Source organism: Ursus americanus, chromosome 31 (genome assembly GCF_024610735.1).
Source record: "Ursus americanus isolate L20-20 chromosome 31, mUrsAme1.1.p, whole genome shotgun sequence".
NCBI lineage: Eukaryota > Metazoa > Chordata > Mammalia > Carnivora > Ursidae > Ursus > Ursus americanus.
In genome coordinates, this window is record NC_142157.1 from 17,163,498 (window position 1) to 17,307,676 (window position 144,179).

General features: G+C 39.4%; 3 protein-coding genes and 1 long non-coding RNA gene across 10 annotated transcripts; 1 reads left to right on the forward strand and 3 right to left on the reverse strand.

Annotated features, from left to right (window-relative positions):
• Positions 1–13,604: 13,604 nt before the first annotated feature.
• LOC123785454 (uncharacterized) lies at positions 13,605–66,071 on the forward strand. Of its 4 annotated transcripts, none has more exons than XR_015722422.1 (6): positions 13,605–14,526; positions 22,993–23,048; positions 46,844–46,935; positions 56,310–56,383; positions 57,326–57,604; positions 60,720–66,071. It is a non-coding gene; the product is annotated as an uncharacterized LOC123785454 (long non-coding RNA). The 4 variants fall into 4 exon arrangements; XR_015722423.1 differs by having other exon boundaries at positions 57,358–57,604; XR_015722424.1 differs by lacking the exon at positions 60,720–66,071 and adding an exon at positions 60,595–60,716 and having other exon boundaries at positions 57,391–57,604.
• On the reverse strand, positions 34,562–95,660 carry SPAG6 (sperm associated antigen 6). The gene is made up of 10 exons (XM_045787171.2): positions 95,575–95,660; positions 80,529–80,695; positions 76,850–77,033; positions 57,374–57,579; positions 56,305–56,478; positions 55,038–55,190; positions 52,135–52,326; positions 43,335–43,451; positions 39,485–39,630; positions 34,562–35,544 (listed from the first exon to the last, which is right to left on the reverse strand). Exons 1-10 carry the CDS (start codon positions 95,627–95,629, stop codon positions 35,475–35,477), a joined length of 1,464 nt encoding a protein of 487 aa, XP_045643127.2. The 5' UTR covers positions 95,630–95,660; the 3' UTR covers positions 34,562–35,474.
• Positions 95,661–110,459: 14,799 nt separating this feature from the next.
• Positions 110,460–120,182, reverse strand: BMI1 (BMI1 proto-oncogene, polycomb ring finger). Of its 4 annotated transcripts, none has more exons than XM_045787212.2 (10): positions 119,930–120,182; positions 115,003–115,133; positions 114,569–114,665; positions 113,906–113,961; positions 113,759–113,809; positions 113,484–113,592; positions 113,360–113,405; positions 112,830–112,928; positions 112,390–112,470; positions 110,460–112,303 (listed from the first exon to the last, which is right to left on the reverse strand). In XM_045787212.2, the coding sequence occupies exons 2-10, from the start codon at positions 115,112–115,114 to the stop codon at positions 111,974–111,976; spliced, it is 981 nt and encodes a 326-aa protein (XP_045643168.1). In that variant the 5' UTR covers positions 115,115–115,133; positions 119,930–120,182; the 3' UTR covers positions 110,460–111,973. The 4 variants fall into 4 exon arrangements, with proteins under 4 accessions (XP_045643168.1, XP_045643178.1, XP_087713752.1 ...); XM_045787222.2 differs by lacking the exon at positions 119,930–120,182 and adding an exon at positions 119,441–119,554; XM_087857626.1 differs by lacking the exon at positions 119,930–120,182 and adding an exon at positions 115,873–115,942.
• Positions 120,183–121,430: 1,248 nt separating this feature from the next.
• COMMD3 (COMM domain containing 3) lies at positions 121,431–125,392 on the reverse strand. The gene is made up of 8 exons (XM_045787244.2): positions 125,210–125,392; positions 123,781–123,892; positions 123,610–123,673; positions 123,486–123,520; positions 123,062–123,122; positions 122,914–122,970; positions 122,760–122,819; positions 121,431–121,823 (listed from the first exon to the last, which is right to left on the reverse strand). Exons 1-8 carry the CDS (start codon positions 125,346–125,348, stop codon positions 121,764–121,766), a joined length of 588 nt encoding a protein of 195 aa, XP_045643200.1. The 5' UTR covers positions 125,349–125,392; the 3' UTR covers positions 121,431–121,763.
• Positions 125,393–144,179: the final 18,787 nt, after the last annotated feature.

Here is a 144,179-nt window from a genome sequence, read left to right on the forward strand (position 1 = left end):
ACAGAGCACAAGGGAAAAGAGTATGGACCAGGGTAACTAATACTCATCTCTCTGGTCCACTACTTAAAAGTTCTGTGACCTTGAACAAGTTTCTTATCTTTTATGAGCCTTACTTCCCTCATCTGCAAAGTGGAAATAGAAAAACTGTTCTTGACTATAGATTGGGAGGAGTAAGTGAAACCACATCAGAAAAGCACTTAGCATGTTAGCTGACATGGTAGACTTTCAATAAAGGTTGGTTCTTACCTTCCATCCCTACTTGAGTTACACAGCAACACTCACACACACCTTAAAAAAAATCTCAAGATACCTTTAAGAGAAATATTTTTAATTAAACAGAAATATTTTAATTAAATTTGTACATATAACATGGCTGTGTCAATTAAATTCACACACTCAATGGCAGCCATCAGTTCCAAGAACCAACTGATTCAGTGTCCCTATATCACAGGGTGAGAGTTCCGGGTTGGGGGGGTGGTGCAGGATAATGACCACTCATCCTCAGATTACGTTGGACAAGTCTGACAAAAGAAAACACAAGTTTTGATACATAATCTTTAAATTTTAGGAGATATTTATCATAAAAAACATCTAAGGCAACGTTAAATTGAAGATACAGATAATAAAATATTCTAAGTAACCAATATTGTACAAACTGATTAAATGAAGTTTATGTTTTTTGGGGTTTTTTTAATAATTTTTATTTTGTTATATTAGTCACCATACAGTACATCCCCAGTTTTTGATGCAATGTTCCATGATTCACTATTTGCATATAACACCCAGTGCACCATGCAATATGTGCCCTCCTTAATACCCATCACCGGCCTATCCCAATCCCCCACCCCCCTCCCCTCTGAAGCCCTCAGTTTGTTTCCCAGAGTCCGCAGTCTCTCATGTTTCATTCCCCCTTCTATTTACCCCCCCTTCATTCTTTCCTTCCTTCTCCTACCGATCTTCCTATTTCTTATGTTCCATAAATGAGTGAAACCATATGGTAATTGTCTTTCTCTGCTTTACTTATTTCACTTAGCATTATCTCCTCCAGTCCCGTCCATGTTGCTGCAAATGTTGTGTAATTGTTCTTTCTGATGGCTGAGTAATATTCCATTGTATATATGGACCACATCTTTGTAATCCAGTCATCTGTTGAAGGGCATCTCAGCTCCTTCCACAATTTAGCTATTGTGGACAATGCTGCTATGAACATTGGGGTGCATATGGCCCTTCTCTTCACTACATCTGTATCTTTCGGGTAAATACCCAGTAGTGCAATTGCTAGATCATAGGGTAGCTCTATTTTTAACTTTTTAAGGGACCTCCACACTGTTTTCCAGAGTGGCTGTACCAACTTGCATTCCCACCAACAGTGTAAGAGGGTCCACTTTCTCCACACCCTCTCCAACATTTGTGGCGGGATACAAAATCAATGCTCAGAAATCAGTTGCATTTCCATACACGAACAATGAGACTGAAGAAAGAGAAATCAGGGAATCCATCCCATTTACAATAGCACCAAAAATCATACTTTATCTTGGAATTAACTTAACCAGAGACGTAAAGGATCTATATTCTAGAAACTACAAATCAGTCTTGAAAGACATTGAAGAAGCCACAAAAAGATGGAAAAATATTCCATGCTTATGGATCGGAAGAATAAACATAGTTAAAATGTCTATGTTACCCAGAGCAATCTACACTTTCAAGCCATCCCCATCAAGATACCAATGACATTTTTCAAAGAACTGGAACAAAAAGCCCTTAAATTTGGGTGGAACCAGAAAAGACCCCAAATCACCAAGGAATTGCTGAAAAGGAAAAACAAAGCTGGGGACATCACGTTGCTGGATTTCAAGATATATTACAAAGCTGTGATCACAAAGACAGCATGGTACTGGCACAAAAACAGACACATAGACCAATGGAACAGAATAAAGAACCCAGAAATGGACCCTTGGCTCTTTGGGCAACTAATCTTTGACAAAGCAGGAAAAAACATCCAGTGGAAAAAAGACTGTCTCTTCAATAAATGGTGCTGGGAAAACTGGACAGCTATATGCAAAAGAATGAAACTTGACCACTCTCTCACACCATACACAAAGATAAACTCCAAATGGTTGAAAGACCTCGATGTGAGACAGGAATCCATCAAAATCCTAGAGGAGAACATAGGCTGCAACCTCTTTGAAGTTTATGTTTTTTCAAAAGCACTGCTCATAGGAGTGTCACCACACCTTGTTTAACCACAGCGATAAGCACCCTTGGAAACTCACTGTTTAACTCATGGAACTTTGGACTTTGTGGAAGTGAACAAACTTCAAAATCTACTTATTGCTAATGTTGTTGGTGACTCTGCTTGGAAAACATTTTCCCAAATTTGCCTGGCAACTAAAAACTATCTGCAACAGGTAATAATATTAAAATACTTTAGCTTACTAGTTGATAGATTCAGCTAGTTACCACTATAAATAGCCCTTTGAAAAAATGTGTTTCTACAAATTGTCTAAAAGAGCGAATTTCTAAATACAAAGACTCTATTTTCTAATTGGCTTTACTTAATTTTTTATTTTTTTAAACATTTATTTATTTATTTGAAGGGGATAGGGAAGGGGCAGAGGGAGAGGGAGCGAGAATCTTCAGCAGACTCCTGCTGAGCACAGAGCCCAATGTGGGGCTCAATCTTACAACCCCTGAGATCAGGACCTGAGCCAAAACCAAGGGTCAGACGCTTAACCAACTGAGCCACCCAGGTGCCCCTTATTTTTTTTAAAATAAAGATGTTCCTTTGGAAAATATTCTGGCACAAATAAATAATAAAACCACACATACACATGCATTAAATTTTAAAACTTTTTACATTGAGGTGAGAAGTAATCCTTTTAATTCTGTTGTTAAAATAGTTATTGTATGGGTGCCTGGGTGGCTCAGTCAGTTAAGCATCTGCCTTGGGCTCAGGTCATGATCTCAGGGTCCTGGGATCGAGCCCCATATTGGGCTGTCTGCTCAGCAGGGAGTTTTCTTCTCCCTCTGTGATCTCTCTGGTTCTCACTCTCTTTCAAATAAATAAATAATATCTTTTAAAAAATAAAACAAAAATAGTTATTGTACCATATGAGGCACCTGGGTGGCGTAGTCGGTTAAGCATCGGACTCTTGATTTCAGCTCAGGTCATAATCTCAGGGTCAGGAGATCAAGCCCCGCATGGAGCTCCTTACTCCATGCTCAGCAGCGGGTCTGCTTGAGATTCTCTCGGCCCTTCGCTGGCTCTCTAAATAAATAAATAAATAAATAAATAAATAAATAAATAAAATCTTTTAAAATAAATAAATGAATAAAATAGTTATTATACCATAAAATGTGATTGTGAAACATATAAGGTTTTTTTAAAAAAACTTGCTATTACTTGTAAACAATGCAATAAAAATTTCCAGCATACATACAAATGTGTATCTGGTGATTCTGTGCCCACTGCTCCGCCCCCACAACCACCCACCCCATGGCCAAGACTGCCCCATTCACACTGTCATCCACTTCCTCCCACCTGTAGTATTTTGAAGCAAATTCCAGACATTATCTAATCTCGTCGATGAACATTTCAGTACTTATCTCTAAAATATAGTCTACTCTGTTCCCAAATGAACACAACACTATTACCGCATCTAAAACAATTAATAATCAGCCCTTAAAGGCATCAAATATCTAGTCAATGATCAAATTTCCAAAGTCTCATACATGTCGTAATTTAAAATTTTTAAAAATCAAGACCCAAATAAAGTCCATGCTTTGCAATTGACGGATAGATCGTCTAAGTCTCTTTTAAATTATCGGTCCTCCTCCGTCTCTCTTCCCCCCACCCTTGTAATTTATTTTTCGAAAAACTGGGTTGTTTGTCCTCAAGTTTCCTCTCTCAGGATTTTGCTGATTGTATCCTGGGGTGGCATTTAGCAACTTTTTCTGTACTCTGTTTTCTGTAAATTGGTGTTGGAAGCTTGATCCATATGTATAATTTTTTAAGTGTTTTCTTTGGCTTTCATCCCTTTTATTCATTCAAGCGTTACTGAATACCTACTATGTGTCTGCCATTGCGGGCTGCTATGGAAACAAAGAGGCCTCAGGAATTTAGAGAAGAGTGAAGGAAATGCATGCCAACAGAATTTTAATCAATGTGTTCAGTGTTTTTAAAAAGTATAAAGAAACTAAGGAAGCCCCACAGAGCTTACCCAGGGGGGCTTCTTGAGGAGGTGACTTTTGAACTAGGTTTTGAGAGATGAGTAGGAGTTTTCCAGATAACATAGGAAGAGAGGAAGAGAAGGCCATTTCTAATCTAAGAGATCAGCACGGGTGAAGGCAGAAAATTGCATAAGAAAATAAGTACGACTCAAAGATCTACCTGTCTGAGGTAGGAACGCTGATGGAAGTGTCGCTGAACTACATAAAATATCTTTAACTCACTGTCCCTTATTTCAACTTCAGGAAACCCAGCTGCTAGTTCGTTCCTTCTCAGTGTCTAGAGAAGTCTGTGGCTTTTACAGAGTGGATGGTCTTGCCCAAGGGGAGCAGGAGCAGGGTATGGAGAAGTTTCCAAGAGCTGCAGAGAAGGAATAAGAGGAGATAAGAGGTCAGGGGATCTGAGCACTCGTGACAAACTCTGGGCTGTGCCCAGCTAGCCTGGCCTGTGGCTGGGGCCTTCGGCAGGTTCAGTGACAGGCGTAATATTTTACACACATGTTCTGAGGCAGCCTTTGGGAAGACAGTCAAGTGAGTGGAGTTTATTCTTGTCACTTCCTCAGCCCCCTCAGCACTCTGTTCTCATCTTCTCTCATCTCTCTCATCTCCCCCTGCTCCCTCCTTTGCCCCCAGGACCCCCATCTGATTCTGCCAATATGAGAAGATGTCTGGGGAAGAAAGAACTGGAGGCAAATGTAGGGGGTTGAGGTGAGAGGAGCAGAAATTTCCCAGGGCAGCCTTCCTGGCACAATGTTCCTGATCATACCAGGGTGCCCTCTCTGACACAGTGTCCATCCCTACCCTCATTCCTGTGCTAGCCACGTAGGCTCCCCCATCCCCAACCCTTGCTCAACTCCCTAACATTTATTTTTTTTCTCATCATTTCATTTTTTTGTGTTTCATTTTTTTAATTATTTTTTTTCTTCTACGATTTTATTTAAATTTGTTAGTTAACATGTAGTGTAGTATTAGTTTCAGGAGTAGAATTTAGTGATTCATCACTTACGTATAACACCCGGTGCTCATCGCAAGTGCCCTCCTTAACGCCCATCACCCATTTAGTGCATCCCCCCCCCGCCCTCCTCCCCTCCAGCAACCCTCAATTTGTTCTCTACAGTTAAAAGTCTCTTACGGTTTGCCTCCTTCTCTGTTTTTATCTTATTTTATTTTGACACACTGTGATCATTTCCGCCTTTGGTCATTCTAATTCCTCTCATAGGATGCTCCCATCTCTCCCCTCTCTGACGGGCCAACTCCTACTCATCCTTTAAGGCCAGCTCAGGGCCACTGCCCCTCGTCCTTATGGAGGTTCCACTCTGTCCAGGCTGGAAGAACTCCCATTCCAGTGCTTGCATAGCACGTGCACAGATCTTTGTTTCTGTGTCCATCAGTCTGTATTGTGACCATCTGATTAGATCCTCCATCTCTGTTCCATTTGCCTCTTTCGGTACAGGGAATGTGTTCCATTCACCTGGTAGTCACCATGCCTAGTCTAGGCACACAAAGATAACTCAGTAAACATTTTCTATGTGACTAACTAGAAAGGTGTGACCTGCATCCTTTGCCTCACTCTATCTTTTTTTTTTCTCCCAGATTTCAGAGGGTATTACAGAGAGTGATCTAGAAATAATGTCCTGACTTTACTATTGTGGCATAAGGTCTAAAAGTAAGGCCCAGTCTTATTGATGTCTTGACATCTGTGGGAAATTGGGAAATTGTGAACGGCCTATATGCAAGTTCCCCTCCCTACTCTGCTCCAGAGGATAAGGTCTCCGGGCCAAGCAACCTCCCCATCAAACAGATCACGTGCCAATCCTGTTTATTCCTGAGTAGTGGGTTTCAGTTCCCTCCCACCCCTTGAAATTCAGACAAGCCAAAAACCTCCTCCCACGGAAACCAGGGGCACCCCACCTTCTTGATACTACAAACAAGTTTGCCCCCAACAGTTCCTATGTTCATTCTGTTCCCCAGTGAAGACTGGCCCTATATGTGGTGCTCTCCTCCCCCTGGCTGTCAATATAGATGACAAATAAATTGCTGACAATCTCATCTTTCCATGTCAGATGTGTGTTTGGCGTTCCCCAAAACTCTAGGGTGGTAATCCCTCCCTCACCAGTGGTACAAATAGGAGGCAATTAAAACAACTATCAATTCCAGAAGGACAGCAGTGATGGTGGGAAGTGAGAGCCAGGTTGGCAGGGAGGTAGACCTAAAAGTCCTGGTTCATTCCCCTTGTGAGTTTCATGTCATGTTGGGTTTCTGAGTTCCTGACGTAGTTCCTCCAGAGAGGAAGTGGGTGGAGGATGCGTGAAATAGGTGAAGGAGATTAAGAGTAAACTTATCTTGATGAGCACTGGGTGATGTATGATGAATCACTATATTGTACACTTGAAACTAACGTAACATTGTATGCAAACTACACTGGAATTAAATTAAATTTTGAAAAACACCTATAAAAAAGATGTAAGTATTAGAAAATTGGGGAAATAACAACCATCCAATATTACAATTAAGAAAAACCCAAGCCTCAGAAATCTATCAGAGTGATGTTCTCTTGAAAAAAAAATTTTGTTGCTGAATCATTCATTTTTTTAGTGTTTTGGTAACTAATTTCAAAAGTGACTTAATGTTAGCAAAAAGTCCAGATTCCATCCATAGTTGAGGTCCATAGTTCTCTGAGTAATTGCCCGAGATCAGCAGGGTATTATAGGTCATTATCAGATGAACACATCTGAAAAATGTCTGGGACACTTGGGACAAGGTTCAAAGTCATTTTTTTTTTCTGGGTAAAGACAGTATACTAAAGATAGAGAATGGACTGTATTCACTTTTCAAATTTTCTAAATATATTTTGACATCTGCATATTACTATAGGTTGTAATACTATGTATTATTATTTCAACACTATCTTACTCTATGGAGCACTTTATAAGGCTAGCAATAATTATTACCTCAGCCTGAAACGTGGGCTTGTTAATTTAGAAAAACCTAAGTAAATAATAATGTTTCAATAGTTCCATAGCTCTCCTCGTCCTTTCCCACCATATCCTCTTAGATAACCCAAAGATAGCATAGCAGACAGCAGGTGCTGTGACATGGTTTTCCCCCCACCACAGTGTTCTGTTCTATTTATAAATATTGCTCCATCCACCTTTATTTTAGACAGTGACTTATGGAATAGTTACAGGAATTTGTCCATAGTCTCTCAGAATTAAAAACAGCACAGAACCCTTGCTCTTGACTTTTCACGCTAACTACTGGACCCTAGCAACTTCTAGAGTACTAAGGGATATTGACAGCTCTCGTGGTCCAGCCCTCATTTCCAGATATACTCACATGTAAGTGAATTTCAGGAAAACACAGGTCCAAGGCATCCTTTTCCCCAACCTTCTAATAGGTTGTGGGAGAAGTGACAGGAAGCCTGTGGTCAGATGTCTGGGTTCCAATCCTGGTTTTGTCACTAACTAGCAGAGTATCCTTTGGCAAGTTCCTCTTTCTGGGTCTCATTTTCCTTTATCTGTTAAATGAAGACAGTGGACCAGAAGATCCAAAGATTCTTTCAGATCTAAGTTTTTATGTACAGTAGATTATTTCTGGAGATAATCACAACAGTCCCTTCTACTTCCTATTTCCTGCCCTTCAAAAAAAATTTACCTAGTAATTATAATAAAATGCACACATTTTGACAAATGGGTACACCACCATGATCAAGGTACAGAACATATATTTCACCCCAACAGCTTCCCTCATGCCCTTTGCTGTCACTCTCCACCCCCCAGCCCCAGGCAACCAGTGATGAGCTGCATTCTGTCACTCTAGATCAGTTGACCTTTTCTAGAATTTCATATAAAAAGAATCACACAGAATGTACTCTTTTGTGTCAGTCTTCTTTCACTCTGCATAACCACATCTTTTTTGCAATGTGCCTGTACCATGCTCCCATCAAGGATGGGATGTATTTCTCAATCTCTTGAATCTATGCCAGCCCTCTGACTTGCTTTGACCAATAGAATATAGGGAGAATAATGTTTGTGTGATCTCTTTCACCCCCTTGGAAGACAGCCACCATGTAAAAATGCTTGAGCTAGGCTACTGAATTATGTGAGACTACATGGAGGGGGAGAGAGAGAGAGGGAGAGACAGAGAGACATGTGGAGGGGAACCAGACATGTGGATGAGGCCACCTTTCTCTCCAGTACCTGTTGAGGTACCCCAGTCAAGAATGGAGCAGAGAAGAGCCATCCTGCCTGAATTCCCAACCTAAGAACTGTGAGCAAATAAAATGGTCTTTGTTTAAGCCACTAAATTTGGGGGTAGCTTGTAACTTCAGTAACTTAGTAACTGAAACAATGAGTCTTCTCCCCTGTTTTCTTTAAAGGTCCATCAGATTTCTTTCAGACCCCAGGACTATTTGCTAACTATACAAACGTTTTTTTCTTAAATAGCTTCTACTCCTCTTACTCCCTTTTCTTCTTATTTTAAATTGATGTATAATTGACGTATGTTATATTAGTTTCAGGTGTAGAAAATAATGATTCAGTATTGATATGCTGTGAAATAAAATGATCACCATAATATATCTAGTTAACATCCATTACCACACACAGTTACAGATTTGTGTGTGTGATGAAAACTTCTAAGATTTACTCTCTTAGCAAGTTTCAAATATGCAATATAGTATGATTAACTATAGTTGTCATGCTGTATATTACATCCCCAGGACTTATTTATTTTACAGCTGGAAATTTGTACCCTTTGACCCCCTTCATCTATCTTGGCCCCCACCCCCAACCTCTGGCAACTACCACCTTGTTCTCTATTTATGAGATTCGGTTTTTTATTTCTCTTTTTGTTTTTAGATTCCATATATAAGTGAGATCTCACCATATTTGTCTTTCTCTGCATGACATATTTCACTAAGCATAGTACCCTCAAGATCTGTCCTTGTTGTCTTGTTACCTTTTCATATTATTCTTCCTGCAAGTTTCATAAATAGCACTACACACTAACTACATGATAACCCTGTTACTTACATGAACTTGAAAATTATAAGGTGTTTTGGTTTTGTTGTTGTTTGGGGTTTTTCTTAGATTTCACTTCGGCAGGGTTAAAAAAAAAAGTGTCTCAAATTCCTTCCATCTTCCCTTCAGACCCGCTGTCTGGCGTTTGATTTACAGCATGTTCTAGAGAAAAGAATGCTGAGTTTCTGAGCCAAGAGCACTCACTTCATGCTTAACGAGCTGTATGGTTCAGGGCAAGTTTGAAACCTTCCTGCACCTGATTTTCTCCATGTAAGCTATCTCATGGGCTGGTGGAAGGAAGATAAACTGCCAAAACAGATGGGAAAGTTACTTGAAAGCAAAAGTGTTTTTCATTTCCTAACTCTGACAGTCCCTCTGCAATGATATTTGTATGCCCTCCATGTGTCAAGTTCTCTGTCATAGGATTACATGCAAGATACATTCACCTATCACCTGGAAGACAAGATAAACACTATTTCTGCCTTACGGCTTATTGGGAGAAATGAGAGACGTGCGTGTGTGTGTGTGTGTGTGTGTGTGTGTGTTACTTTACTTTTTTTCATATAATGTGTTGTTGTGGGCCATTATGACTTGTGATGATCAAGCAAAATCTGGTGAAGGAAATGTTCTCATGGAAGGATGGAAGCTGAGGTTTACAGGAAGAGATGCATTTGGTTTGTGGGAGACTTAATTATAAGGCTTAGGATTTTTAGAAGTCACCTCTAGCAATGAAAAAATTATGGGAGTCCCATCTCTCTCCCCAAATACAATTCTAAATCAATTTAATCTTATAAACCATAAAATAAAGGTAAAGAAGCCCAAGAGTTTCTGATTTGCACCATGATAGTTAACTTTGAAGCTTTGTTTGAAATAACAAATATAATCTTTCTGACTTTTTTCTCTTTCTGTTTATGGTGCCCTTGTTTGGGGGGTTATATCATGATAGCAGCAGTAGCATCATTTTGAACTTGTTAGAAGAGCTAATTCTGGGGCGCCTGGGTGGCTCAGTTGTTAAGCGTCTGCCTTCGGCTCAGGGCGTGATCCCGGCGTTCTGGGATCGAGCCCCACATCAGGCTCCTCCGCTAGGAGCCTGCTTCTTCCTCTCCCACTCCCCCTGCTTGTGTTCCCTCTCTCGCTGGCTGTCTCTATCTCTGTCGAATAAATAAATAAAATCTTCAAAAAAATTAAAAAAAAAAAAAAAAGAAGAGCTAATTCTTGGGCCCTAATCTACTGAATCAGAAACTCAGGGCATAGGACCTAACAATCTGTGTTTTAACAAGCCCTTTCGGGTGACTCTGAAGTACTGGAGTTTGAGACACACTGCCTTAGATACTTGAGCTGCCCACTGCACTGTTTCTCACACTGGCTTTCATTCCAAGTTCCTGAGAGCTTTATAAAAATGCAAGTGTTGGGACTCTACCCCCACTGATTCTAATTCAATGATCGGGGCAGGTCCAAGAAGCCAGTATTTTTTAAAGTCTCCCAGGTGATTCTAACATGCTCACCGGGGTTGAGAAAAACTAGCATGTTGGGGAATATAGCTCTAACTCCTAGGTTAGATCAACTGGTGGGGAGGAAGATGAGGCAAGACGGAGAGAACAGAGAGGAGGTCTGCTTCCTCAGTTTAGGCTGAAGAGAATGAGCAGGAATATAGGATAGTTCAAAAGAATATTTAAGCAAATTTGAAGTATAACATATGTAAATGTGAAATGGGGAAGGCCATAGTTACTAGTTAAGCCATAGTCTTACGTGAGCATTTTAGACTGAATGAAAGGAAGAAAATTTAGAGAAAATTGGTGAAAAAGAGCAGAGATAGTACAACTATGATAACATAGGCTTGAAATTCCTTCTGGTACTATGTTATGCACTAGGACCTGTTCTTCATTTATTTTCTGAGTCTCTACAACAACATTTAGTTTACTCCTTAAAAACTAAAAATCTGACAAAGGAACACCTCTGTTTTTAAAAATCCGTTTAATATTGCTATTCTCCATATTATGTTTTATTGTATGCCCCTATAAGATTGGGATGGTCAGGTAAAGTCTAGGTGAAGGAAACATTCTCATGGAAGGATGAAAGCTGATTGGATAGTAATTATCTTCACTTATAGCCAACTGAAGGAATCCAGGAAAGTCATTTTTAAACTTTTAAAAATTACAGCCATAAAAAGAAAATTTGAGAAATGGGTTTTTTTGGGCCAAAAGTTAGATTTTTAAAAGGACTTGATTTTTAAAAGATGTAGTGAAAGGATGAAGGAAGGGGTCTGGAAGTGGAACAATATAAAACAAGGGAGAGATCTTTGTCGGTTTTTTTGTTTTTGTTTTGTTTTACCGCTATCTCTACAGCATCTGGAACAATGCCTGACACATAATATTCAATAAGTATAGAATATATTTTTGAGAATTATCTCCTAGGAGAACTCCAGTTTTGCATACCAGGATGCCATGATTACTGGATGATTGAGGCATCGATATAAGAGCTTAAACTTCTATTTTATGAAGAACTTTCCAACCTGTCAGGTATACTCTGAAAGGTATTATAAACTTTCCTAGCCAAGGTGTGGTTGTGGTCCTTTCCTAACCAAAGTTCCAAAGAAAAGGAGGTTGAGACAGGGATAATTCCTCAAAGGAGCTGGCTATTCTGGTTCTCTTCACTTTCAAACAATCCATTTTCACTTCAAAACTAATCCAGTGCGCCTGGGTGGCTCAGTCAGTTAAATGTGGGACTCTTGGTTTTGGTTCAGGTCATGATCTCAGGGTGGTGAGATCCAACCTTGTACCCGCTCCCTGTCAGCACAGAGTCTGTTTGCCCCTCTCACTCTCCCCCTACCCCGCTCCCACTTATGTGAGCGCATGCAAGCTCTCGATCCCTAAAATAAATAAAATCTTAAAAAAAAAACAAAACCTAATCCATCATTTATTAATCATCATCCTTTGGGGCCATTTTTGAAAGGGTGTTCAGGTAGTAAAAAGGATTTAGCCAGCTAATTTTCATGTGAAACACATTTCCCAGATGTGTACTGTACATGACATAGGGACTGCAGAACAGAAAAATATTTATGGAACAATGACAAAAATCTTGTGTTCTGAATGTCTGGAAGCCCCAGGTCTTGCTCATCAGACAGAGCAGCTAAACTCCCAGACAGAGGTGAGCATGTGCAGAGGGTTACATAGGAATAGTAAGAAAGGACCTCATTTTCCTCACAGATTTTTGGTAGGCTCACCCCAGAAAATCAATCCCTAGCTTGAAGGGAAAGCCACCTAGAAGTGCAAGCTCGTTTATTTTATTCTTCTTCTTTGGAAAATGGAAGAGTGGTGTGACTATCTTTTGGCTATTCCTTATTAACTATTGCTCCACAATGAAAAAAGCAGGTTTGAAGAGATCGGTTTTCCTCGTGTCATGTGGCTTTTGGGTTTGTGTTTCTCGCACAATGCCTTTAAATCACGTGTCGTGTCTGTTTGGTAACCACTGATTGCAGTAAATATTTACAAAGCCCCAAGTACTTTGCCAGGTACTGTACTAGGCTCCAGGGAACAACAGTAAACAAGCAACTCCCGGCTCCCCATAGGTTTGGATCAAGTGGGAAGAGACGCCAATAAATGCGTAAAATATACATGATCAGGTGGTTACAGATGCTGTGAAGGGAAATAAAAGAGGAGTATGGGAGATAAACAGGAGGGAGTTGTAAATCCAAGCTTTACTTTGGTGCCTCAAAAAATATTCCGCTTCCCTCTTTTGTCATTGAGGTTGCTGTGATCACACAATAGACGGCTTCTTAGCTGACTGCAAGCCCCCTTCTTAGGTCCAGTTCCCTCTCACCTTCTCCCACCAGGCACTTTCATTGGATATTCATAAAAGTCACACAATTATGGGTTCCCCAAATAACTCTAACCTCCACCAGCCCTGCCGCCCGTCCCCTCCCCCACTCTCCTCACCCTCACCCCCAGCCTGAGGCACCGGGGTGGATTCAACAAAACCAATGCAGGCTACCCGTGTGTGTGAGCATCGGCCACCTCCCCAGTCTTCTAATTATTTCTGAGAGAGCAAAGGATGTTCTGAGGGTCCAAAAAGCCCTCGGTTACATGAAAAAAGAGTAACTGAAGACTAAAATATTAAAGGAGACAAAGTCAAGGCGGATGGTAGCTCTTCACTGCAGCTCCAACTGACTCTAGGGCTCAAATCTGAATGAAAACGTGGGGAGGAAAATGCAGATTTTTCCTTTCTTTAATTGATATGGAAAAAATTGCCAGCGGTCCCCCGCGCGGTCCCCGCCGAAGGCGGCCCGGCGGCCATTCAGGAGAGGCCGTTTCGCAACAGCTCTTTTACTGCAGACAAAGCCTCCTTGTAAGTCCCTCTGCTGCCCCCGAATAACCACGTTCCGAGTAAGAAAAATAGCGCTGCTGCTCCCGTCAGGCAGCCAGACAATAGCGGCGGGCGGGCCGCTCCACGCCACAGGGCAAAACGCCATCATCTTTGTTTCCACTGCCATCCCTGAAATGAAGTCTCCAGATACTATCGTAGCGCCCAGGACGTGGAGGAGGCGACAACGACTCCGGACCACCATCCTCGATCGTCCCTTTCTGGGGGCAGGGACGCGGCGGCCAGCCCTGGAAGCGGCGGACGCGGCGTGCTGCCTGCGCGCTTCGCCGTCTCCCCTCGGGCGGAGGAGGCAGCGCGGCGGCGACGCTTGACGCCGCGCCCACGCCGACGACTCGGCGCCCCCCTCCCAGCCCCCGAGCCCGGTGGCCGCGGCGGGAAGTAGCGCCGTCCGCGCGCGGAGGGAAACGCCCGGGCGGCGCGGGGTGAAACGCCCAGGCACGCGGCGCGATCGGCCGCTCGCGCCGTGACGCGTCCGCAGGAACGCGGCGGTGCTGGCCGTCAGCTGCGGGAGTCCAGCCCGCCGTGGCTCCGGAACTCCGCGGCGGCCCCGCCTCCCCTCCTGGAAGTGGCCGCGGAGGCCCGCTCGGCGGGAGCAGGCGGTCCTGGAGGCCGGCTGCTGGGCCCGGGGCGGCCGAGGGGGCGGTGGCTCCGACATCGGGGAGTCTCCGCGGGGCCTAGGTCCCGAGCTGTCTGGCCCGAGCCTGTGCAAGGCCAGGCCCCATCTGCCCCCTGGAGCTGGACAGTAGGTGCCACAGGTCGGGCTCCGGAGCACGGTGTGCGGAGCCGCCAGGCTGACTGACGCGGGAGTCGGCCTGGGGCCCCTCCCCAGACTCCACCGCTGGGCTCCCTGAGCCTGGGGTCGCTCCGCTGTGAAGCAGGATGGTTGTGAGAACTCCAGGTGAGATAATGCAGCTAAAAATGCCCGACATGTAGCGTACATAGTAAGTTCTCCAAAATAAGAATAAAAAGGGGACACACTCTTCATACGTGGAGCAACATGGACCTGAAAAACTTTGTGCTATGGGGGAAAGGTAAATACAAAAGGCCTCAGTCTGTATGGTTCCATGTATATGAAATTCTAGAAGAGGCAAAACTGTGGTGACCCAAAGCAGTTGCCTGGGATGGAATGCAAAGCAGCGGGAGGGAACTTTTGGGGGCTGATGGAACAATCCCATATCTTGATAGGAGTGGTGGTTATAAGACATGCAGTTGACAAAATTTATCTCACCATCGTGTCCACATGGGTGAATTGTAGTATATCTAAATTACACCTCAAAAACGGGGAGAAAAGAGTTAAAGTAGTTGCGAGGGATAGTTGAGGAATAAGGGACACGTTGGCTTACAAAATCTGAGACCTAAATGTGTGTTCTCTCTGAATGGAGGGGGTCCTCCTCCTCCAAGAATCCATGACGACCACCACTAGGAATGTGCACTGTACCAGACTCAGTTCATGCACCTCCGCAGATTTGCTCAGTCCCACCCCCAGGTCCCCTCTTAACCTCTTGCTCAGTGCAGAGGCCTCTGCTTCTGTGGCTTCCTCTTGGGACAGCGTCCCCCTGGTTCAGCACTGCCTCTCATACCATGGTTCTGAGGTAGGAGCCTCTGGCTCTTCCCATCAGTCCCAGACTCAGGTAAAAACCTTGCAGTGCAACATGCTCTGGCTTCCCAGGCAATAGCCTGGAGAGGTCATGTGACATACCCAGAAGAGCATCATGAGGCAAATTTGCACCAAAAAGGACAGAAAGCAAGAAGTAGCCAGCATATAAATTCCTCCCCCTTTTTCTCCATAGACAGGTCTCAAGACAAGATGGTTTTGTAGGGTTTGTCTGGAAGCTTTCCTTTGAGACTGAGCAATCAGCTCTACTTTCTTGTGAGGTTGTTTTCAGCTCAGTGACGTGCTGCCTTGTATTTGCTGCCTTTGCATTTCCCCTTACCCTTGCTGCCCTGGGATTGTACCTCCTAATAAAATCCTAGCACTTAAACTTGGCCTCAGGCTCTGCTTTCTAGGTAATCCTTTAGCAGCATTTGGGCTTTAGGTCTGTGCTTGACTGAAAATTTCACAGCCGCAATAACAAACAAAATTAAGGGTTTTTTTTGGCTCTGGCTTACTGTCTTGTTAACCCTAAACTGCTACTTTAAAAGGCAACCAGTTAAGGGGCGCCTGGGTGGCGCAGTTGTTAAGTGTCTGCCTTCGGCTCAGGGCGTGATCCCGGCGTTATGGGATCGAGCCCCACATCAGGCTTCTCTGCTAGCAGCCTGCTTCTTCCTCTCCTACTCCCCCTGCCTGTGTTCCCTCTCTTGCTGGCTGTCTCTGCCAAATAAATAAATAAAATCTTTAAAAATAAATAAATAAATAAAAGGCAACCAGTTAAGACCAATACTGAATGCATAAATTTATATATACATGCCTCTGTTTAAAGATGGTAGAGATAAAAGTTTGCTTTTCCATTTATTGGTTCCTAATGTCAAAGTTAATTTCTAGAGCACTGGCACTTATATATTTTAAACATTGGAAGCTTAAAAAACTTGAAATGCATGTAGGTGCAAAAGAAATATATGTATATTTCAAACATATATTCGAAACATGTTTTCCATCATGATCATAAAGTTACTAGTTGGGGGGTGTCTGTGTTTTCGGTTTATTCATAAAGCCATGTTCTTTCCTAAAATTTTATGTCAAAGCCTTTTAAAGCAACTTTTTCTGGAATGCTTTGCAAAACACTTTTTCTTTACATTATTTTAATTTATTGAAGAGTAGTAAGTTTGTATATTTGATGATAACAGCCACTTGCTTTGTGGTCTGTTTTGCAACTTTGTCAGACCTTTCTCTTCCCTCCCACCTGGCTTGCCAACCATCTGTAACTTGATCAACAGTTATTTGAGATGGGACTGGCCAGGGTCATATGTTAGAAAGAACATTTCCACTTTCTTTCTTTCTTTTTTTTTTTTTTTGAAGATTTTATTTATTTATTCGACAGAGAGAGAGGGAACACAAGCAGGGGGAGTGGAAGAGGAAGAAGCAGGCTCCTAGCGGAGGAGCCTGATGTGGGACTCGATCCCAGAACGTCGGGATCACGCCCTGAGCCAAAGGCAGACGCTTAACCGCTGTGCCACCCAGGCGCCCCTCATTTCCACTTTCTTGACCACAAAATCCTTCCTTTCCTGACCGCTTAAATACTGTTACATAATCTACAAACACGTGGATCTGATGATCTTCTGCTACATGTGTTTGCAGATGTCACACTTGGAAATCTACCTTTCTCACAATATTTTTTATTCTTTTTATTGCTTATAATGTGGCTTATCAGAGTGTTAAAAAATTATTTTAGAAAAAATGTTCTGCCTGCATCTACGTCAGTGAATTGATTTTTGCAGAGAAAACTTTGTCATCCTCTCATGTGAACAGTTTTTAGTCTTTTCATTTGAAAAGTCTGCATTTCTATTTGGGATTAATTTCAGTTACAAGCAAATATGAAGCCAGGCTGGACACAGAAGGTATGTAAACACATATTCACAAAACAAAAAAACATTTGAACATATCTTCAGTCACAGGACACAGTATCAGAGGACATTCCGTTAAACAAATGTGAGCCACTCTTTAAGTCCTAGCACTTGATTCTTTTCAAATATATAAAGGCAGGGGCGCCTGGGTGGCTCAGTCGTTAAGCATCTGCCTTCGGCTCAGGGCGTGATCCCGGAGTTCTGGGATCGAGCCCCACATCAGGCTCCTCCGCTGGGAGCCTGCTTCTTCCTCTCCCACTCCCCCTGCTTGTGTTCCCTCTCTCACTGGCTATCTCTCTATCTGTCAAATAAATAAATAAAATCTTTAAAAAAAAAATATATATATATATAGGCAGGTAACGTTCTAGGAAATGCACAGGTTTTATATATACAAATAGGTGTTCGCCCCTTCAGAATAGGCCGTAAGCTTGCTGCAATTGTATTTCCATGACTCAAACATTTAAAACATTCTTTAGAAATTTGCCACAGGAGACTGAGTCACATTTCTTTAAATGACATCATCCCATCAGTGATAGAAAATCTTCTTCCTCTGAGAATAGATTTAATTTTTAGAAATACCCAAAAGTCATTTGAAACCAGACCAACCTTAGTAACATTGTTCAAAAGGAGAAAATTCAACAAGAAAGAGTAAAAATAAGTGAACTAATACTTAACTTTAAGAAAAGGAGAATTAAGGAAAGATTGAAGCAGAAATCCGTGAATTAGAAAAAAAAAACAGAATTATTGATCAATTCCAAAAGTAATTTTTTTGGAAAAAAATAGGAAGAAAGTAGAGAAATATCTGACAAATCTATTTAATAAAAGGAGAGAGAAAAAATATAAATTAAAAAGGAGAAAGGAGACATAATAGCTATGGAAAAGTTTTTGGTGTTTTTTTTTTAACTATATGAGAATACTATGTGTAGTTAGCTACGTGCTATTACATTTTCTTTCTGGAAAAACATAAATCACCCACATTGAATCAAGAAATAGAAAAAAAATAAGTAAATCAAAACCAGAGAAGAAATCAAAAACGGCTCAGCCCTGTAGGCAAATCTTTGCAAATTTTGAAAGATATATAATTCTCTTTCTAAATGCATAAAAATATAATAATTTAACCCATTTTATGAAGCAAATATAATTACTGTAAATCCTGTCAAAAATATTACAAAAAGTGCACTCAGAAACTACAAACTCATAAGAAAGTCAATGCCAAAATTCCCCTTGAAAATATGACAAAATCAGGGGCATCTGACTGGCTCAGTCGATGGAGCGTGTGACTCTTGATCTCGGGGTTGTGAGCTCGAGCCCCACATTAGGTGTAGAGATTACTTAAAAAATATAAAATCTTGGGGGCACCTGGGTGGCTCAGTCGGTTAAGTGTCCAACCCTTGGTTTCGGCTCAGGTCATGATCTCAAGATCATGGAATTGAGTCCTCTGTTGGGCTCCACACTCAGCAGAGTGTCTGCTTGAGGATTCTCTCTCTTCCTCTCCATCTGCCCCTCCCCACCCTGTCTCTCTGTCTCTCTCTCTCTCAAATCTTTAAAAATAAAGAAAATCTTAAAAAAGTATATGAGCAAATTAAATTCAATGAAGCTAAGTAATTTTTAACATGATCAGGTAGATTTTGTCCTAGAAATGCCAGGAATTTTAATAATACAATAATTGAAGTAACAAATCATGCATTTAGGTTACATATGAAAACCCCTATCATCTTAATAGGTGATAAAAATCTAACACTCCTAATGAAAATGACAACAAAATTTTTAAAAACTTCTTGGTAAATACTAAACCAAGAGCTAATATCATATCCTTTAATAAAGTTTTATAAAAATAATAATGCTAATGGTAAGACACTCAAATTGTAAGGAAGAGGAGGAAGTGTAAAGTTAACTCCTCAACCTCCCATTACCGCCACTCCTCATTCTGTCTCCCAGAGGTGACCTCTATTAACTGTTTCTTATATATCCTTCCAGAAATTTCCCATGTACATAAAAGCATATGACCATCCACTTTGAAAAAAAGCAATCATACTCTACATATTGCTCTGTGCTTGCTATTTTCATCGTATAAAGTACCTTGGACATCGTCCCACATCAGCACATAGGTCTACCAAAATTTTTCATAAAGCTGACTTAGTGAGTATACCACAATTTTTCACTTACCTACTGGGAATATTTTGTCTAGTTTTCCACAATTATATACAACTACAGTGAGCCTTCTTGAATATCTATGTGTGTTGGTGCTGGTGTAGGATTAATGCCTAGCAATGGAATTGCTGGACCCATTTTTGGATAGATATTTGCAAATTAGCATCTAGAAAGGCTAGATTAATTTATAAATGAACTAAGTGTATGCAAAAATGTTGACAGTTATTGAGGCTAGGTGACAGGCACATGAGAGATCGTTTTAGTATTCAGTCTACTTTTATGTGTAGTCTAATTTTATGTGTATTTTAAAATTTTAGTGCTTAATGATTTGACAAGAGAGCATTCTCATTAAAATCCAGTGTAAAGATGTCTGCTATCAATACTGTTCTTTAAAATTATGCTGAAATAATTCTGTAGTAAGACAAACAGAAATAGTAAGTAACATATTGAAAAGCAGAAGAAAATTTGCCTTTATTTGTAGATGATACTTTTGCCTGGAAAACTCAAGAGACTTGATTGAAAAGCTGTCATAACAATAAGTATTAAAAGTCAGTAACTTTTCCAGTGATCGAGCAATAACCTGTTGGGATATATGTATTTTTTTAAAGATCTATTTACATATAAATAGTATTGGCAAGAACTGGAAGGGATCTGTACAAAAAAAAAAGAGAGAGAGAGAGAGAACCACAAAAACAAGATTTGAATAGATTGAGAAATCTATTATGCTCCTAGAGAAAAGTATCTATTCCTTTATTTGCAACCTTAACCAAAATCCCAATAAGAATTTTTTTAAGTTGAAAAAAACTGTATTTCCACTTGGAGGAAAAAATAGGACTAGCCAGACTACTTTGAAAAGGAAGAGTAATAACAGGAGATTCATTGCACCAGATGTTAATAGATTCTGTAAAACTGCAATAATTACAATGATTTTGAACTACTGAGAAGAGATTGACAAACAGATTAATATTTCAGAAAAGAGAGCCATGAAAGAAAATTCAACATACCAATAAATGACACCTCAAGCAATGAGGAGAACATAGATTATTCGATAACTGGTACTAGCAAAACTGGCCAATCATCTGGGGGAAAAAAAATCAATTAGATGCTCATTTCATACTATGCACTGAAATATAACCTAGATAGATTAAAGGGACAGATGCAAAAATGAAGCTGTAAATGAGCTGAAAGAAAATAAAAGTGAATATTTAAGTGATTTTTGGATGGGAAGAAACTAAACACAAAACAATGGAAGATATAATGTAGATTTATTTGCTTAAGCATTGAGAAAATCTATATGTCAAAAATTACAAACAATATTAATAAGTTGAGAAGTAGATATTTGTCTTAAATATTATAAAATGGCAGAGTTAGTATTTGTACCAAGATCCTTCAAAGCTTCAAAAACGAAATCCCATCAGTTTTCAGGCAACGGCAGCATCATTGTATTAGGAGTTATGAGTTTATGTATTATACATTCAGATGCAACCACTTTGAAGAAAGTTCATTTGGAAGAATCATTTATCCCATTTTTAGAATGCTAGGTTTTTGTCGTTTATATGTTTTGTTCTATTTGTTTCCATGTCATTTCATGTGATGATAGTTGGATTACAAATGCTTTTTGCCCACTTTCTTTTTCAAAAGCACCCCCAGGATATTGTGCTTCCTGTCTCCTCTGAAAGAGGTTCACTTGATTTATCTCATTACAAACCCAGGGGCAGATACTCTTACTCTCCCCATTTTCCAGATTATGAAGGGTTTATCTTTGTGGCTGTGAGTACAAATAGACAGCAAACTGAAATATCAAGATAAATCATTCAAAACAAAGTCATTGGAGGAGAAGCCAAAACAAGGGAACAAGATTTAAGAAAGAGGCGGCTGTTAGAAGTACCTGCCAGTTTATACGTGTGCTCAGCCAGGGTTCTTACCTCCTGCCCCAACCTTAGCTGTCACAGACAGACCATGCCCAAGGGATGTAGCCTAGCATTCCACAGTTCCTAAACGAGGACAGGTCCCCGAAGGCCCAGGTCTGGAGAGAGATGAAGTTGTAGACGTGAACGGATGCCTACACTTGTGCTAACACTTACTGGGGCTTAAAACAGGGACTGTTCCAGGCATGTTCTGACCTCGTAATATGCATGAATTGTCTCATGTAACCACCACCAAATGACCCCAGGATTTAGGTCCTTTATAATGTCCGTTTTCCACATTAAGAAACTGGCGTCCAGAAAAGTTGAGTAGCTTGCTCAAGTTTTCACAGCTAGAAAATAGTATTTGAGCCAGGCAGTCGGAGCTGGAGCCCAAGCTCTGTGGCCACATGTAACCATGTATAAAGTCCTTTCATCCACAGGAGCTCCTTTGACCCTCACAACTTTGTGAAGTCAGGAAAAATTCTCCCCAGTTTACACTAAGGCAGTGGGGAAGCCAGAAATAAATGGGTTATTGGAATTAGTAATCTTTTTTTTTTTTTAATGGTCTGAGAGAAGCTGACAGCAGAGCATGGATGAGCATGTGATGAGAAATGACTGCAGGGAAAACAAGCCTTCGAAGGCTTGGATCAGAGAGAAGCGCCCTCAGCTTTAAGGAGGTTCAGCACAAGCTGCATGGATGGGAGGGGAGCTGGGAACAGGCAAGCGGAGGTTATCCTGGCACAGTTAGCTCGGGAGCCATCAGGTTTATAACGATGCGAGATGATAAACAGTGAAAGAAATCACATCCATCACGTTGAACTCGTCTACCTTCCTGAAATACTAGCTCCTACTCCATGTCACTGTTGGTCTAAGAATCCTTGTTAATTTATGTCTCTGTTTATGTACCTGGCCTTTGCTAGTTCAGATAACAAGGCTAGAAGTTGTGTAAACCACCAAAACGAAGCTCGCATTGCACAATAGGATTTTCACCCGGTTTTTAAATACAATCATGGTAATAAAGCTTAGACAAATACTTTAAGAATTTCCTTTCCTAGAACCAAAATAGTTATTAGTTAACTTCTGAACTCATTGCTTGCTTTTTGACTACACTATTTTTTGTTCTGCAATGTTGCAAATACAAAGGAACTTCACAAGAAGCATACATGTTCTGAGAAATTTTTATAAAATAATCCATGTTACATGCACTGGAACTGTATTTATAAGCAGGGAAATAAGAAGTTCTTTTGCTATGTGACTCTCACCTTATCTGATTTTGTTCAAGTCTGAATTGATAGGTATCAAAAAAGATCAATATATCCTAAACTCACTTCAAAATATCCTTAAAGTCAGTATGCACCATCAACTACAAGGGAAATTCTTTTACCTACTGTAAATTACAGTATTAACTTCAAGTTTTATGTAATGGTATATCAGTATCATAAGATTTGTCCAAAGAACATTATCTCTTTACATTTTCGTAAATAATTTCCATCTAAATCGTCTCTCAAAAGTGAGCAAATTCCACGTAGTAAGTCCTTCCTAACTTCCCTTTCCTGCTCCAAACACAACATTCTATAATTTTTGGCCATCAGAATCTTTCAGTGACCTGTAGCAACCAAACAGGTTTCCGGTATTTGATCTCAAATAGTTAAAAAAAAAAAAGGGGGGGGGGGAATTGTTCAGACTAAAATATTTGGCTATGCCTCAGGGGAAAAAAATAAAAGGCACTTTTAATCCATGGTTCTAACAAAATTGTTCTGATTTTTTTTTTTATTATTGCTGGTGCTGGCATGAATGAAATGTAGGATGATTCATCTCATGAGAATTTGAACGCTGGTGGAAAACTGCACAGAAAATCCAGGTGAGTTGAAAGAGAACGAGATCAGGGATTTGTGAGAAAATTCAGTCAGAAACCGAAGAGAGGCTCTGTGAATGCAGGAAAACAAACCTAGCCGGCTGGAACTCTAATATTTGAAGCCCGCTAAAGGCCAGTGACATAGGACACCAGGAGGGCAGAAAAGCCGAGGGTGAAAAGTTTCTGAGCGGGCTATTAAATAGATGTAACTCACGGACGAGCGCGCCCATGTGGGATTTTAATTACTCAGACATCTGTTTAGCGAAGTGTACTACTAAATAGCGATCAAATACAGAGATCAAATTACGTGGGGAGGAGAGTGGAGATGACATTCATGACTCAGAAAGGAGAGCTATCGGCCAGGGGAAAATCAATCCCGGCTTTACATCTCACCAACAGAGAAGCAATTATTTTAGATGTGGGGCTGGTTAGCATCCTAGGTCATGAATTTAATTAAATATCCCTCGAGTGGCAGAAAACAGAACAAACCACTGTATTTAACTGTCAGTAAGACATGCTGCAAATAAATGGTCCAAATTCCTCCTCTCTTCCTTCCCTCCTCCCACAGAGATTTGGTGTAGTTTTCTCTTAAATCCACAGCTCTCTTGCCTTTCCTAATTTAGCCCGCCCTTCCAGTGGAGCCCGTAAACTCCTCTAAGTAGACGGCTTGAGCCAGAGGCAGAATTTGACTTCCCCATTTTCACAATGAGATGCTTGGGAAGATGGAGAGAAGGGGCAGGGATTCAGTCCCTGTTCGAGTTCCTTCCTCAGGCTCAAAGAAAACGGCTGATAATTCAGAGAAATAATCCTGGAATCAGAAGAATCCTGTGGCCCCCTTGTTGGCAGTTAGCACCTTGGAAAGAAAAGAAGCTGAGGGAGGGAGACTCGAAACAAGTAGTTGGAGCAAGAACTGTCGGAGAGATTCCTAAGCAGAGAGGAGAGGAAGAGAAGACATTCAGCTTTTAAAAAGACTATTTAAAACCCACCCTTCCTGGGCGCTGCCCCTTGCAGCCCTCTGCTGAGCTCCAGCCAGCGGTCCACGTGCGGCCCCTTGCCTGGAGCTGAAGAAAGGTGGTTCTTTTTAGAGCCTTCGCCCCAACTCTCCACTCAGCTTTCCTCCCCGCATCCCACCACTTCCTTCAGTGACACCATCATTCTCCCAGCAACAAGCTTAAGCTGGACACTGGTTTCCTCTAAAGTGCTTTTCTTCTGTTTGCAAATAACAGAAACCAACTGGAGAGAACCTAAGTGAAAGTGGAAATTTACTGGAAGGATACTCAGGATCTCGTGGAATCCAGGGAAGATTGGAACAACCAAGCCTTCCTCTGGGACACTTGGCCCAGGAAGTCCCCTGGTTCCTCCAAAGCCCAGCATCAGCGGCTCAGCCCCCAGCCCCCACTCACTGGCCCTCTGCGTCAAAGCCGAAATTCCCGGTAGAGTTTGATTCACACGCAGGGAGTGTGTATTCCAGCTCACACAGTTTAGTCAACTCAGAATTATCCTATATGTGGGTTCATGCCTTTGAAACTGGTCCTTTCCGCTATCATCTCAAAGTCCTAAGAAGAACTACTTGAGGCAGCGCTAACTTGAGCTGAGCGGCTGTGGCTAACAATACAGCCAGCTTCCCATGCCCGGGGTAAACAGAGTGGCAGCAGCCCGGAAAGAGTGCAGCTTGAAAAGAGCCCATTCTTGCTCGGGCAGGCTACTTTCCGAGTGTCCTGGCCAAGGTCCCTGCTGCCAACAGCCAGCAGAGCTCAAGGAGCTCTGCAGTGACTCTGTATTGATCTCCTGAGTGCCAGGCAGCCATGCTAAGTGGTATGTTGGATACAGAGGTGAATGTTTCCTGACCTCGCGGTGCTGAAACCCAGACCTGTATCTCTTGTGTGAGTAGCAATCTAAAGACTTCTAAGAAAAATTTTCCGCATGAATACTGTTTAACTTCCTTCCTACTCCCACCCCCACTCCTGCCCTTGGATGAGAAACCCAAATTTGCCTGAGCTGTAAGGCAACCTCATCGTAAATGAGGTCAAGATTTTGCCCCTTAGAGTCAGAGGCTTCGTTAGGCTAAATCAAGGAGAACCGAGATGACTTTACAATTGACCACAGCCAGGTGTCACTTACTTGTATGATGTGACTTGGGGGTATGATGTTGCGTGGGTGTGGAATTACTTTTGGAAATACAACTGATGTTTTCTTCCCCATCTGAGTAAGTTGGGAGCTTCTGATTAGCAAGAGCTACTGAGGCCAAAGAGAGGCCAGCCAGGGTTAAACGTGCAAAGTGTCTGAAACCGTGGTTTGGGTTTAGATCTGAGAACATTTGATGCTCTGGTTTGGTTTGATTCCAATTTAAACAAGTTGCCTAAGTGTTCTTAAATTTTGGGGGAGTTCGACTTAAGGTGTTAATTTTAAGAGTTAGCAAATTATTAAGGCTCATTCAGGTTGTGGGTTGAGTATTTAATTCAGTTCATATTTGTGGTAAGGACAGAAAAGGTCTGCCTAGGAAAGAGCTGCCACTGGGGAATGGGTGCGTTGGCCCTTGGCCTTGAAGAGGAGCGTCCATTACAGTTCATCCCTTGTGCTGCTTTCCTTGTTTTACTGAAGTGTAGTCGACACTCAGTGTTGCATTAGCTTCAGGTGTACGACACAGCGACTCAACACCTCTGTGCATGATGCTGTGCTCACCACCGGCGTAGCGGCCATCTGGCCCCGTACCACGCTGTTACGGTACGGCTGACTATATTCCGTATGCTCTTCCTCTCCTCCCTGGGTCTTAGTCAGCCCGTGGCTGGAAGCCTGGACCTCCCTCTCCCCGTCACCCATTTTGCCCAGCCCCTCACCCTTCCCCCTTCTGACAACCATCAGTTTGTTCTCTGGATTTGTGGGTCTGTTTCTGCTTTTTGTGTGTTTCTTTGTTCGTTTGTTTTGCTTTTTAGATTCTCTGTATAAGTGAGATCATATGGTATTTGTACTCTTTAGGTCCAACCATGTTGTCGCAATTGGCATGATTTCATTCTTTTTTATAGCTGAGTAATATTCCAGTGTGTGTATATACGTGTATGTCTGTGAGTGTATATATATATATATATATGCACACACACACACTCCATTCATGTGTTGATGGACACTTGGGTGGCTTCCATAACTTGCCTGTTGTAAACAATGTTGCAGTAAACATAGGGGTGCATATATCTTTTCAAATTAGTGTTTTCATTTTCTTTGTATAAATACTCAGAAGTGGAATTACTGGATCACATGGTAGTTCTAGTTTTAGTTTTTTGAGGAACCCCCACACTGTCTTCCACAGCGGCTGCACCAGGTTGCACTCCCACCAACAGTCCAAGAGTTACTCCTTCTCCACATCCTCACCAACACTTGTTATTTCTTGTCCTTTTGTTTCTAGCCATTCTGACAGGTGTGAGGTGATAACTCATTGTGGTTTGGATTTGCGTTTCCCTGAGGATGAGTGATGGTGAGCGTCTTTTCATGTGCCACCGTTTCTCATAGTAAGTTCATCCACCTAATAACCAGCAACTCTAGGATTCTCGTTGGCCTTTATTGCCGGGGAAACTTTCAAGAAGGTTTGTGGGCAAACTACAGTCACTACCGCTGCAACGGATCTCAAGCCCTCAGTAACTGACACTTTATTTCCTTCTCCACCACCCCTTCTAGATTTGCCTCGCTAGCACCCATGCTGGTCTAGGCATATTGCCTGGTAGGGTGACCCAGACCCTCATCTCCAAGAGTCTTAGGACCTGGTCACCATTGCCGTCTCAGATCATGGCTTCTGTTCTTGTCCGATTACTGGTAAAACTGGGCATGGGCGCATCGGGAGACTCGGCTGGATCGTTTGTGCACCACACATTGTTCCCTCTCTGCTTTCTGTAACAGAGCTCTACCGTCTCCTGATCTTCGGGGTCAATGATCTCTGCTAGCTTAGTCACTCCTTTGCTTCCTGCTGGTCTCGCGGCATAAGGGGACTGAAGTGGCTTGAGTTGCAGCTATAGTATAAAATACAGTGGGGCTCTGTGTCCACTGATGACGTATTATCCCTCTGAGAACAAGACCTCTTGACCCACAGAATCTAAAGTTTTGGGGACAGGAAGCACAAATTTCCAAGTGTACCCCTGGGAATGCCACCTACTTTCCGCCATGGTTCCTAGACCCATCTATTCTACCTACTGGGGACACAGTACCATCTCATGGTTACTGATTTAGGATGGCATCTCAACCTCAGCGTGTATCATCGCCTAGCTGGAGCCTCAGCTGTGTCTTCGAGAGCCCATTCCACCATTCTGCCGTGCCGGTGGCCGAGGATGCGGTGTGGGATTGGACCGCTGTACTAGCGTACTCTTTGGTCCAAAGCAGTGTTGTATGGGATCCTGTGTCAGTAGATCAAACATTCTTACTCCTCACATGGTGATGGTGGCTGGGTCCCGTGGATAGGAAAGGAAAACTCATTCTTAGCATATATAACCCTAGTCTAGGTGAATCCCTGCTTGTTCCAGAGTAAAAGAGGTCTCCTGTAGTCCATTTGCCTCCAGATGGTTGGTTGGTTGGTTGGCTGCCTTGGGGATGGTGTTGTAACTGGGGGGGTCAGAAGTCATTTCTCTGATTGACAGGTTGGCTATTTGGCAGCAGCAGTGGCTGGACCAGCCTTGGTGAGTCGAAGCCCTATTCACAGCCACTGTCCCTATCGCCACGGCTACTGCACTGAAACACCCGTTAGTGCCCACACTACGATAGCTGATGGGACTGGCTGATGTCCGTGGCTGGGTGGTGAGCGTTGCTTAGTGCCTTTCTGATCAAAGCGCTTAGGGCACTTTGATATGCATGAACCTGGGACACAACCTTATTCACACTTTGTGTCCACACCTTATCCATGATATTCTTTCTCCGTCCAAGCCTCTGGCCAAATTGCCGCTCCGTTTACCACTGTCCATGAGCCTGTGTGTATTCTTACCTTGAACTATTCTTGTTTCCACGCAAAGCAGACAACCAGGGGCTTCGCCAGCAACTCCCCCTGACCGCTCTCTCCCAGGGTCCCCCTAGTAGGCTGCAGGGCAGCAGCTTCTCTTTTTGGCTTGCAGTCTTGTGCTGAGCCAACCCAGCTGTAAACAAAGGTTGGCCTTTCTCCTCTCTGTCAGCTGGCCCTAAGACACACCCCGTGCAGCCGTAGTCGTGAGCTAGTTGTGAACCCAGAGTTGTGAATGCCAGCTCAGTAGTGGGAGAAGACACGGAGATCCGGACCACCAGCTGGAACAACTGACTTGTGCCCTCTGGCCCTCCTCCCCATGCCCAGTCCTGGGTCTTACACTCCCATTTTATGATGGATTGCTGCTGGGCCCACCCAAATCATGACCTGCTGGGTCTGATAGAACCAAGCCCGTGTTTATCTCTGGTTGCAAAGTTACTTGATATCCCATGGTCAGACCTTGTCTCAATCAGGGCCATCAGTCTATAAGAACTTCTTTTCAAATGGTATAAAGTTCTTTACTACAGATGGAATGACCTTGATCCCAAATCCCAGGAGCCTCTGCTGTGGTTCCTTTATTGGGATTAGCAGTAACTCTGCATAGCATTTCCCACCACAGATCCCTCCATTACCACAGGCCTGCTCAGTGATCTGGTGGGGCTCCTTGCCCGGGGGCCTAGCCCTGCTGCAGTGCCTGTCACCCAGGAAAAGGGCGGGGGCAGGATTTTGAAGTGCATGGGAAATAGCCACTGAATACACTTAGTCAGGCGTTTCAGGCTCCATCCTCATCGTGACCAGCCCGTCCTTCAGTCAGTTGGCTCCAGATCTGGGGAACGGGGCAAGTGACCATGACTAAGCTGCCCTGAGCCTACTGACCATCCATTTTTCATTTATTTTTATTTTATAAACCGATACCCTTATTGACTACCTCTAGAAACGCTGAGTTCCTTTAACTGCCTTCATGGCTGTCTACGGATTGGATCCTGGTTGCCACTCCAGTTTTGCGGCTCATGGCGATAATTGCACACCCCTTGCTTCTGACAGTTAAGTATTCACCTGGCCTCTATTATTTCAGGACCCCATCATCCCTCTTAAGGAGCTCAGTTTTATAACACTGTCTCCACCAGTCAACCCTGGCATAGGAAGAGCGTTACTACTGAGATTCTCAATGGTCATTACCCTCTGAACAGTTCATTTCCTGCCACCTCGGTAACTGGTGTGTTCTCTGGGCTTCTCTTAGAAGTGGGTTTTGCAGTCCTATCTAGGGGATGCGCAGCAGCGTGCCCATCCCCGCGTCATTTGTTATCTCCCCCCCCACCATCTGCCATGGCAGTTGCAGCATTTCCACTTCACTTACTGTGGGAAGTCACTTCCTCCAAACTTCCAAGAGCTATCCCAGCACCTAGGGTCCTTGCCAAGGAGATAAATCCTCTGTCCTGGGAGAGTGTTCCCATTACCAGTAAACTCTCCCTTACCCAACTGTAGTCAATCTTCTTCACGATTGTACTGCTAGGTATGAAAATGAGCCAGATTTTTTACTTTTGTGTACAAAATGTCCTACAATGATCCCTTCAAGAAAGGCTGTTTGGCTAGAAGAGAGAGTCATCCGTCATATCCCAGCCCAGGTTCTGGGATGAAGAAAGGTGAACAGAGTCCCAGCAGAGTTCCCTTCCAGAGATCTACCATCTTGCAATAACAATGTAATATTCTGAAACCAATTTTTTAAATCAAGATTAAAATGCTATATAGATTATTCCAAAACATACATTGATTTTGCATATATACGTCCCCATTTGGTCTTTTGGTTTTTATAAATGCCAGAATAATGGCTTAATTAGTATCTCTGCTAACTTAAATTGAAGGTTTTACTGTAGAACATACTTTTCTGTATGGGAAGTGGGAAGCAGGGGAAGTAGTAAGCTCAAATGTTTCCAGGCTTTGTAACAAAATAGAGAAAAACTATTTATAGAGATTAACTTTGACTCCTTGATTTTTTTTTTTAATGAATTGCTTCATACAATAGCATTGTTTATCTGGAATTCCCTTCCAAACCCCATTTACAAAAGTGAAAAGAAGAGTAGCAAATATGATCTACTGAGCACTTATGTGCGCAGTTGTGCAGGTTGTGTACTGCACAAGGGCACCTGCACATCTAAGGGGATGTGGTTCACATCATAGAAATCATGGATTTGCATATTTACTAAGAGAATTTTCCAGCAGATGGCAGTAAAGTGTCTTAGTGTAAAAGTCAGATTATTACAACAATTTCTGCTAGGTGAAAGTAAAGTGTCTTGAGGACAGTGCATCTTTTTCTAATTACACAAAGATACCATATAGTTAGTGCTGTCACTGCTTACTACATGCCAGGCCCTGTGCTCATTCACCCTGTTTAGTCCTCAGGAGCCTATAAAATGGGTACTACTGGTAACTTGCTGAAGGCCACTGAGTCAGGGTATAGCAGTTTTGAGATTCTAAAATGGGTCCCTATTCTAGAGCCTGTGCTCTTCTGCACTAAATGATGGTTTTTCAAGGGCGCCTGCATGGCTCAGTCGGTAAAGTGTTTGCCTTTGGTAAAGTGTTTGCCAGGTCATGATCTCAGGATCCTGGGATCGAGTCCCAAGTCGGGCTCCCTGCCCAGCAGAAAGCCTGCTTCTCCTTCTCCCTCTCCCTGTCGCTCTCCCTGTTTGTGCTCTCTCTCTGTCAAATAAATAAATAAATAAATAATCCTAAAAAGGAAGGAAGGAAGGAAGGCCGGTCTTTCAGAAAAGTAAGGTGTAGGGACTTGAAGACACGTGACCAGAGAGAGCTGCTCGGCCGTGCTGCTCAGGCCGGCCGGCACTGGTGCTACTGCACGCTTGCCACAGTGCTGGGTGCCACCGGGGACGGAAGAGCACGGGGCACACTTCATCCAAGAAAAAGGTCATACTTGAGTTTGTGAAGAAAGAAAAAAAAATGGGAGAAGGATGACATTCTCTTTGGAATTTTAATTACATTTGTGTGATTTAAACTATATCTGCTACAGAAATTCAAAAAGCAGAGAGCTCAATACAGGTTACAGTAGTTCTCAAAGGACTGGACTTCTTTATATCCAAAAACACTTTGAGTAAATACTTACCATCAGTAATGTATACATTCTATATTTTAGTATAAATTTTAGCAGGATTGCATTACCACCAATTCTGTATACATGGGGAAAATTATAGGCTTTATTTAATATATAAATATCTACACCAACCCACCTTGCAAATGATATATTTTCTGTAATATTCTTGATCCAGTGTTGTAAAAGTGATAAAGCATAAGCAGCACTCAATGTAAAATCTCTGTAACATTTAGGGGCGCCTGAGTGGCTCAGTCGGTTAAACATCCAACTCTTGATTTCAGCTGAGGTCATGATTTTAGGGTCCTGAGATTGAGCCTCACATTGGGCTCTGTACTGGGCGTGGAGCCTGCTTAAGATTCTCTCTCTTCCTCTCCTTTTGCCCCTCCCCCCCGCCATATGCACTCTCTCTAAAAAAACAAAAAGAATAAAATCTTTGTAGCATTCACAAAGTCATAGCTTCAGGTACGAAGAGAAAATAAAAAGACATTAAACTTCATGGTCTATTTTATAGAATCACTTATGAAATTATGAAATAAAATGTCTGCTAAAAAAAAACAAAAAATATAAAAGAAAAAATCTCTATAACAAATACTAGTCAATCATTAACAAAAGGAGCCCATTTGTAAATATTTTATATTGATCCTTAATTTACCACCAAGGAGACCTTTCCCCTATTAGACCCACTGAAATAAAAAAAGTGAAAAAGCTCCATCTTCTGTGAAACAAGCTATTAAAACTTTTGCTCTTTATTTTAAAATAGCATGGATAGCATGAATACACTTTTCTAAGTTTTTTTTATCTGTACAAAGGCTCAGGGAGGTATCTAGGATTATGTCAGCTTATTAATGACCATTATTTTCTGGGTTGTGAGATTTGGAGTGATGGTTTTGCTTTATTCTTTATCCTTTCCTATATTTCCTTAATTTTTTGAAAGATTACTTACTCAAATACAATAAAACTTACCATTCTTTTTTTTTTTTTAAGATTTTATTTATTTATTTGACAGAGAGAGAGACAGCCAGCGAGAGAGGGAACACAAGCAGGGGGAGTGGGAGAGGAAGAAGCAGGCTCCCAGCAGAGGACTCTGGGATCACGCCCTGAGCCGAAGGCAGACGCTTAACGACTGAGCCACCCAGGCACCCCTGAGCCACCCAGGCGCCCCAACTTACCATTCTTTAAAGCAATATCACTGAATATTATCTAATTTTATGCCCTGTGAAGTCCTCTTAAAAACAAAACAGAAGTGGGCACCTGGGTGGCACAGTCGGTTAAGCACCAGACTCTTCGTTTCGACTCAGGTCGTCATCCGGGGGTTCTGAGACTGAGCCCTGTGTGGGGCTCCGTGCTCAGTGTGGAGTCTGCTTAAAAAATTCTCGCTCCCTCTCCCTCTCCCCTCCCACTCTCGCTCTTTCTCTCTCTCAAATACATAAATCTTTTTTTTAAAAAAACCATAAGTTTTCGTATTACTAGAAAAATAATTGCATAGACAAATAATATTTTAAAATAAGTCCAAAGTCCCTTAACGGACTGATAAATATAAGAGTTACAGTTATGACTGTCATTTAATCCTTTTAATCTCTGAAACAGAATAGCCACAAATCAATATTCTCTAGACAGTGATATTTTGTGGGAAGCCTGCTTCTCCCTCTCCCCCTCCCCCTGCATGTGTTCCCTCTCGCTGTGTCTCTCTGTCAAATAAATAAAAATCTTTAAAAAAAAAAACTTGAAAAGAAAAACAGGACAACTTCCTGTAAATATGAAACTGTCATTTGCTTTTACGTGAAATATGCCTGTTTTGTGTTCAGTGTCTCCTGCCTATTTTACTCCCTGGGCCTGGGCAAATGTGTTTATATTAGAAAACTCTATGAGGACGGGCAGTGTAGCTTTTCTTTATCATAATTATCTGGTATCAGCTCCACTTACCTAAAAGGATGGGGCCTGATGTGCCCAATTGCTGCCCAGAATGTGTGATCTGTTGTTGACTGTCAAGATTCCCCTTAGATCATATATCAATTTGCACAGAATAGAACAGTTTACAAAACTGTTACCTGCATCACTGGAGGTTAATTCATAAGCATCTTATGAGTAAGCTGAACAAGTATTATCACCCCTTACTATGTAACAGATACAACTAGAACCTAGATTTTCAACATCTCTTTTCAGCACCGCTGATATGCACCTGTTTTCATAACAAGCGAACTGTATGAATAATAAGTTTCAACCAATAATTAGATTCAAGCATCTTTTTCCTGAAATGAAGTCCTAAAAATAAACTGCTGTTTATATAAGCTAAACAAGATATCCTAATGATAGTTGAATTTTAAATAAACTGCAGAGGGGAGAGAGAGCAGTGAGACAGGGTTGGTCTGCCTGGAGAATAGGAATGGACAAAATCCAAACCAGGAGTGAAAATATCAAAGAGAATACCACCAATGAGAGACACTATTTTGCTCTAGCCCAAATAGAAAAGATTTTTTAAAAAAATTTTTTAAAGTTTCATAGTAGACTTTCCTAAAAATAAAGCAAGCTTCATTTTGCTTTAAGTGTTTTAAATTAAGAAACATTTCATAGCATATATTTTCCAAATTTCATGATAAAATTATACCATTCATCCAAACACTATTAAATATTTTATTTCTTTGTTAGCTTAATACTATTTGATAAGTATGAAATGATGTATGAAGTGAAAAACTTCCACTACATCAACATACAATGGCAAGAAGTAATAATAGGAAAGTCACCATTCCCAAAACAGCTGTGCAGGTTTCATTCCAGATAGACTAGTTTTTGTCACCACCAACATGGCCATCGAAAAAAAATCATTCTAAGGAAGAAACATGAAAACTACCTTTATTTTCTCAGATTGTTAAAAGGTTCGGAAGAGAAGCTGGGCAGGCATGAAGAGAATGGAAAGCTACACACCTGAAAATAAAAGTTATTTTCTTATGCAATACATCAAAGAGATTACTGCAAGGAAACAAAGTAGGCCCAGAAGGTATTCAAAAGTCAAATTGCAAGCAATCCTAGGCCTATATAAGGCAAAAAGAAGTGAGACAATCTTGGGTATGATTGAAGTTTAATTTAAAAAGATGCAACAAAGTTATGCACTGTTAGGAAATGATGACAGAGATGAATTCAGAAAATACCAAAATTAGATGGGCAAGTTCTTTGCGGGGGGGGCGGGGGGGAGGGGAGGAATCCAAGAAGGAAACCTGAAAGCTGGCCAGATTGGGAACAGTGTGGCCTAGGGGCTCTCTGGTGGTCTTTCACCTCCTCTCCAGGCCTCCAGGGAAGATCACTGTAAGGAATGTCCTTCTAGATCAAAAGACAGAAAGACAGACATACACACACCAACTAACCAAGACTTTTAAACGTAATCATGTAATCCCCAAGGTCAGAAGTACACCACAAGACAAAAATGCAAAGGAGAGTCTGATGTTTTTATTTAAAATTTTATTGAAACTCCCTCTCACTCCCTTTCAGCTCTCTAAGTGAAAATGCATGCAAAGTGCAAGTCTGGTGGTATTCTTTTTAAATTATTTCTTAAATCCCTGAAAATGTGCCTTTTGAAACTTGGGGAAGTGAAGCGAGGACAGGGTATACTGAGGACCCATTTTATTTGCCTGCTTTCTTGTTTATTCATGAGCAGGGCTAGACTAAGAAACCTTTCAATGAAATGGGGAGCATGTCTGTAGTGTAATAATGCTTAATACTGACTTCCTCCCTCTCCAGACCCATGAAAGGTAAGGAAGAGTTTCAGGGAGGTGAGAGAAGAGCTTAGAAAATTTGGCATGAACACGAGAGCTTCCTGAGTTATTAGGAGAACCTGACAGGGTGTCCAGAGAGTCCGTGTGCTTGGATAACGCACTGATGGAAAGAGCATCAGAGTCTCTTCAGGTGCCACATACTTCTGTCATTAGTTTCTTCTCTTGGCTATTTCCCCTTCTACGTCCTGCTGAGGAATGTGCAAGGCCAGTTTTCCTTGCCTATGTCTAGGAGGAATTGGCCAAAGTAACAAAGTTTTCGACACCATCTTTCATCTATATGTAGTTGGAGGTGTGAGTGTTTGAGGGCTGTGGAGAGGGGTTTACTAGAACAAAAACAAATGTCTTAACACCCTTCAGTGTCTTCTAAAAATTTACCCTGAGGGCAAATCCTATGCAGATGACCAGCAGTTCCTCATCTGTCCAGGCCACTAATTTTTTTAAGTATTACATAAATTTAGAAAATATTATCCAAATGTATTTCACACTGAATGAATCTAGAATGTACTTAGTTCAAATATTTAGAAAGAGCTTTAACAACTGTCATTCATAACTACTGCATTGTGAATTCGAGTATAAAAACAGAACTTTGCTTAGTTAGTAAGTGGTTGATAGCTGTCCACTCTCTGCAGAAGTGTATCTGAATATCCAGGGGAATAATACCTGAAAAAGAAAATTTTCTATTAGATACTTAGGAAAAGATTCAGCACAGCAAGCACAAAAGATTCCATATAAGATATTTATCTAAATTAATTCTATCAGTGAAAGCTCATACTCGGAATAGTTACGCTCCAGTAATGCTTTGTGCATCGGGTTAGAGGCTGTCAAGGGGGAGAACACCAGCTCATGGGACTGTGCTGGATAAATAGCGAAACACTGACGGGCGATTAATGTAGTGGCACAGAAGGGGTATTTTCAAAGCCAGATACTTGGATCCAGTGATAGTATTTTATTACAGAGACTCTTTTTATTATGTTAAATGACTGATGTTGCTTTAATAATCATAGCTAATAGGTTTTTTCATAAATTAGACATCACTAATCAATGACTGCCTTCTGATTGCCTTACAGATTATTCTCACTGTATGTCTTAATCAGATCTGGCCACTAATAAAAACAAAAATTTCTGGGAGTATAATTCACATTAAAGAACTATTTAATAAATGGTTTACAAATATCCCACTGTACAAACTTAGGAAATTAGTCATTTTCATTGATTTGGGGCATCCATAGTACTAAAATTTATATTTAAAAATTGAACATTTTAGAGGGGCGCCTGGGTGGCACAGCGGCTAAGCGTCTGCCTTCGGCTCAGGGCGTGATCCCGGCGTTATGGGATCGAGCCCCACATCAGGCTCTTCGGCTATGAGCCTGCTTCTTCCTCTCCCACTCCCCCTGCTTGTGTTCCCTCTCTCGCTGGCTGTCTCTATCTCTGTCAAATGAATAAATAAATAAAATCTTTTAAAAAAATTGAACATTTTATAAAATAGATAGTATGAAAGCATTAAATATATTGATTAATGCATTATGAAATGCTTCATACTATGGAAAGAATTTATATGCACATAGAAGTACGTCAAATAAAATTTGGCAGTCATTATAGAATATAATAAACAGACAATCTAAGTGTAATTTAAAATTTTCCAAAACACTCAAAATAATTAAACTTCCTAAGGTATTCTCTCCAGATAAAATCTAATGTTTAAGATTTGCTTTGTCCTTGTTAGTTATCTTTACTTATTCTCAGATGCTTGACTTAAAAACTCACAACTTATATTACACTAATTTCTCCCACAATTCGTCAAGTAGAGGTGAACAAGACAGAATAGTATTTTCTCAATAGTGTATTTCTAGGCGGTCCTAGTTAAATGGACACATACATACATACATACAATTTACCCTAAAGAATGTTTCTCCTCTAAAGGCCTCCTACCCTTGAAAAAACTGTCCTTCAACAGTGTCTCTTTGAAGTCCTCTTACACTGAGGAAGTCACAACTGTTTCTCTGAGTTAGTCACAAATTTTAAACAGGCCTCACCCTCCTAGGCCTGATAAATGGGTCAGATACAAGATAGGTACTTCTTATGTAAATGGTAAGAAGTAGATTTAGAAAAACCAAAACTTTAAAAATTGTGCTGTTTCACGTGGTAGCCACTAGCTACATGTGACTATTGAGCATTAGAAATATGGCTAGAGTGACTGAAGGGTAAAAAAAATGTAAAAACTGATACTCAATTCAGTTATTTTAGGTGAAACTTTTTGAGAGAGAGCGCGCAGGCGCACACACACACTCGCTCGCGCTAGTGGGCGGAGGGACAGAGGAAGAGGGAGAGAGAGAATTTTCAGCAGGCCTATGCCCAGCCCATGTGGGGCTCCATCTGACAACCCTGAGATCATGACCTGAGCCAAAATCAAGAGTCGGGCACTTAACCCACTGAGCCACCCAAGTGCCCCCAGTTGAAACTTTTGGGTGTCTTTGGAACAACTTGTGAATCTACATTTTCAACTGTTAACTTTTTATAATCCAAATACAGATAAGTGTTTCTAATAAAAGCATCTGAATTGAGGTGAACTGGAAGTGATAAAATACCTACCAGATTCCAAAAAATCTGGTATAAAAAATGATATAGCTCATTAATAATTTTTTATAATGATTACAATATAGTCTAGTCTAGGCAGAGATCCAGAACACAGAGTTCTAAAAATACCTCTGGCTGTGGAATGGGCTAGGATTAGAACTCAGGCCTCTAACATCTAGGCCTGAGCCCCTTTCTGCCCATCACACTAGCCACCTTTATTAGAGATCTTGAAAGATTACCAAAACTGCAAGGCAATATGAAATAAATGTTTAGGCTAATAAGAGTTGAAAGAATGTATCCATTGATAACCCATCTTATAAAGAATAATTAGTTCTAAAATAGTCACCAAGTGATTCTTGAGAATTATATGATTACAAAAATAAAACCATTCTGAGCTTATATTTGTCCATTTTCATAGACAATGTTTCAAAGATTTCTACAAAACACCTCTAAGTTCTATAGAACCTAATGCCTTAAAAACATAAGAACCATGAAATGTCAGCTCATCAGAATTCTTCATGATAAGTAGCCAAGTTTTAAAATGAAATCCTAGATCACAGAATGTGAGGTTAAAATTTTGCAACGGTATTTTGACAAAGCACCAGATTAAATTCTAATATGACAGAGTTTTCATTTTCCCCTAGTGTTCTGTAACATAATTCTAGAAAGGAGTGAAAGAAGACTTCTGTTCAAGAAAGTACCTTATTGCTGGTTAATTCTAATAGGTCATTCCATTTTGAGCCCTTAGCTTTGTAAATTTTTTTCCTATAATTTTGTTTATTTTAGAAAATTACATTGAAATCTATTTTAAACTTAAATAAAATAGCATTCTCCCTGAAGGGAAGAATGTATGCAAATTAACTTTATCTTCTTTTCCCGATAAAAGATTTTCATATTTCTTCATTTAGTAGTTTCACACATATTTTATATAAGCTTTTTTGTATATTATTTTATTTGTATATTATATATAGTAGATATACATTTATGATATACTACTCCTTAGATATATTTTTTTATATATTAATATTTTTAAGGCTAACTTATTGGAACTCCTTTGGTCAAGCAGTATTCACGAACCTCACAAAAGTATATGAATTCTACCTATGGAAATTTACTGGAAAAATATATATGAACAGAAAACAAATTTTAACCTTGAAGAAGATTAGTTTTGTGCTTTTACAATGAGTGTTACCATATATATTAAAAACCACGGATACTAAATAGGAAGAAGCATTTATATAACTTAGTAAATCATAACATAGATTTAAACATTGTAATATATATTCTCCAGCATTAACTAGGGAAAATTAGAAATGAATGTAGGGTTAGACAAATATGGATAAATATGGCCTTTAATTCCGAATGTTTCACCGGTGTTTTTCAAGATTCAGTTGTTTAAATCATTCTATCTTTTTCTTGGTAATTTTGCTTTTATTTATTTTGGGTTTAGTGGTATAGTTCTTCTTTAGACTTACAAGGACTGAGGCTTAGGTTTAATGCTCTGCAAATCAAACTTATTTAAAAAATTCATCTTGAAAAGAATTTCCTACTACATTACTATGAGGCACCTGCATATCACAAACATTAATTTTTTCAAATATAGATAGTAACTTTCTTTTTGCTCCTCAACATCTCTTTTCTATTTGTAATACTCCTGTTAATATAAATGTGAGCTTAAGGCAGAAAAATAATATGCAGGGAACTATGAAAATCAGAATCTACAGGCCCTTTCTAGATCAGGTTCACACTGAAGATTGCTAATGTAACTCGCACTCTGTCCTCAGTGCTCTTTAGTAAATCACGTGTTGGATTAAGATAGCAATGTCTCAAATGACATTCTAGTTTGAGGTGGAGAGGCGTGTATCAATCAGAACATTAGCAAATTTGAGGGGAAAAAGAGGTCACGAGAGAAGTAAACGTAAAAATATTTCAAGAACACATATTGATGCAGTGGATATAAAATCTAGATTTGAAAACAGGAAAACTACATTATAATTTTGAACTACTCAAAGTCCATTTTTCCCACCTTACTATTTCCTCTGGGTAACAGTTGTTAATACTATTGATGTATTCTTGAAGGAGAGATCCAGGCTCTGCTTTTATCTCTTGAACCTTTTTAAGTCCACCACTTGTTACAAAAAGTCGTCGAGCTTTGCTGTCATGTGGCAGTACCTTGAAAAGTTGAGCACATAAAAACGTCAGCTTTTCTTTTCCAAGGGGGATTATCGTTAGTGAAAAGAAATAATCTATCTGAGGAAATGTAAAGGAGAGTTTATGTGCAATATACCTGTAACAGAATGAGCCTAAATTTGCTGATGATTAGAAGTAAAATGTAGTCTTTTTAGAAATGTATTAGCTTTTTATGTTGTGGAGATGGGATAAAGGCCTTGAACATAAGCAAAGGTGATGGGATCCGCTCATATGTAAAAGTAAAGCAGTGTCCCTTCTTTGCTTACACCCATTCAGGGTCTCACCACTACCCTCAAAATTAAAGGCAAGATCCTTCAGCAGGCACAGAGGGCCTTTTGTGACTCAGGTCCTAAATACCTCCCCAGCTCCCTTCCCTACCAATCTCTATCTTAAATTTCATTTCAGTAAGCTCGACGGGTGCATGTTGGGCCATTACTTGCCTTCGCCTATGCTGGTTCCTCTTCCCAGGACACCCTTCCACCCTCCACGCTTCTCCCCGCCTTTGTTTGGCTCTTACTCATCTTTTAAGATTCAGCTCAGGCATCCCCTCCTTTAAGAAACTTTCTCTGGGACATTCCTACCCACCCTCCTATCCCGGGTTGAGGCAGATAACTTTTCTTCTCTCACAGCGTTCTGTTGAACCACTGTCAGTGCGCTTGCCACATAATCTTTTAACTATCAGCTTCTATGTCTGTCACGTATAAATGTCATTGAAGACAGAAGTTACATACTCATTAGTTCATGTATTCGTTCATTCATTTCTCTAGTGTCTGATGCCTCATCGATGCTCAATACGTGTTTAACAAATGAATGGACATAGTAAAGAGTAAGCAGAGAAAGGAAATTAAGGAGATGTCGAAAAGGCAAGAAAAATCAGAAAAGTAAGGAACCAACAAATCCAAGAGAAGATTTCAAGAAGCAGCCAATGAGGACTTTTAAAAGTCACTGAATTTGACAGTGGATGTTCGTGTGTTGAGAGGAAAGGGCCAGTGGAGATGAAGAAATAAATTATGCAAGACAACAATGACTGACCAGACAAGAAAGGCCCTGAGAGGAGGCAGGTTTGCCTTATGGGAATCCCTGCTCCCTTCTTTGGTCATGGCTACAATGCTCTCTGACAGAAACACCCTTTCTTTCCCCCTCCATTCTTTCTCTTATTCCCTTGTACTTCCTGCATTGAAGGCCCTCTGAATATTTCAGACTGCATTCATTATTCATTCTTAAATTTAAAAAAAAGTTTATCATGAAATCTAGCACACTGAAGTGTTTTTGAATTGTTTTGTCTGGTCTCTCAGCTAGATTATAAAGTTCCTTGAAGAAGAACTTTGTCTCATTTTTTTTGTCTATCCCCCAGTGTTTAACAAAGTATTGGGTACATGTAGGTATTTAGCAAATATTTAAAATTACAAAAGGATCTTGCTAATAGAATGATAATACACATCAACTGGACATTAAGAGATGACACTAGTGGGGCTCTTGGGTGGCTCAGTCAGTTAAGTGTCCCATTCTTGATTTCAGCTCAGGTCATGATCTCACGGTTGTGAGATCGAGCCCTGCGTGGGGCTCTGTTCTCAGCGTGTAGCCTGCTTAAGATTCTCTCTCTCCCTCTGCCCCTCCCTGTCCCCCTAAGCTCATGCATGTGTTTGTGTTCTCTCTCTCTAAAAAAAAAAAAAAAAAAAAAAGATGACACTAGTATGTATTTCTAAAAAATGAAATAGCCTCCAGATATATCTGTTCTAAATATTTTGTTTGGCCTGGAGAGTTTTCATTACCTCCTGTCTCTGATGCCAGCCACACTAAACTAATGTCTTTTTACCTTCCGCCTTGCTTTCTCACCTCTTTCCAGTGCTCTGGTACCCTCAGATTAAGAAAACACAAAATCCTGCCTAAAGCAAATATTCACAAGGGCACATTTGTAAGAGTGTATCATATGTGGTACTGCCTTTATTTTAGCTTGGCTGTCTAACGTGCACAAATCCCACTGGTTTACTCTAGTGACTCATTTTGAACTCAGTTCGGGTCAGTGTTCATTTTCACAGTAAGTTCAATAAACTAGTCACTCAGTAGACTTAAAGATTAGACCATAAAATACAACTTTAAGAACTTAGGAAGACAGAACCTAAGTGTTTGATCCCCAGAACTATATCGTGAGGCAGCCTCAGCAATGTAGAACCTTCTGCCACCCAGTGTCTATGGTGCTTGAGGGTCCCCCAAGCGGCTGGAGACCATGGAAGCCAGAGAACTGAGGCTGTTAGTAGATAGTATTACCTTCCAGATGAGTACCTGAAACTAGACCTGTGGCTGCAGGGCCTAGTTTAAAAGCTGTAACGATATGTAGTTTTTGTTCATCGTTTATAGAAACAGTACACAGATAGTAGTACCTCCTTCATATAGGTCTACACCTGACGGTTCACACGAATTTACCCCCCACTCATTTTTAGTAATTTTTAAAAATTAACCTTAACCACTTCTATGTTTTATTTCTTAAAAACAACATTTTGGGTTTTTCAGTGGGGGGAGGGGTTTGAATGCTTAATAAGTGGGATTAAGCTAAACCTTTTACATATAATATCTCATTTAATCTTACAGTGATCTTATAAAATAAGAACTCTTATTACCCCCCATTTTATGGATAATCATACTAAGGTTTAGACACATCAAGACTTTGCTAAAGATACTACGGCTGGTAAATGGGAAATCCAGGCACCCTAATTCCTCAGCCTGAGCTCATAACCACTATGGGATGCTACTTCCAAAGACCCCATTTTCTTAAATCTCCTGAGCACACTGTAACCAGTTATTTACAGCTTAGGGCTGCCACCCTGGCCATCAGTGGCTCTGGGCATACGGTCATTCTTTCTTAGCCTTTGCTATTAATAGTCGGTCCTGCTGGCTAAACCCACATCCAGCAGCTTGACCTTTCTACCTTACTACTTTTAATCTGCAATGATCTAAGAAATATGACGGCTCTATTTGTTAAAACTGTTCATAAAATAAGTCAATACACTCCAAATGACTATCTGAAAGCATCTCCAGTAAAGTACATGGACTCTGCCATAAACAGCTCAGAGACCTTTTTGTTTTTCTTTATAAGATCTTTGCAGTGTTCCCAGGTGAGTGAGACTAAAAGACACCACGATAATCACTAAATTACTTATCAACATAAATTATCTGTATTATGAGGTGCGTATATGTTGACATACTATTTACTCCCCAAGAGCACTGAAAAAGATAGGACAGAGGCTGTAAAGAAAATGTGAGGAAGAAGAAGTGTGAATTACTTATATGTGATTTTATTAACTTATGTTAATTTTATTAACCTATGTCACCCTTTTTTTTTTTTTTTAAAGATTTATTTATTTATTTATTTGACAGAGTAGAGACAGCCAGCGAGAGAGGGAACACAAGCAGGGGGAGTGGGAGAGGAAGAAGCAGGCTCCTAGCGTGGAGCCTGATGTGGGGCTTGATCCCAGAACGCCAGGATCACGCTCTGAGCCGAAGCCAGACGCTCAACTGCTGTGCCACCCAGGCGCCCCCTATGTCACCCTTCTTGTCACTACAGTCAGGGAGAGCTAAGAAATAAATGCCTGTGCCCCTCTTTCAGAAGAAGACATTGACCCAACAGGAGAAAGTTAGCAAGTCATTTAAATTTTCTTCCCCCACTTCCGGAAGAGAGCACGTCTTACCTTACTGAACTGTCCAACCACGTGCTTCAGAATATTGGGAGGTGCATCATACAGAAACGGCTCCAGGGCTGGTAAATAGGTGCATTTTTGTAGGATATTCTTTATGGCTTTTTTACTCTATTGAAATACAAAGCAAAATATAGACCAAAGTAGTAATCAAAGCTTGACCAAAATGCATGCCTCATGTTCCTAGAACTTGAAAATGAAATGAATTTCCAGGTCTAACCTGCAGTTGTTTCATTGTTTAAGATAGTTGTCAGAAAAACTATCCGGCATTGGTTTTACCATAGAATACCCTGCCAATTGTCTTCTTGTTAAAATTTAGAATGTACAGTGTTATTACTGATGTCTTAAAATCACCCATGAGGAAAGTAAAATTAAAAAGCATAAAGCTATAGACTATAAATTAATATGTATTATATTTTATTAGTCCAAATTGTATATATTAAATTGTGAGATAACAAACATGTCCTACTCCTTCCAATCAACAAGCAGAAAACAGTTTATTGTAGAAAGTCATTATCAAACATTCCGTGTTCTCTAAAAGGCTTCATGGCTTCTAGGTATGTTAGTCAGGAAGAGTCTACGCTGTGCGTTATTCAGTGAATGTTTGCAGATTCGCTGCTATAGCTCGTGGGGAGAAACTGCCCCATTCACAGGTAAAGCGGAACAGAGGGGAGCTACTTGACTGTACAGGAAAGCTCCCCTCGGCAACAGGGAGCGCATCACCCACAAGTCAAACAACAGGCACTTCCCCACTGTCCCCAGCCCTCCGTATGTCCCAGTGACACCGGGTATGACCGAAGAAGGGTCCTGATGTGACTGTAGTGTGTCACTGCAGCCAGCTCTCCGGTCACGGCTCGTTGTGACTCCGTTTCCTCGTCTTCAAGCCTGCCCTCCTCACTTCGGAAGGCTGGAATTCCACACCTGCTTGTATGAGGTTTCGTGTGGCGGCGCACCCCTTCCTCTGATCCCTCAGATTCTCCGATTCTCTCGCAGGCCTTAGCCAACCTGGTCTCCTGGCATCTTGCTATTGAATGTTTAGCAGTGCTTTTGAAATGTCAAGCAGCATTTTGGTGTTTTGTTTTGTTTTTTCCAAGGAGCATTTTGATTTTCACGTCATGAATTTTCCAGTTGGCAAATGGATTCAGGAAAACCTTTCCTCACATTTGTGCTATCAGTAAAGGCTCTGTTAATTTCATGGTTTCCCAGAAACCCAGGCTAAGCAGACCGGTATAACCTCTTATCTTGACACATTTGTCCTCAAACATTGTTTCATAAACTGAATGAAACAAAATCAGGAATGTAAGAAATGCAGCCCAGCTTTCTTCCACAAGTAGTATAACCTACATTGAAATTAAACTCTCAATCCCCAGCATACCTAGCTATATCTTCGCGAGCCATTTTAGGATCATGGTGACCTTAGCAGGTCACCAAATTTAACTCAACTGCTATTAGGGATAAGGTCTACTAATTGTGTAGCGCAGATCACATTCAATGTGCCATGTGATGTACTGTCAAGTTATTAAGAACTCTAGAAAAGAGTCTAATGATCCTACAAATTCACTGAGTTTTACTATCCCTTGTCAAGAAATATACTTGATTTATGACTATATATACTTCTAGATAGGAATGTATGTCATGATTAATAATCAGCTATATTTCCCAACATGAAATAAATATTAGTGTATTAATTACGATTTTATTTACTTGTCAAATTCTGGGCTTAAGATATTTTAACAACCTTATTGACATATAATTTACATACCATAAATTCACTCATTTTAAGTGCACAGTTCAATGGATTTTTAGTAAATTTACAGAGTTGTGCAACCATCACCACAACCTAATTTTAGAACATCTTCATCATTCCAAGAAGGAACCTCATTCCGTTTGTAGTCACTCCCCCAACAGCCCTGGGCAACTGCCAACCTACTTTCTGTCTCTACAAATTTTACTTTTCTGGACAATTCATGTAGGTGGAATCACACAATATGTGAACTTTTGAGTCTGGCCTCTTTCCCTAAGTGTGATGTTTTGGGGGTTCATCTATGTTACAGCTCGTATCAGTGCTTCATTCCTTTCATTGTCAAATAGTATTCCCTCAGACAGATTTATCACATTTTGTTTATCCAGTCCCCATTGATAAACATGTGGGTTGTTTCCACTTTGGGTGATTGTGAATAATGCTGCTATGGAGATTCATATACAAGTCTTTGTGTAGACAACTGTTTTCATTTCTCTTGGGAAGATACCTAGGAGTGAAGCTGCTGGGTGATAATGGTAAATTTATGTTTACTATTTTGAGAAACTGCCTGTTTTTCAACGTGACTACAACATTTTACATTTTGACCAGTAATGTAAGGAAGTTCAGATTCTCCATATGATGATCAACACTTGTTATTATCTGTCTTATTAATTGCAGCCATTCTTGTGGGTGTGATGTAGTATCTCATTATGGTTTTGATTCGCATTTCTCTAGTGACTAATGATGTTGAATATTTTTTCATGTACTGATGGATCATTTGTTGGTGAAATGCTTATTCAAATCTTTTGCCCATTGTTTAGTGGCTTATTTGTCTTCATATTATTGAGTTGTTGGAACTCTTTATATATTTTTAAAACAAGCCTTTCTTGAGTATATTATTTGCAAATAATTTTTTCAAGTCTATGGCTTGTCTTTTGGTTTTCTTAATGGTGTCTTTTAAAGCATACCAGCTTTTAATCTTGATGAAACCCAACTTATGAATGTTTTCATTCATTACTTGAGCTTCAGGCGTCATTTCTAAGAAATGAATGCCTAATCCAAGGTTTCAAAGACTTCTTTATTTTCTTCTAAGAGTTTTGTAGTCTTAACCCTTATATTTAGATCTATGATCCATTTTTAGCTACTTCAGGTGTATGGTATGAGATAAGGGTCCAAATTAATATTTTTGTTTGAGAATGTAATAATTGTTTCCAGGGCATTTGCAGAAAAGACTATCCTTTTCACATTAAGTTGCCTTGGAACCTTTGTGAAAAATCAGAAAAGGGTCTATTTTAGATTTTCAAAGTTCAGTTACATTGATACATATGTCTCTATGTAAGCAAGTACCACACTATCTTGATAGCTGTAGCTTTGCAGTAAGTTTTAAAATTGGGCAGTGTAAGTCCTTTTACAAGATTGTTTTGGCTAGTCTGGGTCCTTGGGATTTCCATATGAATTTTAGGATCAGCTTCTCAAGTTTGGGGGAGATGGGAAGCCAATTGGGATTATGATAGAGATTGTATTAAATATATAGTTCAATTTGGGAAGAAGTATTGCCATCTTAACAATATTGAATCTTCCAGTCCATGAACATGGAGTGTCCCTCCATTTATTAAGACCTTCTTTAACTTTTTTCAGCAATGTTTTGTAGTTTTCAGTGTACAAATCTATACTTCTCTTACTAAATTTATTCCTAAGTATTCTTTTTGATGATATTATGAATGAAACAATTGTCTTAATTTCATATCTTTTTTTTTTTAAGTTGACTTATTTATAATCTCTACACCCAACGTGGGGCTGGAACTCATGACCCTGAGATCAAGAGTGGCGTGCTCCACCGACTAAGCCAGCCAGGTACCCCACATGTTTGAATTGTTCATTACCAGCATATGAAAATATGATAGATTTTTATATATTGATCATATATCTGGTGATCTTGAACTCTTAGTAGTTCTAGTATTTTTGTATATGTGTGTGTGTGTCTGTACTCCTTAGGATTTTCTACACACAAGATCATGTCATATGTTGGGTTTTAAATTTATTAGCCTTTAGAAAATGTGCCTTATGTTTGGTTATTTATGGCACTGAGCAAAATAAAATAGTTCTTACAACTTCATACTGCGAATTATACAGAATTTATATGGGGTAAACACACCCTTTCGTTCTCCTTTTTCAGTAAATCAAGTAATATATTACTTTGAAATAATAACAGATTATGAATTTTTCTAATTGTCACAGCATTTGGTAGGTAGTGTTTATCCTTAGACATGTATAATAGAAGATGATGTCAGAGAAAGAGTCATGAGCTGTCTATTTAGGGCAACTTGGGTTTGAGCCTGGTTTTCCTATAAAGTAGCATAGCATGTATCGTTCTACATTCATTCATTTTTCTGTCATTTCTAAAAACTGACTCTGTCCACATTGATAAAAGCTATTATAAAAACCACAGTAAATAGCAACACTATTTTTGAATCTCTTAACAACACACATAAGAATAGTAATTAACAAACTAAAATTGTCAATACTATGCAAATATTTGATGCCATTTTAATTGTTTTTCACAGAAAATGAAAGAAATAATAAAACTTATTCATTGTTGCTTTCCTTAAAGGATGAGCTTTAATGAAAACTGCCTAAAATGAATAATGTTTCTTATTCAAAAGTTGATTTTGTTCTGAAAGCATTCTGGCCCAAAGAATTATACTTATTAAAAAGAAGGGGAGGGGCGCCTGGGTGGCTCAGTCAGTTAAGTGTCTGCCTTTGGCTCAGGTCATGATCCTAGGGTCCTGGGATGGAGCCCCGCATCAAGCCCCACATAGAGCCCCGCATCAGGCTCCGTGCTCAGGAGGGAGCCTGCTTCTCACTCTGCCTGCCCCTCCCCCTGCTTGTGCTCTCTCTCAAATGAATAAATAAAATCTAAAAAAAAAAAAAAAAAGAAGAAGGAGAAAAAGAAGAAGAAGGGGAGTGGTGCCTGGGTGGCTCAGTCAGTTAAGCATATATGACTATTGATTTTGGCTCAAGTCATAATCTCAGGGTTGTGAGATTGAGCCCGGCATGGGGCTCTGTGCTGGGCATGGAGCCTGCTTAAGATCACCTTTCTTCCTCTACCTCTGCCTCTCCCGCCCCCGAAAACTTAAAATTAAAAATAAATAAAAGGAAGAGGGAACACAAGAATAAATCTTCATGACCTTGGGTTAGGCCAAGTCTTTTTAGATAAGGCTCCAAAAGTACAAGCAACCAAAAATAAATAAATAAATAAATAAATAAATTGAACCTTTTAAAATTTTAAAGAATTTTGCTGCAAATAATACCATCAATAATGTGATGATAACCCATAGAATGGAAGAAAATACTTGTAAATCATACATCTGATGAGGATTTGTATTCAAAATATATAAAGAACACTTACAACTCAATAATAAAAATATAATAGCCCAAATTAAAAATGGGCAAAGGGTCTGATTAGACATTTCTCCAAAGATGTACAAATAGCCAATAAGCACGTGAAAAGATTTTTCAACATCATTAACCATCAGGGAAATGCAAATCAAAACCACACTGAGGTACCAATTCACACCTACTAGGATGGCTACAATAAAAAAGAAAGAAAGAAAGAAAGTGATAACAAGTGTCCACAAGAACGTGGAAAAATTGGAACCCTCATACATTGCTAGTGGGAATATAAAATGATGCAGCCACTTTGGAAAACAGTTTGTTGGTTCCTCGAAATATTAAAAAGAGTTATTGATTGATCTAGCAATGCCGTTCCTAGGTTTGTACCCAAGAGAAATGAAAATATACATCCACATACATCCACACAAAAACCTGTACAAATATGTTCATAGCAGCATTATTTATCGTCATAAAAAGAGTAGAAACAGTCCAAATGTCCATCAACTGGTGAATGGGTAAACAAAATGTAGTATAGTGATACAGTGGAATATTATTTGGCAATAAAAAGGAACAAAATATTGATACATGCTACAACAAGGACGAACCTTGAAACTTACACTAAGTGAAAAGAAGCCAGGCACAAAAGACCACTTACAATGTATGATTCCATTTAAACGAAATGTCCAGCAGAGGCAAATCCCCAAAGACACAAAGTAAATTAATGGCTGCCTGGGGCTAAGGGGGAGAGTATGGAGTGACTGCTCAGGGGAATTGAAAAGGTTCTAAAATTAGATTGTGGTGATGGTTGCATCTGTGAATATACTAAAACCATTGAATTATACACTTTAATTGGGTGAGCTGTATGGCATATGAACTATACTTCAATTAAGCTGTTAAAAGACGGAGGGAAGCAACCATGATGACAAGAACACAATAATCAAATAATCTTAGAAATACTTTCATAACTAAGGTAATAGAATGAATTTACTCAAATGCCAAACTAAGATGGACCATTACAATATGATTCCTCTCAATCAAAACAAATGAAAATGCAACTGTGTGAATGTTTTCAAAATATATGTAGGTGAGCTTATTAGATAAAAGATGGATCTTTTTCCCCATTTTTAATAAGGTGCAGGCAGATATAAAGCTATATGAGAACATGCGAGCAATTCCAAAGGACTGCTCATTGGTTCTCCTGGATCAGAACCAATTAGAGAATGCTTACAGAAGCTGACATGCCTTTGGGACAAAATGAACTTCAACATGGCCTTTAATTTGAAAGCTGCCACAGAGTAACAAATGAGAAATACCATTAGACAGTTCCTAAAGCTCTTGGATACATTTTTCCCCACTGAGATAATGTCAAACCAAACAGACTTGGACTTTCATTCTAAAGCCTTTAAAACAACAAATGTTAGAATCCAAGAAAACTTGAGGAAGCAAAAATAATAATCAAGTCCCTACAATAAGAAAATATGTGGATGGACTTAAAGCCTTGGAAGGGTTGCTGACAGGATAATGATTAATAAAAATCCCACTTTTTATTTTAATACCCATTGTATTTCCTGAAAGTAAATATTCTATCAAATATAGGCAGAAGGAGCCTTAACTTCTATTAGTAAACCTGAATGTTTTAATAAAACTACTTCTGTTAAACTTAAACACAATAAAAATGATCTTACTTCAAAAGGTGAATGTTTAAACTTATTTTACTCTAGTGATATTTATACCAAAAAAACAGCATAATAATTCATTAAAAACCAAGTTACATAAACTCAGTAGTATATAAAAAGTATTTAGTGCTACCTAAGACGCTATTTGCAAGGATTTCTCAAACTACAATTAGTATTGATTTCACTATTAATGATTCATGCTGTAGCTGATATATTCCTTTCTTTCCAAAACTTAAAGGAAAATAGAAGTTGTTATGTGCAGGAATCTGAAGGCGATAGAGACTATTAATAATTTGCCTCTGGATAATCTAGAAGTTGAACATGATTACTATTATGTTTTGGGCGCAGCTTATACCTGCAGAGACCCTGCAGACGAGACCGTAGTCATTGGACCACTAGAGAAAGGAGGGAAAAGGAGCGAGGAGCGAGGACGAGGAGGCCGGGGGGTGGGAATGAGAGGGAAGAGGGAAGAAGAAAAGGCGAACACGATAACGGGTTAAAATATGAGGCAAAAGTGAACTACATAAATAAGCTAAAATTATACACATGTAAACCAGCTGTACTTGGACAACTCAAAACTGGAAATGTAATTTTGGTTTCTCACCAGAAAGACAAAGAATCACAGAATGGTTAAACAGGGAAAGGCCTTAGCACGTTGGCAACATTACTCTCTACCAAGCACTGCGAAGGAATACACTCAACACTGTGGAGAAATGTAAGGGAAGCCCCAAATCTATTAAGTCATTGCTTTGATCTGGAAAGTCTTATAAAAATTGAAAAAATGCTAACGTTAGAAATTCCCTCAATGAATCTGTAGAAAAACAACACGTAAACATAACCAAATAAACATAAATTCACTTTTACAAAATTCATAAATCCATAAATGACTCATTATATGACTTTCAGAGTCTCTCAGCTATATAGTTCAAGTAAACTTCCTGCCTTACTATACCGTCTAAAGTTGCCTCAGCAAGTGGCTTTCCTATTGGTTGATTTATTGTTTTAACTAAATTTAAATGTCATTTAACTTACTCTTGTTAATTTTATCCTTTCTGTGCACTTTCCTCAGCCTAAGGCAATTCTGAAAACTCTTTCACAAAAGGTACATGTTTTCTTAAGGGAGTTATGCTGGGAAACGTTTTTTTAAATATTTCATTTATTTATTTGTCTGAGAGCGAGCACAAGCAGGGGGAGCAGCAGGCAGAGGGAGAGGCAGGCTTCCCACTGAGCAAGGAGCCCGATGCGGGACTCGATCCCCGGACTCTGGAATCATCACCTGAGTCCAAGCAGACGCTTAACCACCCACAGAACCACCCAGGCGTCCTGCTGGGAAACATTTTTTTCTTTCTTTGAAATTCTAAAATTATTAAACAACCCATCCTAATTAAATTTAGGTTTTATAAATCATTCTACTAGCCATTAATATTTTTTAAAGAAAACTTGCTTTTAAAAAAAACACATGATTTTAAAATGTTTAACTTAGTGAATTTATGGACATTTTTCTTTTAAGGAACAAACATAAAATATATAATTCAAGGATCCAGCAGAGTTAGGAGAGGTAGATCATAGCTTCAGGAATACCCTCTGACCAGTCGCATTATGCCTTTCAAAAGCACCTTAAATTCTTTCGGACTCAATTTTTTAATGTGAACTGGACTAAAGTTCTAATTCCACCTCCAAAATCCTATTATTCAATTCCTATTCCATAAGAAAAGTCAACATTAAAGTAAAATGCAAAAACCAGACATTCATTTTACAAACCACTTTGCACCTATAGAGAACTTTCTTTAAAATAGATCGCTGTTAGAGATAAGGGTAACCCATTTTCAAAGAAAAGCTACCTCAGTTCTGGTAAATTTGTATTTCTCAACTAATAGAATCAATATTACCCATAATGATAATTAAAACATTTAAAATTACATATTTTTAAGAATGAGTCAAATCTAACAAATCTTCATACAACTGTTAAAAATTAAGCACTTACTTTTACTTGAAGATCCTCGGAGCTTTCTGTTGACATGTACAACGAAAGCAGAACCGGCAAGGTGTTCGTGACTGCAACAGCCCGGGCGTGCTCTGGAGTGTGTCTCCCAATCTGTCCTATGGCCCAAGCAGCAGCAGCCTTAATATGATCTTCTGGTTCTTCTGACAAGCAGATTGACAACTGGGGCACACCCTGCAGCGTTGATCAAAAGAGCAAGTGTTATGAATCTCGAGCAGGATTAAAGAGTCTTCCATGTCTCTCAAACATTAGAAGAAATCATTTTGGCCTTGATCCTTTTTTTCCTAAACGGTTCAATAAATGAGCACATCACAGGGGCTGTCATTTTTCAAGTCAATAAAATGACTAGAACTAATTTACCTTAATTATCTGTAACAATCCAACTACACTAAGAATATCTCTGCTAGCATTTACTCCCCAAATAGAGTGGCATTTAACCAAACAACAGATGCCCCAGACTAGTATATATTATAGGCAAAACCAGATTCCAATGTGGCAAAATGAAAGTGTTTAGGATTTTAAAACCTTTTATTGTCCTTTGTTTAAAAAGTTAGCTTAGAATCCCTTAAAAAAATGCCTTTCACCAAGTATAATAGATCTGAGAACAAAATAACTAGTTTAGATCCACAATCAAAAGAATGAGCAAGAATCCTACTTAAGTACCTTTTAGATGAAATATTCACTAAAAACTTTCCTGATAGAGTAAATAATTTTCATTTATTTTAGCCAACTTTTAAATGATAGTGTTGCCCATTTTAACATGATTAAATGTTAAAGTAGAAATGACTACTTTTGTTACATAGATATCATGTATTTATATTCTGCACAGGCTTCAATTTTATCTCAATAATCAAAAACAGAATTAACTAAAGGGTCTCAAATACACCACAGTTTATATTCCCAAGGAATACTCAAATAACCAAATCAAATTATAATTCCGGATTCTATATAGGCATAATTTTCTAACGAATTCGAGACTAGAATAATTATCACCTTAAATTTAGTATCACAAAAGCCAATATCACAAGGTCAGGCTACCATAGCAAAGGCCAAATGATCATGTCTATTTTCTTTTTGTCCACTTTAATATTCAGTTATTAGTACGACTAATTTCCTGAAGAAACCCACCATATCTCTTCATTGGCTTCTTTCTTACAGCAAAAAATATGTGCCTGCCAATACAAGAAAGGTCAGATCTGTCTTCAGAATGAGGCAACTTTGCAGAAACCCCATACTTCTGGGATATATCAAGAATGAAAGAGCAAGAGGAAGAGAAGTCACCTTTATCCCCATCCCCCAAATTCTGACTTATGGGCTTCCATTGTTATGACTGTCAAATGAGATAAGAAACATGAATGTGCTTCGAGAATTATAAAGCGTTATGTAAATGGAAGTTGTTGTTACTGGTCCTTACAGTGCCCCACAGGACAAGGAAAGAATGATGCAGCCCTGGGTGGCTTGAGGGAACCGCTGCTGCCACTGCCCCCGTCTTCACTAACTGAAAAGCAAACTAGGTGGGAGAGGCCAGCGGCAACCCTAGACCAAAGGAGGGGAGCACCGCCTGGTTAGTTTGGGGAAGAAATACAGGAAGCAAAAGTAATTGCTTCTTCATCCTTCTTCCAATGTGTAAGCTTTCTGACTATGCACAAAAGAACTGCAAATCAAAAATCCCAATAATATCCCCATGGTGACCCTTCGGAAAGCACTACTGCTCTAGTCACTGTCATAGTCTTTGGTAATTGAAGAACAAAAGGAAAGGCGCAGGATAAAAAGGGAGTGAAACGAAGAATTATCAAGGAATTGGTAGAAAATGAAGATCTGAGGTTCCTCTTTATTCTGAGGATTAGCAGGGGATAAAAAAAAAAACCAACAACAACAACAACCAACCCCCTCCCTTCTGTTGAACACACAGCAGCAGGTTTTCTAGGCTGATAAGAAACCCACACCCTGGAGGGTTGCCAGAGACACTGTAAGCACACAGCCTTCGAAGCATTCTTTGGGAGATCAATATTTATTCATTCAACAAATATTTTTTGAGCACCTACTATGTGCCAAGGCTACACTCCCTGGTGGGTTAATACTGAGTTGAGATAAGGCCAAATCCCTAGAGCAAGGAAACAAAACCATTACTGTCTGATGTGTGCTCTGAATTGCCTCCATCTAAGAAGAGAAATCAGTTCATGAAAGCTTACAGAGAAAAGGGAGATAAAGAAGGGATGTCCTAGCCTTGTCATCTCTTACCCAAATGACAGGAAAGGGGATAATGTATAGACATCAGAGGACAATGAAAACGACTACCAGGCATGTCATTTATAACAGTTGTATTTTTTTAAGATTTATTTATTTATTTTAGAGAGAGAGACCATGCGCAAGTGGGGGTGGGGGGGCATAGGGCGAGGGAGAGCATCCCCAAGCAGACTGACTACCCACTGAGCATAGAGCCCGACATGGGGCTCGATCCCAGAACCCTGAGGTCGTGACCTGAGCCGAAGCCAAGAGTTAGATGCTCAACCGACTGAGCCACCCAGGCGCCCCATAACAGTTATTTTTAATCAAAGTGTGCTTTATATTATCTGTAAATATGTAGTCAATCCTTCAAGATAGATACTTAATATTTAAGTACAGATAATACTAAAACTCAGAAGTGTTGATAGTTTGTCAATACTAAACACTGGCTAAAACTTTAAACTTCTGCAAAGTAAACCTCACTTCAAGCACTGCTTTGGGAAACTTACTAATAAACCTTGGAAAAAGCTGAAAATTTCTCGAAATAATTCTTTCACTCCGGTCAGTTTTATTTTATACCTTGTGGGAGAGCACTCGCGTGTGGTTCTGCGTTCGCACATCTCACTGCAATAACTAGAGGAGACGAAACAAGCACAGACCTTGGAAATGATCACTGCCATTGCCAGGTTCTCAGAATGAGCCGCTACATAACCAAGCATCATGATCCCGGGCAGCCTTATGTTTCCTTTGCAGGACCCGATACAATCAATCACGGCAGCCACTCCTCCGGCGTTAACGATCAACTGCGAAAGCTAGGAGAGGAGAGGCAGAGCATTGTGACCGTGAAGCAGGAGATTATCTTTCAATCTACCTTTAGTCTCGCCCGATTTTTAAATTTAGGACCTAAAAACCAGCTGGTGAAATCTGAAATATCATTTAGTGAGATTGTTGTATTCATTAAGGAATACGTAAGTAGAATAATCCTGCTGTTTCCAATGCGCAGACGTACTCCCTGTGAGGAGCCACTCTGTGGTTCCGTTTTTCGTGCATCAATAGCACAACTTTTATCCTTATTGCAATCGATGTCAAAATTCCTCACTTAGACACTAAGCCTAGGGCCAGTTCATAACTAGCTAACTGCTGAAACCCCCAATCCCAATGAGTGAGTATGAAGCACATTAATCACTGAATGCTAAAAGACAATGTCAGACTTAAACTGTTCTGGCCTAGTTCTCCCCCCTTTGCTAGCAATGACTATTAGCTGCTTGCACTTTGATCTTGAAAAATCTCAACCAAATGAAGATGTTAGGTGACATAAAGAATGAGGACTTTAAAGTTCCGTGAAATGAAACTGATGAGTCAGAAAATACACGGAAAAAGATACGACTTCAGAATCCACCCAGATTTGCTTCATCTCTACTCCCTCAGCATCTGAGAGCTCAAGCAGTTAGGAGAGTTAGGCTGTCCTAGACTGTGGGCCTGGTGGTCTCTTCGGACCTGGAGGCATGCTGTCTGTCACTACTCCCAGCTGACCTAGAATGACAAGGATGACAAAAGTCCACGCCCCCCACCGTCTAGAAATGGAAAGCAGGAAATTATTAAAAACTTAGATTTTAGACTCAAATTCCATTGAGGCACTTGTGTCCCCTGGGAAACGCCAGCCATATATGGAGACATTTTTATCAGGATGGGGTTCAGGTGCTACTGGCATCTTGTGGGCAGAGGCCAGGGATGCCGTGTACAGGACAGCCCCCCACGACAAACAATGACCTGGTCCAAAATGTCCATCGTGCTGGGGACGAGAAGCCCTGACCTAACCAGGTCACGTGGCACAGCATTTGAGCCCCATAAACAAGTTGATGTTTTGCTTAAAAACTAAAACTACATATTACTGTATTTTAAAACCTGAATTTTTTTTTTTTTTACCTCAGGCGTATGTTTTGCAATCTCTCTAATTAAAGTAGAAGCATTTTTCTTCACGTATTCATCTTTGTCCTTCAGACAGGTAAGTACAACTGGAAAAATCTCTGCTTCCACCACCATTTCTGCCAGATCCACGGAATGTTTTGCAATCTGACTAAGAGCTGAAAGGACCTGACGCTGTTGAGCAAAAAACCAAAAAAAAAAAAAAAAAAAAAAAAAAAACATGACATAGAGCTTGCTGCAGAGTTCTGATTTAAACAGCTTTATACACACTCAAATTCCTTTATAAAAAGGAGAAAACAATTACATTTCTAACAGAACCTTAGATTTAGGAGTCTCAAGACAGTCCATTCCTAGTCTTAGGCTGGATACTCAATTTCTCAAATTCCCTAATTCCCAAATTAAATGCCTTCATTTTTCTGTGGACTCTTTAAATCTCTTATCTATGCAGATGATCGAAGAATATGACCTTTGGATGAATAGTGTTTCTTAATTAACACTCACATTGTTAATTTATGATACATGTAGTACAAAAATGATCAAGCACAAGCAACAACTTATTTTTGGCATCATGCTGATAACATTTCAAAGAACTTTCCATGACTTAGTTAACGGTATCAATTTTAGAAACTTACAGAATGTAAGTATTAGAATGTGAAAGTATAAGTAACTATTAACTGAAAATCAAATTTTAGAAAGCCATAAAAAAAAGTAGGGTAAATATGGCAATTTTCATAAGAAACTTAACTATAATAGCGGTGGGCTAGAAGACCTTTAGGTTCCTTCCAACCCTGAGATTCAGTCATTGCGTAATTCCTTATTTTAATGATGATGTTCATACGTCACCTAGTTTTCAGCATGGCACATATTTTAACCAGACAGGTCTACTGTCTGATCTCTACGGCTTAAGGTTCACATATTAAAAGACCAAATACATAACATATCCGTATCTGTTTTCAAGGGTGAATTTTCTAATTATTTTTAAATGTGTAATATTAATCTACCCACATTCCTATTTTCTTAGGTAATCGGAAGCCTGATCTGTTTGTTTTTTAGCTTTCTTTTTCAATACCTTTAATTTCGAATCAGGGTTCAGGATCATCTGGGCTAAGTGAGCAATAGCGCCTGCGTCCACTACGGTCTGTGCTAGCTCCGGAGAATGCTTTGAAATATCACTGAGGGCTGAAGCTGCAATCCTTTTCAAAGCAATTTCTGGCTCCTGGATACAGAGCACTAAAAGAGGAACAGCTCCCGCATCCACCACAGCTTGTGACAGTTCTGTGGGTCCAAGAAAAGTAATTAAGTGAGTATGGGTGACTGACCCTTGTGCAAGCCATTTTTCACCCTGACAGATACAGCAAAGAAAAAAGGGGAGGGTGTACTTCACTGTCTCGACATCTGCATTTCAAATCAGCCTTCCTGGTTTCATAAACCATGTGGACCAATCCTGAGCTGAAAAGAATACAGGTCAATAGATGGACCCCCATTTACATGAACACATTTGAGGTAGATTAGGCTGAAATGGCTTGTTATTCTTTTTTTTTTTTTTAAGAGAGTAAGCAGATGTCAGCTGTTTAAGCTCTGACAATTCTGCTCTTCTCAATAGGCAAGCATTTTATGCATGGTTTACAATAACAGAGAAAATTAAAGTACCAAAAATTTACCAACCACACTAATTAGGCAGTATTTTGTGCTATTTACATGAGTAAACATTAGCATGAATCTTGTGCCAATAATGTCAATTTTTAAATTCCTTTCATCTTATAGTACTTTTGAAAGATTTTTTTAACTTATTCAGAATTAAAAGGTGCATTTTCATTGTACAAATAAAACAAGATCTACAACTGAACAACATTTTAATATGCAAATGTTAATGTTTAGATAAAGGAATAAATTTATCTTAACCATTTCACATGTCAGAAATAAAATCTTTTGAATATACATGTTGATTTGTTTGTGTGTCCAAGACAAACAGCTATAAAAATAACACATTTTAAATTATAGAGAATGAGAAACGAGCAGGCAGACCCATATAATATGTATGTAGAAAATGTCTTTTGAGAAGCATAAAATACCATACATAGTTACAGATTCTCCCCTCATTGTATTCTAGGCCTCTCTTCCTAAATCACATATACCTATTTCTAGACTCTCTTCCTTTCAAATTATTTTCTCATTTTCCCAGATTTGTAGTGCCTTGGCAATTTATAGCCAAGCTAAGATATCTATTTAGCATATCACTTAAAGTCTTTAATTAAAAAAAAAATACAGTGGTTAATTTTTCAAAAGATTGGTGATATCACATTTTCTAAAAGGAAATAATGTTCAAAAATACAGGTTATAGTGTCCAATATTTGTTTTCCTTCAATTATTGTAATTATCTTAAAGTTCTGGTATTATATAAATGGTTCACTCATCCTTTCATTAAACAAGTATCAATGAAAGGTTATTATGTGCCAGACTCATTCAGCTCCGGTGCAGATGACACACTTCTACAAATTAACACTACATTGATTAGCAAATATATTTCAATTTTAAAAAATCTAACGTGAAATATGAAATACAATGGGAAGTTAATATGTAATCTCAAGAACAAGAGGCAGATAAGAGGACGTTGGTTAACAACAGCAACAAAAAAAAAACAGCAACAGACTGCAATATCAATCTCACAATATAACAGATCCTCAGAAGCTTCGCTGGGATTCTGCCGCAATTGCCTTAAGACCAGTAAGACAGCAGGTGAAACAGGTGATTACTGTATCTTTCCTACCATCCCCACCCAAGGGAAATGGAAAGAAAGCATAAAGTATGATATGTGTAATTTATAGATATAATTTTCATATTTTATGTTAATTGGTAACATGTTACTTAATTCAGTTCGGCCCAAATTATACAGGTGTTGTATGGTAATACCAACTTTATGTGCACATATTTAAGGGCACCTGGTATGTATACACAGACAGTCCCCAACTTAGGACGGTTTGGCTTAAGATTTTTCAACTTTATGATGGCGCAAAAGCAATATGCACTCAGCAGAAACTGCAATTTGAATTTTGAATTTGGATCTATTCCCAGGCTAGGGATACACACACAGTACAATGTGAGGCCCGAGCCTCAGCCCTGGCAGCCACGTGATCACGAGACCAAACAACCAGTACCCGCAGCCATGCTGCACCCACACAGCCATTCCGTTTTTCGCTTTCAGTGCAGTAGTCAATACATTACGTGACATTTTCAGCACTTTATTATGAGATGGGCTCTGTGTTGGATGACTTTGCCCAACCGTAGGCTAGTGTAAGTGTTTTGAGCACGTTGCAGGGAGGCCAAGCTAAGCTGTGATGTGCAGCAGGTTAGGTCAGCAAATGCATTTTCAACTTGGGATATTTTCAGTTTACAATGGATTTACCAGAATGGAACCCTATTGCAAGTTGAGGGAGATCTCTAATGGGCTGCATCTATTTTGAGAGAGTATAAAGATGAGTTCGTCTATTTATGTTTGCTCACTTCTATATTTTCTAAGAGGAGGAATGTGCAGTAAACTGCAACTGTTTAAAAGTACTATTAATAGGGGGGGCCTGGGTGGCTCAGGTCATGATCCCGGGGTCCTGGGATTGAGCTCCGCATCGGGCTCCCTGCTCAACAGGGAGCCTACTTCTCCCTCTCCCTCTGCCACTCCCCTTGACTGTGCTCTCTCTCTCTGTGTCAAATAAAATATTTTTTAAAAAATAAAAAATAAAAGTACTACTAATAAAAACTAAGGTTTTTTTTTTAAAAAATTACTATCTTTGTAATTTCCACGCGTTTTATCTTTTCCTTGAATAACAGAATGCCATATCCTCCTTTTCCCGAACTCTATAATGTTGAACAAGAAAGCAAACTCTGTTCTTCTGACTGGTTACCATCCTCAGCTGTTTTCTATTCTCTCCAGAGTAGTGATGGTAAATGTGGGGAAGGCTGGGGATGGCCCTGGAGAAAGATCTACTGTGAAGGTTATGAAGCTTCCAAGAACCTGGGTTGGGCCTACAATTCTGTACTTGAGATTTCATATACATCATATCTCCAGATTTATCTGGTCCTCTAAAAACTGGGATCAGAAACACACTGTCATTTATAAATGATGGTATTCCATCACGTTCATACACACATAAGGTATAAAGCAGTGTATATACATGTAAGAATACAGCAGGCCTAACGAATGCACACCATACCACGTTACACATATTACAGACTATTTTATCCTGCCTCTAGCGCTACTCTTTTTCCTATGGCATGTTTTTCTCCTCTTCCCCACAGTTGCTTCCTCTGGCATTTCTGTGCCAGTCACCATTGGTGTCTACCCTGTAGCCTTTGTCAGCCAAGGCACAAGTAGAAGTCAGCTAGAAGCATCTGTGAAAGGGTTTTTTCTCTGTCGTCAATAGATACACACAGAAGGAAACTCCGACTCTGCTGGACATGGTCAAGTGTACGAGTGACATCTGGAACTCTTACATCTGTCTTGCAACGATAACGGAAGAAATCACCGTTTCTCTGAGGATGACTGAGTACAAAAATGAAAAACATCTGGGTCCTCCATGACACTGTTCAGCTGCATAACCGATCTTAGAACTGCCCTGCCTCTGAACTTGTGTGTCATGTAAAACAAAAAACGTCCTTATTTTTAAGCCATTTGTAAAACTTGATATTCTGTAACAGCCAAAAACATCCCGGTATAATCCTGTCCTCGCTCATGCTCGGTATATTTACATATTCTCCTCTCTTCCTCTGGTCATCAGGTGTTCATTCAGTGTTTAGTACGTGCTAGAAACTTGGCTAGATCTTGGGGAAGCCGAATAGAGTAAAACGTGGTTCTGTTCTAACAGTTGGCTCAGGGTGAAGGTACAAACAGACAACACCAAGTAAGAGCGAGGAGTCAGGTCTGCGGAGCGGGTGGGGAAAACAGATACGCAGGGGTGTGGCAGGCAGGGCTTCCCACATTACCTCCTTCTCCCCTTTCCCGTGTCCTACACTTCTCTATTCGGAAAAAAGCAATGGCAACCGAAGTACATGCAAATTCTGGTACATTTAAAAATTACTTCCCGTAACAGAAATCTCACAGAGTTCATTTCTAACTCTAATTTGAAAATGAGTTTTGGTTGTTCAGTTAATTATACTTATGAAATCAAAGATCGATACAGACTCAGATGCTCATTATAGGTTGACAGATTTGACCAAAGAAAAGCAGTGAGTTAAGAAATTTATCTTAGTGCCTGAAAATAGCTTCATTTTAAATTTTAAATGAACCTTCAAAAATTAGTTTTTAAAAAATAAATCATCTCTTATGCAATAACATTCAACATAATCATTATGTTAGATAACAAGCAAGATTAGTAGTAGTTATACAAAGAAAAATGCAGAGAAAGAGGGTTATATATTATACCAACATACCAACAGAATTTATAGTGCATTGATGGTACTATTGCTGATAAACTTTTCTTCTCAATTTGCCAAATTTTCTTTGATGTGATTATAAATGTTTTAAAAATAAAAGAAATGTGAACATGTCTTTTGTCCATATATACAGCTACTGCTGTGTTAACTATACTAATATTACTATTATAAAGGAAAAATAAATATAAACATTTTAGCTTATTTCTCAGGATGGCAGGAATTTTCTTATTTTAAAAAACAGTGGGAATGTATGTCCCCTTTAAGCATTCTGAAAATTAAAAATCTTTGGAAAATTACTAATGGATAGAGGAAATATTATCTGTTTGCTTTTCCACACTTGCCCTCTTGCCTTAATTTATGTCCTTATTACATTTACGTTAAAATATTACATTTTTAAAATGTGAAGCTTTATTCATTTATAACAATTTCTTAGACTGCAAATTGTCAGAGGGAATGAAACTATCCAATAGCACTTCCTTTTTCATAAATAATAATGAAGGCCATGTATTGCAGACATGTAGACAACTGAATACACAGTCTGCAGACTTGATGGTCAGCTGTTTTCAGGAAAGGAAAAACTGGTTCTATTGGGCCTCATGAACAGCTCGCTGTTGAGACAAGGAAGGCAGCCTCCTCCATGGGACTGTGACCAGGGTAGTCACCCGTCACACTTCTCTCTGCCTCTCTCAGTTTTTCCATGATCCTTTCTAATTACATTTGTAAAGGCTTATGTGCATACAATCCTTTCAATATTCTTAATACGAAATTTTGGGTGAGAACTCGTTGCTTCTCACACAGTTGCTTTTTGTTAAGAATTTTATTCTGTCCTGTTCTTGGGACCTGGGTTTTTGGTTTTGGTTTTGTTTTCCTAACAAAATAAAGGCTGAACTTGTAGTACTCCCTAACAGGTGTGAAGGATTACAACTTCAATGGATCAAAATCTTTCATACAGAAGAAGAAAAAAATGCTCAGGACACTTTAATTTTAAAACAAAAAGACATAGTATAAAGGGAAGACTTTTAAGAACAACACCACTCATAGAATTAGTACTACTTATATCTGGATGAGTGGAATATTAGAAAGGACTTTATATTGACTAGAAGAGGACAGGAATGCCCATCAGTGTATAACAGGCATGGCTGACGCAGGGAAATCAGGGAAAAGTGATTTTGCTTTAGTAGGACTCACAGTGGCTTCGACCCCTCCTCTTAACTGCTGGGACTGGTTTTTTGTTTAGATCCGCAGTGGTAAACTCAAATGTCCACGCGGCCCAGCAAGTAACTCAAATAAGCGAAGTCAGAGGGTATACGAAAAATACTGGGACGGGGAACAGTGGAAAACTGGAGAAGCACATGCAACGGCTGCAAGCAGCAGCAATTGCTCAGCTTGAGCCCGGTGTGGCCACAGAGGAACACAGGCCTGTGTCATCAGATCCAATGGTGTTTCAAGAGAAGCCAGAAATCTGATTTTTAACGTGAAATCACCTGGTTTTTTAAGTGTTGGCAACTTAAAAAAAAAAAAAACACAACACCACTCTGTGAGACAGTATAATGCAGGCCAAAGAAAACACACCCACCTGTGGGCCAGCTACAGCCCACAACCGTCACCTCACAACCCTGGGCTTAAACTTTATACCTTCTAAAACGACCTGTGGGAGGCTCCGGATGTGGAAAGGTAATGTACTTTCTGCCTTTGATTTTTGGAGTCATCAAAGAACCACTATGAATAAAATAAATTAAAATAAAATAAAAATTTAGCAGCAAATTTCAAGAAACTGATGAAAACCTGAAAGTTGACCTGCAAAAAAAGAATTAACCTAAATATACATTATGATACTTAACTGCTTATAATGGAGATGTAGGAGAGAAGACTTTGAGCAAAATTAATCTATCAGGAGAATTCATAAAAAGGACTCAAAATGAAGAGGCTCTTCAAAAAGAAAAAAGGAAGAAAAAAATATTACAAATTTCGCACACTAATTCAGAAATAATTAGGCAAATCGAACACCTCAGGAATTCTAATTCTTTTAACTTTGCTGCTTTTTAAATCATTTTTTCAAACACCACTTTTAATCACTGTCTCTAAGCCCTACAACAAATTATATTAAAAACGAAAAGTCTTGAATCACCATTTCTCTGCACTTAGGTGGCCCTGTTTATCCGTTTAAAGATAGGATGGTTTTTGCATCTGGCTGTAAAATATATCACTACCCCTTCAAAACCTTTTTGAAATAAAGCAGGTTAAAGATACATTTAAAATTTGGCTACACACTTCTGATGTTAATCTTACGCTATAAAAGTCACCCCATTCAACCAAACTTTTCGTGAATTGGTAAAATCATAATAAAAGCCGAATATGCCAAAGCTGGTTATATACCAACCACACTGCAGTATGCGTTTAGGAATGTCACTTCCAAAGTGGGAGAAATGTGTCCTGGTTTTGGTCTAACCCAGCTAATCTACTGCTTGGTTATCTACTGCTCTGTAACAAATCACACCAATTTAGCTGCTTCAAACAGGAAACATGGTGTCGCTGTTTCTGTAGGTCAGGAATCTGGGAGCGGCTTCGCTGGGTGGTTCAGGCTGGGGCCTTCCACGAGGCTGCAGTCAGGATGTCCGCTAGGGCTGCAGTTATCCGGGGCCCCACTGGGTCTAGAGGATCTCCTTCTAAGCACACTCATGGGAATGTTGCAAGAAGCTTTCATCAGGTCCTCCCCATTTCTGGGGCTTTTCCATAGGCTGCTTATGGCGAGGCCTCTCCCAGAGTGAGTGATCCAAAAGAGAAAACCCAAGACAAAGTCTGCAGTCTTTCATAATCTAACCTCAGAAGTCACATACCATCACTCCTGCTATATTTCACTGGCAAAATGTGGGAGGAGGCTACACGAGGATGTGACTAGGAGAAGGTGGGCATCACTGGGGGTTGGCGGGGCCATCGTGGAGGCTGAATTAGTATTAGAATTAGTATTTTTCTCCACTAACACGTCTGAGCGAAGCAACATCCCTCTGTAAGTAACAACGCTCATGATACCTGTAATTCTGAGCTGAGAGACAGACCTCTCCAGTTGCTAGGTGAGAAAAGGGTAGAGAGAGAATTTGCATATTATTATGAAAAAGTCTAATATATGATTTTTATTTACTTCCCCCACCCCACAGATGTCATTTTTCCTACTTTCATTATTTCCATGCCACGTCTCTCCCATCCTCAGAGCTATTGGTCTAACTCGTACACATGGGTTGAGTGTTTGAGAGATTAAGGGTTAACATACATACATATGCTTTGAAGGTTAAATAATTCTGGCTCCTCTAAAAAGTCAAGTGAGTCAAGTAAGCCATTGATCTGGAGTTAATGGTGCCGTAGTAAGAAATTACATTCAGCTGCGATGGACGGCGCACTTACAGGCTCAAATATAAAAAGCAGCTTCAAAATATGGTAAGGAAAAGAAGTGGAGACAAGAGAAGGAGAATGTGGGAAATGAGAAAGACTTGGGTATGGCCTTGGAAGTTAATAGGTAACATAAGATTTAGAGCAATTTTTAAAACACCCAAATTTTGGCAATTTTTAGTTTTTGACTTGTAACGACTTTACGGCTAAGACTAAGCTGGATAGAAAGAGGCAAAAGCTACAGAGAAGGTTTGTGGTGCTCTATCCACGAAAAATCGGATGGTAAATTCGTGGGAATCAGAGCTTTTACAAAATACACCTTTTGTATCTAGAAATGTTTTCGTTTTGTTTTCCAACTGCTAAATGAGTATATAAGATTGTAGCCATGGCCGTAGCTTCACTCTGCCTGCAAATTCGTGAGCTTCAAAAAAAGTAAACCTAAGTGCAAAGGGGACATTTATGACCACGGCATCCCCGGCGCGCTTTCTTTGCTCCAGCCCAGTTTTAAGTTCCCTGCCTTCTAGCTGCTCGGCGGCGGGGGCTCGGGGGACTCTACAAGAACACACAGAGAGGAGAGAGGAGAGAGAAAAGGAAAACCAAGGAAGCACTGGATGATTAGAAAGCTTGCCAGGTGCCTTTACAAAAGTGGCCCCTGGTCCGAGGTTCTTGGTGTGGCTCCCTCTGAGTGGTGCCTAGAAGCTGCCCGTGGGCTTCCACTGCCCATGTTTATTCCTGAGGATGGATTCAGCTCCACATTTTAATAATTGCATAATATCCCACTGAGTAAATATATGCCATAATTTACTTAACCATTCCCCCGCTTTAGAACATTTGTTTCGTTTGATCGTGGTTTGGGTTTGGGCCATTATGAATACAGTGAAGTGAACCTCTGTGTGCATTAAGATTATGTATTAGTGGGGCGCCGGGGTGGCTCAGTCGGTTAAGCGTCTCCCTTTGGCTCAGGTAATGATCCCAGGGTCCCGGGATTGAGCTTCAGGCTCCCTGCTCAGTGGGGAGTCTGCTTCTCCCTCTGCCCCTCACCCCACTCGTGCTCTGTCTCTTTCACAAATAAATAAATAAAATCTAAAAAAAAAAAAAAGAAGATTATGTATTAGTTATCTATTGCTGTGTAACAAATGACCCAAAGTCAGCGGCTTCAAACATCATCATCTGTTATCTCACATTTTCTGTGGGTCAGGAATCCAGAAGCAGCCTAGTTGGGTGGTTGTGGCTCTGAGTTATTCACGAAGCTGCTCTCACACCAATGGTTGTAGTCATTTGAGGGCACAACTGGGTGAGGATCTGTTTCCAAGCTCGCTCAGCTGAGTGTAGTTGCTGGGAAGCTCCAGTTGCTTGCTGGTTGTTGGAGACCTCAGCTCCTCACCACGCGGGCCTTTCCCTAGGTTGTCTGACTGTCGTGTCCTAGCAGCTGGCTTTCCCCAGAACAAGGAATGAGACACAGAAAGGGAGAAAGCCCCCAGGACAGACGCCTCAATCTTTTATAGCTGGTCACCTGTTCTCAGAAGTAACCGACCATCACTTCTGTCATAGTCTAGTGGCCGCACAGACCAGTCCTGGTCTGATGTGGGAGGGGCCTATCCAAGGGTATGAATACCAGGACACAGGTCCTCTGTGGGGCATCTTGGAGGCTGGCTACCACTGGTCATACATACATACATCTAGAACTCCACAGATTACGCAAACACACATGCATGTGTGTATTTACTTATGATAGCGGCTGAGAGCCACAATTACTAAGGGGGAGTGTTGACACTTTTTGAGGTTCTTGATATTTTTAGATTAAACCACATGAAACTGCTATTTTTGTTAAATCAAAACCAAGTGAATATAGGTTATTTCATGTAGGTCAACCTAATATACATCAACCTACTATGGACTGCAGAATTGTTTGTTTTATAAGTATATGTCTCCACCATCATGTCTCACCATGTGTGAGTTTGGCAGTCTGGCCACTTCACGTATAAAGTACATTTTAGTCCTTACATCGAGTAGGAGATTGCTCAAAGTTGAATCATTATTTACTTCGCCCCAAATGGTGTTTTTAGTTCCAAATTCCTTAATTTACTGAATACTACAGTTTAGTTACACTGATTAATAAACATGAATATTATGTATAACTTTTTTTTATAATAAGTTTTTATTATGTTATGTTAGTCACCATACAGTACATCCCTGGTTTTTGATGCAATGTTCCATGATTCATTACTTGCGTATCACACCCAGTGCACCATGCAATATGTGCCCTCCTTAATACCCATCACCTGCCTATCCCGATCCCCCACCCCCCTCCCCTCTAAAGCCCTCAGTTTGTTTCCCAGAGTCCTTAGTCTTTCATGCTTCATTCCCCCTTTTGTTTACCCCCCTTCCTTCTTGACTTTCTTCTCCTATCGATCTTCCTACTTCTTATGTTCCATAAATGAGTGAAACCATATGATAATTGTCTTTCTCTGTTTGACTTATTTCGCTTAGCATTATCTCCTCCAGTGCCGTCCATGTTGCAGCAAATGTTGAGAAATCGTTCTTTCTGATAGCTGAGTAATATTCCATTGCATATATGGACCACATCTCTTTAATCCAGTCATCTGTTGAAGGGCATCTCAGCTCCTTCCATGATTTAGCTATTGTGGACAATGCTGCTATGAACATTGGGGTGCATATGGCCCTTCTCTATGTATGACTTTTTTAAGACCATAGCGTTACCACTATATTGCCTTTTAACAAATAAACACAAAGCATAGACACGCTAATTCTAAGTCAGTACTGTCCAACGGGAATGTGAGTCACAGACATAATTTAAAATTTTCTAGTAGGTACATTTAAAAAGCAAAAAGAGGGTGCCGGGGTGGCTTAGGCAGTTAAGCAGCTGCCTTCGGCTTAGGTCATGATCTCAGGGTCCTGGGATTGAGCCCCACAAGGGAGCCTGCTTCTCCCTCTCCTTGTGCTTGAGCTCTCTCTTGCTATCTTTCTCTCTCTCTCCAAATAAATAAATATTTTTAAAAAAATAATAAAAATAAAAAGCAAAAAGAAATAGGTGAAATTAATTTTAATAAAATACATTATTTAACACAATATATCCAAAATATTACAATTGCAACATGTAATTAATTTTCAAAAATTTTAATGAGATACTTCACATTCTTTTTTTCATATCAAGTCTTGGAAATCTAGTGCAGATTTTGCACTTACGATGCATGTCAGTTTGGCTGCTAAGTTTTCATTGGAAATACTCAATCTGTATTTAGACTTCAAAAAGTTTATAGCTGAAAAAGTAGATTCACATACCCATGTTGTTTCGATCATACCTAAGAAATCTCCAGTAATTGAACTGGTTTATCGATTTTTAAATTTATATTAGAAGTAGATAACAATTTAGTGCCTCAGATGCCCGAGCCACCATTCAAGTATATGACAGTAACAGGTGACTAGTGCACGACTGCATTGGTAAATCTGTAGTTTAAAATCAAAGGAGATACAGAGAACTGGCTAGTAATAGAATTATCACACAAAGAGTTCAATAACTGCAGTTAATACCTTTTCAAGGCCAGAGGTCGATCTTGAGCAAAACGCTTTGATGCAATTAACTTATACCACATTTTTATAGCAAGCTGTTTCATTCATCTACAGCCACGGATGAGAGCAAAGTAGGCCAAAAAGTTAACTGCAGAATCAGCCAGAAACATGGTAATTATACAATAACTATTTTCCCAGTAGACAATGGATTTTAAGATGTATGTTAAGATAAGATGATGAACATGACTTATTGCAAAGTACCATCCTTTTTTTTTTTTTTCTTAGGTGGAGGGGAGGGATGGAGAGTCTCCAGCAGACTCCCTGCTGAGCTCAGAGCTTGAGGTGGGGCTCGATCTCACCACCCCTCACAACCTGAGCGGAAACCAAGAAACCAAGAATTGGAGGACCAACTGGACTGTGCCACCCAGGCACCCTCAAAGCACAATTCTTATGCTAACAAAGCCCTAAGCTTTTAAGAAGTAAATTCTCTTGTAGATGTTTGTGAAATGCTTAATTGCAGTACTTTCAAATTTCAGTCAAATACACTATGACCAATGTACTTCTAGAAATTCAAATATAAATAAAAAGTTTGTCCCCTCAATATCTAAAAGGTGTTGGAAGGTTTTATACACTAGTGATTGGAAAATAAAGCAAGTCTGAAAAACACTTTTGTTCAAACCAAAAAAATACATTACGATGCACTGTTCAAACTTGATTTATTTCTAAACTAGTAGGATGCAAATACCCTTCTCTTTATCTACTCAGCACACAATTTCGTGACATTTCTTGTGCAGATATTTGCACCAAACAGAAAACAAAGCCTCAGACTAAAAGAATATTAGGTGGCACCAGGTAGAGGAAGTATTTTGGTGCATAGAGGGCTTTCCTTTCTCCTTTAACTGTACTATCGATCTCACTTCTCTTTATTTCTATGCCCAAAATCCATCCAGCAGTTATCCAGATGTAACTTAAGAATAATAAAAAGATTGTCCTTTCTGGAATGGTACAAAAAGCATAACTTGTAATTCATGTCTCACTTGGTCCAACTTAGAATCACCCAGTGTATTATATGTACTCTTAAGACAGTAGGGTACATTTCTGTCTGATGTGCCCAGCTGTCTGGGTGACTTTTATGCTCATCTCTATCAATTTTCCTATCTTAGATTGTAAAATCCTAGAGATAAGATATTAGCCAACTTATTTTACTTTGAAGACATGGTAACATACACATAAGTGCCTCAGATACTTTTTGACGATTACAATGATGATGATGGTGATAAAGAAACTGTTCACTGGCCTCATATATGAAGTTAATGGTCTCAGTGACTTAGGAATCTGAGATTACAGAATTACATGGTATTGTTCTATATTCTGAATTCTAAAAAAACAAGCACACACAAAAAAACCTCAGAAGATTTTATCAACCAAGAGTTTATAACTTTAAAAATCACAATAAATAGGGATGCCTGGGTGGCTCAGTCAGTTAAGCCTCCGCCTTCAGCTCAGGTCATGATCCCAGGGTTCTGGGATCAAGTCCTGCTTCGGGATCCTCGCTCAGCGAGGAGCCTGCTTCTCCCCCTGTCTGCTGCTCCCCCTGCTTGTGCTCTCTCTCTCTCTCTCTCTGACAAATAAATAAATAAAATCTTTAAAAAATAATAATATAATAAAAATCACAATAAATAAAAATACAGAAGAATTCACCACATATTTTTTCTTCTAGTAGCACTCAAACTACCCTAAAAATGACTAACGAATGAGGTAACTACTGAGTAGTTATAATTAAAGTGTTACTTTGTTTAACATATTTGGCCTCCATGCCAAAAGAACATAGACAAGACATCTATTTTCACTTCATCTTTTTTCACCAACACTTCACTAAGTAGAAAACTTCCCTGTGGAAGTCAATGTTAGGATCAAAATAGGTGTGACGTGTAACACACGTAATCCCATATACATCATTTGCCTCTATGCTTATGCGTTCCTCAGCCCCTCCAAGATAAAACAAGTTGTAAAAAGAAAAAGATAGTACGGAAATCAACATTATTATCTACAGGCTTCAGTAAAGACAGTTGTCTGTAGGGCTTTTAAAATAATTTTTAATTACCAGGCTGCAGTTCCCTTCACCCCTTCATCCCCACAGTACAAAGTCCCTTGTTATCTCAGATATTTGTCACGAATATGTGACTTTTCAAAAAGTTAATTACTGCTTGCTAAGCCTGTTCCACATGATTTAGCCTATTGGTATTTACAGATGGGTGACATGAGAAGAACATTTGCAAAAATTCTAAATTTTAAAATTCTCTTTTCTTTTTATCACGTCATCATTCTATACAAGATAGAAAAGAATCAGGCTGACCAGCTCGGTCTGGATTCCTTCCTTATATTATCTGTTTAGCAAATAGAATAGAATCTATTAACTGTTTCTGTAGTGTCCAAACCAGCCAACTCCTGTCAGCACTGCTCGTCTTGGCAACCTCATCTTCTAACTGCCCCTGAGCTGGGATGGAAATCTCTCATTTGATTTAGTCCTGTGGACATCAATCAAGTCTATAGGAGAAAAGGATAGTCACACATGTGGAAACCAGCCATCATGGATTAAAAACAGAGGTATCTGGCAAGACTTTCAGATACAACAAGGAGCTTAAAATGAAGAATGATGGGCTCTCGTACACTTACCTTTCTCATACTATAAAAAGGAAGAATCTCTGAAAGATTTTGAGTAATTGCCAAGCAGTTCCACCATAAATTGCTGTCTGGCCAGAATAAATCCTTCCCCTCTCTACTTCACTTTCCTCATCTATATAATATGACAATTATATTAATGATTAAAATGTTCTAGAACACCTAACCAAAGGTACGGTATTCCTCTTTGCCAGGCTTGAGAACAAAGTTTACTCTGAGACAGCAAGACTTTATAAGAAACGGCATATTTAGCTAAAGCTCCCAAAAGAAACACTTAAAACTTATTTTTGAGCCCAAATGTGGAAAATCATTCCTACAAAGCCCTTGTACGGCTCCTCCTTCCTCACCCCTCCAGCCAGGCTGTTGCTGTCAGTTTAGTCCCAGGTGCTACCTTCACTGCGGCCACCCCCTTGCTACTAGGTCACTGGAAGCCCTCCTCCACGAAGCTGCTGTGCTCCACACAGTAAGGAAGCAAGAGAGAGGCTGCCAGTGGGGAGCAGCGAAGCAGAGCGCTGCTGGGCCCCGCCAGGTGGAAGCCCTGCACCTGCAGAGACCCATGGTTCCTTCTTCCTAGCTGCTGACACTTCCTGTCCACACAGGCTCCGTGCCTCATGCCTTGGATCTCCAAAGCAGGACTAATCCTCGGAAACAACGAGAGGGTGACACTGATGAGGAAAATATGTTAATAGAATAATGCTGCAGAGTGGGAGAATCCAGCAAGAAGGAAGAAGAACCAGTCTAAGAAGAATTTACCTCAGCTTTTATCTAAAAAGCCAGAGAAAATATAAAGAAATAGCTTATTTACCTTCAAAGTAAGAGGTACATACATCAAGAATATTCAATAACTGATGATGCAACCACAGAAATTTAATGACATAATTTATACAGAGTTAAAAAAAAAAAAGAAAAAGAAACCCCACACCATTTCGGGTTGTTAGTCCCCAATTCCCTTTGATTATCTAAAATGCTTTAAAATCTACACATAGAAGTAACTTTCAGAAATTGTATTTTTCAAATAAGGAGAGGAAAGGGAAGAAGAAGGGGGGGTAAACTGAAGCGGGGATGAACCATGAGAGACTATGGACTGTGGGAAACAAACTGAGGGCTTTGGGGGGGGGCGAGGATTGGGATAGGCTGGTGATGGGTAGTAAGGAGGGCACGTACTGCATGGTGCACTGGGTGTTATAAGCAAGTAATGAATCATGGAACACTACATCAAAAACTAGGGATGTACTGTATGGTGACTAACATAATAAAAAATATTATTTAAAAAAAGAACAAGTCAAATGGTGCCTATTGGTTTTTCTCTTCTACTAATTGCACACTTACTTTATTTTTGTTTCCTAGACACAAAACGTTTTCCTTCTATTGCCCTTAAAGGTACACTCTATTTCTTTTGCATTTCCATTTAAGGCTTCTGTTTCTTGAACTGCCTAATAAAACGTTCTTCTAATACTAAGCAGAAAACACTGAATGAATGTCTTCCCATTAATCTAACATATTCTGTTTTTAGGAAATCACTGAAAAAGAAGTCAGGTTATTTAGAGGCAAACCGTCTATTTTCACTGATTCAGGATGTGAATGATGACTTCTTTTATTGCCTACTGGGTAACAATTCCCTTTCCTTCTGAGAAATCTATACAGTAATCTCTTCTGGGAGCTTCTGGGTCCCAGACCCCTAACTACTGTGAAATATTGAAATTACACTGGGAATTCCATGTGGGAGTCAGATTATAGCAAGAAATTGGAATGGAATCCCTAAGACAGATCCTATTTATGAACTATAATCATTTAGCCTCAGACTTAACAAAAGGGAGATATAGAAAGGCTATCTATACGCACCCGCCTGGAGTATATCTGTATGGCAGTCCCTCAAAGCTCTTCTGCAGCACCTTTTGAAATACGCATGTTACCATCTGTTTCCCATAAAGTCCTCTGACCAAAAGCAACAATAACAACAACAACAAAAACCCCAAGCTAAATATGATAACCAGCTTCCCATGATAACCAGCTTCTGATTTAAAACATTGCCTTAGGGGAGTCTGGCGGATCATCCAACTCTTGATTTGGGCTCAGGTCACGATCTCAGGGTTGTGGGAGCAAGCCCCCTGGCAGCTCCGTGCTCAGCGGGGAGTCTGCGCGAGATTCCCTCTCTCTCCCCCTCCGCCCCTTCCCTCACTCCCCAACTCTCTCGCTCAAGTAAAGAAATGAATCTTAAAAATCAAAAACTGCCTTAGTTTCCTCAATCACCATATATTAAACAATAGTCCTAAGGTGACCCTATTCGGAAACCAAAATCCAGATAGTAAGGAAATCATTTTAATATATTAATTCAGAATCATTCTAAGCATGACAATAGTTTTCTTTCTCCATTTATTTCTGTATCATTTTCTTTCCTTTTTGTCTCTAATAGTGTCGCCATTTTAAGAACCAAATTAAACATAACCATGGGAGAGCCTCTTCCTATTTCCATTTTGAATTTCTTTTTCGATGCTCTTTTAAGAAATATTTAGAGAAGCTGTTATGGTCAGTGGTTAACATGGAGTCAGACAGATTTAGACTCAAATTCTGGTTCCACCATTAACATAACTCCGGGTCTCCTCTCTAAGTTACATTTTCTTCCTCTGTTTAACAGGGAAAGTAATACCGACCCTATGGGTTGCTGTAGTCAAAATGAGATAATGGATCTGAAGCACACTGCACAGAGCCAGGCGCACAGTAAGTGCTCAGTAAGTGGTAGCTATTGTTTCGTACACAAACACACATTGGAAAATCTGGAAAACAAAGAAAATGTATCCTTCATTCTATCACCCTAGTAATACAAACATGTATTTCCTTGTAATTTATGTCCACATAAAAACTTATTTTTATATTATTATAATTGCAATATATAATTTTATCTCTTTTTTTACATTATAATCATGTTTCCATGTTACCATGTAGGAATCATAATTACCTTTTTAATTTGCCAAGTGAAGTTCCATTAAGTAAAAACGACCATAATTTAACCGCTAAATTCCTGCAGTATTTGAGGGTTTTTGATATTACAAATACTACTACAATAACATTTGCATGAATATAACTTTTTCATTCTGTGGAATTCTTCCCTTAGGATGAATCCCCAAAGCAGGCTTTTCAGAGTAACCAAAAACTCTTTCATGACTTAGTTTCGCCAAACTTCTTTCCACAAGTTTATACAATTTGTAGAGGCTTCGCCAACGGCCATAAACATCATATTCTCTCCAACCTTCAGTATAAATACTAATATCTTATATTCATTGCATATTTACCATATGCCAACTACTGGTCAAAGTGCTTTGCGTATAATATCTCATTGTGCTCACAGCAAATCTCTGAAACACCTTTTAGGGAACATCTTTTGCGGATGAGGAAGTTAAGGTTCAGGAAGTTTAAAAGCTATGTCCAAGGTCATACAGAAGTGAAGGGGTCGAACTTGGACTCACACTCAGACCCTGCCTAATGCCACAGTGCTCTTAACCATTTGGCTACATTTCTGCTTTACTCTTTTCCCCCCTAAATAATAATAAGTGGGGAAGGACATTTTCACTGGTGTTTTAACGTGCAGTTCTTTGATCACTAGCGAGGTTGATCATTTTTACATATGTTTGTTTTAAAACTATTTTCTTGTTGTATTATTCATTCATATTGTTTAACAACTTCTGTAAAGTGCTGAGGACAATGTTGTTCCCTCTGTATTCTTTACCAACAGGTGTGTCAGCACAAACTTCACATGAGAGGTCCATGTCCTTCTTGATGACTTCATGGAGCTGTCAGTTTGTAAGAGGAGGTACTCCTCTTTCCCCTCCCTCTTGCCCAATATGGGCTCATACAAATACATTCTAGAAAGTTATCATTTCCATATCTCTTCAACATTATTCATTCATGCGAATGTCTCCTGCCTGGATTAGAACACCCCTATCATGAGAGAAAGGACCCAACATCCCCTGAAACATGACAAACTAAAATTTTTTCACTGAGCCAATTTACCAGCATCTTTGAGAATCCATCACTATCTCACCTCTCCTCATTCCCCACTACCTGTCTCTTTCTATCTTCAAATTTCTCTTCTACTAACTAGGATAAGGACTGAAATGTGTAGGGTTTTTTTTTTCTTTTCAAATTTTTATTTAAATTTTAGTTAACATGTAGTATAGTATTAGTTTCAGGAGTAGAATTTAGTGACTCATCACTTACGTGTAACACCCAGTGCTAATCGCAACGAACACCCACCTTATTACCCATCATCCATTTAGCCCATCCCCCTACCCACCTCCCCTCCAGCAACCCTCAGTTTGATCTTTATAGTTAAGAGTCTCTTATGGTCTGCTTCCTTGTCTTTTTTTTCCCCCTTCCCCTATGTTTATGTTTTGTTTCTTAAATTCCCCATATGAGTGAAATCATATGTATTTGTCTTTCTCAGACTGACTTATTTTGCATAATACTCTCTAGCTCCATCCACATCATTGCAAATGGAAAGATTTTGTTCTTCATTCTTTTTGATGGCTGACTAACATTACTTATAAGTATATATAATATATATTAATAGATTTATATTATTTATTTATTTATTTATTTATTTATAGATTTTATTTAAATTCAAGTTAGTTAACATATAGTGTATTATTAGTTTCAGGAGTAGAATTTAGTGATTCGTCAGTTGTATATAACAACTAATGCTCCTTACATTAAGTGCCCTCCTTAAAGCCCATTGCCCAATTTCCCCTTCCCCCCACCCATATCCTCTCCAGCAATATACCAAATCTTCTTTATCCATTCATCAGTTGATGGGTATCTGGGCTCATTCCATAATTTTGCTATTGTTAATAATGCTGCTATAAACACCGGGATACATGTGGCCCTTCAAGTCAGTATTGTTGTACCCTTTGGGTAAATACTTAGTAGAGCAATTGCTGGGTTATAGGGTAATTCTATTTTTAACTTTTTGAGGAACCTCCATACTGTTTTCCAGAGTGGCTGCACCAGTTTGCATTCCTACCATACTGTAAGGGGTTCCCCTTTCTCCACATCCTCGCCAACATCTGTTGTTTCCTGTGTTGTTAATTTTATCCATTCTGACAGGTGTGAGGTGGTATCTCATTGGGGATTTGATTTGCATTTCCCTGATGATGAGTGATGTTGAGCATCTTTTCATGTGCCTGTTGGCCATCTGGATGTCTTCTTCCGAAAAATGTCTATTCATGTCTTCTGCCCATTTCTTAACTGGATTATTTGTTTTTGGGGGGCGTTAAGCTTGATAAGTTCTTCATAGATTTTGGATACTAGCCCTTTATCAGATATGTCATTTGCAAATATCTTCTCCCAAGACTGAAATGTGTAGGTTTTTGTGAATGTGTGATCCAAATAACTTGGCCATCATTCAAAACTTATCTCCCATAATGCATGGAAACATCATTAAAACTGCATCTATAGTTCCCTAAGCAAAACCAGATTTACCTAATAAATCTAAATTTTAATAATCCTGTTTTCAGATATGCTCCATTACCTGCATTATGTCTTGCAATATATCCAAGTGCCCAAGCCGCAGCCTCCTTGACTCCAGGGTCAAAATCTTCCAAGCATATCACCAGCGTATCCAGTGCTCCACAGTCAACTATTGCCTGAGCTAGTTGAGGAGAATGTTTGCCAACTGCTCGTAACACAAAGGCAGCTGCTTTCTTGTAAAAACGCTACAATGATAAAATAGATAAAACTCAAAGTGAATCAAACACTTATAAAACCAAAAGTGAAAACTGACAAAAACCAACATAAAAATGACATTAATATATATAAAGCTCAACAGCTTTTAAATCCAAAAGATGAAAAACATCCTGCAAAATAATTTTTTGATGCTCCCCTATTGCTTCTGTTCAGTAACTAAACTGAAATAATTTAAATCTTAAATTACATTTCAAATGTTTTATTCCAAAAAATTCATTTGGAAATTGTATAAAATACAATATAAACATTGTATTTCCTACCAATTCATAAAATAATGAGATTTTCTGTATCTGCAACACACTGAAAAGTATTTGTTTGACCCATGGGAACTCTTAGATTGTTAGCATGTGCAACAAAACTGTCCACTGACAAATTCATTTCCTTTACTTGCCCTCAGCCTCTAAGCATGGTAGGCCTTTCATGACCTCAACTAATCTTTTGGTGTCCCAAGCTATCCTGAAATAACAACCATGTTTCAAGATGCACTACCAACTGTTGGATAAACATAAAGGCGAAACACTCATGATACATTTTTAAAGCTTTCCTGGTAAATAAACTAACCAAACAAGGGGATGTGTTATTTATCCCCTCTTAGAAATGCTTTTTTAAAACAATAAATACAAATGACTTACTGTTAGGTGAACTTTAAGTAATGCTTCATATTTATAAAATTTTCTATGTAAAATTTTATCAGATTGAGTAATAAAACTGAAACACAAGACTAACATATTTTTTTTTTCATATAACTAAAAAAAATTAAGTGTATAGGAAGTATTTGGCTATAACACTCACTACTGTTTCAAGGTTAGTATAATGACACAGTAACGGTCTCTGTCTTTTATTAGTAGAACCCAATTAACCCCCTAATTGTAGATTCCAAGTTTTTACATCTTTACAGTGACTACTAAAAGTGACTAGGTCACTATAGCACCTGTTCTGAAAGCATGCTATTTACTTTGGCTAAAAGATTAAGATACAACAAAAATTATAGGAGAGAGAAAATACATCAAGAATATTTTAATGTATTATATCTCAAAAATTGGTATATGTTGATGATATAAGAAATATGTTATGTTAATGATGTTTTGATATATTTCTTTAGTTTCTTAAATGTTAACATATATAGATATTAAAATATTTGTTATAAAGGTTAATTTTATGTCAGTAACCAAATATCTACAACTTACTATAAAACTTAGAGTTCTAAAGAAGCTTTCCATTATTTTCTTATAATCATGGGAAAATAATGGTGATACGTTTCCTGTCATCACCTTAAGCTAATGTGACTTTTTTTTAATAATAATTTTTTATTGTTACATTAGTCACCATACAGTACATCCTTAGTTTTTTATGTAGTGTTCCATGATGTGACCTTTTATATGACAGAATTTCAAATTCACAATTTACTGGCCATCGACAGTCACTGCTAACTACAGTGCCTATAATCCACTCCTTCTGATCTCATTTTCCCCTTTCTCCTAATTTCTGCTTCTTCAAATTCCTCTCTCTTCTCTCCCATTCCTCACTAAAAGAATTCCCTTAAAAAAAGGGGGGGGGATTCCACACCAGGGACTTTGTACCTCATAAAGAAGAGATTAAATCCTGAGAGAAATGAGTTAAAGGACTGGTTGGTGAAGGAGACAGAAGCCTGGGAACACTGCTTCACATTCTCACTTTCTCCTCATTTCTGCCTCTTTACAACTAATGGACATTCATTCACATTTAGATCTACTGAGACCCTTCTTTGTGGGATACCAAAACACAGACCCTGCCCTCGAAAGAAGGAGCTAAGAGTCTAGGAAGAACAAAGTCTAACAGTATTTGATGATGGAAGGAACACCTGCAAGAAAAATAAAATTTCTGAGACTCCTCATGGAGATAAGACAGTCAGTAAATGACTCTCCAATCTATAAAAATAAGGCAAAATTTTAAACAATTAGGATTTATTTTTTTATTCTGGTAAAATACACATAATATTTACTATTTTAACCATCTTAAAGTGTACAACTCAGTGGCATTTAGCATATTCGTGGTGTTGTACAAACATCACCATCTAGTTTCAGAATATTCTCATCAGCCCAACAAGAAACGTCATACATGTTAAGGAGGCACATTGTTCCCCTCTCCCCCCAGCCTCTGACAATCACTAATCTGCTTCTGTCGCTACAGAGTTGCGTATTCTGGACATTTCCTAGAAGTGGAATCATACAACATGTAGCCTTCTGTATCTGGCTTCTTTCTCTTAGCATAACGTTTTCAAGGTTGATCCATGTCGTAGCATGTGTCCGCACTTCATCCCTTTTTATGACTGATAATATCCATTATATGGATGTCCAAAATTTGTTTATCCATTCTTTTGTTATAGTGAATAATGCTGCTATAAACATTTGTGTACAAGTTTTGTTTGAACACCTGTTTTCAATTTTTTTGGATATCTAACTAGGAGTAGAATTGCTGGGTCATCTGGTAATTATGTTTAACTTGACTGCCAGACTGTTTTCTATAGCAGCTGCACCATTTTACACTCCTATCAGCAATATAGGAGGGCTCCAATTTCTCCAAATCTTCACTAACACTTATTCTTTTCTTTTCTTTTTTTTTTTTTTAATCATGGCAATCCTAGTAGGTAAAGTGGTATCTTGCTGTGGTTCTGATTTGTATTTCCTAATGACTTATGCTGTTGAACATCTTTTCATCTTCATTGGCCATGTGTATATCTTCTTTGTATGTGTATAGATGTCTATTCAAGTCTTTTGCCCATTTTTAAATTAGATCATTTGTCATTTGGTTATACAAATAGGAATTTAATCTTAAAAAATATCAAGAAATATATATCCTTAAACTAACAGAATGGAATAAACAGACCAAGACCCTATCTATAGGAAGGTCCTTAACTATTCTTAGGTGGTGCTGTACAGAAACATAGAGTAGGACCAGACCGGAGGGGGAAAAAATTGGGGCACTCTTAGATGACCCCTAAAAGGACTGGCATGCTTACGTACTTGGTATAAAATGCTTTATCAAATCTTCCCTTACATGTATTCCCCTTCCTTTTGTATGCTTCTCTCCCCCTTGCTTCCAAGCTGTCTCTTATAGTTAGCCAGATTTCACCTGCATATAAGGATTGCTGAAAACAACTTTTTATTTGCCTAAGGCTCCATACAGCTCTCAAACCTGATCCTACAGGTTTAAGACTCTCATACACAGAAATACTGCTTTATATATGATCCCATTAAAAATTGTGTAATCTGTTTTCTTATATTAACAGTAATGGGGAAAAGCTGTCTATTACTCCTAAAATAAAATACCCTAAAGATATTATTATGTGCAGTTCAAAAAATTAAATGTTGTGTTAACATCCTAAAATTCTAATGCCTATAAGCTTGCAGCTGTATCCAAACTAGCAGATTCTTAAAAATCTAAAACAAACTAAAAACACATAACTAATTTTTTAAAAATCTTACATTCTGTTCTGCCAGTGAATAAACAAGCTGTGGAAGAATGTCACCCTTCACCACCGCTTCTGCTAGGTCATCATTATAATTAGCCAGTCTCCCAAGAGCCAACGCAGCAGTCTGTTGAATTGTTGGGACCACATCCAGAAGAAGAGGCCTCAGCAAAGACATTACACCTGAGTTTAGTTATGAAAGAACAGAAGTCAGCAAAATTTAAATGCAAAAGCAAATACACAATTCAGCATTATATATATATAAATTACAGGAAAAAATCAGTAAAGACAAAAAACATTATCCACTAAAAACTAGTGGTATATTTAGAAGCATCCAACTGGCCAAGACAAAGAATAATACAACCTGAAATTATCAAAGCAGCAGCACAGCATGACAAGAAAGGCTTTGGAGTTAGGTTAAGAGTTTAAATCCCTGATTTGGCAAATAGTAGCTATGTGACCTGATAGGCCTGTTATGGGGAATGCAGAGAAAGATTGTAGAGCAAGTAGTTTAATGCCTACCTAGCACATGGTAGGGGTAGAGGGGAGCTGGGGGTGTAGGTGTCCCCCAGCCTTTGCAAATCCTATCTTTCAGGGTTCAGTTCAGGTCCTTTCATCTCTATGGAGTCTTCCATTTGTTTTGTTTGGTTTTTTGTTTTTGTTTTTTCTCTGATTCCAACTGTTGGGTCTTTTCTGTGATTTCAACTGGCTAAGGCCTCACATTCATGAAGGGATGCAACTTCAGATTTCTGATATTATTTCAAAGAAACAAATTCTCTGAGATAAGTATTTTGCATTACTAGTTCTCATAATACTCGCTCCAGGGTTGAATACAGAGTAGGTATATCACCGTCACAGCAACAATAGTAAAAGTTAGCTTATATTTATCCAGCACTTCTTAAATGCACACGTTGTTTTAAGGACTTGTTTTCCATATGAATTCACTGAACTGTCATAACAAACCTATGAAGTGGCCTATTATTATGTCTATTTTACAGATGAGGAAATGGAGACTGAGAAAGGTTAAGAAATCATCACAAAACTAATAAATTATGAAACATGGTTAGAAATTCAGACATTCTTCATTAATGATTGCTAAATAAATAATACATATTGAAAGTTGAGGAGGTAGGGAAAGAGAGATAAAAAAATAATTACATTTTAGTCATTTGGCTATTCCAAGTCTTTACAGTACCTTTGCCTTACTATAAAATACCCCAAATAGTCAACTGCTATTTGGGCTTTAATGATGCTGTTTTAGTCTAAGGTTACAAGGAAGGTGATGACAGAGCTCAAACTGGAACAAAACGCCCCTTGACTTTCTAAACTTTACTTAATTTGCAGCAGGCTATTCAGCTAGATGTTATTACATCTTTTCTTTAAAAACATACCACGGTGAGCTAGAAAAGCAAATATTATCAATATTCTTTTATAATGTTATGTCCAGAAACATTCGAAAAAGAATAAAAGGAAAACATTTATAATAACACTTAGGATTAGACCAAATTAAGATAAACAGTACTACCAATAACATTAGCAGAGAATAATGATGCTTATCACAGATACATGTAATGATGTGACCCGAGGCTTTTCATAGTTCCCAATTTCATTTAGTGATCATCTTTATGGTTACGGTGGCTTGATGAGATCATCTTACATAAGACCACAGTTGCAGGTTTGAATCCCACTCAGGCTGGTTAACTTTGCTGGCACATGGCACTTCTAGGTCATAGCTCATGTTCAACAAATTAACATGTCTATACTCATAAGTGTTGATAATATTACTATCTATACTTTTTGTAGTGATAATTTCTGAAATACCTCACAACAAAAAGTTTAAAGTGCAGAATAAGGTATTAGAATGACTACGGGGGGTGCCTGGGTGGCACAGGAGGCGCCTGGGTGGCACAACGGTTAAGGGTCTGCCTTTGGCTCAGGGCGTGATCCCGGCGTTATGGGATCGAGCCCCGCATCAGGCTCCTCCACTGGAAGCCTGCTTCTTCCTCTCCCTCTCCCCCCGCTTGTGTTCCCTCTCTCGCTGGCTGTCTCTATCTCTGTCGAATAAATAAATAAAATCTTTAAAAAAAAAAAAAAAGAATGACTACGAAATGTTAACACAGGTTCTTTCTAAAAAGTCGGATTTAAAATGATTTGTTGATCTCCTCTTTGTAGCTGTTTCATTACTTGATTTCTTTTTTTAGCTTTTTAATCGTGGTAAAATAGATGTAGCATAAAAATTACCATTTTAACCATTTTTAAGTGTACGATTTAGTGTAATCAACACCACTACCTAGGAACTGCGGAACTGTTTTCCACAGAAGCTGCGCCGTTTTACATTCCTACCAGCTAAGTACAAGTGTTCATATTCTTCCACATCCTTACCAGCACTTGTTATTTTTTGTTTTTTGTTTTTTGTTTTTTAATAATGGCCACCCTAATAGGTGTGAAGTGGTATCTCATTGTGGTTTTGATTTTCATTTCCCTATCACTCATGTCAGTGAATGTCTTTTTATGTGCTTATATTGGCCATTTGTACATGTTCTTTGTTGAAATGTCTATTCAAGTCCTCTGCCCATTTTTAAATTGGGTTGGTTTTAGTTATTGTTGACTATAACTTCATTTTTTATAACAAATATGCATGATTTTAAGTAAAATAAGTCAATACTCTAAAAAAACAAGAGCTAAATTTGTTAACACATATTTGAAGTTTCATAATAAATACATTAACAGGGTCAAAAAGTATAAAGTATAATAAGTATGCTTCAAATAGTTTTAAAAGAATTACAATTATGTTTCATGTTATTTTTTCCTGATGATTCTGGTATTTCCTTTTTTTCCCTTTTGATATATTTATATATGTGGGTGTGTATGTGAAGGCAATGGCTTATTGTCTTTAGAAATATAATTGGAAAATCAATCTATACTGGGTTATTCATCCTGGGTATTTTGAATTAAATCTCAAAAACTTTGACCTTCTATGTTAAGAAGTTGAAGAATGAATTCATCTATCTGGGTCTGTAATGTTTAATTTAGTTATAAGTGCTTATTTTATTTTATTTTTTAAGATTTTATTCATTCATTTGAGAGAGAGAGACAGAGAGAGCACAAGCAGGGGGGAGAGGCAGAGGGAGAGGGAGAAGCAGACTCCCCACTGAGCAGGGAGCCTGATATGGGGCTTGATCCCAGGACCTGGAGATCATGACCTGAGCTGAAGGTAGAGGTTTAACCGACTAAGCCACCCAGGTGCCCCAGTTATAAGTCTTTATTATTAGTTACAGTATTTAGCTAATATACCATAAGTCTTCCAATTTTGGAAAATTTCAATTTGCTGTTTTGGCAGTAAAATGTTTTACCCCCCCAAGTATTTCACCTCTCCATATATTCAAAGGAATTTTTTGCTTTATACGTTTTCTCCTCCATTTTTCTACTACATCTGGCCCAGGAAAAATAAGATCAATAAAATGACACAGCATTCCTTTCCTTCTATCCCTGTATTTAATATCAAAGTTAGGCCTCCATGCAGGTGTCTCTGCTCTATCATTTTTCCTGCATTCCTTAGTGCACACAGGAGCACAATAAGACTTTTGAAAAATTTAAAATCTCTGAACCTATAAAAGTAAAAGCTAAAGTTTCAGTTTAAAATATCTTTGTTTGAGGGTACCTGGGTGGCTCAGTCAGTTAAGCCTCTAATTCTTTGATTTTGGCTCATGTCATGATCTTGGGGTTTTAACATCAGTCCCGTTTCAGGCTCCGTGCTCAGCAGGGAGTCTGCTTCTTCCCCCTCTCTCTCTCTCTCTCTCTCACCCACCCCCTGCTCAAGCTCTCTCTTGAGAGAATAATGAAAAATAATGAAAAATAAATGAAAAATATGAAAAATGAAGAATAATGAAAAATAAATAAGTAAATCTTAAAAAATATATATATGTTTGTTTGAATAAGGTCATCTTTATTAGAGAAAATATTGCCCAAATTTCTAGTCCTTGAATTGCTTCTTAGTGCTTCATAATTATCAGTCCCCAGAGACATGTTTTTATTTCTTACACAGATTAAGCATGGAGACCTTGTTATTCTAATTACAAGGCTGTCCTAAAAATATAGATAATAAATACAAGAGGAAGGAAGGAAGGAAGGAAGGAAGGAAGGAAGGAAGGAAGGAAGGAAGGAAAGAAGGAAGGAAATACATTAGGGAGCAAGGGAGGGAGAAAGGAGAAAAGAAGCATATGTAACATAAAAAGAAATTTTTCCTTACCTGCCTGTCCGTTAGGAATCCATGATGATTGATCCTTGGTGAATGAATGCATGAAAATTTAGAGTCCATAAATAACAGCACTTTGAAGACTGGCTACTACAATATCTGATAAGCAAGGTCTCTAGTGACAGCTAATGACCTCAGTGCGGTCTCTACTGAAGGAGCCCACAGGTACTAATATTAAAAATAATAATTAACATATGATACTCTAACATCTATAAAACAATTCTGTTTCCTCCACAAAAACTGATCAAATCGTATGAAAGTGTTTCTGAAACTTCTAGATAAATCTTCACAATCTCTCCCTTCCCAACTTTATAGCTCTGAGTTTCTTTTCTATTTTTCTTGTTCCAGGGCCATACTGGAGACATTGCTTGTAATATCTACATTTCAATCCAGTTATGAAAAAAACAACAAGAAAAACAACTTTGCTGATCCTGCCCTCAGGAATTCATTCAAAAAATAGATCAGAGTTTATCAACTGGCAAATGATAGGATTACACACCTGAGAAAAGGCAGTTCCTTCCCTCAAGAAACTAATAATCTAGTGGAGGAGATTATAAAATAGCCTCAAAATAATCACAAATCTTTAATTCCTTTTAACACAACATAGGCCTAATTACTTTGATTGTGTACACCAATTTCAGATATAAATCAGGAAGGAAATATCAAACATTTCCAAGGCCAAAAAAATCCCATTCTCATATTATATGTATATAGTTTATATACATATTACCTCAATCTGCTGTGCTTTAAAAAGATAGTTAACATCTCAACTTTGTTTCTTTAAAAACAAGTACCTGCAAACTGGGCCTTTGGGTCTACGTAAGTCCTAGTAAAGATTTCTGCTTACCCTAGTTACCTCTCACCTTCTTTGTTTTGTTTTTTAATCTTTAAAACTGAGAATGCAGTATGACCATAGTACAAGATGGGAGCAAAGAGTTGGGAAAGAAGGCTAAGAGATTAACAGAGACAAAAGTACTGAAGAGCCCAATAAACTATCTTAAGTATTTTGAATTTAACCTGAATTGTCAGTGTTTTTGTACTTTGTAAAGAAAGATCACTGATTACACTGGGGAGAAAGAATGAAAAGAGACAACATGGGAGGTGGGAAGACCACTTAGGAAGCTACTGTATGAATGTAGGCCAGATGTGAAGATAGCTTGGAGAATACTAATGGCAAAGGGAAAGAGAAAAGTGAAAGGTCTAGATATTTACAAGACAAACTGATTATTGTGAAGAAGAGGGAGGACAAAAGATGCATGATTCTTGCAGACTGTTGAAGCCATGATAAATTCATACTGGCCTGAAATGTAAAGTGGGAGGGAGCCAGATGTGGGGCTCGATCCCAGGACTCTGGGATCATGACCTCAGCAGAAGGCAGACACTTCACTGAGACACCCAGGCACCTCCCACAGTAGGTATTTCTTTACCGATCTACCATACACCTACATAGCATTTATCATGTGCCAGGGACTCCCCTAAGAAATTTACAAATATTAACCCATCAATCCTCATTACAATCCTATGAGGTAGATACTATTTTATAACTCTAGCATCTATGCCCTCCTGTTTCTCCTCCCCAATATCAATCACAGCCCATTTGCCAATGAAAACTAGCCTGTATGTACCAGGTTTCAAATGCATAATAAAGGGTATAATCTGTTGAACTCACTTCTGTAGCTCTCTTCCATGATTACTGCATTAAACCGAAATTTCATTCATTTTTCCAGTGCAACTGTCTGACTCTTGGCTAGGTCATAGCCACCACTGTCTATATGTGACATTCGACCTAAGTACACAGATCACAAAAGTTATGGCAGGTTCAACTTACATGATACTTTAGATAAAATGATTGGAACTTACATGTTTATAATTACATGAAGAAATATAAAACGGGCCTTTAATATAGTTTTCAAATGAACATGTAAATTCCACATGTCCAAAACCCTCTTTCCAAGCCAAGATCACTCTCATGAGCTCCAGAGCCCTACATAGCCAAACTGCTCACTGTAGTTGCTGGCACATAGATATCCCAGACACTTCAACACTATTAGAGAATGAAGCCACCATTTCCCTCTGTTTTTTGTATCTCTTCTCCATTAATGAATGGCAACCAGAAGACTGTGAGTCACACTGAACTCCCCTCTCTCCTCACCTGCCCCGCCCCTTCTACTAAGTCATAAATCCTACAGATCTGTTAATGTGGCACGACTGCTATAACAAAAATGGGCACATGGTCTTCCGGATCCTGTTTTAATTCCCTCCAATCAGTTCTCCACACTGCTGTGAAGATCATCTCTCAAAAACACAAAATGGATCCCTTCATTTCTCTGATGAAAGCTTTTCAATGGCTTTCTATCAATTCCAGGATAAATCCAAATTTCTGATGAGGTCCTTCAGAGGTAGGCCTGTTCTCCTCTCCAGCCACTGCCTTGCCTCTCTGTAGCCCTATTATCCCAAGAGGCTCCTGCCATATCTAAACATTCACCTTTTCTTTTTTTTTTTTTTTTAAGATTTTATTTATTTGAGAGAGAGCGAGAGAGAGAGAGAGAAAGAGAGCATGAGCCAGGGGGAGAGGCAGAGGGAGAAGCAGGCTCCCCACTGAGAAGGGAGCCTGATGTGGGACTTGATCCCAGGACCCCAGGACCATGACCTGAGGTGAGGGCAGACGCTTAACTGACTGAGCCACCCAGGCACCCTAAACATTCACCTTTTCTATCAAGCACCACCTTTCCTCTTGTCTCTGTGCCTTCGTATATAATGTTTCCTCTACCTGAATACAGTTTTCCTCTCCCCCTTCTTCATCTGGCTAACTCCTATGAAATTCAGCCAGATAATTCCTCCTTCTAGAAGTCTCTCATAACTCCCAAAGCTTGAGTTATGTACCCTTCACGTGTGCTCCATATGTCTATGTAACGGACACTTATCAAACAGTATTTATATATCTCTCCTTTGCAAATAAGCTCCTTAAGGGCGTTGTCTATGCCTATTTTTGCATGACTGGCATCTAAGCATGCGGCTGGCCCTTGCACACTCAATAAATGTTGAATGATGAATGAACAAACTGAAATTTAATGTGCAATTTTCTCTTTTTAGGCAAATTTTAGTTAAAACAAAGAAACAAAATGGCCTTCTGTTTAAGGTGACTTTTAAAAAGTTTTGGAAATAGTGGTGATGGCTGCATAACTTTCGGAATGTAATTAATACCACTGAATTACACACTTAAAAATGACTAAAACGGCAAAGTTTCTTATATTTAACACAATTTTAGGAAATAAGAATGTATCAGGGTGCCTGCCTGACTCAGTCAAAAGAGCCTGCCACTCTTGATCTCAAGGTCATGAGTTTAAGCCCCATGGTGGGTGCAGAGATTACTCTACATTAAAAAATCTTCTCTGTATCAAAAACCACTGAATTTTACACTTAAGTGGGTGAATTGCATGGTATGTGAATTATATCTCAATAAAGTGATTTTTAGAAACTTTTTAAAAATTAAAAATAACAACAAAATGGATAATATATGTTCATAGTTCTTCTTTTAGGTATATGAGTCATTTAAACTGACCCTTTACCCCATAGCACCCCAAATAGATATAATTGTATCTTAATTTGGAAGTTTTCTAGAGAGCTGCAATTACCGAATAAGTCCTGTCTCCTTTTGTCAATGTGTTTTCTCTTTTATGATTTATACCTATAATACCCACCTGCCTACAGAAAATTGGAACTCTCATAAATGGGGTAAGTAGAGAATAAATAGAATAATTATAAAAGGATTGTCTGCTTCAGGAGATTTCATGGGTAATATTTGAAGAGAGCACCTTTGGAAGATAATCACTTCAAATTCTTCAGATAAAATGTTTTATTTTATTCATATTGCACTTACTCTAAAAAGTTTTGAGATAGTTTTCTCTAAAAGATAGATATGCAAAGATAACTAAGAGCCATGTAGTAGGAGCGCCTGGGTGGCTCAGTCTGTTAAGCGTCTGCCTTTGGTTCAGGTCAGGTCATGATCCCAGGGGCCTGGGCTTGAGCCCCACATCAGGCTCCCTGCTCACAGGGAACCTGCTTCTCCCTCTCCAGCTTCCCCTGCTTGTGCTCTCTTTCTCTCTGTCAAATGCACAAATAAAATCTTTTAAAAAAAGAGAGAGTTATGCAGCAGAGAGATGGGAACTGATAATTTTATCAAAAATATAGGTTAAGAGTATGGGGCGCCTGGGTGGCGTAGTCGTTAAGTGTCTGCCTTTGGCTCAGGGCGTGATCCTGGCGTTATGGGATCGAGCCCCACATCAGGCTCCTCCGCTATGAGCCTGCTTCTTCCTCTCCCACTCCCCCTGCTTGTGTTCCCTCTCTCGCTGGCTGTCTATCTCTGCCAAATAAATAAATGAAATCTTTAAAAAAAAAAAAAGAGTAACTGCTGCAACTCTGAACTCTAAACATATCACTGAGTTTTCTGGAAGCAAAAGTAAGAAAGGAAACACTTAGTGAAATAAAGTAGGAACAATTTTTTTTCCTGAAATTTCATATGTAGGCCTAGCTTGACACATAATAATTGATAAAAATTGGTTGAATAAAAGAGTGTATCTTTACATAAAAAATATTTAACATCAAAATGGACAATGTCTTCAATGATAGATTTAAAGAAATTTATGGGGAAATTTAAGTATTTTTTAATAAGCCCTCAAAAGAAGGCATATTAGACTACTTCTACAAAGACATCTCTATGGAAAACTAACATAAGCTAGTCTATGTTTATAACTTAATAGTGACTCTAATGACACAGAAGTAGAATATACAGTAAAGTGGACAGAAATCATTTCCTTTGAAGACACATGCACACAGACATACAGCACAAATATCATTTGTTTTCACCTGGACTTATAACAGAACTTGAACAAAAAATAAATTTAAAATCTAGCCACCCTTGTGACAGAAAGCATGGGGTATACGGCAAAACCAAAATGTCACTTTGAAAATTAGGGAAGTCTGACATGTTCAGAGGGGCCATCCCACCCACTACAAGACAAGACCAAATTTCTTCTCAAGGGTGGCCCTGGATTTCTCCTAGGGCCAATATATCTACTCAAAAGAAATCCCAAAGTTCTGACTCCAATGAACATGGCGTAAAAGTCCTTCACAGAAAGCATGATTAAGTAAAAAACAAACGGAAGTATTAAATATAATCAACCTACAAATATCAAGTGCCTCCCTTTCCATTGTGCTCTACCCCCCATGTTCTCAAAAAGAACAAGCTGCCCACCTTGGGCTCTGATGCAGTCCCCCCTGCACTCTCTCTGATCCCAGCAGGGACTCAGTCCAACAACCCTCTGAAGTATTATCTCGGTTTGTAACTTCCAGTGGATTACACACTTTTCTCGGGGTGCTTTTAAAGAGTTCCTGGCTTGATAAGGCTTTCCTTAGAAGTCAGAGAAAGCTGAAGGTCTTCTAGAGTTCTAAGTCCAGTGTAAGCCCTAAATACAACTCCCACTCCCTCAAACCTCCAGGTACTTATCAATTAAAGTTAGTTCTCTGCATCTGGCCTCCACTCAAGCTCCCATAATGGTCTTCAAGGAGACCTCAAAAGCCAATTACACACAATTACTGGATAGCCTTTCGTACCCAAAGGCCTAAACAAATGACTTGTTTTAATAGTTAACATTGAGGTTTATTAGGAACTCCTAGAACCATGTAGAAATAGCTTACTAATACCTGCAAGGTAACACAGAAAGAGTGCAATGTCAGGCAGCAGTTAAGCATCTACTAGTCCCAGTTTGGCTGGGACTAACTCTGTGATGAGGGCAATCATCCAACCTTCTGGGGGCTTAACAAGATACCTATTCTACCTATCTGAGCTGTTATAAGAATCTAATTTTTTAAGAGATGTGAAAACACTTAGAAAAATAATTACTCCTAGGGCACCTGGCTGGCTCAGTTCACCTCTTGATCTCAGGGTTGTGAGTTTGAGCCCCATGTTGGGGATAGAGATTACTTTTAAAAATTAAATCTTAAAAAAAAATATTAAGCATCTGCCTTCGGCTCAGGGCGTGATCCCGGCGTTACGGGATCGAGCCCCACATCAGGCTCCTCCGCTATGAGCCTGCTTCTTCCTCTCCCACTCCCCATGCTTGTGTTCCCTCTCTCGCTGGCTGTCTCTATCTCTGTCGATTAAATAAAAATAAAATCTTTAAAAAAAATTATTATTATTATTATTATTCCTTTCGTTCTATTTAAATATGTTGAACATCTGCTCTATACTAAGCATTATGCTAGGCACGGAATTTATAGTTTGTGGAGAAAACAGAAACTAAATCATTGTAATCGTAATGAGTATCATGAAAAAGAAATATTAGGAGCAAGGAAAGCATAAATCAAGAGACTTAACTTACTGAGAGGGCTCAAGGAAGGTTTCCCTGAGGAATCAACATCTAAACAGAGCCATAAAGAATGAGTAGAAATTAATTAGACAAAGAAGTACAAGAAAAGGTTCTAGTCATAGGAGCAAAAGCCATGAAAAAACACTGAAATGTATAAGGGGTTAGGAAATACTCAAATATCTTTTCAAAAATATTGTCACATTAAAATGTAACCCACACAAACTTGCCATTTCTAAGCCCCACTCTTATGGGGTCATCTATAGCTTAGATTTTTCTTGTTTAATCATCCAGTTTTTCTTAAGAAAACAAGGACATCCTAGCCCTGGCTATATTATTTTCTACTTATGTACCAATGCTTAGATAACAAAACAGATAAATGTCCATGTAGGAACAAGGGTTTGGAACACAGAATATAATTTTGAATGATTTTGTTTTTAGGACATATTATTAGGTGCAAACAAGTTCAGAATTTTTATAGTTCCCTCAAATGTTTTCCACTGAAGCATATGTAAAACAAACAAAACACAAAACCCACTATGCCTATCTTTTAAGAAAAGATCAGTGCTTTAATTATCATGCATTCACAAGTCCAAGACTCCTTTTATATTCATGAAATTTAAATAGCATGATTGGTTAAGTTTTTTTGAAGTTGCTCTACTAATTATCTTTTCAGTTTCAATATCCTTTGGAACAGTGGGTTTTGTAAGAGAATCATGGTACTTGTACCTACCAGGCTATGTTTTAAACATATTATAAACGCTTACCACAGACCTTTCCTTCTCAGCAAATTGAGGTGCTAAATCATTAATCTGAACACTTTCACCCTGCCCCAGACACGTGTAACTTAAGATCATTTTGTGTCGAAGTATATTATTTTCTTGAATTGTAAACTCATTAAATTGCCTAAATTTGCAAATTAGCTTCATAGAGATGCATATTGAATGTGTTACACAATTTTCTCTATTCCTACCCTTCTGAAAATGTGCATAACTAGTGATTAGCCATGCTTATTGTTCTGCTATAGGTTATATGTTAAATATTACAAAGTATTAATTTAAATTTTACCCCAATTTTTCTTACATAAATAGCTGCTTCAGAAAGGTCATTTTAAACTGCTAAGCTGTTTAAAAATAATTCTCCTGGTAGTTTTTATATTAGCTTATTATGAAAGACTTTCTGAACAAGCTAAGAGAGCCTGATAGTCCAATACGCCACAAAACATATTACTTATATTTTACAACTAAACGATCACCTCCATTGGCTGAAATTCTGCAACTGGTAGAAGTAATAATGTATTATCTCTACTATTTACAATGTGTTACATGTGTTACTGATTATTCAAAGAGGGGAAGCATCAAAATTCATTTTTAAATAGCTGCAAGATGTAATGGTTCAAACGTACAGGGTTGAAGGGTGCATAAAGAGATTTTATAATAAACATTGAACTTTTTAATGTTTTCCTGTATGTATTTGATTTAGAAGGAATAAAATCTCAGTAAGAAAAATATAACTCTAGGTTATAGACACATTGTATACCATTCTTTCTAGTAACAATTTTGGTTAGAAATCAAACTGATTTTTGTCCAAATACTCTGAAGAAGATATCTTGCAACACTTTGTTTGCTTTAATAATTACTGTGGCATATGTAATAAAGCAAATATTCTTATTAGCACATCAAAAATATAATGAAAAAGATCAGAGATTTAAAATGAAATAAAACTCCATTGATAATTTTCACCTTTAAGTTTCCTTTCACAGTGAATGACTTAAAAAATTCTTAACAAGTGAATTACTGATTTATCATGATACCTATATGGAAAATGTTTTCTACCTTATCTTGGATCCATGATACATATTTATTTAATTAGTTCATTAGGGGAGAAAAGTGAAAAAACAAAACAAAACCTTCCTAGGTATGCAGAGAGTATGTCGAAGTCAGGAATAAAATGCACTGGTATTTTATGCTATCAAAATGAAGTCACTTGACTGGAAAAAAAAAACTTGATCGTAATACATAAGTGATGCATACGTATTGTGGCCCATTCAAAAGTATTTTTAAATCCACGTTGATTTTTTTTTAAAGAACAAACCATTTCAATAGTTTATGGGCTATAAAGTTTTCATAACAAAGCTTACAGATTATTTTAATTAAAAGAATAAATATACTAGAATATTCATTAGCTGTATCTATTTAAAATTATTAAAGCAGTGTTTAAAATGAATCTAGATAACATGAAATACGTTAAAATAAGTTCCTTAAGAAAAGAAAAATCTTAGCATCCCATCAACTTTGGTCAAGTTCAGACAACTTCAAAACATTGTTATATTCCTTTTGTATTCCATTCTTTCATAAGCCAGACCATAAGTGGAAATAGGTGGCTACTTAAGATGTCATATGTAGGTCCCTTATACTTTGGTGATCACTTAGCCTAATGGTTTGGATTGATTAAATTCCATAATACATTGTACATTGTATACTTTATAGGAGGAAATAACCTGCCACTATTATACTAAAATGTGATATTCTGTATCTTAAGTGTTACTTATACCCCCATATTACAGTTTCAAATTTTTAAAGTAATGTCAATCATTTTCCCTTTTAAAAAAATGTTTTGGTTTAGCTGTTTACTTATAGTTCAGAAATTAAATATTTGTAAATAGTAAGTGTCCATTCACAAAAGCCATTGACCAGTAGGATTGAGGGGGGGAAGAACTAAAAATTAAGTGCATTTTAAAAATGTAATATGCTCTAATAAACTTATATTTGTCAGTATATATGAAACACTGTGTCCAACACTGTTCTGGGTACTTTGGGGAGTACACACCCATGCACACACACACATGCAGAAGAAAGAAAATTAATCCACATGAAACAACTGCAGAACAAAAGATGATCAACTTGAAATTTCCAAAAGGAGAACAGATTAGTGGTTGTCCAGGGTTAGGGACAAGAGGAAGGTAGGTGTAGTTATAAAAAGACAAAAAAAAAAAAGTGATCCTTGCTGTAATGAAACTGTTGTGTATCCTGACTATAGTAATGATGGATACACACAGGATAAAACTGTATAGAACTAAACACACACACACACACACACACAAATAAGTACAAGCAAAACTGGGAAAACCTGAATAAAATGGATGGATTTTTATCAGTGTCAATATCCTGGTTGTGATATCATATCACAGTTTTGAGGTACAGGGGATCTGTGTATTATTTCTTACAACTCTTATAACTCTACAATTATCTCAAAATAAAAAGTTTTAAAACATGATTATCAAATACACTTTCTAGAAATACACCCCCCTCCAAGAAAAACATACAAGGAATAAACACCAAAATCCCTCTCGGTGACAGAAAAAATTGCCATTTAGGTGCAAGAGTAATTCTCAAAGAAACCAGAGTAAACGTTATTTCTAAACATTCTTGCCCTGTCAATATGTCCTTAAATTTCTTTTAATTCCACATTAATTTGAATGAGTTTTAAAGATTACAAACTATAAATTAAACATTTCTTATGACACAGTTGTGATAAAATGCTACGTTACTTTGAGTTCAGATGGCGGTGGAATCGTTAATCCACCATTATCTTCTCCACCTGTTTATGTTAATTGATAAGAAGCAAATCACACACTCTCTCTTCCTCTTTCTAGAGTATGCATGATTTCGGACTGAGGGGGTGGAATGACAGCACCGTAAGGACTTCTCAAAGCTAGCACTTTACCTACTTTGAATGTCTTAGAAATTATTCAAGCAAATCTTTGCCCTTTCACTAATGCAAGGCGAGAAATAATGTGTCAACCGCTCTGGAATTCCTTTGGTGTGAGGAAGTCGAAGGTGATCAAAGGCAGGGTGACAAGCAACGGCACCCGGATAAAATGGGTCTGATTAAGGTAGATTCCCATTCACGTAAAATGACTTCCAGGCAATTCTTCTGGCCTTGACTTTCAACTTGACACTTGCCTGGTTGCCATAAAGATGGAAACAGGGACGTCGGGCCCCTCTCACACCAATCTGGAAGCTTCACCCTCTTGGCCTCACACCCAAAAAGACCCGCTCAAGAGAAAGAATGCTTCTACTGTCTCCGCGGTGATTGGAAGAACTTAGGGACGCCGTCCCCCTGTCCCCACCCTGCCCCTCTCCAAAAGCTCAGCCGGCAGAGGAGCCGGGCGACAGGGAGTCGGGGTAAGGCCGGAGTTGAGGCAGGGGATCCGGGACCCGAGGCTAGGCGAGGCCAGGGACCCTGGCCGACGAGGGGCCAGGGATACGGGGTGAGGGGGAAGGAGGTAAGGGGCGAGAGAAGGCTGAGCACCCGGGGTGACTAGGAACTCGAGGTGCAAGACGAGGCAGGGGCACCAAGTGACGCAGGGCCCGGGGTGCGGAGCGACCCGCCAAGCGGGGCGAGGGGCCCTGAGCGACGCGGAATCTGTGCGGGCTCACCCGCATTCTGTAGCGTCTCGATGTTTTGGGGTCTGGTCGCCAGCTCCGCCACCATCTGCACGAACTGGGTCCGGGCTTTCTGGTACTGCTCGAACACTGCGGAGGAGAGACACGGTGGAGCAGGCCGCCCGGTGCCCCCGCGGCTCCGGCCGCCAGCCCGTCGGGGCGCCGGCCGCCCCGGGACTTACCTTGCAACACCTGCCTCTGACTCATGGCGCCGGCAGCTCTCCGACGGCGACCAGCTCGGCGGCGACGCGGCCTGTCAGCTCCCGGCCTGCGAGAACGCCGAGGGGGCGACCGCGGCGACGACTCAGCCTCCGACGGGAACCGTTTCTCTCTGTGTACCCGCGTCTCCCGGGCAACCGACCGGAACCGGAACGCTACCGTCTCGCGGCAACGGCCAGGCCCGGGCGTGACGTCACGGCCGGGGTACCGGGCGCCGGGCGAAGGCAGCCAGCCCCGGGGGAACTCCGCCTGCAAGGGGCTCCCGGGACGTGCCACACTCGCCAAGCAGCCGCGGGAATCGTGCACCGTCGATGTCACGATCCTGCAGCGCTTACAGGGTGTCCGCCAGGAGTCTGCGGTTCCTTGCAAACCGAACCCGCACCCGCGAAGTTTCCTGACTGAGCCGCGGACTCGGTCCGGGCGACCCGGAGCCCCCCGAGAGAATCCAGCTGAAGCGCGGCGAGGCTAGTCAGTGGAGTCGTCTTTGGCTTAGACGGTCAAGAGACATCTCACATATGACATTGTGTATCTGATGTAGACATTGTCAATACAACCTTCACGCCGAATGGTTTCCCCCTTTAATCCAGCTTTCATGAACCTGGCATTTCTGATTCCAGGATTCCTGGAGGATCAAGACAATTATGTTCATAACTTAAGCATACTGCTTTAAAAGTATTTTAATAAGCACTCCTAGAGATTCAATGAGAAAAGTCGACGGGGAACAATATGATAAATGTCCTGTCTTCCGTGACTTTCTCCTATCTACTAACTTTGCTGTTTCCTCACTTTTGTGGTTTTTAAACATTTGTCTTTGTCTTTTAAACTTAAGCTTTTTTTTTCTTTTTTTTTTTTTTTTCTTTTTGCTAAATGTGATTTCCAAAAGAAAGGGAGAGAATCTTTACCTGGAAAGTCTTGGTTCACATTATCTTAACCAGACTTCCCTAGCTTGTATAAGTTTAAATTTTTACCCAGTTTGTTTTAACAGAAATTAATTACTTAGTCTATCACTGGTTTCTAGCTTGCCTGAAAACTGTATAGGAAATGTTTCAATGACAGGTGTCAACTTTAAATGTTTCTCCATCAGAAACTACAATTTCACCAGGTGTCAAGTGAATGGATAGCCATAGCTGCTGCTGAGTAGTGCCAAGACAGGAGAGAAACCTCTTGATATCTCCTCTTCAATAGAAGGGAGGATGCAAACTTAGCTGGTTCTCATATTTGGGGTGAGTCATATATAATAATCTTTATGCTCTCACCCTGACTTGAGCTCTCTGATGAAGTCCTGATATTTTGTGGAGCCCCAGATAGCTGGGGAATGGACCAGCAATAAAAGAGAGGAGTAAGTGTGTGCAGTCAGGTCCCTGCTACCCCCGGAACAGGTGCATGTCTTTTGCTCTGAAGTTCAGAAGCCAGTAATACTCACAATTCCTTTACCTAACTCCAAAGTCATAAGTTTCTCAATGGTCTCCACATTTCTCTAAGGAAACAGGTCTTTTTAAATTAAAGTTTTTTTTATGTTCCCATTTAGAGATGTGGGGGAAAACAGATTGAGCAAATAATTAAAGTGGCAAATAAAACCTTCATTGTAATTTTGTTTTCAGTTCCTTGTTGAATTATGAAAAAAATCCCCTTAAAACTAAGAGGTTCCATATTTGGTTTCAGTCCTTAAACAATTCAAACTCCTAAGCTACCACAGCTGTCACTTTTAGTAATTGCTTTATTATGATTTTCTACTTTAAACGTGTTGAGATAGGAGCTTGATAGTGATAAAGATGTATAAACCTATAAACATACTACTTATACAAGTCTACTTATGGAATGCTACAAAGTTTAAAAACTTAAGTTCAAATGGTATGTAAACTATTTTAAACTATAGATTCTGAATATCTATCATTAACAATGTCTGTGGGTTAAATTGTATTGTTCCTGATAAAACATAATATAGGATTCCTACTTTATATCTGAAATTGGACACATTAAAGAAGCTAGATCTTTGCTCTTCATTCTAGCTTTTTGGGGGGAAAATCTTCAAAATTAAATAGAAAAATGCAACAGAATGATTATAATACACACATAATGAATTATCAGCAATTCAAATATAAAATGTGGCAGATTACTTTTACTGACAAGAAAGCCAATCTATATTTTCTGACCTACTTTTCAACTTACTAACTTCAAAATAAAATACCATTCTGTTTTACAAAGCTGAATGCCCCATGATCACATACACACCTGTAACAGTTAAGTAGTGAGGAAGAAAACTGTTCAAAGGGATATTTCAGGGCTTTTTAAAAAATGCTATTTAAGATTACTGTTCTTAAAGTACCAGCTAACTTTAAATACAGATATATAATGTACTTGACCTATTAAACTATACACTTGATTGAGGATGAAACATATTATCTGAACAAATTGCAAAAGTGTTTCTATGAAAGATTTGTTTGGAAGCCTTTGGCTCCTTTTGTAAAAAGCTAGTGATGTGTAACTTCAAAATCACTTTTGCATTTAATTTTTCTACTTATGAAAATTAGACTTAAAAAAGACAACATTATAAAGCCAGTTTGATATCTTGTTCTACTTCTCTAAAAATCTGGTTTGGGAATTCAGAAAAATCTCATTATCATGGGAATATATTTTACATATGCCTGAAAGAAATTCTGCCAATTTTACCATACATGTATTTTTTTCTTCAGCTCCTAGCTAAAATTTAAAAGATAAGGCTTTATATGTGATGATTAGATACTGACATCCACATTTTAAAAATTGTTGAGGTGAATCAAGTGTATATATATTCCTCTCTCAAGCCAAACACAGATTAAGTATCAAAGTACTCCAGACACTTTGCTAATAACAGAATGTGCTTGTCTTCCAGCACATGAAATCTAGTGTGAGAAAGACATGTAAACAAAGTATTAATTCATTCAACAAGTATATACTGCAGCCTGCCCGTGTTTTAAGAGCTATAATTGCTCTAAGCCATATAAGTGCTTTGGAAGCAAAGACAAAGGATTTAGGGTAACCTAAGTGAAGAAAATGAGAATATCTACATCACTTAAATAATAAAAGCCTCCTTGTTTTTTGAGAAAAATGAGCTGGGTTTTATCTAGATATGAAGTCTCCTTCCCTCTTCCCCCAAAGAATTAAAACATAGTATTAGTATTTAAATAGGCATTCATTTGGCAATTGCATGTAATTATTACCTAAGTTATAGAATACAATAATCACTTTGCCAAAAACAAATCTAAAATTACTGAAACAACCCCATATTTGCATACTTGAATTAAAAATAAAAACACTACATACCCCATAACCAAATTAGTGGACTCAAAATATTATCTATAATGATGAAAGCAAACATATGATTCTTAAATGTTGCTTTGGCACTCTTTGGGGGAGAAACATCAGGATTTTGCATTTACATCTCGGCAGACCATCCATTTGTGCCATCAGGTTTGTCAGCAGTGCAGAAGAGACTCAGACACTCCTACCCAGGAGGGGAAGATTAACATTTCTATGCTTGGGTTGCATTTGTCTTATGTCCTGTTCTTTGCTTTTCAAGAACCTTTAAAGTCAATTCTTTACATTTTAAACTTTAAAGTGTTTACCTTTCAGTATTAAGGTCAGTAAAATGCTAAGATGACAGTGATTGAACTGGCCCAAAGTTCTAAGGATACACCTGTACATGTCTTTCTTTTCCAGTAATTCAATGGATGCAGAGATTGAACTCATCTTTTCCACTCTCGAAGTAAACCATGATTAGGGGGAATTCCATACACGAATGATTTCGCTTCCAAAGGCACCATAGAGCACAAAGTGATTGATACAAAAATGGATGCTTTAAATGTAGAAGTCTGAAATAGGTACTGGGACTTGCATTAAAAAAAAAACAACAAATTATTGCTCCTTAGTGTGTGTGTGTGTGTGTGATGTGAATATCTTTTTAAGGAGGTGAGTTTTCCTTAAAAATTGTACCCAAACCCCGCATCACCAGATAGAAAATTCTAAGCGCCCTGACACAGATGTCTGTCAGCCGCTCCCTCTCAACACTACCCATGCCCCCTACCTCTTTAAAATCTTGGTGTTGTTGGACTTGTCTCAGGGAAGGTAGATACCGTCCTTGTCCCACCTTTTTATTAGTACAGGATACAGGAGACAAAAATGGAAAGTGTCACATAGGGAACGACCCCTGGAGCCCACCCCTCCTGCATTCGGTCCAAGACCTGGGAGGACTCGGCCCACGCACCCCTCAGGTGCGGGTCCAGCCAGAACTGTGCAGCGGCTCCGCCAGCCAGGAGCCGAAGGTTCTTGGCCAGCACCGCAACACCAGACAAGTGGGTCTCCGCGCTGGGTGGACGAGTGGTTCCCGACTCGACGGCGCTGGCCCCGGCAGGCAACTGTGTCCAGTGTTCATGGTGGTGTTGAGGCCCCAGGGGTAAGGAAGAATGCAGTACTCTGGGACGTTCTCGGCTTTTCCTTTAGTCCAAAATTTCTCAAACTCCAAGGAGCACCTCTGCTTACTCTGTAACGAGGGAGGGGGCGCCGGGAGTCGGTTGGGGCTGGGGTCAGGCGGTGGTTTGGATCAGAAGCCCTCAAGGGCCCCGCTGTCAGTAGCTGAGCTTGGGAGAAAAGGGGGCGCGGGGGAATCAGGGTCGGGGGGTGCAGGCAGGAGGAAGAGGTGGGGGCGCCCCGCCCGAGGGCGCGAGTGCGGAAGCGCGGCGCAGGCTCTGCCCCGCTGCTTCCCTCCCGCGGGGCCTCCCGGGCCGGCTGTGCGCTCGGCCGCTGCGATGTCCAAGGGTGCGAGCGAGATGGGGTGGGGGGGGGAGTCCCACTCTGCGCGCATCCTCACAGCTCTGCGGGCCGCGGGCCTGGGTATCTTAAGGGAAGGGGCTGCGGATTCCGCAGAGCCGGCGTCTCCTGGGGGGCGGGTTGCAGGAAAAAGAAGGCCTCTGTCCTTTCGTTTTGCTTCCCCGGGCCAGGCTTCCAGCAAGAACCGCACCGCCACGCGGGCTCTCGCGGAGAGGTCCCGGCCGAGCCTCCCCGCGGCGCGGCTGACCCGTGGGCCCAGGAATAGTGGGGCCAACACTCAGGAGCCAGCCCGGGGCGGGCGGAGACCCGAACCCCAGAGCCGAGGCCCCGCAGCGCTGGCGCAGCCGGAAAAACTCGCCGCGGCCGCTCGAGTTGGCTGTGCTTCCCCTTGACTTTCTCCTACCAGGAGTTCTAAAGAGGCCCCCCCCCCCGTTGGTGGGGGTAGCGAGAAGGTTCTGACTCTTTTTGCCGGGGGTGGGGTGTGGGAACCCTGCACCACTTTACTTCAGCCAGCTCCCGAGACCGGGTGGCGCAGGCCAGATCCCAGAGGCGGGTTGCAGAGCCAAAGGCTTATTCGGAAAAAAAAAAAAAAAAAAAAGGAAAAAGCCATACCTCACTGCGCATGTGCGAGGCTCAATTTTTTTTTAATTTTTGACGTCATTTTGTTATATCAAGTCCTAAGCCAAAACTTCTTGCTCATTGATTACTCTGAAGAATAACTGACTGTATGCTCTGACCCCTCGAAAATACTGCAAAAGTAATGAAAGAAAAATTTCAAGTTTTCTGCTTTTACAAAAATGGCATATGCTCTTTATCCACTCTGTCGGTTTCCCCCACAGAGATTATCAGAGCCGAGAGTGAGCTCCGCTAAAACGTAGACAAGGTTGTAAGACGCGGTGGCACAGCGTCTCATTCCTTAAGAGGAGATATTTGCACTACAATTTGCATTCTCGTTAGCCCGAGTGAGCTATAAAACACAACTCCTGTCATCTTACCTTTTGATATTCCAGAGGAAATATCTGAATATTGCTAAAGCTGGGTTATTTTAATTTGCCTCCAACTCCAACGTTACCCCATATTTACTTTTTTAAATGAAGAATAAAGGTTTTCATGTGGAAAACATAAAAGATTAATGACTACCTATATGAAGAAAATACTAATACATTTCCCATTAGCAAGACAGGAAATGAATTATAAAGAAATGCCTTTTATTCTAGGAGTGAATAGACACTCTGGTGAAAGAATATGTAATTGCTTATCATTTTAATTATAAGTCAAGAGTAAAGTTCTTGGAAGTTTACAAAAAACTTAGAAGTATACAAATAATGCCAGAATGCTAATGGCCAAATCCCAAATAGAAACAAACTTACTAACAAACTCTTGGTTTAAGGAGTGCCTTGCAATAGTATGGACACCAAATGGGGACAGGGAAGACAGAGACTTCTTATAGCACAATTAGATTTTAAAACATTTATTTTTTTAATGTGATGCTTATGCATAATACTTTAAATGTATGGCAAGAATTGAAGAGTGATACCAAGAAACTGGTATCAGTTATCTTTGTGGGAAAGGATATTCCCAGAACCCATTGCAGACCATGGTAATGTAATAGACTTGCACTGCACTAGAGTCTCTCTTTCAGTTTAGAGAGCCTATACGAATTGCATATATTAAAGTTCATGAAATGCATTTTCTTAAGTCAATTTTAAAGAATGCTTAGATTATTCTGTTGTAAACTTACTTTATTGTAATGAATTTCCTTAGAGGTGTTCTCCAAAGTGGTAAGAATTTTAATAGGTGATTAATTTGAGTAGAATGAGCATTTGGTAAAAGTGAGTGGGGTCCTTTGCATCTCATAACCTTTTTCTCCTTAGAAAATGATGGGATAGTTTGAAAAGAACCCAAGTGAAAATATTTTAAGAAAATTGTCACGAGGCATATTTAGAAAGAAACAGCTGGTAAACACATTTCCCCAAGCTTTCTCTGACCAAGTTCTTCAGTTACATTAGAAAACAAACTGTAATGAATCATGTTCAAAGCAAAAACACTGCCCTGAGTTAATTACTGATAACATTAATTTTCTGATTCATGAACAACCAAATGCTTTCTAAACATCACTTTATCTTCCCAGTACAATTTACCCTTGAGTATTTTGGTAGAAGATTGGAAAGGAGTCAAAAATTGCGTGGTAAGATTCTATAGAAATGTAACCGATTCCAATAAATAGTCCTCTGTACGGAAGTACATTATGGAAATGACGTGGTTGTCAGACCTAACCTCATAGAAGAAATTCTACAGCCTTAGGGGTGTAGACTCAAAAGCAGCATTTCTGGTTTCAGTTTAAATAAAACAATGAAATCCATCATTATTCAAGTCAATAGTGATAATTCACATGAATATGAATGCACTTTGATCTTATCCTTCAATTCATTGAAAGACACAGTCGTAATGAAAAAGGGAGATAATCTCTTTAACTTGGTCCAAAGCAAGTTGTTGGAGCTTTTCTTTCTTGAAAGACCGTAGAAGGGAACTTTTCACTAAAGCCTTGCTTTCCTATTTTTAAGGTGGTGGTGGGGTGTTTGGGCAAGCTACAGGTCATTATGTTGCCTCCAAGAACCAAGTAGTGCTAACTTTCTTCTTTGAAGTAAACTGTTTTATTTAATGAACTTGACATTTTGTGAAGCTTAAAAGTGAACCCCTTTATAAACATCATACCTAAGAGTCATTTTAGTATGCATATTGATTTAAGTTTACCATCAGATATGATTAAGACATATCAACTACTTTCAGTATGTTTTAAAGCTGATTTAAATTAAAAAGAATATTCCAAGATACATTGCCTTGGTAGATTTGCAACATCCAATACTAGCCCCTTAAGTGTTCCTGTTGAACTGTGAAGAAAGTTAATGTCATGCTTGTGCCGTATGAAAGTCACTTTAAAATCTCATCTTACATATGGCTATTTAACCAATTTTCAGACCCTTTATTGGGAAAATAGCAAAGTTACTAGTTCTTATATACATTTTATCATTGTCCTTAGAATTCTGGAAACATCTGTCAGATAATTTTAGTACAATCTACCACATTTGATATATAATTAGGTAAAAATATACATGAATGAGAATGTCTGATTAATGGCACTAGCTTGGAAAATGTTTAGCTTTCCACCGAGTTCATTAAAGGTACCCAAGCTTTATAGTGGTTATTAGTACATTTTTTAAAATAAGAGTTATTGAACTTCTGGAATCCTCTAGAGATTCAAATATTTGTTGAGTTATGTTAAAGGGCTCTGGAGCACACAAAGATTTATAAGACAGGTGCTTGTCCTTCAGGAGCTTTAAACTTAGAAATTTCAACATATCTGTGATTTACATGAAATTTTAATCCTTGAAGAACACTCAGCTAACTTAATGGCTATTTAAAGAAGGGGCAATTATCAAGAGGGAAGAAATTTGGCAATGCACATATTTCCCAAGTTATCCTACCAGCTAAATAAAATACTGTGCTGGATACCTGGATACTTTGAAGATTTTTCTTCAATAAAAACCTGCTTAAAACACTAACAAGTTTCTGTTTAAAAAGTTAAATGTGTTTCCTAGAAACACAGATATGAGGAAAGGCAGAAAGATTCCTGAGGGTTAAGGTCAATCTTTTTTTTTTTTTTTTTTTAATGTATCAGACCAGTCAGTCTACACTGCCAAGAGCTGATATGGTTCATCAAATAAAATGGGGGGGGGATACTCCATCCACTTACGCATAACGAGAACAAGTATCTGGACGTGATGTTGGAGCAAACGCAAGATATTCGTGGTAGACAAAATAGAAGATTGTAGCGTTTTCCTGTGGCTCTAACCCAGAGGAAAGCCACTGTTACCAAGAGCAGATGCAACCATAAGCTCTTCTTTGTGTCCATGTTACTGGAAAGGGAGTGGGCGTCTTGTCTTGACTTCTTTCTTTACCACCATTCTTATTTCGGAAGTCAAGAAAAGCTTTCTACTGGAATGGCCATTGACAAAGCCTTTCAGCTTTGGAGACCAGGGCACCTGGGGCTGGGACCAAGGCACCTGGGGCTGGGACCAAGCAAAGCGCCCCTATCTCGGGGGCTCAGGTGCCTGTTCAGCGAGGCGCGCGCAGCAGCGTGCTCTCCAAGCCTCCCCTATTGTCTGCGGTGGGGGCAGGGCCAAGCCAGGGGAGCTGGCTTTTGAGCCGAGCTGAGAGTACCGGAGGATGAGGACCCGGGGCGGGGGTGAGAGAAGTCAACGAGGGCAACCCCAGAGTTTCAAATGCTCGACCCCGAGGTGTACGAGAATGCAGCTGTACCAACGGCTGCTGCGGCGGCCCTGACTGCAAATCGCCGTCGTGTGGTTGCTACTGGCAACCGAGCCTCTGCCTAGCGCGCAGCCCCGCAGCCCCTGGAAGGAAGGTGGCGAGGGGAAGCCGCTGCGGCGCCTCCGCCACGCCGGCTCGGCAGCCCACAAGGCTCTCGCTCCCGCCCGCGCCCTGCGGTCCCTTCGGGCTTTGACCGCAGCTGTGAGGCACGAAGGGCTGAAGGGCTCTTCGGTTGGGGGTGTCGCTGCCTCGGAAGCGTCAAATTACTGGCGCCCTCTGTGAATGCAACATGGCAGCTCGGGCTCGAAGCCTGGGTTCATTCAGTCCGCCGGGGAGGAGGGGGAGGCGCCGACTCTGCAGAGCGCCCACCGGCTCCTTTCCAGGCGGGCAGTCAGTCCTGCTCGCGCCCCCGACTCCGAGCCCGGCCGAGCAAAGGGCTGCTGTGCGCGCTGACTCGCCTCGCGTTCACCCCTCGGCCCTTTGTTCTCCTCTCGGTAGGCACCTCACGCTTCGGGGGCTTTTAATGGAAACCCTCGAGGACCTGGCAACGCTGGGTTGGACACCAGGCTTCCTGGCACTCTACGGATTTATCTAGCTTTCCCGGTCCCCGAAGGGCTCCGGGCAGAGCTGGAAGCGCGAGCGCGGGATCCTAACTCGACATTCCCAGAGGAGCCTCCTCTCGTCGGGTGCGTTCCTTCCCGCTAGGCCTGGGCTCCTCACGCCCGAGAGGTGTGAGGCGCGAGACCGGCGCAGGGATGCCGACCAGCAGGAAGACAATGCCCATCAGGACCGCAGGAAAAGGAGATTCTCCGCACTCGGGAGAGAAGAGCTGCGGGCTCGCAATAGCCCCAGTCTCTGAAAAACGGGGAGGAAAACACCCCTTTAGGTGTGCGCTGGGCTCCGTCAAGCTTCACTCCAGCCTTTGGGCATGGGTGGAGGCCGCCGTCGCCCCGAGGAAACGTCCCCCGCCCCGGGTCGAGGGGCGAGTGGATCGGTCCATCGGGAGTGGGGGAGGGGGTTCAATGCCCCCAAGGGGGAAGGTTAGGGGAAATTTTGAATTTTTAAAAACCGCGGTTTAAAAATGACCCTGCCACGTATACAAGCCAGTTGTGACGTTCAGCACAACGTGCTACTGAAATACCAAAATCCGCCACCAAATGGCGGCTCCTGCAGTCTGATAAAGAGGACTCGCCGGGCGTCGCCCATTTTAGGCCGCTTTCACTTCTCTGCCGTTACCCCGACTCCCCTTCTCAAGTCTTTCCTTTCTTTCCCGGTTTTCGGGTGCCAGTGGGAGGCCCAGGTCAGATAAGCGTTTATACCCTAGGGATCCGGCAGGCACAGCCTCTGTCGGAAACCGGCTGCGTCCCGGCGTCTTTCGGAGGCGACATCCCAGCCTGGGACCGCCAGCCGCTCTGCCGGGTCGGGGGGCGCGAGGGCGCCGGTGGCTTAAGGGTGCCAAATCTCCCAGGTTTGCCTGGCCCCGAGACTTATTTAGGCGTCGCCTTTGGTTCTTCAAGGTGTGGTCCTTTGCCCAGATCTTGAGATTCCTGCCACGAAATCACCCCCTCTTTGACACTGTCACCCGGCTAAGTCCCGGGGGAGTGGAGCCGTCAGCCTTTCCAGTCACCGCCTTCGAAGCGCGGTCTTAGGGAACCTTCAAAATGGTAGCTTTATGTTTTGTTAATAATTCAATTTGCAGTCTATCCAATAAAAATTCAAACTGCAAGGACACCTCGTTTTTGACGGAGAAAGGGCATAGGATTTGAAGCGGGAGGAGGAGGAGGGGCAAAGCAAGGATGCGCGTCTGTGGGCTTTGCGGGCGAAGCCGCGGCGTCCCCCGTCCGTTGCCTACCCGCGCTGAGCTCGAGGCCCAGGGGCCGGTCCCCGTGCCTCCGCCGCCCGGCAGACCTGCCGATGTCTCGCCCGGTGGGCAAGCCTTCGGCAGGAAGGCGGCCACCTTGTGATGCCGCGCGCACCCCGCTGTCGCCGCCCCTTGCCACAGGTTCCGACTTTGGAGAAATGACTTCTTTTTGCCGCTTCCCAAGCCGATAGGGCCTGAGAATCTTGCTTTCAAATTTGGCGGGATCCGAATCCGCCGAACCCAGGGCGGCGCGAGGCGAGCGGCGCACGCGCAAAATGGCCTCCCGGCGCCCCGCGGCCTCGGCTCGCGCGTAGGGCCTGGCTGAGCCCCCGCGGCGCCGTGGTAACCAAGGTCTGAGCTGTAGCTCTTTACACTCCTCGGAGAGCCGCTAGTTAAAAACTAAGGACAGAGAGAATGGCGGTTTCCTCCTTAACGTGTTCTTTTGGTAAAGGCTCCCTGACCGAGAAGACAGCGCGGCCGAGAAAGGGAGGTCATTTTCTCCAGGCAGTCGTCCTGTGCCCTTTCCACGGTGCTCCAGAATATAAGAAGACTTTCTTTTCTTTTCTTCTTTTTTTTAAGCCGTTGCTCTTTCCACCCCAATCACCCTCGCCTCCTCCCCCGCCCCCCCGCCCCGCTTTTTCTTCCAAGCCGCGCAGTGCGCTGCTGTCTTCGGCTTTGTTTGGGTATCTTCCACTCTTGGGGGGCATTTAGACCAAACGCTGTAGTTTCTGAACAGATTTCTCAATCTCCAGTAACATCTTTATCCGTCTCGGTAACGTTCTCATTCCTTCCATCTCAATTTTCCACGCGTTTCGCGAGTACCCTGGTCCGTAGTCTTCCAAAGTCTCTTCTCGAAGCTTGAGTTCTAGCTAACTTAAGGGGACAGAACTAAGAGCACCAAATCGGCACCAAACTTGAAATCATGTTCTCTGTGAAGTTTGGATTTTGTGATGATCCAGCAATCAGAGCAAGAACTATATTTTTACTGAAATGTAGGTGACTCTGAGGGAATGACACCTGCTATTTTTGAAAGTTCTTTCTGATAATTCTCTGGAAGGTATATTTTAAGAGCCTAGAAGAATGGGAGTAATTTACCTCATTGGAAGTTTTATTGAGTGCTTACTGTTTATTTGGAGGGTTAAATGAAATTTCGGGATGAGTTTTCCACATGCGCTTGAACTTCTTCAAAAAACTCACAAGGATCCTAGAATAGCCTTTGCAGTGATAAATGACTTTTGATGTCGTCGACTTGATGAAGACAAGGTTGACAGTGAAGTCTTCATGTGAGAACTCTAGAAATTGCACACTAAGAAAAAGAAACTGGTGCAAATAAAGGAAATCCGTTTCAAGAACCAAAAGAAGAAAAAAACGTTAAAAAAAATTAACTGCGGAAACAGGAAACACTCGACTGTGTAAACATTTTCGGAGACTTTCATAATCAAAACTAGGCGATCTTGAGATTTGCAAGGAGATCCACAGGCTCAAGGTATTTGCGGGGGTATTTCCCAAATCTGGCTTACTAGGAGGTTCTAATATGTATTACTTTCTCTTTCTTCTAAAGGACCTATCTGAATTCTGTGGTCCCAGTTTAATACAAGGTTTTATTTGGGAGGAGTCAGAATTTTTTTAGAGCGATTTTAGAAATAACCACCTGTTGTGCTATTCATTTTATACTTGAAGAAACATCCTCAAGTGAAATGACGCTATCTAACCCAAAGCCTTATGCAGGAGCTGCCTTCTGTGCTCTTTGCATATCAGATGTCTTTAAAATATATACTGTTGTTAAATAGGATTATCTTATATGTAATTTCATCAAGACCTTAGCTTTGGATAAAATGCGAGGAAGACTGCATGAGGGAAACAACCACCGTCTTTCAGAATGATATAGCCTCCATTTCATAGAAGCAGTAGACTAAATCAGAATTCCCAGCTATCATTCCAGGAGCAATGAGAAAAAAAGATGTATTTACCACACCTTTAAAATATAAAAGAAATGGGAAGAAAAAAAACCCCGCTTCCATCACCCCAAGATTCTAAGACTAAGTTCCATGTGCATATTGTTTCTAAAATTAAAATTACATCCCCTCAAAAAGATGACCATAGCTATTTTTTAAAAAAACAGAACATCTTGTTGGTCAGTGGAAAGTAGTATTTCACGTGGGTTCCTATTGAGATTTCACAATAAAACTTGATCTTGATAGGCCTATACCATGTTTCTACTGAAACTCCAAATATTGGGACAAGAATAAGAGGAAAGGATGTAGGAAAGCCCCTGCGAGCTTACTCTGCAAGTCGAATTATACCTCCAGAAATCCTAACATTTGCACGTATGAATGTGGAAACAAAAGCAATACGCTTGGTGGGTTAAGTCAACTGAAGGCCAGCTCCTTTTTTTCCCTCGATGCAATTAACGGCCGGCAATTTTAAAAGCAAAAAGTACTTGTAAAGTGGTATGCATGTGTAAAGCAAGATAGATCGCTATTTACACAACAGTAACCAGCCTCATTCTTTTTGCATTTAAGCTAAAATCTGTGAAATCAATTTAGGCATTTTCTGTGGAATATTTTGTTAGCACTAACTTTGTGATAGAGAATCCTAGAATACTTTTCAGAAGCAAAAGCCAAACTTAAAGCCTACTTTTCATGTACCCTGCTTTTACTAAGAGTTACAAAGTTAACAGCTTTGATATGGGTATTATAAGATTGAAACTTTTTAAAGTGGTAGTTTAGCAAAAGTTTTAAATCTTAATTGTCAGAACTGTGAAAGCTGGTTATGGGAGAATGCAAAACATTATAATCTTTCTTCTGTTTTATTGAAAGACAAAGACATTTTAGATGAAATATCCTTTAACGCTTAAGAAATTTTCAAAAGGAGTAGGGAAAAAAATCCTTTCGAACAAAATAAATGCATGTTTTCAAATATGATAAAACAGTGTGAAGTAAGCCATAAATGCAAGATCTGATTTTTAATAAGCAATTTCAAAAATAAGTCCATTATAAAAAGCTTGAGATGTTAAGTCTTTAGTTCCATGTTGATCTCACAACTTGGTATTGTGTAAGTCAAGTGAAAGGTCCACTAGCATTTGAAGTTTTGAAGTCTTTGAAAAATAATTTTTCATTCTTTGTATACATGATCATCCAAAGTAAAACCATCATTTGAAACTTCCATTAACTAACTTTTCTTTCTTAGATAACATCATGAAAAACTTGAGAAGCCTGCAAAAATGAGTTAAATTCACCAAAATTGGCAAACATGGGTAACTTTTACTTCAAAGATTGTAGAGTAAATAAACAGATACATCTTTCAATTGGGCTTTCAAGCAATTATACAACAAAGCATGGACTTCTTAGCAACATCACTATTTAAGACAGCAATGGATTCTCTTTAGTTTTACCTGTTGTAATCCACAGTAGGGTTTCCAAAACTTCTGCACATTGTGCTTTTCATATCAAATTTTTATTAAAGTCTTAGCTATTTTCTAAATGAATATCCTTTTTATTGGATTTTCCCAATTACAAATGAAATTTAATTTTACATCTATAATTAGAAACAACACTTACAATGGTACTGTACAAATTTAGATCAAAATAAAAATATATGTATTTTGTGGTTTCATAAAACTTCATTTACTGTATCTTCAAAGAAAGCAGAAATAACAGCAATATATGTAAAAGTAATGATTTAATGACTATAAGCAAGACAAAGCAATAGAATTGTGCTTCTTTTGCAGACTGGGGACAATGAAATGTTTAGCTACAATTTTCCCATACAAACATGAAACGATATTCATATAGAATAAACACCCTCACAAATAACTGATGGGTGATGAACACACACCAAGTTCGACCAAAGCAAAACACGAACTGAAAACAGTTGTGGTTATTCATATTTTAAATTCAACATGTTCACTCTGTTTAAAAATTAATACCTGGAGAAGCTAAGAATAAATTGCTTCTATTTCAAGATATTAAAGGAGGGCATATGTCATTGTTTGTAACTGTAAAAGCAACTCCTTAAATTTGAAGTAACTGCTAACCCACATGTTAAAGTAATTTTAGATAAAATGCCTTCTTCCAGCAATTTGCTGGTTTACTTAAAAAATTTGTTTTAGAATTATAGTGATCAATATGCATTTTAAAAACATTCATTCCATCAAAAGCAACAGGAAATGAAAACACTGTTTCCGAAGTCTTTAGTTAAAAGTTTTTCTTTACTGCAACAATTAATTTTAAAAGTAAACATGTATTTTACTACAGAAAATCAGTATTATGATTTGCCAATTGCTTCCAATGGAATAGAATTTAGAATTAGAGATCCACATTAAAAATGTTCTATGCTGATAAGGCTCAAACATAGGGTATCTGCAAAGGTCGAACCAGTTGGGAGAATTTTAACAACCATTTCTGAATGCATGAAACACAATATTTTCTTTATAGTATTTATAAATATATCATACAATACTGTTTCCTGTTATGTCATATACCAATATGGCATTGTACAACAAGCATAATGCCATCTGATTCTTACAAAAGCGAATCATTTAAACAAGTCAGTAAAATAAACGGTAGTACCCGCTTTTAGGCATACAGATTGTAAAACTGAAGTTTACTTTCCTTTGATCGGTTTTGTGTAGCAACAGAGAAGTAAAAATCAAACAGGAATCAAAATGGCTAAATATGCAAGAAGTCCTTATTCACAGTGACATGGCTACATAGAATGCATTATTCTATGCATATTCTTTCTGTTTGTTGAATTTCAAGATAAAAAGCACTTGTTTTCTACAGGTTCACAAAACAGCATAATAACAAGAACAATCAAGGAGAATGTAATGTAGGCGTTAGTTGAGATTAACAAACTATGGCCCAATGTTTATATCCACTGCAGAATTTTTCAAATCTGAACAATGGTTACAGAAACCATTTCACATCTTGCCTAACACACAGAAAACATCTTGCCTGCCTTCTCAGAAACCAATTCTTTAGAGGAACAATCTTTTCCATTAACGTCCATATGAATATCACATCTAGTCCATCTTTTATAGCCAAATTTAATGTCACTACAAAAGAAAGCAAATTGGACGACAGTCACATGTATTAGCATCTCTAAAGCTGTAATGGCATGAAGATATCTATATAAATCGGGGATTTAAAATTTTTTTTTCCTTAAAAGTCTCAGGTATCAACCAGATGAAGTTGCTGACGACCCATTTACTGACGATTTTCGAGGTCTATTGGCAAAGGAAGATTGGTGGTTACCGCTGGGGCTGCTGCTGGTTCCATTCATAGTGCTGGAGATGTGAGGGAACTGAGGGTGAGGAGACTGAACGGGAGTGCTGGGGCTGGGCAGACAGGAAGAGGTGGAGGGAGCACCTCCTGCGGGGCTGTTGGCCTTGTCACTCCCAGAGTCACTTTCCAGTTCTCCAGCATTTGTCAGTCCATCTCTCTGGTGACTCATCTTCATTCTTTTACAAGTAGGTCGAACTCTGTATTTCAAAGGAAGCGGACCATTCTACAAAATGAAAAGGAAAAAAATAATCAGTCCTCTTTAAATACAGTTTACCACAATAATCTGGGAATATGAGTTATGCTACTTACCCTTCTCCAGGTATAAATGTAGGCAATGTCCATTAGTGTATAGTAATCCTTTAAAGGTTCCTCTTCATACATGACATCAATCTATTGGAAAATAATATTTCAATCACTAAGTACCATGAAGAACAAAGATAAATCGAGATTTTTTTGGTCATCTATATGCAATCCAAAAATGCTTTAACAAACATTCTCTTCAAACATCTGAACAAGGAAAGAATCCCTCTTGACACTTCAAATGAGGAAAAATACTACCTGAAATTACTAAGGAATTTGTTTTCATAGCATAAAACAAAATTCATACTGAACATTTTAAGGAACAGTTCCAATTGAGTTCTAAATTTTAAAAAATCTGTTGCTTTTTTGGGGTTCGGAATCCAAAAAAAAAAAAGTCATTGAATTAAAAAAAATCCACATTAAATGCACAAAAACTATAAAGTATATACCTGGAAAGTATTAGGTATGTCCATTTTACTTCTGAGAAACTTTCTTAGGTGCATCACAGTCATTGCTGCTGGGCAACGTAAATACCTTTTATCATTCACCTAAGAATACATTTAGGAAAGTTATTTTTTAAAATTCCCAACTTCTGGGTAAGAAAAAAAATTTCAATTCGATTGCCTCAATATGATAAAAAGTATGAATACCAAAACTGAGATTGGCTAAATTTTTAACTATACTTCGAGTTTACTATTATAAATATGAAATAAGGAGATTGCTAATATAAGAAAACTTCAAATACATCAAAGCATTGAACATTAGTTAAAGTATTCTGCAATAATAATAATCATATATAAAGTAAATTCTATCTAGTTACTATCAGATATAAATTACTCTTAAACATCAAATATGATCGTTTTCTCCTATTTGACAGCATCATCTGGCCTTAGAATATTCTAAAGGGCAACATACACCTTCAGAAAATCTAGAATCCAAACAATGTTTCTTCTGTATGTTTTTGTGACATGGAACATACCTCCTCCTTAGGTTTCTCCTTGTCTTTGTTTACTTTTCGATCCAATCTAAGAAACATAATTTTATTAGTGGAACAATGCATCTATGAACAGATTAGCATAAAACACATTTCTGACAGAATTTACCTGTTCTGGTCAAAGAATTCAATGGATAAGCTTATTATCTCATCATCAGTTATAATTCTCTTATCTTCATCTGCAACTTCTCCTCTATCTTCATTAGAGCCATTGGCAGCTATAAAGACATTTTGAAATTCAATTTTAAAATTAAATATTTAATTAAAATATTACATATATAGGAAAAAGGGAATGGTACTTTAAGTTAAATTCAATTTTAATAATTATTGAATAATAAATTCTCTGTCCAAATAAAATGTCTTTTCCCTCTCTAAAGAGATTACCATCAGCTGAAGGATGAGCTGCATAAAAATCCCTTCTTCTCTTCATTTCATCTAAAGGGGGGGGGAAAAAAAGACTTAAACATTTGTTATAGCAGGTAAAGCTGATGAAATACTTCGTAAAAATTCATTTGTAAGCAAGTTACTCACTTTTGAAAAGCCCTGGAACTAATTTGTATACAATATCTTGGAGAGTTTTATCTGACCTGAAAAAAGAATTAGAAAAGTAAATTATGAATTATAATGGCAAAAATTTTAAATGCTCATAAATTATTACAGATTCTTTGTTTTCTTTGTGGTATAGTATTTTACTTGATTATGAGAGTCTACATCAGTAAGATAACAATTATGAGACTAAAAATTCTTTATGGAGTAATAATCTTTTAAATCAGCAGAAAAATACTTTGTTACATTAAAAAATTCTTCACATTTCACTGAATCAAGAGAAGTGTGCCTTTCAAGTTACTAAATTAGCTAATATGAAAGAGAACAGAGAGAAGAAAATGGAAGCACTGTACACACACCCATTCCTGCCTGTCATAAACTCAATAAACCAATGCAGAAATGGAGAACTAATTCAGGTTTAAAAAAAGTTTTAAAAAAACCATTAAAATCCACTTGAATAATACCGAACTTTGCTTAAAGTTAGTCATCATTAAAATGGCAAGAAATGAAGAGCAACCTTCACAAAACACACACATTAGGTGGAGATTCAACGGTAAATTCTGTGTGAAGAAATAAAACAGGGTAGCCTTCACTAAATTATGCAATTCCAATAACAATTAGAGACAATAATTTTAAACCTTTTTTTACCTTATATTCAGTAGTGGTCTGGTTTTGTGAACTTGGACATCACAAATAGGACAATATTTGCTGGTCTCCAAGTAACGCACAATACACGTTTTACAGACTAGAAGTAGAAAAAGTTTTTAAGTTTAGAAATTAGATGCTAAGCATTGAAATTAGTGTCAAAAATGGAGAACTAGTGATAGCAAAATGCTAAATGTCAAAAGGTATTTCCAATGAACTAAACTAACTCAATATCCTGAGAATACTTATACATTGCATAGTTACAAGTTTAAAATATGCACTAACAAAAATTCACCAAATGCAAGAGTAGAATATGACTCCATCACTTTTTACCAACATTCTCGAGGATTGCAGGAATTGTTAATAGTTTTCAAAAGTCAGAAAGAAATGTGAAATACACATAACACACAAAAAAAGGTCTAAAACTTTGTACTTACAGGAATGTAGACATTCTATTATGGTTGTGGCATCAATGAAGTACCCTCCACAAAGCACACACATTAGGTGGGGATTTAGTTCAGTGATCTTAATTCTGGTTGTTCGATGCATTTCTGCTTGATAAAATATCCTGCAAAACACAGAAATATTGGCCGTAATCCACAGAAAGAGAAACGAGATTGTCTCCCAACTTCTAGTAACCATACGCTCTGAAATGCTGAGGAGTTCATAAAACTCGTTTAACACTGTACAGCTGGACGGTCCCAACGTTTTCTACAGAAGGTATTTACTAATCAGACCTGAATCAATTACAGTGAAATGATGAAAAAGGATTCAACTAAAGTAACTTCTGGTCGCTCAGGTCATTCCAGGAGGGAGAAGAAAAGGTCTGGGGTGGGGGCTGGGAGCTGAGAGTATTCGGGTCTCTTTCTTCCATTTGTCCTCTAGCCTAGCAGCCCCACGGCTGCTGCAGACGCCACACAGTCCCCGCAGATATTTACCAACCGCCAGGGCTTGTTCCAGGTCTCCAAATTTATTGTAAAACTTCCTTATGGATCTTCAATCGAAAATCCGGGAGCATGCCCTGGCTTCTCAGGGGTTCTTGTTGTTTTAGGCGGTTCCAGCAACCAGAACCTGGCACGTTTTCACGCGATACAAAGGGAAAACAAATTCTGCCCTATCTGCATCCCTGGCATTTCCGGAGCTGGGTGCTGGGGCCGCAGAAGCACCTCCAGTCGGCCTCGGGCTGGGGCCTGAGCGCGCGGACGCCCGGGGGCCGGGATGCGAGGGGCGGATCCGGCGGCGCCCGGGGCTCCGTCTCGCTCCGGATTCGGAACTCGCCACTGTCGGGGGTTTCCATAGCAACTTACACTTACACTTGGCATCCGGCCACCGCTGCAACTCCGCGCGAAGCCGGGCCGAGCCCGGAGCTTCGGCGGGCGTGCGGGGCGGCGGGGCGGAGGCGGCGGCGGGCGCGGGGGAGGGGCCGGCGCGGCGCGGGGGCGGGGCTGGCGCGGGGGCGGGGTGGGGTGCGGGCGGCGCGGCTCGGGGGGGTGGAGCAGCCCCACGAGGCCCGCGGCGCTGGGGAGCAGGATCCCAGCCCGCGGCAACCGCGCGGGCAGCCTGGGGGGCCCGGAGCGTGCGACTGGTAAAGGAAAAAGCAAACCGCACTCCCGGCCATTTCGGACACTCTTGGGGGCCTCTTTCTAAGTCGACTCGGTGCGAAGACCTTCTTTCAGATCTTGACTTGGTCTCTCCTGTTAGCAATCACTAGGTCAAAAATTTCACGAAGGGACCTTTTGAGAATTGCCAACTGTGCACTTAGCCCGAAACCGTCAGGGCTCAGATTGCAGAGATGTTTATTGAACTGAACCTCTTTAAAGCTTTCTTCTCTAATATGAAGTTCTCCTGCAGATTAGATGAGCGATACGAAGTTTTGCTAAGGCTAAAAAGTGAAATCTGTTTTACGAGAAGACAAGGAGGGGGCAAAGCCGTGTGTTTTATTTGAACTGCTGGAGGCAAGACAAACTACTTTAATCGGTACGGTAGTGACAATATGTAAAGAACCATGTGACCCGTCCATTCCCAACGCTAAATCAACACCTTGTCAACCCAGAGCAACGATAGGGGAGAAAAACAAATGTCATTTTTCTCAACCTAACCTCCATACAAATCCCCACACGATGGAATAATATTCCCAGTAGATACCATATATTATAGAAAACTCACGGTGGGGAACTGTCAGAAACAATACACCAGCGGACAATCAGGGAAGTCAATTATTTCATGTAGTACTCTTGAAAAATATATTTCTTACCTCCACTTCATTCATTTCAGAACCTAAAATAGGACCAAACTTCTAGACCTGTCTGAAGTACATTCTCAAAACCGCTTTCAGTAGAAATCTAGGAACCTGTGAAACGTGAAGATGCAACTGAAGTTTTAATTCTTAGGGAATTTTAATGCAGAAGGATATACCAATCAACATACCTCAATGGCTGAAGCTAACAGCTTTATGGTACTAAAAAATGGTATAAAAACAAAACAAAGTCTCTTTTATGAAAGTGATCGTAGTGGCAACTGGCAACTTCAACCAGAAAACTTCATGTGTGATTCCTCAGTTACCTTTGGATTACTTGTTTACAAGGCTACTGTCAATATATTGTTAAAATAAATTTAAGTGGGGTTGCAGAGGAGTTGTGGGTGAAGCACTGTCCCTAAAGAGTAGCAATATTTAAATCCATCGTGGTTGACTAAAGACAAGCCTTAATTCTTAAAGAAAACTCTCCTTGTGAAACCACAGGACCTTTCCTAGAAAGATAGCAAGGTGATACTTATGTCTCCTTGTGAAAGCATATCACACTAATGTCACAGAACATGAAGTTTAGGAAGGGACTTCAATAAAAATAGCTGCCTTTATTTCTCCACTGTACAGAAAACATCAAACACAAATACTAAGACACAGGACAGTCAAACCTCAGTGGAGGGTCATCTGGTTGGCTTTTAACATTTAAGTCACAGGTACTTGGCTAAAACCTCTTCAAATTCATCTTAAGTCTTAATTCACGCAACTCTTCTACCTCAGTTCTGAAGCATTTGGCCACAGTCCTATTTACCATCTATAATGCTAGTAAATATCACTTTGTTACTTACATAAAAATCAGTTCTTTATCTTTTTATACCACTTGAAAGTCCTGGCAACCTAAGGATGACTTCCAAACGTTTGACATGCTTGACAGATTTAAGAAACAATCTCTTGCACCTTAGAAATGAAAGCCTTCCAGGTTCCAACACAGAAAACTGCCAGGCAGGCAAGTAAAAATGCACCAAATGTACCACAGTAAAAATACTCAATAGTTAAAACTTGCCATTATAACATACTCGGTTGGGGCTGTCAGTTTAGTTGGGAGGCCTAACACCAGTAATGTCAAAATGAAGCAAAACAGAAGCAAGTTCTTATGTTAACAATCAGCTTGACTATTGCAATCTAAGAAATGCAAATGAACTCCATAACCCCAGTTGGGGTTCACAGCCCAGAAGTATGGGTAAAGTTTGGGTTAACTTGACTCCTGGGAGAATTTTGCCTAGTTGAGTGCTTAATGCACATCACAGAACTTGGTGGTACAGTATTAATGAAGTTATCAAGTACAATTAAATGCTCTTTTTTTTAAACAAAAGCATATGTGCATACACACATGCATACATAGTGACTTTTATATAGCTTTAAAGATACTGTTACTAGGCATGTAATTTGCATAGATAGGTTATTTCAAACACCTTTGCACTCTGGTGCAAATGTATGGGAATGAACTCAAATATTAAAAAGTTTGTAAATTTGCTCATAAAATCAACCTCTAAGGGATTCTGATCAGTCTACTTAAAATAAAACTCAAATATTAACACAGTCACATAAGTTAGTATATACTGTCAACAATTTGCATCCTTAACTTTCAATTCTTTCTTACAGCTTGTAATGGGTTTTCAGAACTTGAGGGTTAAGGTTCCTATAAAATATAGGTTGAACTACTCATAACATTCTAGGTACCACCAACCAACACTTGGATTTGGATAAATATGCCCAGAATTTTGCCTGCTTTAAGAGAAGGGGTTAAATACATGCTTCTCCTTCAAATATTGGACCGTGACCACTAAGCCCACTAAATCCTTTTATTGCAATTGGAAATGATCAAAGTCTCTCTACTTGTTTACTTCCAATCATTAACTGTAAATTTCTGGGAAAAAGATCATGCTATATCGCTGTCAAACCCAAAAGACTGTGTAAACATATGTAGTCAACTTTTTGGTGCTCCTTTTCCAAAGCATCTCTTTACCACATGACCTAGGCTGACATTTAGCAAAACCTATAAAACGTAGTGGACTTAAGTCATGGTTCTAAGTGCATCCCATAGTAGAGGTTGAGAGAAAAATTTCAGTCACCGAGGAGGAAAAACAGAAAAAGAGAAAAAGAATGGGGGGGGGGGGGAAGGAAACCTCTTGCAAGACTATAACGTCCAGTCACCATCATCACTCCAAAAAAAGCTCCAAATTTGAAATGCCCACTTCCCAGTGCGCACGCCCCAAGTAATGTTTAGAGAACTTATTTAAGACTCCCAACAAATAACACCTTGAAAACTTTACCATTTTAAACACAAATGCAGGAGACCTTGGAAACAACTGGGAACCGCCATCTTACAAGCCATCCAATTTCACACAAGTGTCCCTCCAACTTAAGTTAATAACATTTTTGTTTGAGCTCTTTCCAGTTTAACATCCACCTTGGCGGGATCGCTGCCCCCCATGTAACCCGTCCCTATAAAATGAGGGCATTCTCTGGATGTTTAAACCCCTCAAAAGCCCTTTCTTCGGGAGAAGAGGGAAGCCACTTGACCCGAGCAGCTCCCGATTTCAGGAACCCGTCCCCGTTTCATCAAAATCTACCTCTCAACAAAGGGCGCCGTGGCGGGGAGAGCCGCAGAGACTGGAAATAGAAGTGTTCTTCTCGGGGGCCATGTGCGTCGCGAGGGTGTAGAGGGGCGCTCGGGGGAGAAAGGAACTAAAACGTGGGGCCGCGCGCGGCGCGTCCGGGGCTGGAGCGGGCGGCGGCTGGAGCGGCGCCGAGCCCGGCTGGCGGCGGCGGCGGCGGCGCGGCGCGGGCTGCGGGTCGGTCCCGGCGCCGCGGGAGACGGCGGGCGACGGCGGGCGCGCGCTCGCGGGCGCGGGCGGCGCGCGGGGCCGGGCGGCGCGCGGGACCGGCGGGCGGCGGCGGGCGGCGGCGCGGGGCTCGGCGCCCACGCTGTCAGCGCCCTCCCGGCCGGCGCGGGAGAGGCGCGGGGGGGCCGCTCCCCATCCACCCGCGGCCGGCCCGAGCCCCGCGCGGCCCCCGCCGCCCCCCGGTCCCGTCCCGGAGGCGCCTCGCCTCCTACGTACCCGGAAAAAGCAGCCGGCGAGAGGCGATCGAAGCGGGCGGAAAAGACAATGAAAGTTAAAAGTCGTTCAGCAGAAAATGAATGTGAGCCAAGCGGCCATCTTGAAGCGAGCTGCAGACGCCGCTGTCAATGGGCAACGAGCGCAGCCGAGAGGAGCCGCGGCCGCCGCGCTCGGCTCATGCTGCCTCCCGAGCCCGGCCTCCTCCTCCTCCTCCGCCTCGGCCTCCTCCTCCTCTGCGGCCTCCTCCTCCTCCTCCTCCTCCTCCTCCTCCTCGGCCTCCAACGCCTCCTCCTCCTGGGCCTCCTCCTCCTCCTCCTCCTCCTCCTCCTCCTCGGCCGCCGCCGCCTCCTCCCGCTCCGCACTCGGGGGAGGGAGCGCGCGGAGGGGGCGCGATCAGTATTATTCTGCGGGGTTGGGAGGTGTTTCTAATCCGGATCGGGGCTCCCTCGCCAACATCCCCATTGTCTCGCCCCGATCTCTGCCTTTAATACTACGATTATTATTTCATAGTTGCTGTGGGGGGAGGAGGGCGAGTGGGGGGCGCCGTGTGTGTGCGTGCGGAGAGGCGGGGGGAGGGGAGGAAGGATGAGGAGGGGGGAGGGGAGGGTGGAAAAAAAAATGCACCGCTGAAGGCAGAGTGGAAACTGACACCGGCTCCAAAATGGCTCAGAGTCCGCCCGCCCCCTCCCCCCGCCGCCCCCCCACCGGGTCACGTGCTCCCCTCATTCCTTAAGGGCGGCCTGGGAATTAGTGTCGGTGTAGTCGGGCCCGCGACCGCCCCCTCCCCTCTGAGCAGCGCGACCCGGCCCCCTCCCCCTCGCTCTGCGCGGCGGCGGCGGCGCTGGCGCGGCTGCGGAGACATTTCTCCACAGCGCCACACGCGCCACCCTGCTCTCCGCGCGGGCATCGCTCCGGCCCCGCACACAGCTCAGCCCACCCCACCCCCCGTTATTTCTTTCTTTCTGCCGCCCGCCTCCGCCCGCGGCGCACACGTCCACTGGCTCCCGCCGAGGAGAGCGCCCGGCCACCGCCCCCGCCTCGGCCCCGCCAGCCCAACGGGCTGCGGCCCAGACTCCGGCGCCGCGGCGCGGAACCTGCGCCCGAGTTGGGTTCGCGGAAACAACAGCGCCCGCCCCTGTCTTCCCGCGGCCGCGCCGGCCCCCTTCCCCGCCCGCCAGCGGCCGAGGCGGGGCGCGCGCGGGCAGTGGCTCGCTCCGGGCAGGGGCTCCGCGCGGGGGCTGGCCGGGCCGGGCCTCGGGAGTCCCGCAGGCGAAGGTCCGGCTGCGGGCGAGCCCCCGGCGCAGGTAACGGGACCCGCCGGCTCCCGCCGCGGGGCAACCACGTCCGCTCCCCAAATCCCGAATCTGGGGTCTTCAACAAGCCCCGGAGATCACATCCTTTCCCACTGTGTTTAACTTTAATGCAGAGAAAAGGCGATCATTAAAAGTTAACGCTAATCGTATGTATGTCTTCAAAGTAATAATTAACACACAAACTCAGATCCAAACTCTCACCACTTTTTGTGGGAACAACTTATTTATTCAGAGTGTAATACTGTCTACTTCCTTTTGTAAGACTTGAAAAAGACCAAAATGGGATCAATGTACAGTTTATACTAAAGATGTCTGAAATACTGAGGCAGAATTTCCCTCAACTCTTTTACAAGTTTAAAAAAAAAATAAAGTGTCAAAATTGATGAGCGGCATAAATCCAAAAGGAAAAAATTTTTTCTACTTAAGAGGAGGACATCCAGCTCGCACAAACGGTGGTTCGGCCGACGACAAGGCGTTCCTGGTCTTCCTCTAGACCCGGGCGGATCGTTAACTTCCCCAAGTTACAACTGAGTTGCTCTTTCCAGACTTTTCGAAGCATCTTTAAGTTTCCCCACTAAGTCCTAAAAGACGTTTATAATGCCACATTTTTAGGATAAAACACAAGACAGAAGTATCCAAGTTTGAGAAAGATGCAAGAAAAAAGTCGGGGCACTTTCTAAACGAGTTTAAAATTCACGAGGATTTTAACCTTTGACAAACCACTATCGATCAAAAGAAGGTTTTCTCTAAAATATCTCATCTTCAAGTGGGCTACTTGCCCTCAGATTTGAAATATAATTTCCAACCAAATCCTCGTAATAGGCAAGGTATGTCAAAACTAAATTTCCCAAGTTACCTAACAAAAACTATGCTGTATTCACACTTTCTGAAAGTTTAAAGTTTGATTAATGGTTACATTAAAACAATTCCAAGGGAGATGCCTTTTGAAAAATTCAAAATTCATCAAAATTTCAAGTAATGCTCTTCATTTTTTTAAGTGGTAAGAAATAAATTCGTTATGTTCTTTACCCAATGTAGTTGTGAGTTTTTCCAGTCTTACACTGGCAATATAAAGAGTTTTAGATTTTTAAGTATACTTCCAACTTTATAAAAAGTCATTTAAAAATTATTGAAAACCCTGTTTGAAAGTTTAATTCAATTTCCGAAAGCAAAGAAGGCATTTTCAAAGACATGTTCTTAATTTTGCTTTGTCCTATTGGAGGAGATTAATCACAAATAGAAGGAATTTACACTCACCCCTACAATTCAGAAATTTATCTTAATCAGAGGGAACAGCAAATATAAAACCAATTCTTTACGAGTAACATCTTAATTTCAAAAGTGAAGGCTACTTTAAAATATTGCTTTTGAAGCCCTTTGCCATTAAATCTTTAACCAACCTTCATTATCTACTGACAGATGGTTAGATAATTTTTCTTTTGAACTTTCCATAAGCATAATTCTCAATTAAACATCTATAAACAGATAATGCATATTCACAGATCCTAATACTGTACCTGTAATTGTTCCATGTTGCAACTAAAACTAATCTCTGGGTGGGATCGGGAATCAGTGTTCTAGGGAAGAAAAAAAAATGCTATTTATGTAAATCAAGGACATTTAAAATTTCATTTCACATTTAAATTTTAGATAAGGCTTATATGTAAATACCTCTACATTTAAGGTCACCAAATATGCAGGTCTGTACATCTTATGAAGTTGATTAGTCTAAAACAACACAATACATAATTTCAGTCTTTAACTCTTTTTTTTTTAAAGTTCCCTAAATCCCCCTAGAGAACAGTTTATTAAACTTTACCTTTATCTGATATTCCAAACGCCAAGAAACATCAGTTATATGAGGAAGAGATCTGCCTATACTAAAAAATACAATGATAATTTTGTACAGAATATCTACATAAAAACTTTAAGCGTTTATTTTTACCAAGAATGGTGTTCACCTCCCCCCAACACACATACACAATTTCAATTTACTCTGAATTTAAAACATTGTTAAACTTTATTTTCAAGTTCTGAAGAGTAAAAGAGCATTTAAAAAATTATCTCAATAAACTTTATCTTTAAAAACATTAGCTTAACTTCAATTGTTTCACTTGCCCTTTGGCCCCTTTTCTTTTGGTCAAGATCCCTGTCTTTTTGCCCTGTTTTGTTTCACACCAGCACTCTCCATTCATACCTGCAAGTGAAAAGTGGCTCAGCTTGACACCTTATACAGTACCTACCTTCCCAGTAGGATTTCTAGGGAATTCTTATTATTCTGGAGGGGGGAAAGAAAGAAAGAAAACACATCTTTGCAAAGAGAAGAAAAATAGTAATTGTTAATTTAAAAAACTTTAAGTAAGTAACCTGATATTCCGTGCAAAACAGTTCTATTCGCTCTCTATCAAATTTACAGTCTTCTAGATAAGTGCTAAAGGGGGGGAAAAAAGCCAAAGTTTAGTGTCCATTTTAAAAACTGAAATTGGAATCTTAAAGGTACTATTTGAAAACAAATGGATATTTAAATAAATCCTGTACCTTAGAGTTGATTTGTCAGCTCTTTGCTTTCCTGCCTCCAGTATGTAAGTTGCAGCTGCTGTGTGACAATGTTTTAAAACCACAGGATCGATATGTTTCAAGTCTGGGTGATCTAAAATAAATTAATTGCTAGTGATGCCTGTGATAATAAATTCTTTATAGTCATGTTTCTAAAATGGGTATTTTCATTTGGGCAAAAATCCCCTTTAACAAGAACACAAAAAGAATTCAACTATAAGGACTGGCAATTATAAGTAAATGAGATGAACAACAAGGTCAATGGAAAACAATAAAGAACACACATCAATAATTCTGCTGTTACCAGTCTCAATTACCTTCTTTTATTTTGCCTTAATTTCTTACTGTTTTTAAAAAAACACTGTAGCCCCAAAGAAAAAAATAACTACACTGTGGTCATTACAATGCTGGGTGCAGTAAATTCAGAGGAAAATAAGATAGATATTTTACATGGTGTAAATTTAAGAATGAATAAGCTTTCCCTCTATAGAATGATTACTTTTAGGATAACTGGCTCCAAGGACATTAATATATCAGGGGCGGGGCACGAGTTCAGAATATAAAATACAATTTTCAAAATATTTTCAGATTTTGACAGCTATCCTTTTTTTGAGATTAACCCAGGTGGTGGTTACTATTTTCGTTTAAAGAACTTCCACTTTCATACTTTTTGTACAAGTGTTTAGATCATGAAACTACAGAAAAAACAAAATTTGAATTGTTGGGATATTTATATTTAAGAAAATGATCTAAAAGCGTTCTGTCTTAAAATATGCCTTCAATCCATACTGACACGGCACTCCGCAATGACTGACCGGACCACTTAAAAGAGACTCGCCTCCTGGTAACTGGTGCGGAACAAAACATTCTGCACCATATTTTAAGGTTCTAGGCGTGGAACCGGTGCAAAACATACTTAACGAGAGTGTTGGAGTGATCATAGGAACCTGATGTATTCTCTAAGTTGGAAAATGTCAAGACTATGTGACCTAGTAATTACTTTGGAAACAGACTGTTTAAAACCTTTGTCAGCCTAGCACTGAACGCTTGAATTGCAGGGAGCTACCCTGATGAAGTCCAAGTGTCAACCACCCTTTGCCTCAGACCAGGCTGAAAACCTTAGATGTTTAGGCCACAAACAAGACTTGAACACGGGCTTTACAAAGGAACAAAGAGACTGGGAGGAGAAATCACACCAGAAACGTGTTGCAGGCTTAGTGCAGGTGCCAACTGGGAACAGAACAATGGTCAGGGTCCGCTCCGGGTTCACATCCCCACACTCCGTCCGGAGCGAAGGGCAAAGCCGGGAGACTTCCTCTTCCCGGGGTTTTCCCCCTCTCGCTCGGTCTCGCTCCTCTTCTCCAAGCGCCCCTCCACCCAGGCCGATCTAGCTCAGAGCCGAGCGGCTTACCTAACACGGCCTCGTCCGCCTGGGCGTCCAGCAGGCTCTGGAAAGCCGCCCGGAGGAGAAGCGTGAAGGCGTTGGAGTCGAAGGAGCCAGGATCGGCCAGCATCTGGAAGCCTTTCTGCACATACTCCGAGAGCTCCATTGTGAGCGCGCCGTGACCTTCGACACGCGCACCACGTGACACGCGCCGCGCGCTCAGCTGATTCGGCCGCGCGCGCACGCGGCTCGGGGCGGCGGCGGCGCGGGCTGCGGGCCTCCCAGCCCGGGGCCTCCCCGCCTGCCTCCCGGCTTGCGCCTCGGCCCGCGCGCCCAGCCGCCCGCCGTCCGTCGCCCGCCACCCCTGTCCTCCTCTGCGCCGCGGCTTCCGTCCAGCCCTTCCTTCTGCGCCAGCCGCGAGAGCTGCGGCGCCTCGGCGAGAGGGACGGCCCCGGGCGCTTTGTGGACGCGCTCGGTGCTTTCTCTTCTACTCGCCGCTCACCTAGGTCTGTCACCAGCTCCTGCGGGGCTCCGCTGGAGCGTTCCTTGAAAGACCCCCTTGGGGGGGTGGAAGAAGGTGACGGGATCCCGGCCCCCACGTCCCCCGAAAACTACGTCTTCCTAGTTCCTCAGCGCGAAAGCCTGCGGGAAGCTCCCATTTGAGGCAACTGGTTGTGTTTTGTTTTGCTTTGGTTTGGGTTTTTTTTTTGTTTGGTTGGGTTTTTTTTTTTTTTTGGTTTTTTTTTTTTTACCCAACAGCTTAACCTCCCAGCATTGCCCTTTTGTGAGTGATTCTGTAAGCAACTGATGATATAATTCTTGTTTATTTTTCCTTTTTCATTGTCATTTCTGGGACATGGCAGTTGATGCCTTCCTGCGTGGATGTGTGTGTGTACACATATATGCATACAGATAGTGCGCGTGTGTTGTTACTGTACCTCAACAATTGAGGGATTAGCAAAGTATCCACAAACGTATTTGACAGTTATTAAAATCTTATATGCCGCTGCAAATAAATATCATCCAAAACCAAACTGACACAAATTTTGTGCTACGGTGCTCATTACATCTCTAAGTCTTTAATTCAAGAATCTTCATATATTTATATCAGGCGGGGTTATCTTAGTAAGAGACAGTTAGGAATGGCAAGGTCTTTACTAGAAGTGATTACTATCTCGGATATCCATAACCTTAAAGACTCAAATATTGTATAAAGTTTTTAACTTCCCCTTTATATTTCTGCGAAGTTGGAGAACAAGAATGATTCTTTGGGGGGGGGGACGAGAAGCAAAGTAGATTATGCACTTTTGATCAAAAGAATTTAAAAAGAAAAGTTAAAAAGCAAGTTCTTTACCAGTGGAGGGTAGGGATAAGGAACAAGAAAGGTGTTTTAGTCTTCAGGTGCGATTATTTGAAACAGACTCAACGTGAAACGCTTCAGTGGGAATAATTTAGGGCTTATTTTGGGGGGGGGGAACTATCTAATGAATACAGTTAACATTTAACCTTGCTGCAACAACAGGGAGCGCCTGGTTTCACAACAGGACACAAATGGAATAATTTAGCATCAGTAACAGATTGAGTAACTCCTAAATTTTCCTTTGAAGGCTTTGAAAGGCACGTGAACTAACTCTTCACTTCCGTGAGCATATAGGAGCAGTGAAGGATTTAAGAGTCTCCCTAGAGTCTTTATGAAACAAACACCTATTAATCATGTTCATCTTTTCTTCCCATCTCTCATCTTTCCAAACTCCTTGTTTCTCATCAGTAGTAAAGTGTCAGTTGAAAAATCTCCAGATATCTCATTTACATAGGGTATATTTTACAGGGCAGTGTTGTATAAATGTCAATTTTAACAGCACATAAGATCATTATATTTATTTCACATATATTTTATGACTTTGCATAAATAACATTGTCTGTTAATACTCTAATAGAATTCGAGTTAATAATTATAATCATACTCAATGTAGTGTCAAAAAAGAAAGCATTAATGCTTGAGCATAGATTTTAAAATATAATTTTAAAAGAGGAAAGTACATACCATAAATGGTTGTACCTTTGAGGTCATAAAAGTTAAGAAAATCACAGGGATTGTTTCCAATAGCTGTCCATGACAGCTCTCTTATACATATGTAATTACTTTCTCTTACAGGGCATTTATTTGTTCTCTTTCGCCTAAATATGTGTTAGGCCCAAGTGATGAGTACATTTACAGCTCACACAAAAATTTTAATTATATGTTTTTTGATACTAGAAAAGCTGAATTTTTCTACCATAGGTACATTTATTTCAACTTCCTTTGAAGGAAGCACAGGATTGTTTGTTTAAATGTAGATAGGACATGTATGTTTTCGACAAGTAAGTCATTGAAATACATTGAAGTACAATCATTAAAAAGCATGATTGCACAGATGTAGACTCTACTGTTTGCAGCAATAAAATCGATGCATTTTATATTGTTAGAAAAACTATGTATGAATACATTCTGAAAGTGTAAAAAAACTTTAAAATTTTTGCTTTGATTACTGCAAAGAGCATTGGAGGTTTCACTAGACTTTAAAAAATTCTTCAGGCTCAAAGCCAACAGACTAAATTTGGCCTCTTTAAATAACAGAGCCTAACTAAATACTCAAATATCTTCATTTTATAATACTTTTTCCCTTCTAAGTTGCAAATGTTAAGATAGATAATGCTGATAAATTTTTCTTTTTGAGAATCTAGAAATTACTCAGATAATTAGAAAGTATTTAAAACAATGTTTTAGAGAGTCTTAAAATACATTGTATCCTTTGAGCTGTTAGGGTTTTTTTTGTTTGTTTGTTTGTTTTTGTTTTTTTTAAGAAACCAATTTAATATTGGCCTCTGCATTGTGAGTACAATTAATATGTGCTGGGGTATTTACAAGATCTATGTGGTCAACTTTTCCCGAAGGCCTCATTGATACATTTGTTAGTTTTATGAAATAAAGTATTTTCTAGCATTCTTTTTTTTCCCATCTTAGATTGTGTAAGGACTCTTGCTTTTGTGCAAAGAAAGTTGAAAGGAAGTATTCCTTTAGAATGAAGAATTTATTGAACATGGGGTGGGGGGAGGGAAGCCAATATGCCTAAGTGCTCATGAGACATCTAGAAATGTTAACTGACATACATACTATGTGTTCTAGTGGGGCTCTATTTTATCCTTGCCCATGGAATATCTGCTCATTTTCTAGAGAAAAGAAAGTTAAAAACACTTAAAACTTACCTCTACACAAGAAACCATCTTCTCTCTGCCCCCTAATACTCATTCTGTGATGGCTAGTGATCTGATCATAAAGCCTTGAGATACATATTAATGAAAATAGAATTTGTTATTTTAAAGCTATTTTAACCAAAAATGGAGAGTTGACAGGAATATTTAACTGCATTATACATAGCATCTGTATTTAGGTCAAAATTATTTCAGTGAAGTTTGTAAAATCTATACGCATGCTCTTATTAAATATCTTAACTTGGTAAGGCATAGATTAGGACTTGGGATTTGAATGGTTAGGTTTTGTACATTCATGATCACAGAGTTCAGTGGTTTCAAATTAAGTCTATGTCATATACGTTGTCAAAAAACCACATTGAGAATTCAGAGGGGACACCAAAACTTTAATTTTTCAAATTAAGCATTTAATCCAATCCCTAATAACTTATAAATTGTCATTGCTACAATAATTAATACAGACAAATATAACCTTTTTTCCTCCCTCACATCATAGAGCCTATCTTATATATGTGAACTTTTAGATAAACTCAAATTAATTTCAATGGAATAAGTGCCTTAATATGTGAGGGAAAGTGAAATATCATTTACATTAAAGAAACTGGAACCACAGGAATGAAAATCAATCATATAGTGTTCATACCTATGGTTTTGCATGAAGGTATTATTGGACTTTTCCCCAAAACTTTTATTTAAAACATTTAGACTAAATAGTATAATTTCTATTTAAGCAATATTTTCATCAGTATCATTTTTAAAATATTTATTTTTCAGATAGTTGTATCAGAGAAATATCAAACATAAAACTTCAAGATGTCATATAACATTAAGGAAACTTAAATATTTTAAAACTAAGTTTTAACAGGTTAAATTGTTACACTAGTAAGAAGTATCTTAAAAAGATAAATCTCAAAGCATTTCTTGAAGTTAGGAAGCTATAATTTTGTTAAACTTTGCAAATAGGAATTCTACAGTCAAGATATTGTCAAAAAAGGAGAATTTTCTTGAATTTCTGAAGTAAAATTTGGAAATTATCATCAAGATTGCCATGCCATGATTTCGTTAGCTACTTGAGTCAGAATAAGATAACTCTGTAACATTAAAGGAATGTACATAAGAATCAAATGTTAATTTTCAATATCAAATCTTTGTATCTAACCAGCCTATAATTTTGAAAAAATGTTATGCTTACTAGAAAAGCCATGTCTTCTCTTTAGAGCTCCTTTAGGAAGTTGGAACCCTTATTCTGAAACAAAGCAGCCAATGTCACATGGAAATATCTGAGTTGAACTGACTAAAATTGTGTTCAGCTAGGAAGAAATGAGGAATTTATTTTTTAAAAGAAAATAAAAGTAAACAAATGTAGTCCAGCAAGGGATGAAGGCAAATTTTAATTTAAAGTAAGTAAATCAGAAAGAAACAAAGCAATCATATTCAATATTACGTTTAAAGAACAAATTGAATTATGTCTTAGAATTCTCTGCAGAGACAAATAAAAACTAATAGTTTACCTTTATATTCAGTAAATGATTTAAATGGTTACAATTTGCTTATCTTTTGTATGGATTAAGGAAAGCAAGTTTGCTCCTTGAGACACACAATTTATATCTATTTCACCAGTGAGGTGTTATGAAAATTAGGAGCTGGCTGATCATTCAATAAATTCTGTCAAATAGACAACTTAGATAATAACATAGTTTGCCCATCAACAGCAGATTGGTTTTTTTCTCTACTTAAATTATAAAGATCACCACTTCAATTTCCTACTGCATTGATTGGTTTCAGCCAGAATGACCCATGCTGTAGCTATAAGAGAATAAAAGTGAAAGATGGACACGTTGAAATAAGTTTACTTTGATGAATATATCTAATTATTCCATCTGTATATAGACTGTTCTTTAAATTGTTAGTATATTTTTAGAGAGAGATTGAATATTTTCAAAAAGAAAGAAGGAAAAGGAAGGAAAGAGGAAGGAGGGAAGGTAGGAAGGAAGGAAGGAAGGAAGGAAGGAAGGAAGGAAGGAAGGAAGGAAGGAAGGAAGGAAGGGAGGAAGGAAAGAAGGGAGGAAAGAAGGAAGGGAGGGGAGATTATTTTTCCCTTCATAAGGAGAAATATCATGGAAAGCTTATTTACTGTTTATTTTCTCTGACACAGACCATTTTAGTGAGATTGTCTTAGCTACACTGAATTCAACTGAGCCTCATAGTAATGCACAGAATGGACTGGAAGGTCATCTGCCATGTCCAGAACTTAATCAGTTTCAAGATGTCCTACATTTAGACTACAACAGAGAGTATCTAACAGATTCCCTTTCTTTTTGATTCTGGTTTTGGGATCTATTCTAACAGTGTTTTCTCATACCTCAGAAACTGATGTTTGAGCCAGTTCCATGAATTAGGGCAAAAACAAACAAACAGGAGTGCCTGGGTGGCTCAGTCGGTTAAGCAGCTGCCTTTGGCTCAGGTCATGATTCCAGGGTCCTGGGATTGAGCCCCACATCAGGCTCCCTGCTCAGCGGAGAGCCTGCTTCTCCCTCCCCCTCTGCCTGTTGCTCTGCCTACTTGTGCTCTCTATCTCTCTGTCAAATAAATAAATAAAATCTTTAAAACAAACAAAAAAACAAATGGGCCTACTCTATGGAATATTACTGTTTAAAGCCAATATTTCTTAAAAGCTGGTGTTTTGAGAGCATGCTTTCTACATACTACATTTTGAAATTTAAGTAGTATACAAATATTCATATTTATTTTGTGTAAAGGAGCATAATTTTAAAAAGAAAAATGACAATCACTAGACCATTACTTATTAAACAGATCATTTGAGAACCAAAGTGTTATATATAGGAATGCACAATCTGAATTAAATACATCACAAACACTAAAAAAATACGCAGTGTGCTTTTAATTCATTTAAGTTAAACATTTAAACCAGAATTAATATTTTAAAATTGCTTACCCGGGAAAGAAAGGCTTAAGTAAAAGGGGTTTTTTTTAATTGTTGTTGTTGGTTGTTTTTAAGTGGGGTTTGAACTCACAATGCTGAGATCAAGACCTGAGCTGAGATCAAGAATCGGATACTCAACTGACTGAGCCACCCAAGCGGTTTTAATATTTTGAAATATATATGATGTCTTAAATAATACTGGTTAAGAATTTATCATTTTAATTACAGTTGTTTTGAATATGTTATTTTCAAGAGTACATATTTTATCTTCCTTGCCAAAATAAAACATAGACTTGAAAACATTTTACACAAAATTCGGTCTAGAAATATTTTAAAGAAAACCTTAGTAGTATAATTGTGTTCAACACTCTCACTTTTATTTTTTGCATAGATAGAAATATTCAGAAAATACTTTAAATGGTTTATGCATAAGTGATTTTTACACCATGGTAAATGCTCAGAAAGTAATTTTATAGATGACTATGAAAACTAGCACCTCTAAGATAAATGAAGCTTTTCTGCCCCTCCCCCATAGACAGTTTTCTCTACTTAAGCTTTTAATTGATTTATTAAGGTTAAAACATAAATACAGTTGTTCTAACTCTTTCAAGTATCTTCAAAATCACATTTCTTTATGTAAGCATTTTATCTGTATTTTATGAAAAGGGATCGGAGAGTAAGACTTAAAAAATCATTTTAATGTTGTAAAATACCAAGAAAATAATGACTAACAACAGAGTGAGAGGGAGAATTGTATTAATATAGCCAATTGAGTCCATGCAGTTAGTAACTTGGACCTGGGTTACTGGTATCTGGATAATTCCTCAATTTACTTTTTATTTTGTGCTAAAGGAAACAGGCCTGGATCATTTGGAGCAATAGTATTTTAAATCAAAATTAATCAGATAATTGGCAATGTTTATGTGACTTGCAGTGCTCTGTAAATTATAGACCAAGAAATGAGGAGAAATTTGGAAAATAATAATGTAGGTGGAAATACATTGGCAAATGAGGCCTATGAAAACTCTAAATTTTCATATGCTTTTCTTAAAATTTGAAGGTGACGGAAAATTTTAAATGAGATCCACTACAATATATGGGTGAGTAGTTGACAGGGGTTTAAGATAACTTTTGTTTTTGTTTATTACTAGTAATCAAATTAATATTTTTGTGAATTAAAATGAAGAATTTTATAACACCAATGGTATCAATAAATTTGTTTTAGAAATTTTTAAAAAAGATTTTATTTATTTATTTGAAAGAGAGAATGAGTGTGTGTGTGAGAGAGAATATGATCAGAGGGAGGGAGAGAGAGAAGAAAACTCCCCGCTGAGCAGGGAGCCCAATGTGGGACCCTGATCCTAGGATCCTAAGATCATGACCAGAGCCGAAGGCAGACGCTTAACCAACTAAGCCACCCAAGCGCCCCAGTTTTAGAAATTTTTATACACAATATGTATTCTTTACGAAAATATCCCGCCAGTAACTATACTGGAAACATTGATTTTACATTTGCCACTTATAATAGAAAGAAAATAATATTCCATATATATTGTAGTTTTGAAGTTTGCCTTAAATTATTTTTGCAACAAAGTGGGCATTAATAAAAATCTAAATTTCAGATGTTTGTGAGATATTTTAACCAATGATTAATGTGTTTTTAGAAACCTAAAAGCATTTTCAAACTAATAATTCTAAGTTAAATTTAATTTTATTTTGCTTTTATTCCATTTCTAAAAGTTGCTATGATCAATATTTGTCTTTTTGAAGAAACTATGACATTCCATGATGACTAATGTTCAAGTTGAGTCATACTCATAGTCTGTTATATTAAAATCAAGAGCGACTATAGGAAAGTAGTCATTTTGCAAGCAAACATCCTGTCCAGTAATGGCGGGTGGTGGGGGGAGCATATGTCATAAACTAACAGACTTAAATCTTTAGCTCAGCCTTAACTATCCTACCATGGACAAAGGGCATAAAGATACTCTAATTGTATTTGTCTTAAGCGTTTTCTTTTAGCTTACCTTTATCTTATTAAAGTTTTTATAAATAGTATAAAGATGTGGTTAGATTTGAACATATTTAACTTGATTCCTGCGATGGTTTTAAAAAAAAAACCCTTTACATTGAAATGTCATCAGAATCTCTAGCATAGTTTTATATTATGCAAAATTTTAAATGATCATTCCAGCTAAGTATAATAATAGAAGAATAGATAATGCTACATTGTGTATTGGAACAATATTGCACCATTCTTTGAATGAAAATAGTTGTTACTCTCTTTCTTTAATATATCTGAATAATTATTTTGGAAATACAAGAGTTTAAATGGCAAATTTAAGGATTAGAGTTTATCTCCAGTTTCAAGTGGAATATCAATTTTTTGAAAAACATACTTGATTAGGATAATAAGATTCTGTGAAAAGGAATATAAAAAATCTTTTGGGGGCTATTTACCCAGAGATGTATTCTATTTTTAATAGATTTTCATAACTTTAACATTTTCTTTTTATCTTAAGATAGGATCCCTAGAAAAGTTCTATAAATAAGTTACAGTGCCTTCTTAAAGTATACTGAAAAGCGTGGGATTTAAACCTTTAGGGTTGGGGATACCTGGGTGGCTCCGTCAGATAAGTGCCTGCATTCAGATCAGGTCATGATCCCAGGGTCCTGCTGGGATGAGTCCCACATCAGGCTCCTTTCTCAGAGGGGAGTCTGCTTCTCCCTCCCCCTGCTTGTGCGCTCGCTCTCTTCCTTGCTCCCTCCCTCTCTCTCTCTCACAAATAAAAAAAAATTTTTTAATGTAATATATTAAAAAAAAAACCTTTATGGTGGTTACTTCTTTACTTTTTTTTTTTTTTTTTTTTGCTTTTTATTAGACAAGCACCTGGGACATGATGGATAGTCAAGAATATTTGTTGAATGAATAAAGGTAGTATGGAGCATGGTGTCATAGAAAATTTAGCTCAAATCTTTATACCACCTGCTTCTAGTTCTATGACCTTGGACTTCTTTTCTATGAGTCTCATTTTTCTCAAATGCACAATGGAAGTAATAATGGCATCTCTTTCATATGGCTCTTGAAAAGCATTCAGAGCCTGGCCTTAACATGTGCTTCATGCATGCTATTATAACCAAATAATGTAATTCTGTAATTGTTTTGTTTTTACTGGCGTAGGTTTTTTTTTTCATTCAAATTTACAGCTGTTGTGCACATGATGTAACCATTCGAGGACCCCAAGCACATAAGCCCCTACTTAGAGAATTAAATAAAAACCTTCTGGGCTGCCTAGGACTTCTTTGCTTTCAGGGACTCTAAAGTGAATCAGAAAGAGCTCTTTTAATAGCAGCAGTCATAAGATACCCTCAAAGACCTCAATGACAATAGTTATCTTACCCTCATCTTTTGACCCCCAGAAATATCAGAATCCAGGCCAGTATTCATTATGTCATTCTACCTGTAAACACCTCCTTCTTAAGAAGGCCCAGGGGGCCATTCCCTCTCTTTCCACCGGTTCTTACTCTAGTTTTTCTTGAATCATACCCATGGTTAGCTGTTCTTTAGAAAGTCTCTGGGAGCAAAATCAAGATGTCTTCACATTTTCCTCTGGAACATTTCTTGTCTTGTTTCAAGGAGTTGCTGTTTCATCCTCTAGGGTGATCCATAACTTGTGGTCCTTTGGTTCTGCTTGGAACACCTTCTACCAATGCCACATACTTCATAAAGTATTGAGAAGATTAAGCACATTTAAAACAATCAGAAGAAAAGAATCCTTACCTACCATGGAATGGAGGACACACCATTCTAAATGTGGAGGCTTAAACTCTACAACTCCAAAGTACTGAACAATTCAATGAGTTTTGGCAAATTTATGCAGTCATGTAACCGCACCACACTGAAGATATAAAGACTGCCATAATCCCAACTAATTTTCCCTCTTCCCTTTTGTCATCATTATACTTGCCCCACCCATGATCCCAGGCAACCATTGATTTACTTTTTCTCACTATCGTTTTGTCTTTTCTGGAATGTCATAAAATATAATCATGCAGTTTGTAGTATTTTGTTTAGCTTCTCCTACCAAGTAGAATGGTTTTGAGATTCACCTATGTCAATGCATGTATCAATAGTTCATTCCTTCTCATTGAGAATAATATTTAATTGTATGAATATATCACATTTACCCATTTACCAGTTGATGGACATTTAGATTGCCTCCAGTTTTTGGAGATTATGAATAAAGCCTCTATAAAGATTTATATGCTGATTTTGTGTAGACATATGCTTTTATTTCTCTTGAATAACTAGCAAAGTGTGGAATTGCCGGGTTATACGATATGTGTATGTTTAGCTTTATAAGAAGCTGTCAAACTGTCTTCCATCATAGCTATATCCTATTGCATTCCCACCACCATTGTATAGCAGTCTCAGTTGCTTCACATCCTTTTTACATGTGGTGTTATGAGTTATTGTATTTTTAATATAATTTTTAAGGATTTTATTGTTTTAAAGTACTCTCTATACCCAATGTGAGCTCAAACTTACAGCCTCAAGATCAAGAGTCACATGCTCTACTGACTAAGCCAGCCAGGCGCCCCAGTGTTATGAGTTATTTTAGACATTTTAACAGGTGTGTAGTGGTATGTGATTGTGGTTTTAATTTGCATTTACTTAATGACTAATGATGTTGCGCATCTTTTCATGTGTCTATTTGCCATCTACATATCTTTATTAGTGAAGTGTGAATTCAAATCATTTGCCCATCTTTTATAGGGGTGTTTTGTTTTCTTCTTATTGAGTTTGAGAGTTCTTTATATATTCTGGATACAGGTCTTTTATTAGATATGTTTGTGCAAATATGTCCGTGAACATTTTGTGGATAGTCTTTTCACAAAGAGTGTCTTTCAGAGAGCAGAAGTTTTAAATTTTAAGTCCAATTTTTCTTTTTTTTTTTTTTTTTTAAAGATTTTATTTATTTATTTGACAGAGATAGAGACAGCCAGCGAGAGAGGGAACAGAAGCAGGGGGAGTGGGAGAGGAAGAAGCAGGCTCATAGCGGAGGAGCCTGATGTGGGGCTCGATCCCGTAACGCCGGGATCACGCCCTGAGCCGAAGGCAGACGCTTAACCGCTGTGCCACCCAGGCGCCCCTAAGTCCAATTTTTCTTTTATGGATTGTACTTATGGTGTTGTGTCTAAGAATTTATTCCTTAACCAAGTTCACAAAGATTTTCATCTATGTTTCCTTCAATAGTTTAACAGTTTTAGATTTTACATTTAGGTCTGTGATCCATTTTGTGTCAATTTTTATATATTGTCTGAGATATTAATTAAGCAGTGGGTTTTTTGCACATAGTCAATTATTTTGCCCTATTTGTTGACAAACTGTCTCCATTGAATTGCCTTTCCACTCTTGTCAAAATTAAGTTGATATATATGTGGATCTATTTCTGGATCTTCTATGACACATTGATCTATTTGTCTAACTTTTCCCCAATACCAACACAGTCTTGGTTACTGCAGCTTTATAAAAGTAAGTCTTAAAATCAGGTAGTATGAGTCTTCCAAATTTGTTCTTGTTTTTCAAACTCATTTTGGCAATTCCATTTTGTTTGTTTTTTCCACATAAATTTTAGAATCTGCTTTTTGATTTCTACAAAAAAGCCTGCTGGATTTTGATTGGGATCATATTTAATCTATGATCAATTCTAAAAGAAATGGCAATATTGAGTTTTCCAATCCATGAGTGTGACGTATCTCTACTTTTATTTGTCTTCTTGGATTTCTCTTATCAACTCTTTTATAGTTAAGCATGAAGATTTTGTACATATTTTATTAGATTTATATCTAAATAGTTAATGCTTCTTCGTGGTATTTTAAGCAATACTTTTAAAAAGTCTATTTTCTAATTGTTCATTGTGAGTAAGTAAAAATGATTTTGCATATTGACCTTTATACTATTACCTTGCTAAAACTCACTAATTAGTTCTAGGAGGTCTTTTATAGATTATATTTGGAATTTTTCAGTGTAGACAATCATATCTTATGTAAATGGAGTTAATTTTTATTTTTTCCTTCCCAATCTGTATGCCTTTATTTTCATGCCTTATTGCACTTGCTAGGACCTCTAGTATGATGTTGAATAGAAGTGGTGAGAGTGGACATCCTTACCTTGTTTCTCATCTTCAGGGAAAGCATTTGGTCTTTCACCATTAACTATGATGTTAATTGTAGGTTTTTCATAGACATCTTTTCTTAGGTTGAGGAACATGAGGAACATCCCTTATATTTTTGGCATGCTGAGAGGTTTTGAAAAATTATATATAGTTGTTGAATTTTTTTCAAAGCCTTTTTCTATATCTATTGAGATGACCATACAGTTTTTCTTCTCTAGTCTGTTGATATGTTGAATTACATTGATTGATTTTTAAATTCTGAAAAAATTTGCATTTGTGAGGTAAAGCCCCCTTGGTCTTGATGTATTTTCTGCTTTACATATTGCTAGATATAAATTTGCTAATATTTTGTTGAAGATTTTGTGTGTATGTTCATGAGGCACATTGATCTATAGTTTTCTTTTTCTCTAATGTCTTTGTCTCTTTTTGGTATCAGGATAATGCTGACCTTGCTCCTTTTTTACTTTCTGTAAGACTTTGTGTAGAGTTAGTATTATTTTTTTCCATAAGTATTTAGTAGAATTCACTGGGGAAGACATCTGAGGCTGCAGTTTTCTTTATTTTATGGTCTTGAGCCATGAATTTATTTTTAAAGTAGATGTAATAGTATTCAGATTATCTATTTTTTTATAATTTTTTTATTATATTATGTTAGTCACCATACATCCTGTATGGTACATCCCTGATTTTTGACGTAAAGTTCCATGATTCATTACTTGCGTATAACACCCAGTGCTCCATGCAATATGTGCCCTCCTTAATACCCATCACTGGCCTATCCCATTCCCCTACCCCCCTCTCCTCTGAAGCCTCTTATCTATTTTTTTCTTGAAAAAACTGTCACTTGTCTTTTCATTTTCTTAACATTATCCTTCAAAGAACAGAAGATGTTATACTACTTACATTACTTAATATAATAGACAATAACAAGCAGTTATAAGTTCTTGAGCAGTGTGGAACAGTGAAACAATAATGTTTTAGGAAGATGAGTAGGATTCAAACAGGATCAAAGAAGACTGCAGTTAAAGAGAGCATCTCGCAGATGGGGCAGAGGTTGTAGCAGTGAAAATGAAGAGGAAAGTGAGCACTTGGATGTCACTTTAAAGAAGAAATTAACAGAACTTAGTAATGTCTGGAAGTAGGTAAAGATGGAGAAGGGCACTAAAAAATGAACCCAAGATTCCATCTGAAGAGATGTGAAGAATGTCAATAATGCTGACTGAGGTGACTTGATGGAAAGGGTAGCCATTTTGGAGGTCAAAGTCATGTTTCATCTTGGCATATATTAAGTGTGAAATGAACTGCTATGGAAATTGTTGGTCAAAATAGTATGAGAAGGTATGACTGTAGAAGAGATTCCTTACTTAGTGAGACTAGGGTGCCTTAGAAGGAATGAAGAGTCAGAGTGGTTGCCATAAAAAAACAGGATGCTCACTTAAATTAAAATTTCTGATGAATAATGAATGATTGTTGGGGGTATGATTTTGTCCCAAATATTGCATTGGGCATACTTATATTAAAAATTATCCATTGTTGGGGCGCCTGGGTGGCACAGCGGTTGGGCATCTGCCTTTGGCTCAGGGCGTGATCCCGGCGTTATGGGATCGAGCCCCACATCAGGCTCTTCCGCTATGAGCCTGCTTCTTCCTCTCCCACTCCCCCTGCTTGTGTTCCCTCTCTCGCTGGCTGTCTCTATCTCTGTCGAATAAATAAATAAAATCTTTTTAAAAAATTATACATTGTTTATCTTAAATTCGAATTTTATTGGGCATCCTATATTTTTATTACTAAGTCTGGCAATCTTAGGATCTGAGAACTTTGATTTCATCCTGGACATTGGCCCCATGGGCCTCAAAGTAGAAAGAATATAAAAATAGAGGATCATAGGGTGCCTGGCAGGCCCAGTTGGTAAAGCATCCTACACTTGATCTCAGGGTCATGAGTTTGAGCCCCATGTTAGGTGTAGAGATTACTTAAAAAAAAAAAAGTAAAAGTAAAAAAATAAAAATAAAAATAGAGGATCATAGAACTTTTGGAGGAGTCTAAAGATTCTAAACAGTGTAGGTTGAGGACCAGGCTGTTGGTGATTACAGAGAATTCATATTATCCAAATCATATGCCTATTTTCAAATTTTAGACTGTAAATATAGATGTTAACTGCGCATAAGTTTTACTTTCAGTAATACTAGAAACCATTTATAGCCAAGGGAATGGACACACTAAACACAATGGTAAACTATATTTCAAAAAAATTAAATGTAATTTCTTTTGAAAATAGCAAATCATACTGATAATCTTATCAAAAAAGATAATTTGAAAAACAGAGGGAAATGCCATAAAATTGGCCTTAAAGGCTTCACAGGAATTTGTTTTGGGGCGCCTGGGTGGCTCAGTCGGTTAAGTGTCCAACTCTGGATTTCATTTCAGGTCACCATCTCAGGGTCGTGAGACTGAGCCCCACACTGGGCATGGAGCCTGCTTAAGATTCTCTCTCTCTCCCTCTGCCCCTCCCCCCACACGGCACGCACGTGTGTGCTCCCTCTCTCAAAAAAAAAAAAAAGGAATTTGTTTCATGGGATAAATAATATTATAGGCTACAACTACAGCTACAATAACTTTCCCAGGTAAGTGCTATTACTCCCTTTTCCAATGAGGAAACTGAGGCTAAGCCAGATTCAGTCTCTTACTTAAGGTAACATAGTACGGTGGCTTTATGCTGTGTCAGTTGAGCCAAGCTGGAATTCCCCAAACTTCCTGACTTGCATGGTTCCCATTTAAAGTTGGCCGCACGAGAAATCTGTGCAAGATTTGGAATGTAGAAGTGAGGCGACAGCCATTACCCTCAAAGCACGCTGTTGCCGATCTCCTGGCTCATCTCGCTGGCTCGAGGCAGCCGCTCCCTCAGCTCCTGCCAATCTCCTCCTTCAGCGGCTCTTAGTCCTGGGCCAGATTAGACGCCGGGAGAGACAATATAAAGCGAACGCGCTGTGTTACCACAAGTAGGTGTGCTTGCTTCCCGTCACTTCACATCCAGCTGTCCTCAGTAATAGCTCTGCTGGTCTGCAGTGACTTCCAGCCCACCGCGGAGCCTTTGTAGACCCATTCATGCTCCTAGGATAGCAACTTTCTCTGATCCTCCAACTATCTCCTCCTTTACAGATCTTGACCATCACATTTTCTCCCACAGTTGTGTAAGTTCCTATTTCTATAATGAATTTCTTATCCCACATTACACCTACTGGTTCTGCTTCCCTGATTGAACTATTAACTGATAACATATAATAAGCAAATTACTGGGGTATCTTCTCAAGTCTGTCTGTCTGGCTCCTAGGCGCCTATTAGTCTTCTTCTCATTTTGAAAAAAAAAAAACAATTAAGACTTTTATTTGGATGACACTCATTATCAAGTGTGGCTTGTTATACATGGTATGATTGCTTACTTGTTATCTTGCTGAAATTGGTAGGTCATAGCAATTTCAATCTCTTTCATGTTTCCTAACATTCTATTTTGAGTTACTGTCATATGTGTGTCCTCTCTAGTACTGAATGCTAAAATTCTTTAAGGTCCCAAAAGCCCTATTTATTCTCCAATAGCTTCTGCGATAGTATTTTGCAAACAGTAGATATTCAATAAATGTTACTTTTAATATGTGTAGCTTAGTTCCTCAAAAATATGCAAAACAGTCCCACATCAGAATATACATCTACACTCGGGGACAGTAGGTATCTGTTATAGTATGTAGAAGAGATGGTGCAGTTAAATGGGGATGCATAGAAAGATGAACTATTTTTATTTTATTTTTAAAGACTGTATTTTTAAGTAATCTCTACACCCAGTGTGGGGCTCAAACTCATAACCCTGAGATCAAGAGTCGCATGCTCCACCGACCGAACCAGCCAGGCACCCCTGGAAAGATGAACATTTTTAAATAGGAATTGGACTGTTGTTCAAAGGGTTGGAATATTCTTGTTGCAAGATGAGGCTAAGCTTCAGAATGAAAGGCAGAATCTTGCCTTCCCTTGAACATCGTAGGCTCATGGTAGAGATTTTTGATACACGCTACTGAAAAGATACCGTCTCATTGCATAAGAGTAGTGCATCCACAAGTCTTACTCCTTAGAAACCTACGCTACCTGATTTACTCAGTAAAAGATTTTTGAAAAGGGTAGTAAGTTGCTCTCTGAATCTCAGGGAAGATCAGAAAATGAGGCTTTTGAGCAGTGAAACCAGTCCTCTGGGGGGGAAAATGTTTCTTAATTTCTGTGCTCTTTATAAGTAATGATTATAGATCTAACACACTTCTAAATTTAATCCGTATTATTAACATTTTTCCATAACTTAAACTCTAGACAGTCAACAAAACAATAAATCAAGCCCTACTTTGTGGTGTTTGCCAATTTCTGTGGTGTAAATATTCCCAGCATGGCTTATTTCAAGCTCCTCGTGTGATGTCACTGAACACGGAATTGGGAAGAGATGGATCATAGAAATATAATAGATTTAAACAACCGTAAGTCCATGGATAACATAACATGTAGAAAAATAATTAGGAAGTAATGAGTTTTGAGTGCTTACCTTTGTTTTTTTTTTTAAGATTTTATTTATTTATTTGACAGAGATTAGGAGAGAGCGCGCGCACAAGCAGGGCAAGCGGCAGGCAGAGGGAAAGGGAGAAGCTCCCTGCTGAGCAAGAAGCCCAATGCGGGACTCATTCCCAGGACCCCGAGATCATGACCCGAGCCGAAGGCAGATGCTCAACCGACTGAGCCACCCAGGTGCCTTTACCTTTGTTTTATATATAATTTATTTAGTTATAAGTTTACATAATTTAATATTTAGTATTACATTCAATGATTATGACTGGCTCACAAAATTCTGGCAACTCAGCAGTAGCCTTTTATAAGCTGGTACAACGTGATCTAGCACACCATTGCTTTGGGGCCACCCAACCAGGAAAGAGCACCCCAGAAACCCACAGCACTGCTCCATGGAAGATAGCACTGCACATGGAATAGCTGATAGCAAACAAAACAGGTGGGCACAGGACCTGTTACTAACTGGGCCAGGAGGGTTCTGCTAGAACTACTCCCCTGGTTTCAGGAGATGGCTGCAGTTGACATCTGTCACCATGACACTTGTGTCTTTGTGTTGCTAACTCCCAAAGCTTTGAATTGGTAGATGCATCTGATTGCTAGCTCTCCCTTAGGTGCAAGGAATCTGAAAAAAGAACTACAATATTTCACATTTTCAGCTTCATTGGTGGCAGGCTCTGCCTCATAAAATGAGGGGTTCTAAAAATACAGAAAAAGAGTTCAGATATTGGGTGCAAAAAAAAAAAATAACAAGCTTCCACTCAACTCTACATTTTACCCCTTTGACTGCCTAATAACAGCATACAATCTTCTTCCCATACCCAAAACTTCCCAAAGTGGAAGAAAGCACGGGAGAAAAAGAAGGAGGGAGAGACAGGAGAAGAGTCTTAGAAGAAAGAAATGATTCTAATGTACATGATGAGCAAGCCCCAGGACAATGGAAAATGTGTTCACCTCCTTTGCCAGAATGGTCAACCCAGTCTCATCAATAACTGCATCCAGTTCCAAGTCAGACTCCCAGGATGATGTGCATTTCTTTTCTGGTTTCATCACCATCCCATCTCAATATTCTGTAATCCATGGACTAAATTGTAAAATTAATCACGAGATTAATTTAAAGTCTATATAAAACAATGGGGAAAAGAGACCTGGAGAGAAAATGGAACTTAGTTAAAATGTATAGACGCATACTTGACTTAGGAAAGAACTAATCCTTGTTCATATCCTGAATCACCAGGCAAGGGTAGATGTTATGATTTTCCTCCTCTACTACATGTTCCATATTCCGTTTGCCTTCAGCTGGTTAAGCCTCTTAACCCAAGGGATTCAAATTGACAGTCATAAAAGATCGGAGTCCTTTATGGTCTGGCATATTTGGGTTTTTATAATCTTCACTCCTGTTAAAGTAGTGTTAGGAGGTGATCTGATGTATCCATAAGAATCAGGCCATGCTCTTCCCTGACCCTTTATCTCATGGCAACCTTATTTTGCCTTGGTAGTCAGGAGTATTCACCCCATAAGACAATGTAATACTTTGTTTTTGAACTGTTATCTAGTGGCATGAGAAGCCCAAGTTGGGCCTGTGACACTCTCAATTTATAAGTCAAGGGAATCTATAGTTAACCTCCAATGGAAATACTCTTTCCTTGGGTACTAAGACCTCTATACCAGAGCCCAGTGTCTCTGGGATAGTAAGCAAACATTTTGCAGATGGATCATTAGGGGTAATAGTGAAAGATTCCACTCTTACTTCCTCCTCTTGGTTCCCAAATCCGTCTATTCTAGCTGTGGGAGAATTGGTTATTGGTTAAAAACATTTGCTACATGCCATAAGAGAGCACAACAATCTGTCAAGGACAGGTATTATTATTCTACTGTTCAATAGGGCCAGCTACTTCTGCGTGATGTCTAAAGATAAGTGAATCCCATGGATATCAACTCACTGTCTTACTTCTTTTTCTATAAAGGAGATTAAATTTTTGATAATATGCTTCCTTTTTCAAGACATCTATCAGCTTCACTGACAATA

Bases quoted from the DNA above. Each gene is read 5' to 3' on its own strand.
- SPAG6 (XM_045787171.2), bottom strand. From the start codon at position 95,629: ATGGTGGCGGAGCTGGCGACCAGACCCCAAAACATCGAGACGCTACAG. The intron at 80,696-95,574 runs GTGAGCCCGCAC...AACTAAACTCAG, and splicing joins CGAGACGCTACAGAATGCGG to GTGTAATGTCTTTGCTGAGG. The intron at 56,479-57,373 runs GTATTGAAAAAG...TTTGCTCAACAG, and splicing joins ACCCTGATTCGAAATTAAAG to CGTCAGGTCCTTTCAGCTCT.
- BMI1 (XM_045787212.2), bottom strand. From the start codon at position 115,114: ATGCATCGAACAACCAGAATTAAGATCACTGAACTAAATCCCCACCTA. The intron at 113,810-113,905 runs GTGAGTAACTTG...CCCCCCCTTTAG, and splicing joins AGTTCCAGGGCTTTTCAAAA to ATGAAATGAAGAGAAGAAGG. The intron at 113,406-113,483 runs GTAAATTCTGTC...TATGTTTCTTAG, and splicing joins GAATTCTTTGACCAGAACAG to ATTGGATCGAAAAGTAAACA.
- COMMD3 (XM_045787244.2), bottom strand. From the start codon at position 125,348: ATGGAGCTCTCGGAGTATGTGCAGAAAGGCTTCCAGATGCTGGCCGAT. The intron at 123,674-123,780 runs GTACAGGATTTA...CCCCCCCTTTAG, and splicing joins GCTGACAAATCAACTCTAAG to CACTTATCTAGAAGACTGTA. The intron at 122,820-122,913 runs GTATTTACATAT...TTTCTTCCCTAG, and splicing joins TGGTGACCTTAAATGTAGAG to AACACTGATTCCCGATCCCA.